Below are 138287 nucleotides of genomic sequence, written 5' to 3'. Positions count from 1 at the left end.
TTGAAATGTAACAGTGTCTCTTTAAACCAAGATGCAGCTCCAAGTGCTATGATAGCAGAGGACTTGAGACCAGAAAATTGCCAGGTGGTGGTTTGTAAGAATGCAAATGACCCGAATGACATAGAGGGAGGGTGTCTTCCCGGAGGCTGATGAGACACAGAAATCAGCTGTGGAAAAACTGCTGGGAAAAGTTACATCTGATCAAAGGGAAAATACACGTAGCCCAGAGAGCACCGATCACAGCCCTCTAGGAAAGGGGGCAGGGCAGGACTCAGTTCCGGGAGGTGGAAACAGAGGGTAACCCCAAAAAGGAAGCGGGATTTTTTGCATATGTACAGTTCTGGAGTTGGGAGACAACTCCCAAAAGGGCCAGCCAAGTTTTTGGAATGTAACTGTGTCTCTTGAAACCAAGATGCAGCTCCAATGTGACAGAAGAGGACTTGAGACCAGAAAATTGCCAGGTGGTGGTTTGTGAGAATGCAAATGACCCAACTGAGGGGGAGGGCTGGTGAGACACAGATATCAGCTGTGGAAAAACTTCTGGGAAAAGGTACATCTGATCAAAGGGTAAATGCACACAACGCAGAGATCACTGATCCCAGCCCTCTAGGACAGTGGTTCTCAAACTTCGGTACTAGTGACCCCTTTCACATAGCAAGCCAGTTTTTTATATATTTAACACTCTTATAAATCCTGGAGGCAAAGCGGGATTTGAGGTGGAGGCTGACAGGTCGCGACCCCCCATGAAATAAACTTGTGACCTTCTCAGGGGTCCCAACCCCCATTTGAGAATCCCTGCTCTAGGAAAAGGAGGTAGGGAAGGACTCAGTACTGGGAGGGGGAAACACAGGGTAATCCCAAAAAAGGAGCTGGATTTTTTGCATACGTACAGTCTTGGAGTTAGGAGACAGCCCCCCAAAGGGCCAGTCAATACACTGGACCCCCGGGACCCCTCTCTTGCCAGATCCTGATGTACCAAAATCCCAGAAACATGATTATATTAGGAGCCCACAGACGGGAACACTGGAAGGAAAAAGAACCAATAATATCATTAAGTGTTTCACAAATGCCATAAAACATCACGATGATGATGATGATGAAGGCTGCAGTTCTGTCACAGAGGTCGCGGAAGTCACAGATTCTCTGACTTTCCGTGACCTCCATGACTTTCTCAGCTCGGGACAGCGGCTCAGGCGGTCCCGAGGCAGCTGGCCCCGGGAAGCGCCCGAGCAGCGGTCCCAGGGCAGCTTCGCCCTAGGGAGTGCCCAAGCAGCCGTCCCCAGGGCCTCAGAGCAGGGGTGGCTGGGGGTGGGGAGGGGCAGTCCCTGCTGCCAGGGCAGGGGCTAACCGTCAGCCCCGGACCCCCACAGCAGTGATGTTCTGGGGCCCCCTAGTCGGGGTTATTTATATAGTAAAAGTCATGGACAGGTCACGGGCTGTAAATTTTTATGTATTGCCCCTGACCTGTCCATCACTTTTACTAAAAATACCCGTGACGAAATCTTAGCCTTAATGATGATATTAATAGCGGGAGGCGGGGTGGGGTGGGCGTGCTAAGAAAACAGTGCCCTGTCTCACGCTGCCCAGCCAGAGGAGGAGGAGTTTGGCAGGGAGCAGAGAGCAGCTCCCTTTAAATATGCCAGCAGAGGTGAGCACAGCTGGGATCTGCAGAAGGAGCCGGCGGCAGGCCCAGCTGATGCGCTCCTTGAGCTGCTGAGGGGAAGGACTCTGGACATTTGCAAGGTCGGAGACGTCTCCTCGGGGTTGTTCACATTTTTGCTTCTCCCTCTGGCTTGGGGAGCCGCCGGGAAGGGACCCGCAAGGGTGGGGGGGGGACGCAGAGCACTCCAGGGGCAGGTCTCAGCTGCCAGCCTTGGGACCCTGCTGGAGCCCGGGGCAGAGGTTGGGCCAGGGGTCCCCAGTCAGGGCTGGAGGCACACGGCCTGTCCCTGACACTAGTGACTCAAGACTAAGCAGACCCACATCCCAGAGACTCCCGACTCTGGGGCTTTGGACGGGTGATACCTGAAGCCCTTTGCCGGACAGCGGAACTAGCATTTGTTGGACTCATTACTGCACACAGCTGTGACCCAGCCGGAGGGCGAGACAGCACAGGGTGGGAGTGGCTACCAACAGGGGGCACCAAGACAAAGTGTGCCTGCCATGCCCTCGCCTGACTACTAGGTGGGAGCTGTGGGCTCAGATCCCTTCCCTGCCCCCGATCTCGGGCACCGTGTGTCTGTGCAGCGACCGGGGTAGCACAGAGAGCCTGGAGCACTGGGCCTGGGGCAAGATTTGAGGCCTGAACCAGAGGCTGCGAACCAAAGTCAGGCCGTGGGTTAAAGCAAATGCTGACAAGTTTGCTGTGCAGTTCAGGTACTTGGCAAAGTTGTCGCTAGTGTCCTAGGCACTAGAGATTTACGTAAATATAGCTTAGCTGATACAAATACAGTTCACTTTTGTGCAAAATAATGAAGAGGGAGGTTTTGTCCAACCAGGACAAAAGGACCCAGAGGAGGTAACAAACGAATCTTGTGACACACGTAAGCTGGGACACAAGTTGTTTGTCTCAGTCTATTACTCTCGGGTACCTCGCTGTCACCCTTTGTGTGGCCCAGGGGACAGCGGTGACTCCCGCTGCTGCCTGAGCCGCTCCTTGCCACGGGGCACTCGTGTTAGTGAACCTGTAACCATGGAGCCAGGGCAGTAGGACTGTGCCTTCAGGGCAGTGAACCTGGCTGAGGGCCTTTGTCACCAGACCAGGCTGTGGTCTTTCTTTCTAAGTACCATTGACGTCTGCTGGATTCACATGCTGCCTTGTCTGTTATTAGTGTTGATAACATCGGAGCTCCAAGAACAGAAGCACCGGGCAGCCTAAACAGCGTTAGTGGAAAACGACATTCCAACCTTCAGCACTTAACAACACCCGGTGAGATGGAGCCCTGATCTCAGTCACTGTGTGTCTGGGCAGCGCCCGGCACGACGGGGCCCTGATCTCGGTCACTGTGTGTCTGGGCAACGCCCGGCCCAATACAGCCCTGATCTAGGTTGGGACCTCCAGGTGCTCCCTTAATGCCCTGCAGTTGGAGTTCAGGGGAGCTGGGGCACACAATGTGTCTGGATCGGTCGGAGCAGGAAATGGTGGCACGGACGGTGGCTGACGTGCTGTCCCCCCGCTGCGGCGTTCCCCAGCTCTCCAGGCCGGGCTGTGCTCTGTGCCCAGCCTTGCCCAGGATGGGATGAAGGTTCTGCCCCTGGGATCGCGCTGCCAGGCCAGAATCGCTCCCTCCCACTCGGACGCAGTCTGTCGGCCCTGGTGCTGCTACAGACCCCGAGCCCTGCTGCAAGAGCCCGGCTTGGTCTTCAGCAACCGCAGCCCCTGGTGAAATCCCCCCAATCGTTCCTCTGCGGTGGCTGGGCTCTCAAACAGCATCGGCACGATTATTTATTGACCAACTACCTGGCCTCACCACACACACACACCCCCGTAGCCCTCTCAGGCACTTATAGAGAGGAGCAGGTGCTGGTGCCCAGAGTTCACTCTCCTCCCAGCTCTGCAGGAATCCAGGTGGGCACATGCCAGCCCCCCTCTGCACCCCACAGGGCGCCAGTCTCCATGGAACACCTCTGCCCCCAGCCCGGCTCTTCTCCCCACAGCCCCAGCTGGGCCGGCGTTAGTACAGCCGGGGCAACGCCGAGGCAGCTGCTGCTCAAGGGGCTGCCATGGGGACCCGGGGAGCTCGGGGGGGAGGGGGATCTAGGCAGGGCTGGGATTCTGCCCTCAGGCGACAGGCTGGGCTGGGAGCCCGGGGCAGCCTGAGCGCAGGAGGATCTGCTACCCAGGGGCTCTGGGGGTGTTTGGCTCCGGCCCAGCATTGCCCCTTTCTGCGGGTGTCAGGCCGGCTGTGACCGGTACATGTCCCCACAGGGCTGAGCGAGAGGACGAGGATGCTGCTGACGTGGGTTATGTGGTTCTCAGCGCTCTGCGCCGCAGCACTCGGTGAGTTCGGATCCCCCGGGCCGGGGAAGAGGGCAAGTCTGGGAATCCCTGACGCAGCTGAGAACGGAGGGAGCAGAAACCCACAAGTGGGAAATTAATGATGGAGACGCCCGACTAACCTGTCCCCTGGCCTGGCACCCAGGGCAGGACCTGCCCCTGCAGAGCCGAAGATGCCCATTCTCCGTCTAGCCCATCCCTCCATGAGGCAGGGCTGGGTCGTCCCCTGCTGCCTGTTCCCAGAGCCCTAGAGTTCATCAGTCCAAGGGACGAGGACCCTCACCCTACCCACGGGGAGCTGATCCTAGAGCGTCACACACCTTTGCTGGATCCTGCACTTGGCCTCAGTGTCATCCTGTGGCAGCGAGTTCCACTGGCTCATTTTCCACAACGAGCCTTTTCTCAGGGTCAGGTCCAGTTCCTGGGACATCGGGCTCGATCCTTCACACCCCGTCTCTGAAGGGACCTGGCAGGAGGGACAAAGGGCTCAGCAGTGGGAGACAACAAGCACCAGGGGCCCGGAGAGCCTCCCGGATGCAGAGAGAGGAGAAAGGCTGCACAGCGGAGGGGACAGGCTGGAGGGATACAAATGACCGGAGGGGGCAGAGGAGACCAACGGGCACTGAGCCGCACACCCTGGGCGGGAGCTTCCCCAGCCCGGGGTGAGTTCAGAGCACCAGCCCCACCTGCCATCTCCAGTCCAGCCCTTGTTTGGCCTCCCTCCAGCCTGGCCTGGCTCCCCATTCGCCCCTTTACTGCCAGCGGCGGATGCTGCTGCATGGCGAGCAGGCTCCTGGCCAGGCCTCTCTCCAGTCCCGTCACATTTAACGCAGGGCTGCGCGTCCTCCCTGCGCCGTGCACGGCCTTTGCTGGCCCCACCCCCACCCCATTGCAGCGGCCCCACTCAGAGCACCAGCCCTGGGCCCGATCCTGCTGCGTGGGCTAGGGCAGGTGGGGGGCACCCACATTAATCCAGCCCTTTCTCCCCTCCCCCACATGGCACAGGCTGCCCCACCATCATCACCCGCTCCCAGTGGGGGGGCCGGGCCCCAACAAGCAGGACCCAGCTGAGCACCCCAGTGCCCTACGTCATCATCCACCACACGGCAGGGACTTCCTGCACCTCACAGGCCTCCTGCAGCCAGGTGGTCAGGGGCATCCAGAACTATCACATGGACTCAAACGGCTGGTCCGACATCGGCTACAAGTGAGTGGGGGCAGGGCGGGGTGGGGTGGAGGCTTCCCCACAGCTATGGGGGAGACTCAGGGCCACTGCCCCCAGGCAGCCACAGGGGGGCAGCAGAGACTACACTCGGGGGAAAGCTGGGGGAGGGATGGAGTCTCCATAGAAGAGATTTGATTTTTATATTTAATATTTTTGGCTGAAAAGAGGGAATTGGGGAGGGTGTGCTCCGAGCCCCAGCTATGGTGGGTGGAAATGGGAGGGCACAGAGCGCGCCTGGCATGGGGTGAGAATGGGACCCTGGCATAAGGGGAGGGGGGTGGAGGCACAGAGGCCTGGCAGGGAGAGATGGGGGGGCTAAGGGAGTCCCTGAAGAGCGGGGGATGGATGGGAAGGGATCAGTCATGTAGCTGGTGCGGGGATGGAGGGCCACAGGGAGCCCCTGGGTTGTGCCAGGAGCTTGGCCGACAGACGCCGCGTGGCCTGCGCCCTGCTCGTCTGTGACACCGCCCCGTGCTGGCGTTACCAACGCCTTTCCCTGGGGCCGGCCTGACACCCCGCAACGAAAACCTGGCCGGTGATTTTTCTCCATGAAACGTTTTGAGATGGCGACATCGGGGGATGGAAACCCAGCTGGAATTTACACGCAAGACAGCGGGTCCCAGCGCTGTTCTCCTGCCCCACATCTGGGCCGGCTACAGCCCTTGCTCGCCCCCCAGCTGGGTCCAGGTGGGGCCCAGGGCTGCTTCCATAAGGGGTGTTACACACAGCGTCACCTAATGGCCAAATAGTGCCATTCAGGTTAGCCCCCCTCCCTCCCCGCCAATCCAGTCCCTTTTTCTTCAGTGAGTTTTTACCTCCATGGTAGAGGATTGAGCTTCTAGCTCCGAGGGTCCCAGGTTCAAACCCAGGCAGGGCCAGTGACGACCCTGGGGGAGCTCCCGGGAGCGATGGGGAGGGGAGGCTGCGGCTGACGTGCCTGTGCGGGTCTCACACTGCGCTCTGCCTGCAGCTTCCTGATCGGCGAGGACGGCAGAGTCTACGAGGGCAGAGGCTGGAGCAGCGTGGGGGCCCACGCCTACGGCTGGAACAGTAATTCGTTGGGCTTCAGCTTCCTGGGCACCTTCTCCAGTACGTGGGTCCCGTCTGTACGGATTTCCCCAGCTAGGCCCCGAGGGGAGCTGGGAATCCCTCCTGCAGGGCTCCCGCCCACAGCTGCTCACCCCTGCCAACCTGACACCCGGGGCATGGGGCCAACCCAGCTGGCCTCACCACCATCCCGCTGGGCTGCACCGTTGTCAAGCTCCTCCTCCGTGGGGCAGCGGGTTGGGGCACGGGGCCAGGAAAGGGTGGCGAAGGAGAGGGATCTTGGCAAATGCAGGAGGGGGATGCAATACTGAACGCAATGCGTGGGGGAGGGAGAGTGACACTGACGTGGCCAATGGAGAGCGTGGGCAGAGGGGGGTTATTTATCCAGGCCACAGTCACATCCCCTGGGCAGCAGAGAGGGGCCGAGGGCCAGGGTGAGATTAACAGGGGGCTGTTCTGTCCTGCAGGCAGAGCCCCCAACGCTGCTGCCCTGAACGCCGCCAAGAGCCTGATCCAATGCGCCGTCAACAGGGGCTCCCTAAGCAGCAGCTACACCCTGAAGGGGCATCGCAACGTGAGCCAGACCGACTGCCCCGGGAACGCCCTCTACAATATCATCACCCAGTGGCCCAGGTTCAAAGCCTGAGTCCCTGCAGCCTCGGGGCAGCCCCTGCGCCCATCACTGACCCCGCCTGCGGCTTCTGCCTGCCCGAGCAGCACCTCCGCCCCCCAGCAGGGGGCAGCCTCCCACTTCTCGCCCACCAGCCTGGGAAGGACCCGTCAGGTGGTTCGCAGAGTCCCACAAAGGGGTTTTTAATTCAAGTGCGATTTGCCTCTAACCCAGCGCCCCTGCGGCTTAGCGCTTGCTTTGCTTGGGAGCGTCTGAGCAGTGACAATAAACCAGCTTCTAACACATGAAAAGTTGAAGCGCCGTGAATCATTTCATCTCCTGTTAAACCATAACCACCCCCCGCCGCTGGGCTGGGCTCTCTTCCCAGGTCCCCCTGGCTGTCCCCAGCCGCTCGTCGCTCTCAGCTGCAGGGTACCGCGGGATATGGCCGGTGCCCGCTATCCCGGCTCTGGGCCCGTGGCTCCCCCTGCAGCTTGGCCCTGGCTCCCCATTGGTGCGGCTGGTCTGTGCTGCCACAGCTCCCGGCTGCTCCAGCCGAGCTCGGCCCCCTGGCTCTGGCTCTCCTCTGCCCCCAGTCCAGCCTAGCTCCCCTTAACTCTGCCCTGCTCTGCCTCAGGCAGCTCCAGCTCACACAGAGGATGGGCCCCTGGGCTCCTGCCTCTCTCATTGGTCTGCTGCCCTGTCATTTGGACTAACATAGAGTGTTGGCAGCTCCCCATTGGCCCTGGGCACTGTCAATCTGAGATCCTGATTTCACTTCGGCCCTTCCCCTTTCTCCTGGTGTTGGAACAGGGCAGAGATTGTTGGGGTGGGCAAAACCAGATTCCTCCACCCACTAGCTAAAATCCATGTGGTGTGGGAAGATTTGAAAAGTGTTTTGGAAAGTAATGGAACACCCCCTAGTTTACCTGCTTCTTGGGAATAATGTTTTCCGGGTAGCTTTGGGTTAAGGTATTTGCCCGCAGCAAGAAGGAGTTTTATGCTGTGACCCCCGAGGGAAAGGGTAAGGTCACAGGAACTGCTGAGGGAATGGAAGAGAGTCTCCTTGATTCTTCTACACCTGGGGAAAGCCACATGTTTCCAGGTGGGAGGTTGGTTGAGACCAGCTCCTGCAATGCAGCTGTAGGCAACACCACCTCAGGAAGGGATGGGGGTGTAATGCCTGCCAGGGAGAGAACTGTCCCGGCTGTTAGCTGCCAACAGGTGCACGTGAACCAGGGACAGATCCCACTCTAGGGACCATAGGGAGAGGTGTCCCAGAGGGGAGCCCAGAGAAGGGGGATGGGATGTTGGAAACTACTGAGGTGGGTGACGATTCCTGGAACTCTCTAACACAGGGAAGCAGGGTGCTTCCAAATATGGGAGGGGCTGAGACTAGCTCCTTTCCAGCAGAAGGCAACACGCCCTCAGGATCTGGGGCAGGAGAGGTGTTGTCAGTGATTAAGGAAACTGTCCCAGTTGTTAGCTAGCAGAGTTCTGCAGCTGAAGAAGGAACCCACCCCATTCTAGGGAGCACAGAGATGTGTCTGAGAGCGGGGCCCAGAGGAGGAAGCTGGGGAAGGAATAGTGGGAGGACAGGAATGTCTCCTCATTGGTCACTCGGGAGAGGATACCCAGGACCGAATGGCTGAGTCAGCATCTGTGCACCTAGGGAATTGTGTAACCGACCTCCTTGTGAGGAGCAGTCACTCAGCTGACTTCTCAGGGACAGAGAAAGGGGTGATGGAGGATCCTCCATTCCAGGTCCCAGTTTTTCAGGATGCTATTTCTGATCAGTTTTTGGAATGTAACTGTGAATCTTTAAACCAAGATGTAGCGCCTGGGACAGCAGAGGAGTTGGGACCAGAAAATTGCCAGGTGGTGGTTTGTGAGAATGCAAATGACCCAACAGATGGAGGTGGGGCTTTCCCCAGGCTGGTGAGACACAGAAAGCAGCTATGGAAAAACTGCTGGGAAAAGGTACATCTGATCAAAGAGTAAACACACGTAGCCCAGAGAGCACAGATCCCAGCCCGAAAAAGGGGGCAGGGAAAGACTCGGTGCTGGGAGGGGGAAACACAGGGTAACCCCAACAAGGAAGCTGGATTTTTTTGTATATGTACAGTCCTGGAGTTGGGAGACAACTCCGCAAAGCGCCAGCCAATGTGCAGGATCCCCCTGGACATCCCTTGCCAGACCCTTACGTACCAAAATCCCAGAAACAGGATTAAACTAAGATCCCACACAGAAGGGAACACTGGAGGGAAAGAGAAGCCAGTGACTGATTACATGGGAGGGAATCAAATGACCCCATGGGTGATGGGCAATCCTTCCTCAAACCAGACTGTCTGAACAGAGGCCGCGGTATCATAAAGACACTTGTAAACGCCCATCTGTGATACAAATTTTGGTATTAATGTTAAGTCTTGGGAGAAGAATGTTGATACTGATGTTACACCTTGTGATAAGATACATTATGCACAATTTTTGGGAAGAACCTTGGGACATGGTAATTGGGAAATGGTAATTGGGAACACCTATAATATTAAGAAACCTCATGACAAGACTGCTTCTCAGTTAATACCTGTAAACAGACTTAAAGCTTACCTCAGCAAAGAAACCATAACAAACCTGGTGTGGTGTGTGTAAGGGTAAACTGAGGCACGCCCCCTCATGGCCTTGATGGCTGGATGCCAATATAACTATAATGCAAAAGCCTTCGAGTTAGTCAGTGACTAACCCTCTTGCAGTAAACTAATGGGGGGGGGGAGATGTGACATTCTATACTTTGGGGGAGCATCCTGTAACCCCCATATTCCTCATTTACATATAATTGTGATCTTGCATGTAAAGCATACCATATAAGGTATCAAGGAAAGTCACTGTTCTATCTAAATATGTAGATCATTAGTGCATATGAAGTGATGAGATTGTGTTGTATGGTTGACAGTAAAACATGCTGTAAGTTGGGGAATCAGGCAGATATTAGCTCCCCAGAGACAACAGCAAGGAAAGTAACCAACTCCCGGGCAGGTGTCAAACAACCATCAACAGCCAGCCGAGGTTACGCAGTTAGGATGAACTGCAAAGAATGGGGCAGACAAAACCCCAAAGCTGGTGGTTATTTCAATACTTAGATTTACCAGGCCAGCACTAAACAGCTTCTGTTATACCTCACTGGTTACTCAGAAGTCTGAAAAACAGTTCCCTTCAAGTAACCCAGCCTCAATCCTCCACTTAGTTACCCAAGTCAGATATGATGAAGATTAATGAAAATCTTATTCACCATATAAAAGAAAAGGTTCTACCAATCCCAAAAAATCAGACACGTTACCTTCCATGTTAATGAATATTCCAGATCTTACCCAAATACACGCTTACAGCCAATTCTTATCTGAACTAAAATGTATTAAAAAAATAAAAGAGAAAGAGTACGGTTAAAAGATCAATATTCATACCGACATGAGTTCAATTATTGAGATTCAGATACATAGCAGAGCTGGTGAGCTTTGTAGTTGCAAAGAGTTCCTTTAGAATTTAGTCCATAGGTTATAGTCCAATGTCCAATATCATAGGGTGTTTCCAGCTGAACTGGGACCTCAATCTTGCAACTCAAACTTTCCCTGATGAAGCTTAAGCAGATCTGAGATTAAAAGGACTGGGACCCAAGGATTTTTTATACAATTTCAAGCCTTCTTCCACAGGTTGGAGTCCCTTGGGGAACAATAGGCCCTCACTTCCTAAGCATCATTGTTAATTATTCACACAGATTAACATAAGGCAATTGCCTGTTTTTCACCATTCAGGGATGATTGGCTATACATTGGAAAGGGAGGCGAATACAGTGGTATCCCGTGTTTACAGTTCATTGAAATGCTAGGATGTTCTTTTGATCTCAGAATTAACCGAATACAGCATAGACAGGGGACTGTTGATTACATTGTTGACCACTACTAATATATATGTAAATACATAAAAACACAAACATTATCTCCCCATATGTCTTAAGGGTTGCATTTGAGTCATTCATCCTGCAGGACTCTTAACCCTTTCTGGTCATGCATCACAAAACCTATATATTAAGGACTGCAATATCCAGTGGGGTGAGAAGAAACGTTTAATCTAGATGTTGCCCAGTGTAGCAGGGTACTTACCCGCTCCTGCCCTGCGGGGCTTGAACCAGCCCAGGAGAGGGCTGTGGCTGGGGCAAGAAGCCCGGGCTGATTGGGGAAAGTTGGCTCAGCTGTGGCCATGCCCCAGTCAGGCCCAGCTGGCCCCTATAAGAGGCTGTGAGCCAGAAGCCCAGTCAGTCTCCCTCTGCGTGTAGAGGGAGAAGGGCCTGGCTGCAGGGAGCTTAACCAGGTGCCTAGAGTGGAGCAGGGCTGGGGAAAGGACAAGGGAGCCGGGGAGCTCCGGCCTAGGAAAGCCCCAGGCTGCAGGCCTAGGGTAAGGCCAATGGGGCACTTGGGTTGCAGGAGGCAGCTCATGGGTAGGCAAGGCAGAGGCAGCAGGTCCAGATCCCCCTTGCCTGTGATGAGTGGCTGATACACTGCAGTTTGCCCCAGTGAATGGGGGTTAAGTGGTGACTGGCAGTAGCCAAGACTGAGGCAAGGTGGGGTAACAGGTGGGGGTTCCCCTGGGAGGGGAGACCCTGAGATTGGGGTTTACTGCCAGAGGGGGAGACCCCAGAGAAAGGGGCACCGGGGTCCTGGGAGGGACACAGGGCCAGCGGGAAGGTGGATCACTGGCCTACAGAGGGCGCTCTGACAGCTGGAGAGCTAATTCCCGTGACGACCAGCAGGAGGCGCCGCAGGGGTGAGTCCGCACAGTTACACCCAGTCTAATAGGGTTGAGCGTTTAGACTGCGTGCTTATATTTTATTTTCCTTTGGTAACTAACTCTGACTTTTTGCCTATCACTTAAAATCTATCTTTTGTAGTCAATAAATTTCTTTGCCCATTTATCTTACCAGTGAGTTTGCCTGAAGTTTCTGGTAAATGGCTCAGGTTACAAAGCCTGGTGTATCTCTGCTTTCCATTGATGACGTGGTGAACCAATTAATAAATCTATATTGCTCCTCTTGAGCAGTGCCAGACGGTCTATTCCTGAGGTACAAAGCTGGGAGCTGGGGAGGATTTGGCTGGTGCCTCTCTGATTCGTGAGTGGCTCTGGGAGAATTTCTGCAATCCAGCTGGGTGTGGGGCTCCACATGCGGTTGTGCTGAGTGATCACAGCGCCTGGAGGGGCTTGAGGGAAAACACCTGGACCTGCTAGAGAAGTAGAATCAGAACCCACTGACCCCAGCGATTCCCATCACTCCAAAAATCCACAATTGAGACCGTTTATGTCCTGCATACAATGAGGTGGACGATATTGCTGAATATCTGACTACATTTGAAAGGCTGTGTGCAGTGCATGAAATGCCTGATGCCAAGAGTTCCTACCCTGATTGCAAAATGAACTGGTAAAGTCTGAATGCTCAATGAAATGCCCCTAGAGGATGTAACCCAGGGAAGCAGGGTGCTTCCAAGTACGGGAGGGGCTGTGACTAGCTCCTTTCCCCCAAAAAAGCAACATGCCTTCAGGATCAGGGACAGAGGTGTTGTCAGTGTTGAAGGAAACAGTCCCAGTTCTTAGCTGGCAGGGTTTTACAGCTGAAGAAGGGATGGACCCCATCCCAGGGAGCACAGAGATGTGTCTGGGAGGGGGGCCTGAGGAGGAAACTGGGGAAGGAATAGTGGGAGGACAGAAATGTCTCCTCCTTAATCACTTGGGAGAGGAGGCCCAGGACCAAATGGGTGAGTCCACATCTGTGCACCCAGGCACTCAGCCTCTGTAAAGATGCTGCCCGGGGGAGCCAGCGGAGGTCACTCATTTAGGGTGAACTGCAAACAGAACGGGGCAGACAAACCCCCAAAGCTGCTGGATAGTCCAGGATTTAGATTTACCAACCAGCACAAAACAGCTTCTATAGAACCTCACTGGTTACGCAGACGTCCAAATAACGCAGTTCCCTTAAAGTGCCCAGCCTCAGGCCTCCGTCCAGACACACCTGTCAGATATGATGATGATTACTGAAAATCTTATCTCATCATATAAAAGAAAAGGTTCTTCCAACCCCAAAGGATCAGCCACACACCCAGGTCCAATGATAACTTAGATCTTACCCAAAATACACACTTATAGCCAATCCTTCTTAACTAAACTAAAGTTTATTAAAAAAGAAAAGAGAGAGTGTTGGTTAAAAGATCACTATACAGACAGACTTGAATTCAATTCTTGAGGTTCTGATACATAGCAGAGATGAGTTTGTAGTTGCCAAAAGTCTTTTTAGAAATCGTCCACAGGTTATAGTCCAATGTCCATATTCAGGATGACTCCAGTCAGTGGCTGGGGATCTCAATTCTTATGGCTTAAGGTTTCCCCCTCTTGAAACCCAAAACAGATCTGAGATAAAACAGGATGGCGTCCCAGGGTTTTTATACATTATCCAGCAGCCTCTTGGCCTGAGAGAATAAGCTTAATCTTCTGTCTCCCAACCATCCTGGCAACTAGCATAGTGTAATTTATCCATTAAACATGTAACCCTCCTGCCCATCAGAGTTGGGAGAAACAAGGGCCGGGTTCAGCATCTAGGGGTTCCGTTTTAATAACACAATGCAAAACCGGCTCGAGCCCCCACCCAGTGACCTGGGACAATTACATACCACCCCCTGGGCGCCTCTGAGAGGCAATACTTCCCCTCTCGCAAGCACGGAGTCTGAGTGTAGCAAAAGCCTTTTAATAAAGGAGGGAAACAATGTGGCATTATGTTGGGGAAACACCACAAACAGGATTCGTAACACAAACCATGAGCAAAAGACCCACCCCCAAGTAAGTTTGTCAGTGTCCTTTTCCCCTCAGGGTCTTAAGTCCAGCAACCCAACAGTCACCCCACCCACCGCTTCTGTCCTTGGTCTGTGCAGCCCTCAGAGTTCAGCAGTTCCTCTGAAAAGTTTACCTCCCAGCTTGGGTGGAAGTGGGGGAAGGTATGGGGGGGGGCCATCTCACATGCTCCACTGCTCAGGTTGACGGCCAATTGCCACATCTCTCCATGGGGTTCTGCCGCAGTCTTCACCACCAGCAGCTCCTCTCCACCAGCCATCCTGCTATCCGCTCGCCACGCCTCTCCGCTAGCCGTCCTGCTAGCCACTCACCAACTTGTCTTCAGCCCCATCCCCTACTTAAAAAGCAACAGAGGGTCCTTTAACTAACAGAAGTATTGGGAGCATAAGCTTTTGTGGGTAAGAACCTCACTTCTTCAGATGCAAGAAGAAGTGAGGTTCTTACTCTTCTTGCATCTGAAGAAGTGAGGTTCTTACCCATGGAAGCTTATGCTCCCAATACTTCTGTTAGTCTTAAAGGTGCCACAGGACCCTCTGTTGCTTTTTACAGATTCAGACTAACACGGCTACCCCTCTGAAACTCGATCCCCTACTTACACGCTCAGCAATTTCAGGTCCTTAGTGACTTCAGCTCTCAGTGATTTTAGCTAGTAGTAGGGGAGCCTCAGTGCCAGTGCACCCTTAGCCCAAAGTAGGTCTAATACTTAGACCCCCTATCACTGATTGCAGCGCTATAGCATGTAACAAGACTCCTAATATAGTCAGAATTAACTCTGTTATTGCACACCAGAAAGAGAGAGGATAAAAGTGGGGGTTCAGGTGCTCAGAAGGGGGCCCACATTACCAGCCATAAATACCTGTCCCCATCTTCTCTCAATTCACTGGTGTTTGGAACCCATGTCCCTTGCCTAGTGAGTGCTACTTAGGTGAGGGCAAGTCCCTCCATCATAAAATACCAAGTACAGTTCTACTGTCCTTGATTCACATAACCCAGAGCCTGGGGATCCCACAGCAGCCAACGTGACCCAATGGGCAGACAGTCCATCATGCTAGGCAGGGTGGGTGTGCCCATGCAAACTAGATCAGCCCCGAAGTCCTTTTCCACAGCTCACCACCAGATGTCAGGGGAGAGCTCATTCTGACTCCACTTACAAACAGTTCATATTCAGTTTATCACAACCTTCATAGAGACAATAATACTATTTCTCACAAGTGTCGTCATAAATATTAATATTCCTTTTTTGATGTTTCAATCACAGCTATAGCAATAGACAAGACTTGTTTGCTTACATCACAAGACCTGAGCAAACACCTACCCTTCTAACTCTAACAACGCAGGCGGCATTTCAGAGCTCTATTCACTTGCATATCGTCCTAACCAGTCTTTGAAGTTGGGCCATGGGTCAGGTCAGTCTGTGAGTTAATTAACCTTTTCTGGCCTTATGTCACCTTTCAATGAGATATTACTTAGAGAATTTTTCACTTGACCAGAGCTCAAAGAGCCTCATAATGTCACAGTTTGTGACCCAGGTTTTGAGAGGGAATTGTGTGACCGACCTCCTGGAGGGGAGCAGTCACACAGCTGACTTCTCAGGGACAGTGACAGGGGTGGCAGAGGGAACCCCAATCTAGGTCCCAGTTTTTCAGGATGCTGTTTCTGATAAATTTTTGGAATGTAACTGTGTATTTTTAAACCAGCTCCATGGTTTAAAGCAGAGGAGTTGAGACCAGAAAATTGCCAGGTGGTGGTTTGTGAGAATGCAAATGACCTGAATGAGAGAGGGAGGGTGTCTTCTCCGAGGCTGGTGAGACACAGAAATCAGCTGTGGAAAAACTGCTGGGAAAAGGAACATCTGATCGAAGGGTAAACACACACAGCCCAGAGAGCACCGATCACAGCCCTCTAGGACAGTAGTTCTCAAACTTTTGTACTGGTGACCCCTTTCACAGAGCAAACCACTGAGTGCGACACCCCCCCCCCTTTATAAATTAAAAACATTTTTTAATATTTAACACTATTATAAATCCTGGAGGCAAAGCAGGGTTTGAGGTGGAGACTGACAGCTCATGACCCGACATGAAATAACTTTGTGACCCCCTCAGGGGTCCCAACCCCCCATTTGAGAATCCCTGCTCTAGGAAAAGGGAAGAACTCAGTAAGGGGAGGGGGAAACACAAGGTAACCCTAAAAAAGGGAGCTGGATTTGTACAGTCCTGGAGTTGGGAGACAGCCCCCCCAAAGGGCCAGTCAATATGCCGGACCCCCGGGACCCCTCTCTTGCCAGACCCTGAGGTACCAAAATCCCAGAAACATGATTATATTAGGAGCCCACACAGACGGGAACACTGGAAGGAAAAAGAACCAATAATATCATTAAGTGTTTCACATATGCCATAAAACATCACGATGATGATGATGAAGCTGCAGTTCTGTCACAGAGGTCGCGGAAGTCACAGATTCTCTGACTTTCCGTGACCTCCATGACTTTCTCAGCTCGGGACAGCGGCTCAGGCGGTCCCGAGGCAGCTGGCCCCAGGAAGCGCCCGAGCAGCGGTCCCGAGGGCAGCCCTGTGGCCAGCAACACTGGTGGCTGCTCGGGCGGCTGGCCTGGGGGAAGCACCCGAGCAGTGGTCCCAGGGCAGCTTGCCCTGGGGAGTGCCCAAGCAGCCGTCCCCAGGGCCTCGGCGCAGGGGTGGCTGGGGGTGGGGAGGGGGGGCAGTCCCCGTAGCCAGGGCAGGGGCTAACCGTCAGACCCCAGACCCCCACAGCAGTGATGTTCTGGGGCCCCCTAGTCGGGGTTATTTATATAGTAAAAGTCATGGACAGGTCACAGGCTGTGAATTTTTGTTTATTGCCTGTGACCTGTCCATGATTTTACTAAAGATACCCATGATGAAATCTTAGCCTTAATGATGATATTAATATCATGAGGGTGGGTGTGCTAGGAAAACAGTGCCCTGCCTCACGTGCAGGGCGCTGCCCGGCCGGAGGAGGAGCTTGGCAGGGAGCAGAGAGCAGCTCCCTTGAAAGGCGCCAGCGGAGGGGAGCAGGGCTGGGATCGGCAGCTCTGCAGAAGGAGCCGGTGGCAGGCCCAGCTGATGCGCTACCTGAGCTGCTGAGGGGAAGGACTCTGGGCATTTGCAAGGTCGGAGACGTCTCCTTGGCTTTGTTCCCATTTGCGCTTTCCCCTCTGGCTTGCGGAGGCCGGCGGGAAGTGACCAGGGGGGAGGGTGATGCAGAGCTCTCTGGAGGCAGGACTCAGATGCAGGGCCAGATTAACTTTTTGTGGGCCCGTATTTGTGGGTCCCCATGGGGCAAGGTGCAGGGGGGTGGGATGGTCAGTCTCCAGAGTGGGAAGAGGCAGTGTGGGGGTGGAGCAAGGGCGGGGGCAGCCTTCCTAGCCGGCTCAGCCGGCTGGGAGATCAGGCTGGCCGGGGCCCATTCTGACTCTGGGCCCAGCGACATGGCACCCGGTACTGCTCAGAAAGCCGCCTTGGGGCCCTGCTGGAGCCCGGGGCAGAGGGTGGGCCAGGGCTCCCCAGTTAGGGCTGGAGGCACACGGCCTGTCCCTGACACTAGCAACTCTGGACTGGGCAGACCCACATCCCAGAGAGTCCCGACTCTGGGGCTTTGGCCGGGTGATTGCTGGGCAGTGGAACTAGCATTTGTTGGACTCATTACTGGACACGGCCCATGACCCAGCCGGAGGGCGAGACAGGAGGGGACAGACAGCACAGGGTGGGAGCGGCTACCAACAGGGGGCACCAAGACAGAGAGCGCCTGTCATGCCCTCGCCTGACCACTAGGTGGGAGCTGTGGGCTCAGATCCCTTCCCTGCCCCCGATCTCGGGCACCGTGTGTCTGTGCAGCGACCGGGGTAGCACAGAGAGCCTGGAGCACTGGGGCTGGGGCAAGATTTGAGGCCTGAACCAGAAGCTGTGAACCAAAGTCAGGCCATGAGTGAGAGCAAATGCTGACAGGTTTGCTGTGCAGTTCACGTACTCGGCAAAGTTGTCGCTAGTGTCCTAGGCACTAGAGATTTACGTAAATATAGCGTAGCTGGGACAAATACAGTTCACTTTATTGCAAAATAAGTTGGTTGGACAAAATAATAAACAGGGGGTGTTTTGTCCAAGATTTCAGGACCCAGGGGAGGTGACAGGTGAATGTGGTGACACACGGAAGGTGGGATGGAAGCTGCTTGTCTCAGTCTATTACTCTCGGGTACCTCACCGTCAGCCTGTGTGTGGCCCAGGGGACAGCGGCGACTCCCGTCGCTGACTGAGCCGTTCCTTGCCACGGGGCACTTGTGTGTTAGTGAACCCGTAACAACGGAGCCAGGGCACTAGGACCGTGGTCTGGTCTTTATAAGTTGCATTGACGTCTGCTGAATTCACAGGCTGACTTATCTGCTATTAGTGTTGATAACACTGAAGCTCCAAGAACAGAAGTACTGGCCATCGGTGGGGCCGATCTCGGTTGGGATCTCCAGGTGCTGCCTTAGTGCCCTGCAGTTGGAGTTCAGGGGAGCTGGGACACACAACGCGTCTGGATCGGTCGGAGCAGGAAATGGTGGCACGGACGGTGGCTGACGTGCTGTCCCCCCGGTGCGGCGTTCCCCAGCTCTCCAGGCCGGGCTGTGCTCTGTGCCCAGCCTTGCCCAGGATGGGATGAAGGTTCTGCCCCTGGGATCGCGCTGCCAGGCCAGAATCGCTCCCTCCCACTCGGACGCAGTCTGTCGGCCCTGGTGCTGCTACAGACCCGAGCCCTGCTGCACGAGCCTGGCTTCATCTTAACCAACCGCAGCCCCGGGTGAAATCCCCCCCCCCCCCACACACACACACTCCTTCCTCCGCAGTGGCTCAGGCTCCCACCAGCATCCCCACGACAGTTTATTGAGCAACTACCTGGCCTCACCCCCGTCGCCCTCCCAGGCACTTAGAGAGCAGCAGGTGCCGGTGCCCGGAGCTCACTCTCCTCCCAGCTCTGCAGGAATCCAGGTGGGCACATGCCAGCCCCCCTCTGCACCCCACGGGGCGCCGGTCTCCATGGCCCAGCTCTGCCCCCAGCCCGGCTCTTCTCCCCACAGCCCCAGCTGGGCAGTGTTAGTACAGCCGGGGCCAGCGCCGAGCCTGCAGCTCAAGGGGCTGCCATGGGGACCCGGGGGGGAGGGGGGTCTGGGCAGGGCAGGGATGGGATGCTGCCTTCAGGTGCAGGCTGGACACAGGGGGATCTGCTACCCAGGGGCTCTGGGGGTATTTGGCTATGGCCCAACATCGCCCCCTCCTGGGGGTGTCACACCGGCTGGGATGGGCGCGTTTCCCCACAGGGCTGAGCGAGAGGAAGAGGATGCTGCTGACGCGGGTTATGTGGTTCTCAGCGCTCTGCGCCGCGGCACTCGGTGAGTTCGGATCCCCCGGGCCGGGGAAGGGGGCAGGTCTGGGAATCCCTGACGCAGCTGAGAATGGAGGGAGCAGAAACCCACTTTGGGGCAGCACCGACTACTCCTCTGTGGGGACGGATGGGCAGTGGTGACCCTGTTGCTGCAGCTGAATAAATGGGGGCGCAGGGCGACCGGCTGCCCAGCTGCCCCCATCAGGGCAATACATTAAATGAGCAAATGGAGGAACAACCTGGCGAGCCCCAGCGTATGGCAGGATCCGGGCAGGGCGCCGGGTTGCTAGGATTTTGCAGCACGGAGAGGGCCCTGCCCAGCAGAAACTCACACAAGAAACACCTGACTTTGAGAGGGTCCGACCCTAACCACTAGAGCCCCCCGGCTCTGTCAGAGCCAGAAATAGAACCCCGGCGTCCAGGACGCCAGGCCTCCCCCAACAACTTCTAATCCCCCGCTCCCTTCCTAGAGCTGGGACTGCAACCCAGAAGTCCTGGTTCCCAGCCCCACACATGGTTCCCAGCCCCACGGCTTTGAGCCAGGGTCAGTCAGGGGCCATTCTAACACTGGCTGCCCTCACTTGGAGGCAAAGCTCGGCAGGTCCCAGCGGCATCAGTGTGGCAGATCCACGTTCCTGTGGCGCTGCCGCGCCAGCCTGGCCTGGGATCTGCCGGCTGCACTGGAGCAGTTGGGCCAGTCTCTGGTTAGGGGGTGGAACCTGGGGGCTTGGCTACGGAGCCCAGCCGCAGCTCTCAGGCTCCAGGCCCAGGTCTGGAGTTTAGATCTCAGCTGGGCCTCGAGCTCCTACAGATCTGTCATCCCGGTGTCATTTCCAGTCTGCTCCGCTGGCCCCTCTCCCAGCCACGGGGATACAGACTGTGATTCCCCAGCGTGCCCAGGGCACGCAGAGGGAAGGGTCTGGCTAGTTTCAAGGTCGCCCTTTGGCATGTTCTGTTTTTCGGCTGCCCCATAAAAGCGTTTTTAACTTCAGGTGCCATCCAGTGAAATGCCCCGGGGGCTTGTTCCCTGTTCTGGAGCCACTGAGCTAAACGCACTGAAAGAACTGCCCCGATTTTAAACAAATGAAAAAGGAAGATTCCCTGCGCTTTCCATCTGCATAATAATAAGAATAGGCTGTGGGTGTGAAACGGGAGGGGCCAGGGAATTAGCGATAAGACAACGTCTGTCAGGCCCCATCCTCATAAAGAACCATTATCCACCTCTTATACGTGGGGAAACTGAGGCACAGAACGGGGTCACCTGTCCATGGTCACCCTGCAGGCCAGTAACTATACAGAGGGCTCCTGAGTGCCACACCACTGCTCTACCCACTGGGCCACACTCCCTCCCACCGCGGCTACAGAGCCCTTCACCGGGGTGTGTCCGGCTCAGCTCAGCAACGACCCAGAAACCCGCCAAGAAGCGTCAGAGCCAGGCGACAGTTTCAAATCCCCAGAGTTTGTTTCACTTGTAATTTCAAAGAGGTTTGGGTAATTTCCTTCCAACTCTGCAGCAAAAGCCTCCTGCTCCACTTCCTTCCCAGGTTCTCTTGACCGCAAAACAGCCGCTCCCGGTATTGCTCCACACACGTGAGCCCTGGTGCAAGACCCTGCCTCTGTCTTAAGCAACTGCCCCTTGCCCCCTCCGGGGACATTCCTCACCCCGTCCTCCCCCTCTCGGAGATCCCGGCATCCTGCCGCCAGAACGGTTATGTGGGGGGCAGGGGAAGCCGCAGCCTTCAGTGAGCAAAGCACAAGATTTGGTCCGATTTTTTTTCTTTAAACCTAAAGATCACAAACCGACAAGCCGGGAAAAGGCAGACACCCCCTCTGTCCGCACGACAGCCGCTTCCTCCGGCTCCTTTCATTGGTCCCCAATTGCTCCGGCAGCATCCCCTGCACCGGCAGCGGGATCAAGATTTCAGTCCCAATCCTCACAGGCATTTAGGTGCCCAACTCCCCTGGGGACGGCAACGATCACCTTCTTCGCACCATTGCGCTTTGCTTTTCTTCTTCGAAGGCAATGTCCCCTCAGTGAATTTCCACCGTCGACTGTTGTCAGAGTTTAACGGATTTTAATGAACTGGAAAAAAAAAGTGACCTGATTGTAACAAATACAATAATTGACGTGCCGGGAATCTTCCACCCCGATTTTTAATACCAGGAATTTTTAGAGAGCTGGGGGGGTGAGATGGGAGAAGCTGGGGAAGGAACAAGACAGGGTTTGTCAGGCCCATCTCCTGAGCTGGTGGAAATCAGCGTCGCTCCCCAGAGGCGGGTCCGGAGCTTGAACTGTCACCTCTAGGTCACTGGGGGGATCCAGCCAAGGGCAGGAGGGGCAGCGTCAGCACCTGGTGACAGCTGCTCCAGGGCCGGTGGGAAATGAACTCAGTGGTGAGAGCAGGGAACAGGGACTCCTGGATTCTCTTCTCAGGTCTGGGAGGGGAGTGGGGTGCAGTGGTTAGAGCAGGAGGGGCTGGGAGCCAGGACTCCTGGGTTCTGTTCCCAGCTCTGGGTGGCAGATGGGAAGTCCCCACATGGCCAAGTATCCACATATCACACACTGGTACTGACTGAGCAGAACCCCTCCCGCCCTGGCACAGACAGAGACGAGGCGCTGCAGGGCCATGGCATTGGGATTAAACCCAACTCAGCCCAATGGGAGATCCAGAGTCAACTCCGAGAAGGAAGCTGTAATATTAACCCTCTCCTAACCAAAACCATTAGTGTGACACTTCTATAAACACTGCCCCCATGACCTGAAATCAGGGTTAATGGCAAAACTCCCCGAGATGTAACCACAGCTGGGAAACAGGCCAACCAATGTGCAGATAGTGATAGGGTTTGATAGAAAACCTAACAGGGCTGGAACGGGAGCGGAGGATGGGGATCGGGCCCAAGCCGAGACCCACACCTGGGCAGGGGGGGACACCACCCTGAGAAACTCTGTGGTGGGCGAGACAGAGCCATGTGCCATATGTGGCCCCCGGGCTTGCTTTGCCTGGGGTTGCCCTTAAGTCCCGGCGCAGTGCTGGGAAGGCCGGCTGCACCCCGCCCCCACAGCGTTCCCCGTGTGACTGAGCCTCCGGAGTGAGGGGTCACCCAGCAGTGCGACGCTGGCATAGGATACTGACGCTGAGTGTTCACACCCCAAACCACCCTCCACGTGTCACGATGCTCCCTCCGGGGGGCAGCTCCATCAGCTCCCAGGAGCAGCAGGTGGGAGTTGAGGGGAGACGCACTGGATGGAGAGAACCTGGCACTGCCGAGACTGTCATTAACCTCATGTCGTGATGCCTCTCAAACGCCCCCCCCGGGGGGGGAAATGTGGGTTGATGTTCCCAGCGCAGAACCCTTCGCTCTGCCACAGCCCAGCGCTCTGGGCAGCCCTGTTACCAAGCCGCTCTGTGTTCCTGGGGAACCAGGGCACAGTACCCAGCTGTCTGACTCATGAAAGACCGTCTCCCCACACCCTCCAGCCTTTGCTTGAACCAAAATCTGCATCAGAAGAAAGACTTACAAAAAGCAAGGGAAAGGCCGTGGGAGACACACCTAAGCCTCTGGGACAAGGGTGACAGGATTAAGGAAACTCCCCTGGCCTCATTTGCATCGAAGATGGGACAGGGAGGCATCCCCATTAGCATACAGAATGGAGAACAGAGATTTCAAGGCAAGAACCGCACAGAACTCTGGGACCAGAAAAGCAGGGACGCACTGCATGATGGGGGAAATCTCTGCTTCCGATGTTAATGAACCCAGGCCTGCCCATACCCAGCTCAGCAGTTACCAGACCAATTCTAGTAATAAATCCTTTATTGGGATCCAAAATACTGAAACTCCCTAATTGCATTGAGAGTTCCCTGGAAGGAACACCGCCCATAGCCAGGAATGTTCAGTTCCTATTGTCTAGCCTGAACAAAACAACTTTGGTATCCTCCCTTGTTTACACAAACAAATCTCGTGTTCTCCCTTGAACCATTGTTGTTTCTCTACAAAACATCCTAGCCCTGCTCCAGTTAGTGTTCTGATGCCCGGATCCAACATCTGCATCAGTTCCATTGGGAAGTCATCTTCTCCTGACTGACCGTGTTGGGGGCTCTGCCTGTCTCCAGCACTCCGGACCCTCAGCTACCACCACCACCTGGGACCCCCGATCGAGTCAAGCTTCATGGACTGGTGAGAACTCATCTCCTCTCTGGCTCTCTCTGGTTACGACCAGAACAATTGCAATGGGAAAGTGGAGATAGAGATGTGCTGACCCTAGGACATGATTAACCTGCTGCTCTCAGACGCACTCTGTTAATATGTGTGAGTCTGGGGCTGGAAGAACTGAGGCCCTGCAGGTCGGCTCCAGTGGGCGGGAACTCGCAGCAGGGAGAAGTTAAGCTCTGTATGAGAACACGAGTGACACAAGCAGTACATTGATAGAAGTACAGAACCCCCCCCCCCCTCCCCCAGAAGAGTAACCCTAATAAATGAACATACCCCAAAGTAACTGGCAAAGCTGGTAACAGCCCCAAGAAAAGTTGGGGGCTGGGTGTGGGTGTTGCCAGGTAACCCCTCTTCTGTGCTTTGGGGGTGCTATTAGGGCTCTGAAAGACGGGGGGGGGGGGAGAATCAGACCCCTCAGTTAGCTCCAGGCTGCATGGGACTGGGTGAGAGAAATGCCCATGAACAGCCGGCCAGGAGAAGGGGGATCCCGGAAAGCTCATTAGCAGGCGGGTGGGTTCACTGATTGGTTTAACGCGTGTTCTTGGCAGTGCTGGCACCGTAAGCACCGAGGTGTTGTTTGGAGGGAGCTGGGCAGGGCCGGAGCTGTGGGGCTCACAGGGCTTGTAGCCTCTGAAGGGGTAGGAAAGCGACCGGCTCGGCCAGTCTGACTTGCTGGGGATATCACAGTGCAAGCAGGAAACTGGGCAGCCTGGAGCACCCGGCAGGAGGAAGAGCGAGGCGGGTCCCCGCCCACGAGAGGTGCCAGCTGACGTGCCAGGAGTGCAGGGTGGGTGCCTGGCTGGCCCACAGAGGGGCAGGACCGGTGCAGTTGCCCTGAGCACTGACACCGTCATTATCCCTTCCTCAGCTACACGAAGCTCCGGCCATCACCTAGCCTGGGGCAGCTACAGCCCCACCCCACCCCCCCGCTGTGCCGTGAGGCTCACAGCGCCTGGCGCTCCTCTACCCTTTTCCTCACGCAAGGGTTGCCAGGTGTTCGGGTTTTGAGTGGAACGCTGGGTTGAAAAGGGACCCTGGGTGCTCTGGTCAGCACTGCTGACCGGGCCATTAAAAGTCCGCCTGGCTGCCCAGCTCCACTCAGCTCCCAGGAAGCTGCTGGCATCTCCCTTTGGCTTCTAGGTTTAGGGGTGCGCTGCTCTCCCCACCCTCAGCGCCGGCTCCGCATCTCCCATTGCCCAGGAACTGCAGGGGGACGGCACCTGCAGGCAGGGGCTGCACGCAGAGCCACCTGGCCACGCCGCCACCTAGGAGACAGAGCGTAATGCTGGCAGCTTCCCAGGTGCCGCCTGAGGTAAGCGCTACCCAGAGCCCACAGCCCGAACTCCCTCCCATGCCCCAAGCCCCTGCCCTGAGCTCCCTCCCGCACCCAAACTCCCTCCAGTCAGGCCCTGTCAACCGCAGAGGCTTGCCTGCAAGTCAGCGTCCGGCACACAAACTCGGCACCGGTATTGCTGAAACACACTGGCTATGTAACCACATTCCAGCAGCCAGCACAAGCACACCCCACCCCATCCCACGGAGCGCAGTCTGTTGGCCCTAGTATTGCTACAGACCCCTGACCCCTGCTGCAAGAGCGCGGCTTGGCCTTAAGCAACCGCAGCCCTGGTGAAATCCCCCCCCCCCCCTCGGTGGCTGGGGCTCCTGCCAGCATCGGCACGACGGTTTATTGACCAACTACCTGGCCCCACCCCACATCGTCCTCCCAGGCGCTTATAGAGAGCAGCAGGTGACGGTGCCCGGAGCTCACTCTGTCCAGCTCTGCAGGAATCCAGGTGGGCACATGCCAGCCCCACTCTGCACCCCACAGGGCACCGGTCTCCATGGAACACCTCTGCCCCCAGCCCGGCTCTTCTCCCCACAGCCCCAGCTGGGCAGTGTTAGTACAGCCGGGGCCAGCACCAAGCCTGCTGCTCAAGGGGCTGCCATGGGGACCCGGGGAGCTCGGGGGGGGAGGGGGATCTGGGCAGGGCTGGGACGCTGCCCTAGGGCGATAGGCTGGGCTTGGAGCCCGGGGAGCCTGAGCGCAGGGGGATCTGCTACCCAGGGGCTCTGGGGGTGTTTGGCGCTGGCCCAGCAGCGCCCCCTCCTGGGGGTGGCAGGCGGCTGTGACAGGCGCGTGTCCCCACAGGGCCGAGCGAGAGGAAGATGCTGCTGCTGACGCGGGTCGTGTTGCTCTCAGCGCTCTGCGCCGCGGCGCTCGGTGAGTTCGGATCCCCCCGGGCCGAGGATGGGGGGCAGGGCTGGGAATCCCTGATGCAGCGCAGAACACAGGGGGCGGAAACGCAGGCGTGGGAAATTAACGATGGAGGCACCCGACTAACCCACCCCCTGGCCTGGTGCCTGGGCTGGACCTGCCCCTGCAGACCAGGAACTGTCCCTCAGCTCCCGTCCAGCCCATCCCTCCTCAAGGCAGGGCTGGGTCGTCCCCTGCCGCCCATTCCCCAGACCCTAGTGTTCATCGGCCCACAGGACGAGACCCCTGGCCCTGCCCACGGGGAGCTGATCCCAGAGCATCACACACCTTTAATGGATCCTGCACTTGGCCTCAGCAACATACAGTGGCAATGAATTCCTTTTCTCAGGGTCAGATGTTCTGACCTTCCAGTTTCTGGGACATCGGGGTCTGTCCTGGCCGCCCCGTCTCTGAAGGGACCCGGCAGAAGGATCAGGGACGGAGAGAGAGCGGAAAGGCTGCAGAGCAGAGGGGACAGGCTGGAGGGCTGCAAGTGACCAGAGGGGGCAGAGGAGACAGACGGGTTCTGAGCCGCACACCCTGGGCGGGAGCTTCCCCCGCCCGGGGTGAGTTCAGAACACCAGCCTCACCCGCCATCTCCAGCCCAGTCCTTGCTTGGCCTCCCTCCAGCCCGGCCTGGCTCCCCGTTCACCCCTTTGCTGCCAGCGGCGGGTGCTGCTGCACGGCGAGCAGGCTCCCGGCCAGGCCTCTCCCCAGCCCCGTCACATTTAACGCAGGGCTGCGCGTCCTCCCTACGCCGTGCACGGCCTTTGCTGGCCCCACCCCCACCCCATTGCCGCAGCCCCACTCAGAGCACCAGCCCTGGGCCCGATCCTGCTGCGTGGGCTGGGGCAGGTGGGGGGCAGCCACATTAACCCAGCCCTTTCTCCCCTCCCCCGCATGGCACAGGCTGCCCCCGCATCGTCTCTCGCTCCCAATGGGGGGCCCGGGCCCCAAAAAATAGGGTCCGGCTGAGGACCCCAGTGCCCTTCGTCATCATCCACCACACGGAAGGGAATCCCTGCACCTCACAGGCCTCCTGCAGCCGGCAGGTCAGGGGCATCCAGAACTATCACATGAACTCAAACGGCTGGTCCGACATCGGCTACAAGTGAGCGGGGCAGGATGGGGGCCTCGCCACAGCTATGGGGGAGACTTGGGGCCACTGCCCACAAGCATCCACAGGGGGGCAGCAGAGACCACACTCTGGGTAGAGCTGGGGGTAGGGGGGGGGATTCTCCACAGAAGAGATTTGATTTTTATATTTAATATTTTTGGCTGAAAGGAAGGTATTGGGGAGGGTGCGCTCAGAGCCCCAGCTGGACAGAATGGGAGGCACAGACCGCCCCTGGCAGGGGGTGAGAATGGGACCCTGGCATAAGGGGAAGGGAGTGGGAGCACAGAGCCCCTGGCAGGGGGAGATTGGGAGGGGACTGAGGGAGTCCTGAAAAGCAGAGGATGGGAAGGGGCAGTCATGGAGCTGGTAGGGGATAGAGGGCTGCAGGGAGCCCCTGGGTTGTGCCAGGAGCTCGGCCGACAGACGTCGCGCGGCCTGCGCCCTGCTCGTCTGTGACACCGCCCCGTGCTGGCGTTACCAACGCCTTTCCCTGGGGTCGGCCTGACGCTCCACAACGAAAACCTGGCCGGAGATTTTGCTCCGTGAAATGTTTTGAGATGGCGACGTCAGGGGATGGAAACCCAGCTGGGAATTTCCCGCAGGGCGGCGGGTCCCAGCCCTGTTCTCCTGCCCCACATCTGGGCCGGCTACAGCCCTCGCTCGCCCCCCAGCTGGGGCCCAGGGCTGCTTCCATAAGGGGTGTTACACACAGCGCCACCTAATGGCCAAACAGTGCAATACAGGTTAGGACCCCACCAATCCAGTCCCTTTCCTCAGTTGGTCTTTACCTCCATGGCAGAGGATTGAGTTTCTAGCTCCGAGGGTCCCAGGTTCAAACCCGGGCAGGGCCAGCAACGACCCTGGGGGAGCTGCCGGGAGCGATGGGGAGGGGAGGCTGCGGCCGACCTGCCTGTGCGGGTCTCACACTGCGCTCTGCCTGCAGCTTCCTGATCGGCGAGGACGGCAATGTCTACGAGGGCAGAGGCTGGAGCACCATGGGGGCCCACGCCAAGAACTGGAACCATAAGTCGCTGGGATTCAGCTTCCTGGGCAGCTTCTCCAGTACGTGGGTCCCGTCTGTACGGATTTCCCCAGCTAGGCCCCGAGGGGGGCTGGGAATCCCTCCTGCAGGGCTCCCTCCCACACCTCCTCTCCCCTGCAGACCTGACACCCAGCTGGCCTCACCACCATCCCGCTGGGCTCCACCCCTGTGGAGTTCCCCTTCCCCCTCCATGGGGTACCAGGCGGGGGCACTGGGCCAGGATAGGGGTGGGGGAGGGACCTTGGTAAGCAAATGCAGCGGTGCAGAAGGGAGATGCAATACTGAATGCGAGGTGGGAGGAGGGAGTGACATCGAGGTGGCCAATGGAGAGCGTGGGCAGAGGGGGGTTATTTATTCAGGCCACAGTCACGTCCCCTGAGCAGCAGAGAGGGGCCGAGGGCCAGGGTGAGATTAACAGGGGGCTGCTCTGTCCTGCAGGCAGAGTGCCCAACAACGCCGCCCTGAACGCCGCCAAGAGACTGATCCAATGCGCCGTCTCCAAGGGCTTCCTGAGCCGCAGCTACTTCCTGAAGGGGCATCGCAACGTGAACCCGACCGACTGCCCCGGGAACGCCCTCTACAAGGTCATCAGACAGTGGCCCAGGTTCAAAGCCTGAGTCCCTGCAACCTCGGGGCAGCCCCTGACCCCGCCTGCGGCTTCTGCCTGCCCAAGCAGCACCTCCGCCCCCCAGCAGGGGGCAGCCTCCCACTTCTCGCCCACCTGGTGCCTCCTGGGGCCCGGAGAGCAGGGATCTGAGAGTTGGGGTTACGCTCCCGTCTCCCCTGGGCTCTGCTGCCGTCACCCCAGGGCTCAGATTTCTAATGGTGCCTTGGAGCCAACTGCCCCCCACCCCAGGTGGCTTCCTTCGGCAGAGGCCAGGCCTAGCCCCTCGCTCCCGCCCGGAACGGGCACGTCGGCTCAGCCCGGGTCCACACACAGCCAGGCCCAGGGTCTGACAGCATCCAGGGGGTGGGGCCAATCCTCAGCCGAGCTCCGTGGCGACGGCCCTGCCAATCCCTGGGCAGCTCAGGGAATGTCGCCTCCATTCCCCGTGTTAAACGTCCGAGCAATTCTCAATTCCAGAGTCCAACCCTCCTCTGCCCCCAGCCCCCTGACATCTGCAGCGAAATTCATCTGGACTCCCCCAGAAATTGGTCGCTATTTACCCCACCCTAGAAAGGGAACCTGTAGCGACGCGGGACTCACCCCTGTGGCGCCTCCTGCTGGTCATGTCTGGGAATTAGCATTTCCAGCCTCCATAGCGCCCTCTGCAGGCTGGTGTCCCGCTGCTGCTTGGTCCCCCGTGTCTCTCCCAGGACTCCGGTGCGCCATTCTCTGGGGTGCTGCCCCTGGCAGTACACCCCTCCGTCTCGAGGTCTCCCCTCCCTAGGGAACTCCTTCCCCCTCTCCCCACCTCGCCTCAGTCATAGGCTACTGCCAGTCACCAACTAGCCCCGCTCCCTGGGGCAGACGGCAGTATAAGCCACTCATCACAGACAAGGGGTTTTGGGACCTGCTGCCTTTCTCTGCAACCCGGTACCTCTGGGGCCTTGGACAAGGCCCTGCAGCCTGGGGAATTGCCAGCCTAGAGCGCCCCAGCCCTACTTCACTGCCAGTCCCCTTTCTGCAAGCAGCCAAGCCCTGCTCTCTCCCAGCCTGGAGAGAGACTTCTAGGCCACTGGCTCACAGCCTTTATATACAGGCCAGCTGTGGCCTGACTGGGGCGTGGCCCCCAGCTAAGGCGGCTTCCCCAATCGGCGTAGTAGCAGCTTTCTCCCAGCCACTGCCCTGTCCTAAGGATGTCTTGAGCCCTTCAGGGCAGGAGCGGCGTAACCACCCTGCTACAGAACCCCAGTGTCCCCGAGCCCTGACCCGCAGCTCGGCCTGGCCCCCGCAGGGGCTGGCTCTCAAAGCTTTCAGCCCCAGCCCCTTTCGCCCCGACAGTCCATTCCCACCAGCCTCTCACCGAGGGGGCGTGAAGTGTTTGGATCTTCACACGGCAGGTGCCTGGGAAGGACCCGTCGAGTGGTTCGCAGAGTCCCACAAAGGGGGTTTTAATTCAAGTGCAATTTGCCTCTAACCCAGCGCCCCTGCGGCTTAGCGCTTGCTTTGCTTGGGAGCTTCTGAGCAGTGACAATAAACCAGCTTCTAGCACGTGAAAAGTTGAAGCACCGTGAATCATTTCATCTCCTGTTAAACCATAACCACCCCCCGCCACTGGGCTGGGCTGGGAGAGCCCAGAGGGTGAGATTAGGGTCTGTCAGAGTGGCACTAAGAGGCCCCACTACGCTAGGTGCTGTACACACAGAGCATGAGACAGACAGTCCCTGCCCTAAAGAGCTCACCGTCTAACTAGACACAGGGTGGGAGGGGAAACTGAGGCACAGGGAGGGGAAAGGGTTTTACCCAAGCTCACAGAGCCAGTCAGTGGCAGAGCATGGAACAGACCCAAGGGCTGCAGTCAAGTGCTCTGCCCACTAGGCGGTGCTGCCTCTCAGTCCAGAGGGAGGAGATGGAGGGAAACCAAGGGGGCGCTGGTTCTGCACGGGTTACACACAGACAGGCCCGGCAGGGAGGGGAGGGGAGGTGGGGTTGGCTCCTGGTGATGGGAGCTGGGGCTGCGGCTGGAGACCGGCGGGAGGGGGCTGGAGCGGAGGAAACAGCCATGCCAGCAGCAGTGTCCCAGCCCCGCAGTGCCCAGGGCTGCCCAGCGTGAGGGGCGCTATGGGGAGGGGGCAGCAGCCCTGATGGGGCAGCTCTTTGTTACCAGAGTCGCTGTGGAGCAGCCCCCGAGCGAGGCTGGGAGCCCGGTGCCCCCAGGGCTGAACGGGCCCCAGAAACGGGAGCAGCAGCTGGAGGCCTCGCTGCAGAGAGCGCAGGCCTGGACCCCCCGCAGCCCCCGGTGTCCTGCCCCCGGCACAGTCCGAGTTCAGCCCGGTTATTCCTGCTTCTGAGCTGTGGGCCCCGGGGGACTTGACCAGCTGGGATCCAGGCTCCTCGCTGGGAGGAGGCTAGTCCAGGCCCCGGGGGCTGGAGCTCCAGAGAATGGGGGAAAGCCCACAAGGGAAGGCCCAGCCCAGGCCCCCAGGCTCTTCAGAGAGTGAGACCTCCAGGGGCTAAAGTAAGAGGGCCGGCCCCAGCCCCGCTGCAGCCCCCGACCCTGGCCCAGGTAGAGTCTCAGCACAATCTCCCTTCCCGTCCTCTCTGAGACGCCACCATCGTAACAGCTCCCCCGGCCCCTGCGGGGCTGCCACAGCCCGGGCCCCCCAAGCCGCCTTGCCTGGTCCCTGGGGTGTTTTGGCCACTGGCCCCATGGAGCTCGGCCCAGGAGGGGCGAAGGATCCCGCGAGGCCCAGGGAGAGGTTGGTCCCCTCGCCAGGGGAGGCTCTGGGCAGTCACAGCCACAGGTACTCGGCCAGGAAGGCAGCCAGGATCTTGCAGAGGTTCTCCACGGTCGGGGGGTGCAGGTTCTGCTCCGTGTCCTCCATCGTGTGCCAGACCTATGGGAAGGGGGTGGCGATGAGGTGCAGCACCGGCACTCCTGCAGCCAGACAGATACACGGACAGTCAGCGGGGATCCAACCCGGGACCTGCAGCGCTGGAAGTGCATCTCCAATAGCTGTCAGCAGTAGTAGGCTGTTATCCCCATGTGGCCCAGCCACTAGAGGGCGACTTGTAACACATTCTAAATCCACATACGGCCTCAGCAGATGGAACCAGGCCCTCAGGCACCACTCGGCATGCTGTGGCGGTGACTGGTAGCCAGGACAAGCCTATCTCCTTTCCTGGGGGAGCAATGGCTAGCAACTCACGGAGACACCAGCCATACAGTCTCTGTAACTGAACATACACATAGCAATGCCTTATCCATACCAGCCGCTCACCCAGGCACCGGATGGATGGTTTGCTTCCTTCCTAGCAAGCCTATGCAGCCACCGCCAATATCCCACAGCATGGTTTTAAGACAAAGAAAAATGCGGCGAGTGCGACCCAAGCAACTTACTTCAGCACTTAGCCGAGCGGTCGGCCATAGCGATTGTTCGCCATTTGGTCTGTTCCTGGGGGGGGCCACAAGGGCTTGACAGCCTGCATGGGGGGAGGGATAGCTCAGTGGTTTGAGCATTGGCCTGCTAAACCCAGGGTTGTGAGTTCAATCTTTGAGTTGGCATTTAGGGATCTGGGGTAAAAATCTGTCTGGGGATTGGTCCTGCTTTGAGCAGCGGGGGTTGGACTAGATGATCTCCTGAGGTCCCTTCTAATCCTGATATTCTATTAAAAAAAAACAGACTCGGGGAGGCTAGCCCCCGGCCTGCCACTTCTGCCCAAGGCCCTTTCCCTCCCGCTGAAGCCCAGAGGCCCCCTCTCAGCCCCAGGACACCTGGCTCCCACCACAGCGCACTGGGTGGGCGGCATAGCCCTCCTCCCCCAGCCCTGGAGCACCCGATGGGTGGTGCACCCCCCTGCGCGCCAGTCGGGTGGTTGCAGTCCTGCTCCTCCAGCCCCAGGGCGCCGGGCGGTTGGTGCCCGCTCTCCCCGGCAGGCAGAGCGGCCTCCAGCCCCGGAGTGCAGGCCAGCCCTCATTAGCCCCAGCCATGGGGGAAGAGCCCCCCCGCAGCGCAGCACTGGGAAGCAGAAAGGAGCCTGGGGGCAGGGCATGGGCGGGGTCATGCAAGGCGGTTTTGGGGAGGCTCCGCCTTCCCCTGCCTTCGATACCCGCCACCCGTGACGGCCTGAAAGTCCAACAGCGGAACAGAGTTGATGCTCCCATGTACTAGGGGGTCTGCCTCTGGGCCACCGCCACGCCTTGGTCGGTGGGATTTTATCCCGGATGGTACAAGCCACCCAGAGAACGGCATTCGCTGGAACATCTTGTGGCATTCTCACGACACGGCCGAAAAGCATAAGACACCGTCTGTCTGTAGACCGGAGCGACCATAAACACCTGCGTTATGAATGAAGTCGTTCGACTTTACGCCCAGTATACGACGTTGGTATTTTGTGCCCAGTCTGAGCGGCGGCGTGTCTGTGTTTCGCAGCCGTACAGCGGTACGGGGAGGACACAGCTCTAGTAAGATCCTCCGCTTGGCTGTCGTGCTGAGATGATGTTGCTCCATTGCAGACGACCCATGGCAGATGCTGCGCCGCCGAGCTGCTGGAGACCCTCCAGGGGAGAGATGGAGGAACTGGCGAGTATCGAGCCCCGAAGCCGGAGTTCCGGTATTCAAAGAGCTCGGAGTCGCAGCTGGACCCGATCCTGGATTTGGCAGCTTTGTTGTTGACACACACAGGGCTGGCTCCAGGCACCAGCCCACCAAGCTTGTGCTTGGGGCGGCACCTGGAGGGGGGCGGGGCGGCGCTCCAGCCCCGGGGAGAGCAGGGTCACGGCCGGGCTCGCCGCCCTCCCCCCTGGCGCCCTCCCCCCGGCCGCCGGGGGGAGAGCGGCGAGCCCTGGCTGGGGCTCGCCGCCCTCTCGCCGCCCTGCCCCCTGCGCTCTGGCCGCCGGAGGCAGAGCGGAGCTCCCGCCGGGGCTCACCGCCCTCCTCCCAGGGCTCCGGCCGCCCTCCCCCTCGGCGCCCTCCTCCCGGCCGCAGGGGGGAGAGCGGAGCCCCCGCCGGGGCTCACTGCCCTCCTCCCAGGGCTCCGGCCGCCCTCCCGCCACCCCTGGGGCGGCAAAAAAACCAGAGCCGGCCCTGGACACACACAGCCCAGCTCCGGCTCATTCGAAAAGCAGGAGAACCAGTGGCTTTTCCACACTCCTTAAAGCACACACACCGATCAGAGACATCGTCTTCGCCCATTTACCAACAATGTGTTATCTCTGCCTGGCTTCCCGGCCCTGCCCCAGGACCCCGCACCCCACCTTGGCAAACATAATGCAGGGCCGCCCGGGTGGGCAAGTGGGGCAATTTGCCCCAGGCCCCGAGCCCCGCAGGGGCCCCCATGAGAATATAGTATTCTATAGTATTGCAACTTTTTTTTATGGAAGGGGCCCCCGAAATTGCTTTGCCCCAGTCCCCCTGAATCCTCTGGGAGGCCCTGACATAATGTCCCATCAGGGTGAGTACCCAGCCCTTCACCTCCGGGCGTCATTGAAAAATCAGCGCTGCTCTCTGCCGCCCTCTGCTGGACAGTGCGGGGAGGCGGCAGCCAAGAATGTTTTTCTGGGGGGCTTGGTGGGCGAGCCCCTGGTCTCCTCTTCCCCTCTGACAGCTAATCCCAGCCGAGCTCCCCAGCACTGAGGGGCGCGCCCCTGGAAGGAGGCGCTGTGGGACCCCTTGAACCCTCCCTACCCTGTGTCCCAGAGACCCCTGGCTGTATGTGTGGGGGGGAAGAGGTGGATTCTGGGTGAGATTCCCCCGGGGGGGGGGGGACCGCCCCTCCGCTGGGGCGACTGGGGTGCAATTACCCCCCACTCCAGCCTGGCCCCACTTTGCTGCATGCTGGACCCCCACTCTTGTGAGGTAAGGGCTTAACCCCTGCCCAAGGCTCGAGTCCCCTCCCCGGGGGTCCCGATCCTTCTCCCCACACTCCAGGGGGCCTGATCCTGGCCTTTCCACTGCCCCCTAAAAAGCCAGATAAGTCCTGCCCCGCACTAGCCCTGGTACAGTGGCTAGGGGCATGGCTGCTGCTGGGCGGGTACCAGGGGGGCTGGGCCAGGGGACTACCCAGGGGGCTGGAGCAGCTGCCGGTGGAGCAGTCAGAGCCTGACCCCCATGTACTGTGCGGGGACCGGTTACCCAGCGTAGCTAGAGGCCCCGCCCCATCTGTATAACCCCCGCCCCAAATATGCATAGGCCCCGCCCACATACCGGAGAGCCATAGTCTGCTCCCACCTATGTCCCTCCCCCTCATTTTCAGGCTTTGCCCCTTCCCCAAGAAACCCCGCCCTATCTTCTCCAAGCACCTCCCCATCTCGCTCAAAGCCCCGCCCCTTTTCTTCCAACCGAGACTACGCCCCCAGTCCCGGCCCCGCCGTATCGCAAGCCGGCCCGGCCTCTGAGAGCGTTTCTGCTGCGTGCGGAGCCGCGACATCACCGGTCATGGAGAGGCCGAGCGGGGCCGCCCAGAGCGCGGGGTGAGGGGCGGGGCGCTGCCCTCCAGCCCATAGGGCCCCCAAACCTCCCTATGGGACCCCCTCCGCCCCATAAACCCCACAGTCACCCATGGGACCCCCTGCACCCAGTAAACCTCCAGTCCCTCATAGGACCCCCCTCCATCCCATAGACCCCCCAGTGCCCAACAGGACCCCCTCCTCCACCACATAGACCCCCAACCAGGGAGTCCCTGCCCTACATGGGACCCCCCTCCACCCCATAGACCCCTCCATGGGACCCCCTCCACCCCATAAACCCCACAGTCACCCGTGGGACCCCCCTGCACCCAATAAACCTCCAGTCCCTGATGGGAACTACCAGCCAGGGACCTCCAGTCCCTCATGGAACCCCCCCTCAACCCCATAGACTCCCCAGTCCCCAACGGGACCCCCTCCTCCACCACATAGACCCCCCCCAACCATAGACCACCCGACCCCCATGGGAACCTGCTTTCAGCCTTATAGACCTCCCAATGGGATCCCCTCTCCAGCCCCATAGACCCCCAGCCAGGGACTCCCTGTCCTGCATGGGACCCCCCCTCCACCCTGTAGACCTCCCCGTCACCCATAGGACCCCCGTCCTCCACCCCATAGACCCCCCCAATTGTGGACCACCTGCCCCCCATGGGAACCCACTTCCAGCCCCATAGACCCCCCCATGGGACCCTTCCCTCCCCTCCATCCCCAGAGATCTTCCTGCCCCCCATCGGAACCCCCATCCAGCCCCATATATCCCCACTCCCCTGCCCCACATGGGAACCCCCCCTTCCAGCTTCATAGACGTCCCTCCTCCAGACCCACCCAGCCAGGCCACCTCCTCCACAAACACCCCAACTCCCATCTCCCTTAGCCAGGAACCCCCCTCCAGTCCCCACAGGGAAAACCCATCCTATCCCCACAACCCACCCAAATCCACTTACTCGGACCCTCTGCTCACCCCACAGATAGAGTCCCCCAAAATTCATATGCCTCACGAACCCCCATACAGACCACTGCCCCTTTCTCTACAGACCCCCCCTCCAGAATTCCCATCTCCTGTTGGACAGGGTGGTCTCTCTCTCTGTCTCTGACTCTTTTCTGTTCCCCACACAGCTCCCTCAAGCCCAGAGAGCCCAGCCCCACAGGGCCACCCGCCTCGAACCAGGCCATGCTGGAGACGCTGCCCATTCTGCCCTCCTACCCCAGCCCCATCTCTGACACACCTTGGACCCTGGATCACCCATCCACCGGGGGCCTCTCCTCCATCACAGTCCCTGTCCGGCTGGATGCCCTCTCCTACCTGCTCAACAGCGCCCTCCTGGGGGCCTGCATGGCCAGGACCCAGACGCCCCTCTCTGGCGGCCAAGGGCCATTGGCCACAGGCCACGGTGGCCCTACGCCACTTGCACTAGGCAGCAGGTGCCACCCACACTACTGCTGCAGCCCCCAGCCGGCGTGTGCCAACCCCCAGCAGCCCAATGGCGCCCGGCAGGCTTGGGTGGGGTGCTGTGGGGGTGGCGCCATGGGGCAGAGCAGCACTAGCTGTTCCCAAGAGGCGTCTAGGGGCCATGCCGATGGGCAGAACTGCTCTCCAAGATGGGATCAGCGTGGGTCTGCGTCGCCAAGGGGCTGGGGTGAGAATCGGAGAGCTGGGGGGCAGAAAGATTTCAATCGACCCTGGGGGGGCGGGAAGCCGCGGGGCGAGGTGGACTCCGCCCCATGGAAGGCAGGTCTTGGGGGTTCACGCAATGGCCCAGGAAGAGCCCAGGACTCAGGTTATGCACCCCGGAAGCGGAACCAAGATGGCCGCCCGTGGGGCACCCCAGAGTCCAAGAGATGGTCTAGCGGATGGCCGCAGAGACGGGGCTCTGGAGCAGAGGAAACGGAGTCAGCCAAAGCCGCTAGGGAAGATTGGGAGGAGGATTACAAGGGGTCCGCCGCCCAAGGGAGTGTCTTGGAGGAAGCCACGTCTTCCCAACCCAACCTCCCAGCTTCCCAAGGAGGAGAAGACTGGGAAAAGGAGTATGAAAAGTCCAGAGAGCCTCCCAAATCAGCGCCAGCGGTTCCCCCTCTTCCAGAGGTGGCCTCGAAGGCTCAAACAGCCTCCCTCCAGGAGAAGACAACCCCCCTACCACCTAGCAAGGACAGCAGCTTCTCCAGCTATCTCGAGAACCTCTTCACTGACCTGCCAAGGGAGTCCAGCACCGTCTCAGATCCATGCCAGGAGAGAGAGCCCCACGGGGACGCTGCCGAAAGTGGGACACGTCCCCCGGAAGGAGGAGGCCAATGTGGCCAGGTGTCTGCCAAGCTTGGTGATTTCACAGCCAGGAGTGTAGACCCCGCCTGCTCCGCCGTGGAGAATGACAGATCTTGAGCCCTGGGCTGTGGAAAGGCTCGGGTCTGTTCCCAAGTTGGGATCTTGTGGTTCTCCTGTTAAACTGAACCTCCATTGACAGCTCCACCAGCCTGCTGGGCTCAGCCCAAAGGCCCCAGCACTGAGCTGGGGACAATTTCAGCCAAGGGTTGGTTTGTTCATAACCAAGTTCTTTCTCATCCTCCATCCATTCCTTGCCTTCTACCCATGATCCTCCATTCCCAACCCCCGTCTTTCTCTGTCCAAAGATTTTGATGTTGAATTAGGTTTAAAACCGGGACTTGCCTAAAAACAAAAACGAGATCCAGAATTTCTGTTTTGTTCGTCTCTCTTAATTGGTTACATTCCGAGATTTGGTTTAAAAAAAACTAAACACCAAACCCAAATCCCATATCTTCTCCCCCAGCGGAGTGCCAGATCATGGGGGGTTTGTATCATTTAGTTAGTAACTCGAAGGTTTGCTTTTATGTCCAGGTTAGACAATGAAGCTCAGATGAGTGCCCGTATTCTGCAAATTAACGATGTGGTTTATGGCTCCATAAATCCCCAAAATGGCAAATACTTACGCGTGTGCTTAGCGGATGTGTTACCCAGGGCACTCAAGTTAACTCTTGGCTAATTTTTCAAGATCAGGGTCTAAATTTTTAACCTTGGAGGTCTGGGGATTAGTCCTAGGTTTAAAACCACCCTAAATATCCCATGTATTTTTACCAACTCCCCTCCCCATCTCTGATTTTGTATCATCAATCACATTTGGAATTTTTCAAGATTTGTGGTTTTCTTTCTAGGTTAAGAAAACACCCAAAGAACCAGGCTGTTTTGAAGTCTTACTAGAGTGGCGCACCTGACAGTGTTAAGTTGTGTTTGCAAAGACCGTTGGATTTTGAGTTGTTTGAACAAGTTGAAACGTTTCTTTGTCTGGGGTGATTTACCAGTTTGAACTCACTCAGCTCTCTGTACTGATTACATGGGTGAGACTGAACCTGCTAACTACACCAGAAATCAGAGAGTGAAGTGGAGGGTTTGACTGATTGCTAAAATACAGATGTTAGACATGCAATACAATTTCTCTCGACTGGATGGAGATTTAAAAAGTGAATTTAACTTATCGCATATGCTGTATATGTTGTATCTGCACTGTAACTTCTGTGCACTACAAAGGAAAAAATGGAGAAGTCGACTTATTACATTTATGGTACATCGATCATTCAAATCGCCCATTCCAGGGAAATGTTATTGCACATAGAACTATATCTTTGTGCTATACAGAGGTTAAAATGTCAATACGATTAGTTGCATATGTAACATATAGATGTAATAATAGAAATTTGCCAGTTTAATCTATATAGCCCAGACATTATATTGCATATGATATATATATATATTATACACACACACATAACAGTAATATAATTTTTCTGTGCTGTATCTATATGCAAAATAATCCTACCCCAAATAATTTCTGTGCCATGTGTAGAGATTAAAATAGTGAATTTGAATGGTTGCATATTTTAATTATTGCATATTTATTTATTTTTTGCATTATTGCATATGTATCCCAGAGCAATTATATTGCACGTAGAACTATATCTAGTGCTATGTAGAAGTTAAAATTTCAATACAACTTATTGCATATATGACATGTAGCTACATTCATAGAAATTCACCACTTTATTCCATCTAACATATACGTGATATCACATATATGAGCCATATAGCACAGACATTATATTGCTGTGATCTCAACATGTATGCAATATAATTGTTGTGCTATGTGGAGATAAAAACTTGCCCTATTGCATATATTATTTGCATATTAGACCACGACATTGTCGCCCTGCAATCAAATTTGCCATTTTAATATCTAGCACAGAGAAATTATGTGGTGTGTGTGATATGTGCACCTTTAGCAATAAGTCAGACTCGCTGTTTAACTCTCTGTATAGTGGAGGGAAATTATATTGCATATGTGAACATATATTCCAGCAGTGGCACCTGACCACAATGAATGATGCATCAAAGATCCCTGTGTATGAACACGAGGGAGCGTTACTGTTGGGTTATGGCATTGGGGGGTTATTTTTAACAGAGGCAAAAGATGCCTTCTGGTTCATCAGGAAACCTGTTCCTTTGAAATCCACGGAGCGAAGCGTTACCCTTTGGTTACGGTGTCTGAAGCATTGGGATTGTGCATGTGGTTTGCCTCAAGAAACAGCCTCAACTCTTCGGCGTGAAAGCCCAAGAGTTGAATTGGGTGTTTTGTCTTGAAAGGGGACCAGTGTCGGATCCCTCAGGATGGGAGATGGGGACCAGAAAGGGACCCCCTGGATGTGAACATCAGCTGGGTCCCTATGTGCCGAGGAGGCTTCATAATAACTGTTATTTAATGTAACTGAGGACCGTTGACAACTGTTGAGTTCTTTCCGGTTGTGAATAAAGGTTTTGTTTGTACTTCGGCTGCATTGGGGTTTGAGGGATTATATTTTGGTGGAATTTTACTTAGTTAGAGGATTAGAGAATGGGACATGGGGCCTTTCCCCTCTAGGGGGCGCTGGCTCTGATCCAGCCCCACAATGGGGGTCTGGCTGGCTCAGGGGTGCTGGGACTGAGACGAAAATCTGCCCGTATTTTCAACGGGCTAATTCCTATAGAAGCAGCAATGGACTTCCTTGTAATGTTGGCTCCCTACGCAGCCCATCACTGAGCTGGTGTCTCTGTAGACCAGGGAGAAGAACAAGAACAAGTGTTTGGGATCAAATTAGCACTGTACAGAGAAAATTGAAGGGTATCAGGAGGGGCTCTATGCCCCACCCCAGAGGCAGCTGCATCTCAGCACCGGGTGAGGGGTCCCTGTATGAAACCAGGACACCGGCTCCTTTCTCCACCACACTGTCCAGGGATGGCTCTGTCTGGCCACACGAGGCTCTCAATGGAACTGACCCCATCCCCACCCTGGCCCCCGGTGGCATTATTAAGTCCGTAGTGGGCTTCATCGGTGGGAGCTACATTTTAGTGCAAACGCTTACGGGGTTAGGTTGACATATGCTGCCTTACATAGACCTGCCTGTAGTGTAGACCAGGCCTGCGTGTCTGGGCAGCGCCCAGCGCGACGGGGTCCCAATCTCGGTCGCTGTGTGTCTGGGCAGCGCCCGGCCCGACAGGGCCCTGATCTCGATCACTGTGTGTCTGGGCAGCACCTGGCGCAATGGGGCCCTGATCTCGGTCATTGCGTGTCTGGCAACCCCCAGCGTGTTGGGGCCCTGATCTCGGTCACTGTGTGTCTGGGCAGCACCTGGCGCAATGGGGCCCTGATCTCGGTCATTGTGTGTCTGGCAACGCCCAGTGCGTCGGGGCCCTGATCTCGGTCACTGTGTGTCTGGGCAGCGCCCGGCCCGACGGGGCCCTGATCTCGGTCACCGAGTGTCTGGGCAGCGCCCGGCGCGACAGGGCCCTCATGTCAGTTTAGGCCTCCAGGTGCTACTATAATTTAATTAATAAGGTTTATGCACCTGTTGGGTATCCTTGAGCCAGTCCCTTCCCCCTCTGTGCCTCACCCTCCCCATCTGTAAAATGGGGATAGTGACCCTGGCCGTCACTGAGAAGTGCTAGGAGATCCTCAGCAGGGCCAGTTGTTTTGACATCAGTGCTGTCTGGCCCTCTGGCCCAAGGCTCATTTCTGACCTTGCCAGATCTTCTTCCATCGCTGGACTGAATCCGCCTCTCCCAGAAGCACTACCTGGGTTAACAGAAGAATTCTTTCATCAACCTAGCGCTGTCTACACTGGGGCTTAGAGCAGTTTAACTACAGCACTCAAGGGTATGAGTTTTTCACACCCCTGACCGACGCAGCTGGGTCGACCCACCTTTCTAGTGTAGAGCAGCCCTCAGGCCCTCTGCAGACTCAGTCAGTGTCGGTCACGCCCAGGGCAGCTCCCCCTTCTCAGAGCGATGAGCTCAGGCTGGCTGCAGACTCAGGCAGCGTCGCTGTGTCACTCACAGCAGGCCAGGGTTGGAAGGTTTTCTTTGCAACTCTGAAGGTAGGAAACTTCCTCTTTGCAGTGCAAGCCGAGATTCTACGTCACACCAGCCCCGGGGCTGGATCCAGACTGCACGTCACAGGGACACCTCCGTGCCAGAGGGATGGTGGAAGATTATCCTAAAATTGTCAGTGCAGATGCTGCCTGGGACTTGAACGTCCCGTCGGTTTCTCTGCGTGTGTTCTCAGCAGCACCATGGAGAGGCGCAGTGTTTATTACTGCAGTGAAGCCTGGTGGCTCTAAATCTGTTAGAAACGGCTTGTCAAAATTCCCTTTTCTAAGTAACTTGAACGGATCAGACAGATTTAAGCATTTGTAAAGATTTGGATCAATTGAAATGTGCAGTTGCCGGACGTTATGGGGGGGACTGTCGGATTGAACGACGGTAGATGCTGAGATTCAAGAAGTTAAATCGACCTAAATGGCATCCCGCTAACACGGGCATGACAGCGTGTTTTAGCACGTTAAGGTGGGACTTGCGTTCTCAAGCAGAATTTTTCTTGAGTTGCCTTTAAACTTCAATTTTCATCCGTGCAAATGGTTTTTCATGGGTACGCGGAAATCGACGCTTCATGACATTACTGATAAAAATCTAACCCTTCCAAGCCCAGGGAGGGATAGCTCAGTGGTTTGAGCATTGGCCTGCTAAACCCAGGGTTGTGAGTTCAATCCTTGAGGGGGCCACTTAGGGATCTGGGGCAAAAATCAGTACTTGGTCCTGCTAGTGAAGGCAGGGGGCTGGACTCGATGACCTTTCAAGGTCCCTTCCAGTTCTAGGAGATGGGATATCTCCATTAATTTATAAGCCAGGTTTAGACTGTAAAACCCATCAGATCTCGCAGCTTGACATGCCGCTCCCACAGTCCCTTCACTTAGTACCTTTTATTAGAAAAGGCTTCGCAAAATCTCCTGCCTGTACGGCCTTCAATAATCAGGAGTCACTGCGACCCAGCACCAAAATGCAGCCAACTCTAAGGAGGGACAAGGCAGGTCTATAACAAGCACATGACACCGCAGTTTAGGACAGGAAGTGAAGAATACCAGATCTGAAGCTGCCAGGGGAGTTTAAAGAGGTAGGATGGCATCACCCTGGTTAGTAATTGGTCCGGTGACAGGGGCTGACGCCCTGCATCGTGCAAGGAGAGAGAGATCTTTACCTTTAAACGGCTCTGTACACCCCCAATCTCGGTGTCTCTGGTTAGGACCAATTTTGTCTCCAAACTTTTTGTGAAAAATACTTCACAATTCTCAGAGCATCCCACAGCAGCGTTCTCCTGGTGAAAAGTTCCTTTTTTGGGTTCGAACTGACTTTGCATTTAAGTGAATTTATCAGAAAAAAATCTAAACCAGGGGCATCCTTGCCTCCCCGTCTGTAAAGTGCCACCCCAACACAGCGGTCATGAGGCTTAGCGGTCTGGAAAGCGTTTTGTAAATGTAGAGTCCTGTAGCATGGATAAGCATAAATAATTTTCAAAGTAATTAAATGATCAACATGTTGCTTGACCTGAATGGAATCTCCCCCCCCCCCCCCCACTCGTCAGCCACACCCCGCTGCCTTCTCAGGCCCAGCCCCACTTGGCCATCTCTAGCCACTGCTGCTCTGCGGTATTTGAAATATAGGAGGAGACAGACCACGGCCAGAAAGAAACCCGGTGATCACCCAGTCTGAGCTCCTGCAGACCCCAGGCCGGAGAACCCCAACCCAGCCATTCCAGCAGCCAGCCCATAGCTGGTGGTCGAGCTAGGGCAGAACTTGAGACGTGCTCAGTCATGATGGAGAGAATCCCCCTTCCCCCCGGAGGAATTGCTCCAATGGTTAATCACCCTCATTATTAAAAATGTCCCCTCGGAATTTGTCTTGTGTCAACTCCCATCATTGGATCCCATTTTGCCTTGGTCCGCTGGGTTGGAGCCGTCTACTCTCAGAAATCTTCTCCCCATGGAGTGCAGACAAACTGGGAAACCAAGTCACCTCCAAGTCCAACCCTTCCCTTGGCTAAACTAAATAGATCGAGCTTCTTGGGTGTCTCGCTAGGCGGCAGGTTTCTCAGTAACATGGAGCCACGATAGAGGATGGTGGTTCCAAGCCTGCATCCCTGTCACAAAACCACAGCCCCGGGGGCTGACTCCCACTCCCACAGGACAGGCTGAAGGCTCACTGTGCTTTGGGCTCCAAGCCTTTAACTTTCACTAGCCCTCACTAACCCTTTGCAGACGGTTAAGCAGAACGAGAACTAGCCTGCTGTGTGTCACATCCCCTCTACTGTTCCCAGCCGATGGCGATTCTCCTTTGGCTCAAGGGACGGAGCTTTGGTGGCATGAGCCAAGTTCCATCCCCCCCCCCCTCGCTGGCGCAGGGCAGAGCGGAGGCATGGGAGGGGATCAGCAGCCGGCAGGAAGTTAGAAAGGTTTATTTACAACAGGGATCATCACACAACACAGCAGAGAACAGCACGTGGGGGGATGGGGCGCACACAGGATCACAGCACAATCACCTGCCGCCCACCGGGGCACTGAGAGGAACCAGATACCGCTCAGGAGCCAGCACTGTGGATGCAGCTACTGGCTTGACCTTGGAGCGAAGGGACCAGATCCCATAGCAGACAGGGCTGCTGAGGGAGACTCTGGCCATGGGCCTTTTAGCTCTAACAGCTGAATGCCCAGTTGCTGAGCTGGTCGGAGGCTCCTCCAGGCCAATGAATCAGGCAGGGGGCTTAGAGCAGCTGAGGGACCAATGGCCAGGTCTCCCGAAGCCCCGTGTGCTGCCACAAAAGCAGATGAGGGGGAGCGCAGGGGACGCTCCCTCAGCCGCCGAGACGCGGGAGATTTCGCGCACCAGCGTTAAAAGTCGTTCAAGCCACTGGAACGGCCAGAGACTGAACAGTTCGCTCGTTTCACTGCCGTGTCCCTCCCGGGTGCTCTGACCAGGGGATCGAGCGCAGGGCAGCTGCCCACCCAGGCAGGCAAACTGGCCGCAAGGCATCCCGCCCCGGTGGGACGTGGTTAACTGGGAGCGGCTGGTGCAGGGAGAGGGCTTGGCAAGATCGGACCGTGCCACAGCTTCTGGGGTAGCCCCTGTCTCGAGCTGGCTTGGCCTCCGTGTTAAGAGGCTGCCCCCTCCCCACGGATCGCAGGATTCCAGCCTCCCAGGGGCTCTGCTGTGAGGTTGGAACAGCTGGGAAGCTGCCCGTGGGGGATGGTCAGGCGCCGAGGCTGCAGCTGTGAAGGGCTGAGATCCGCCCGGGGGTTTCAGCAGCCCAAGGGCGGGTCGAGGGGGCCCGGAGGATCCTCTCAGCCCAGCTCGGTGCTGTCGGCGTTGAGAGGCCAAGGCCGGCCCAGGCTGCTAAAACTGAGCTAAACAGGAGAGAGAAGGGGGGGGCTGGAAGAGGGTCCCATCAGCCTGTTGAGCTCAGAGTTCTCCATAGGACCCTCCACTCCACAGGCCCCCCCCCCCCTTCCCTGAGGGGTCAGAAATCCACAAGCCAAAGTGGGGCAGGCGCCCCCTAGCTGCCACCAATGTGAAGGGAGTCACTCCCAGGAGGAAATGTCCCATGATCCTTTGCTCCTGGGCACTTGGGTATAACTACAAAGCCACCTGCCTTCTGTCCAGCCCGTGGGGGTGGGGATTTCTGATGGGAACAAGCTAGGGGGGGAACTAAGATCTTGAGCCCCCTCTCCCAAAGCTCCACCTTGCTAATCTTCTATTGTCCAGCCTGGAGTAGAGCCCAGAGACAGCAGGGCAAAGAGTCCCTGTGGGGGAAGAGAGGTCTTGGCTCGGCCCCATGGGAGCGGCAGGGAGGGCTCCAAGGCCTGGTCGCTTGGCCCACCTCTCCAGGTCCCCCTGCGAGCAGCGTGGAGGGCTCCGAGCCTGGGCCACGTGCCAGCCCTCCCGCTCCCACACTCCGCTGGCTACGTCCTGGTGTCCAGGTTGTTCATGTACTCCTGCAGGGCCTGCAGCCGGGCGTCGATCTCGGACAGGTCGGCCGATGGCTCATCGTACAGGTTCTCTGTCGGAGGAGACGAGCATTTGTCGGCTGGGCCCTGCGATCGCCAGGCCAGTCCCGCACTCTAGTCCCCGGTCCCCGGGCCAGCCGGGACCACGAGCGCCACAGCCACAGGAGTGGGGAACTGCTCAATAGGGGACCTCTCTCCAGCCCTGTGAGCAGGATCAGAGGGCTCAAGGCCGGGCGGAGGGGAGCCAAGAATGGAGAGGGAACTTCTGAGGGAGGAGAGATTGGGGGGGAAGACAGGGCACGTGAGCAGGGATCGAAGAAACCATAATCTGCAGAGAACCTTGGACTGCTCCAGGAGGATTTGCCTGGTGCTGAAATGCAGCCACCTCTGGGGCGGAGCGTGGCAGCTGTTTATATCGGGGGTGAGAGTGAAAGTAGCTTGTGCAGCGAAGCTCCGGGGCAAATGGAATTTGGCAGCACACGGGGGTTAGGAGCCCGGCTCATGGGAAAAGGGCCAGAGGCCTCAGTAACCGTGGTGGGGACAAACTGAGTGACATGAGCCACCCAGATGACATGCCATGACAGGACACTAGGGTCAGCACTGACTGCAAGGGGAGAGCGCCCCCTGCTGGGCCCACACTGCAGCACAGCCCTCTTCCTAACCAGCTCACCTTTATCCGCTCGCTTGCTCGCGGTGGGGGTGCTGGCCAGGCGTTTCCTGCGCCCGGCATCCGCTCGAGGAGCCTGCAGGGAGAGGAGAAAGCTGCAGGGTCGTCTCCTCTGGGCTGCCCAGCTGGGTCCCCCCCCGGCCTGTCCCCGTCCCAGCCAGTGCCACTCTTCAGCCAGCAATTACCAGGGCTATCGGAGACGCTGACTGGGAGAGTCCTGTTCCCTGCTGACACATGTATTCCCAGGGTGCTGGGGAAACGGGACACCTGGGCTCTGGACCACAGCAAGTCAGCGGCAGAGGTGGGAACAGCCTCCAGCTGTCCTGGCTCCCAGCCCCCCTGCTCTAACCACTAGACCCCACTCCCCTCCCAGAGCTAGGGATAGAACCCAGGAGTCCTGGCCCCCTGCTCCAACCACTAGACCCCACTCCCCTCCCAGAGCTAGGGATAGAACCCAGGAGTCCTGGCCCCCTGCTCTAACCATGAGATCCTACTCCCCTCCCAGAGCTAGGGATAGAACCCAGGAGTCCTGGCCCCCTGATCTAACCATGCGACCCCACTCCGCTCCTAGAGCTGAGGATAGACCCCAGGAGTCCTGGCCCCCTGCTCTAACCATGAGATCCTACTCTCCTCCCAGAGCTAGGGATAGAACCCAGGAGTCCAGGCACCCAACCCCTGCTTTAACCACTAGGCCCCTCCCTCATCACAGCCCCTCCCCCTCCCCTCGGTCTCCATTTCCCAGACTCGCCCCGTGCTCTCTGACGTACTCCAGGTCATTTAGCACTGAAGGCAGAGGTGCTGCCTTGAGGACACTGGGTGGGGTGGGAGACCCCGGCGCACCCCACGGCCCCAGCCTCTCCCGGCCAGCGGTGACTTGGAGCACTGAGCCGGCTTCCTGCAGGAGGGGAAGGGAACCCTTTGTCTCCGCGTGGCCCCCCTCTGGCTGAAGCACCCCATGGAGCAGTGAGGAATCATGTCCCCAGCCAGTGGCTCTCAGCAGGGAGAGACCCAGGGGCTCCAGCATGAACTTTGCCCCCACAGAGAACAGGCCACGCCGGCCCCGGGGGCAGCCATCTTCGCCTGACGCACATGGGGATCTGGGGCAAGATGCCTGCTGCCCGGAGGGCCCCCCCGGCTGCAGCACGGCCCGTCCCCGATCCCCGGCTGCAGCACGGCCCGTCCCCGATCCCCGGCTGCAGCACGGCCCGTCCCCGATCCCCGGCTGCAGCACGGCCCGTCCCCGATCCCCGGCTGCAGCACGGCCCGTCCCCGATCCCCGGCTGCAGCACGGCCCGTCCCCGATCCCCGGCTGCAGCAGTCAGGGCCAGGCCCCGGCTAAACTCCCACCCAGGCTAGTTGAGAGGTGCCCTGACAAAGAACCACTTACCCCGCTGGGGCCGTTCCAGGAGGAAGAACTCAAGGGCTTCCTGCCTCGGGGGGCCCGCCGCCTGCCCCTGCCGGAGAGAGGGAACAAGACAGCGGTGATGGGGCAGCACTCCGCCAGTTAGTGCCCTGGAGGCTCGGATCCCTGCTCCCGTGGCTAGCAGGGGTGCGCTATGCTGGAGAGGCCAGGCACTTGTCCTGGGAGCCGTGCCGCTCAGACACCTCCCTATGCGGCACCAGGGCCCCACCGTGGCAGCTCCGGGGTAAGCCAGCTCCCGTGCCCCCAGGCGTCAATCTCCAGTCGCTGGCATCTCCGGAGTCCCCACAGCCACCAGTTCCCACCCCCCAGGAAGGCCTGGCGCACAGAGGACAGGCCCAGCTTCCAAGAGAGGCCTCCAACTGCGGGTGCCCACCCTCGGCGCCCCGAGCGTGGCGTGCACACCTGCCGAGTGGCCTGCGCTCTAACCGGAGGCAATGGGAGCTGTGGTTGCTCAACCCTCCAATAATCAGGCCCCAAATCAGAGATCACGTCTCAAAAGTTGGGTCAAAATGACTTGCCGAAGCAAGATAGAACCCAGGAGTTCTGGCTCCCAGCCCCCTGCTCTAACCACTAGATCCCACTCTCCTCTCAGAACCAGGGAGAGAACCCAGGCGTCCTGGCTCCCAGCCCCCTACTCTAACCACTAGATCCCACTCCCCTCCCAGAGCCAGGGAGAGAACCCAGGCGTCCTGGCTCTCAGCCCCCTGCTCTAACCACTAGATCCCACTCCCCTCCCAGAGCCAGGGAGAGAACCCAGGCGTCCTGGCTCCCAGCCCCCCTGCTCTAACCACTAGATCCCACTCCCCTCTCAGAACCAGGGAGAGAACCCAGGCGTCCTGACTCCCAGCCCCCTGTTCTAACCACTAGATCCCACTCCCCTCCCAGAGCCCGGGAGAGAACCCAGGCGTCCTGGCTCCCAGCCCCCCTGCTCTCCCATCCCAGTAGAAGATTGTGATTTCGTTACCTTAGGGGTACTGGCTCGGAGTAATCATCCGCCTCACTGCCCGAGCTTGCTGAAGAGCGCCGGCTGCGGAAGCTCTCCGCTGTGGGAGTGGGAGACAGTAAAGGGGAGCTCAGTCCTTGGGGGGGTCCCCAAACCAGCATCCCTGGCCCCCAAACCCTTCCACACACAAACCACCACACTCCTACAACGGGGAAGCACGGACTCTCCCAACACCTGCTCCAGCCATCAGCTGGTCCCCGGAGAAGGGATGGCCCAGGGGCTGGGGGACGTGGCCATGGGGCTCCCAGGCAGTGGCAAGCCCAGTGCAGTAACCCACCCCGGAGACATTCCCGGTCCCAGGACGTACCCGACGAGCTGCGTCCGTGACTCCTGCCCAGGCTGTCTCCGCTGAAGGCTGCCAGGCCCCGGGAGTTGGAGCGGCCCCAGCTGCCGGGCGGCGCATCACCCGCGCCCCGCCGGACCCGTCGCTGGCTGCGCCCAAGGGAAGAGGGTTATGCACAGAAGCAGGCATCTCGCGACCTGAAGATTCCTTGCCAAAACAGGCTGCCCGCCCCTGAAATGCAGCCACCTCTTGGGTGCAGCGCAGCAGCAGGCATGCAGCTCGTGGCAGGAAGGGAAGGGACACCACAGGGGGACCGGAGGGAAGCAGGGGACTGGGACCCTGAGGCTGACGCCCCCGCCCTTGCTAAACAGGCCAGGATCCTTAAATGGGCCTTGGGGCTCCAAGATCTCGGTGAGTTTCAGATACCATCTGGCGTTCCTGCCACTGGAGCCGTGTCAACGCCTCCTGATTAACCCTTGTGGCACCAACACCCTGCCCTCCCCAAGGATGGTGGAAGGGCTCAGATTCGGAGAGGGCGGGGGGGGGGGCAGTGCCCACCAGAGCGCTGGCAAAAGTCCGCTTCCCAGGCAGCACGGGGGCCACTGAACGTGGCGGCTAGAGGTGGAAACACGTGACCCCGTACATCCCCCAGGGACACCCTGATCTTCGGCAGTTCGGGGGGTGGGGGGCGGGGGACTTACTTTTTCAGTTCAGCCTCCTTCTGCTTCCGCTCTTTGGCCTTCACAAAGGCCGTGGGGTCGAAGCGCGGCGGCCGGGTGCCTGGGAAAGGGGAGACCGGCAGCGGGGTCAAGGGCGCGGGTTGCTGCTGCCACACCTGGGATCTGATCACCCCGCAGTGCAGGGTGAGGAAACAAGAGCCCTGGGGACAGATGGTCTCCATTCCCAGAATGGGCACAGCACGGGCAACGGCGGGGCGAGCCCCCCCCAACCCTCCTCAACACCATCCCCTCCCCATCTTGACGGGGCAAGACGGGAGTTTGGTCCCCCTGGTCTATTCAGCTGTCGGCCGAGGCTGCTGACCGGGGGCTGCCTGAGGTGGACCCCACCCCGGCTGGCTAGGAGCTGGGCTGAGGCCCCAGCCCCCAAATCTCATCTCACACTGAACACCAAGGCCCGGCACGCTGGGCATCACAGCGAGAACTGGCTCGGAACCAGCCACCTGGAGGAGAAGGGCTGGGTAGACCCTTCCCCGCCCCTCCAAACTGTTCAGGATTCAGCTGCAGGGACTGGAGTGGGGGGGAGGGGATTGCTACCTCCCCCACATCACTGCATGTGACCAAGGTTCTCACCTTGCCTGGAGACATCTCTGTCGGAGACAGGGCATTCCCACAGTGTTCAAGGCCAACCTAGGGTCCCCAGGCCCTGTGATCTGGGCAGGGGACCTGCCCAATGGCTCCTCTCCTACCCCCTCACCTGTGGGTGATGGTGACTGGCGAGGGAGGCGGGTCTGGCTCCCGCCGCGCCCTTCTCTGGACGTGGAACGTGGCCGGTTTGTCGGCCAGGCCCCGCCACGCTCCCGGGAGTTGGAGCGCTCCCCGGAGGTAGAGCGCCGCTCCGCTCGGGCCATGGCCGCAGCGCTGCTCCGGCCCGGGGCAGCGTGACTGAAGCCGCGGGAGGACGCCGCTCGGTTCTGAGGGGATGGGCCGGTGGGGGTCAAGCGCCTGGAAAAACAGGAGGGAGCAGTCAGTCCTGAACGTGAAGGACGTTCGGGTCATCCAATCTGGCCTCCTGCATCACACTGGCCACAGAATCCCCCCAGGTATCCCTGCATCCAGCCCAGATCTGACAGTCGCGCTAGAGCAGAGATGTCCACTGTCTCCAAGCCCCGGAGCACTCCCTATCCCCAACACAGGGTCAGTCGTTCCAATGGTCAATTCCCCTCCCCGTTAAACACTGGCGCCTTATTTCAAGCCTGAATCTGTCGAGCTTCAGCTCCAGCCATGGATCTTGTTTCTGCCTTTGTCTGCTGGACTGAAGAGCCTCCACTCTCAGAAAGTCCCCCTGTGCCACTGGTTCGCTGCTCTGTGCCGGCAGCTCTCGCCAGCCCTGACAAACTCACTGCACAGACCAGGTGATCTGTATTGAAATGGTGCCATGGGAGGTATCACGCACAAACTGGTAACGCGCTGGTCCTGAAAACCAGGGTGTGGTGGGGGCACGAAGGGTTATCAAAGTGCATTAGAACAACGTCCCGAAAATGTGTTTGGCAAGCAATGCGTAAGCCCAATCTGCCCTAAGACAAAGGAACGTGTATTTGCTTGTCTGACCAGCCTGGTGGCCGGGCAGAGGCAACACACGTTCATATACATATGAGGTAAACAAAGCTAACGAGCAGGGAGAAGACAGCCTGGCATCTATGTCCCAGCAGAGAAACGATGTCTGGGCTTATTCTGCGAAGAGCAGGTTCCCAAGGGTTACTGAGAGAACTTGGGCAGCCAGGCTGAAGGAAGACGGGTGAGAAAACTTCTTGAACAAAGGACTTTAGTTGCTTAAGTTAGACTGAAGTCTTAGAAGCGTATTTTTACTTCTGTTTCTTTGGAACCATTTGTGTCTTTGCCTTATACTTGGTATCACTTAAACCTGTGTCCTTGTCTTAATCCACCTGTTTTACTTTTCCCATAACCCAGCTCAGAGCTTGGATTGAAACAGGGTTTGTTAACCCCAGTAAGGTAACAAGCGGCTGTGTAAGGTTTTGTGAACATACCAGTAAGGAGGAAAGGGGGCGCTGCAGAGAGACGTCTCTTAGGAACCTGGGAATGGGGGTTCACTGGCAGAGCCCGGGTGAGTTTGCTGGCAGGGCAGACATGCCAGCGTGCCAGGGAGCAAACACAGTTTAGCAGCAGCAAAACTCCCACTTGCTGAGGCCAAGAGGGATAACACAGTAACTCACCGCTCTGGGAACCCCAGCGGCTTGTCATACCTGCCCAGGGAGGTGATGACAAACCGGGATCGCGTCACCTCTGAACCGTCTCGGGGCTAAACTAAACAGATCCAGGACCTTCCGTCTCATGCTCACAGGCCGGTTTCCCAGCCCTTGGCTCGTTCTCATGGCGCTTTCCGAATCCTGTCTAATTTTTGGATGTGCGGACACCAGAATGGGACCCGTGCTCCAGTGATGGGCTCTCTAATGCTGGATACAGACGTAGCACTGCCGCCCCACTCCTCCTCAACATCCCCCCGCTTATACCACCAAGGGTCACGCTCCCCGCTTAGCCCCAGCATCGCCCTGGGAGTTCCTGGTTAGCTGGTTCCCACCATGGCCCCTTGATGCTTTTCAGAGTGACTGCTTTCCAGGACACAATCCCCCAGCTCACAAGCGGGACCTACATTCTGTGTCCCTAGGTGCCATCAAAAAGATGCAGCCACCGGGACTGGCTCTGCCCTGCAGAAGCCCCACTGACCCTTCAAGACGGCCGTGGGTAAGGACTGATGTCACCATCCTCCTTCCCCTGTCCCCTACCAGGAGATCTCATGTTTCAGGACATATTACGATCCCTGCAGAGTGCGGGAAGGAATCTATCAACGTCACCCAATTAGCCAAGTGCATTATGGGGGTTTGAGCCTTCCTCTGTAGTATCAGTGATCTGCTAACACCAGGGGACCAGTATTTAAAGACCAATGGGCAAAACCTGGGATCGAGTGTCGACAGAGGGGCCAGGCTCCTTAGACAGGTGAATGAAAAGCATCTGCTTCAACCCCCCCACAGTCCTGATCCAGCCTAGAGCAGCTGGCGTCCCTCACCCTTTCTTGTATAAGGCCAGCTCGTTGGTCAGACTCTTCACTCGGACACGGAGGCTCCTCTCCGACGCTTTCACCTCCGCCAGCTGCAAGGAAGGGGAAGAAATCTCACTGCTTCAGCTGCTGGACATGCTCTGGAACGGGCCCAGGAAATCGACCCAGCAGACAGGCTTGCAGCCCAGCCGGACAATGGAATCTGGGCACGGCTATGTAACTGCCAGCAACATTCCCCTTCGCTTCCTGACCTGAACTGGGGTGCCATGGTGTTGTGTTAAACAGCTGCCACGTTCCACCCCAGAGGTGGCTGCATTTCAGGGGTGGGCAAGTGAGCCCTGTATAGAGAGCCAAGGGCTTTGGGATCTTCGGGGGTACGGTGCTATGGAAGATCTCAGGGTAATAATTATTACTAGGGCTGTCAAACGATTACAAAAATTAATCGCAGTTTTAATCCCACTGTTAAACAATAATAGGATACCACTTATTTAAATACCTGTGGATGTTTTCTACACTTTCAAATATATAGATTTCAGTTCCAACCCAGAATACAAAGTGTTCACTTGATATTATTTTTGACTACAAATATTTGCACTGTAAAAAAAATAACCGAGGCACCGAGAGGGGTAGCGACTCGCCTAAGGTCACGCAATCAGTCAGTGGCAGAGTCAGGTTTAGAACCCAGGAGCCCTAGCGCCCAGCCCCCCTGCTCTAACCCCACTTCCCTCCTGGAGCTGGAGCTAGGACGCAGGAGTCCTAATTCCCAGCCCCCCTGCTCTGACCACTAGACCCCACTCCCCTCCCATGCGGCTTCCACCAAGGTTTGTCTCTCCTTCAGATCTTCGCCTTTAGGAAGCTCTAGGTGAGGAATCTGGAGTCCTGACTTCTGGTCTATGGGGGGCCGGGCCGGAGGAAGAGAAAAGGGGTTGTCACACCAGGAGGCGTGTGGGGAGGCTGGTACACCAGCGCCAGGCTGGGCGTGGCTGTTACACCATCACCTGATGGGGAGGGAGAGGGGTTACACTGGTGCCAGGACCCAGCCGGGGGGTTCACTACCCCACCTCGTCAGCCAGCTGCCGGTTCTCCTGCAGGCGCTTGTTGGCCGCTCGCTGGTGCTTGCTTCGCTCCTTCAGCAGCTCCTCCTCCAGGCTCTGCACGATCTTCTTCAGGATCTTCACCTCCTTCCCGGCGCTGCTCTTGCTACAGAGTTTCAGCTCCTCCTGCAGCCCGAGCAGGGCCGACTCCACCTCCTGCTTCTCCTCCAGCACCCGGCCCAGCCTGGGGAGGCAGAGACACGCACAGGCAGGGCTTAGGGGGCGCAGTGGCAGAGACGGATGCAAGGGATCGGCACTGCCAGTAGGAGGCGCTGTGACACGACACTTACTGTATAGAGCGAATCCCCTTATGGCAGCAGACCTCAGAGCACTGGACAAACATTAATTCACACTTAGACTCGCCGGGATGAGACGATAAGCCCCGTTTTACAGAGGGGAAACTGAGTCACAGAGAGACGTGGTTTACTCCAGGTCACCCAATGAGTCAATGGCAGAGCCCAGAACAGAACCCAGGAGTCCTGGCTCCCAGGCCCTCTGTAGTAATACCCAGACCCCTCTCCTCCCTTGGCGTCAGTCTGAAGCATTGAGCTGGTATTCTTATACGGGAGGAGCAACAGCTCAGTGGTTTGAGCATTGGCCTGCTAAACCCAGGGTTGTGAGTTCAATCCTTGAGGGGGCCATTTAGGGATCTGGGGCAAAAAAAAAATAAAGCCGTCAGGGACAGTACTTGGTCCTGCTGAAGGCAGGGGACTGGACTCGATGACCTTTCAAGGTCCCGTCCAGCGCTACGAGATAGGTATATCTCCCTATATTTTTTATTTTAACTAGTGGATCGGCTGGGACAGCTCACTGCGCCCCAGGGGTAGGTGCTTGAGACAGCCTGGGGGGAGGAATCAGCTCAACGCCGAGGCTCCCGTCACCCAGCCCCGCCGCTCACTCACTCGTCCCGCAGCCGGCGGATCTCCGCGTCCCGGAAGTCCCTGCCTGGTTTGGCCTTCAGCCCGGCCAGCTCCTCCTTCAGCTCCCTGATGACCTTCTGCAGCGCTACAGGGTCTGGCTTGCCCACGTAGGGCAGCGGGAGGGGGTAGTGGATCCTGTAGAGAAGGAAGAGGCGGGGCAGCTGGAATCGGCACATGCCCTGAGGTTGCTACAGTCACATGGCTACGCAGCCCCCATATCACCCCTCCTCTCCGGTTAGATTAAGAGCTGGAATTCATTAGAGTAATAGCAGAAGGGACCCTTGTGATCTTCTAGTCTGACCCCCTGGATCACCCAGCCAGAGACCTGCCCGGAATTCATTCTGCTTTCAGCTCCAGCAGATCCCTCTGACAAACATCCAATCGGGATTGAAAATTGCCAGGGATGGAGACTCCACCATGACCCTTGCCGAGTTGTTCCAACGGCTAATTACTGTTCACGGTTTGAGCCTTATTTCCAGCCTGAATGTGTCTAGCTTCAGCTTCCAGCCACTGGATCGTGTAAGGCCTCTGTCCGCTACCCTGAAGAGTCCTGAGCAGATACTTGTTCCCCAGGTAGGTACTTAGAAGACCGGGATCAAGTCACCATTAACCTTCTCTTTGTTAGGCTAAGCAGACGGAGCTCCTGGAGTCTCTCTGTGACGAACTGGGACTGTTCTTGCTGGGGTGTGTGAATGCTGACAGGGGAGTGTGACTAGGATGGTCTGCATCGGGGGATGGGAGCCGGCCCAAGGGAACATACCTGAGCTTGTAACATGAGAACCCAGGAGGGGGTTGGAGGTCAGATGACTCCGGGGCCCGGGAAACTGAACAAAGGCTGTGGGAGGGGTCGCTGAAGGGGAGTGCTGGAAGCAGGCTGGAAGCAGGCTGGAAGGAGGCTGGAGAGATGGCTGGGAGGCAGAGATGGCTCTGACCCCCCAAAGGGGGGGGGGGGCTGGGATGCCCTGGGACCCCAAGCTGGACCTAACTGAGGGGGGCCCTGTTGTCTGTGCCTGCAAGACCTGTCTTGGACTGTGTTCCTGTCATCCAAATAAACCTTCTGCTTTACTGGCTGGCTGAGAGTCATGGTGAATCGCAGGAAGCCGGGGGTGCAGGGCCCTGAGTCCCCCAATACTCCGTGACAACTGGTGGCAGCGGTGGGATCTACTGCACCCCGTGGACGGCGCTTCCTGCAGTAAGTGACTGGGGAGCAGTAAAACGAAGGGGGATTGACGGGGACCAGGCGTGCTGAAGAGTGAGAGAGAGACGGTTATTACCCCTGGGAATGTGTGACCAGCGAGAAGGACTTTTGCAGTAACAGGGTCCCCCGGGGGGATCGCAGCGAGTGGTCCCAGGGGCGGAGGAGTCTGCAGCTCGACCCTGGCAGAGAGGTGGTGACCTCGAGAAGGGCTGGCACACTAGGGGTCCCCCTGGGAACTGTGGGGAGCTGTGAGCACACAGGCCGGTGAGTGGCCAGCAGGAAGATGTATGCCAAGCGGCTTAAGAGCGACCTGGTGGAGCTGTGCAAGCAGAGGCAGCTGCGAATTGGGAGGCTCACCAAAGAACAGCTCATTGCCCGGCTGGAGGCGGAAGATCGCGCGAATGAACTGATCCCTGTGTCTCAGGGAAGCAGCCTGGCAAATGCAGCGCAGGCACCAGTGTCTGTCCCAGCTGGGAGTGGTCAGCCGGCTGCTGAGGGCTTCCCGAGACCCCTCCTTCCTATGCCTAGGGGAAGGGTGGGGAGGAGCCCAGCAAATACCGAAGGCGCCGTGACCCCCCCGGCCAGCAGGGGGTCCCCCCGGCGAAGCCCGCCGGCCAGCAGAGGAGCCTCCCGGCGACGTTCGGCATCCGGGGAGCGGAATTGGCTGGAATGGGAGAAAGAGCTAAAACTGAGGGAGCTGGAGGATCGTGAACAACAGAGACAGCATGAACGGGAGGAGAAAGAGAGACAGCGTCAGCATGAACGGGAGGAGAAAGAGAGACAGCATCAGCGTGAACGGGAGGAGAATGAGAGACAGCGTCAGCATGAAGAGAGACAGAGACAGGAGAATGAGAGACAGCGTCAGCATGAACTGGAACTGGCGAGACTGAGGGGCAGCGAACCCCCGGCTGCGGTGAGTGAGGGGGGACCCAGGACTGCACGGAGCTTTGATAAGTGCATCATGGCCCCATACAAGGAGGGGGAGGACATGGATGACTTCCTGGAGGCCTTTGAGACGGCCTGCGAGCTGCACCGGGTTGATCCCGCGGACAGACTCCGGGTCCTTACCCCCTTACTGGACCCCAAATCTGTGGCATTGTACCGCCAACTGGGAGAGGCAGAGAAAGGGGACTACGAACTATTCAAAAAGGCCCTGCTACGTGAGTTTGGGCTGACTCCTGAGATGTACCGGGGAAGGTTCCGGAGTCAAGATAAAACCCCTGAGATCTCATATCTGCAACTAGCCGTCCGCATGGAAAGATACGCCAGCAAGTGGGCTGGTGGGGCCCAGACGAAGGAGGACCTGATTAAACTGCTGGTACTGGAGCAACTGTATGAGCGGTGCCCATCCGACCTGAGGCTGTGGTTGGTGGACAGAAAGCCAGAGAACCCGCGACACGCCGGGCAGCTGGCTGATGAGTTTGTAAAGAGCCGGTCAGGGGGTGGCAGGGAGGAGCCCCAAAGGAACAGGCCCGCCGTGATGCAGAGAGAGAGTCACCCTGGGACCTCCCAAAGAGGGAATATGGGGAATCCCCTCCCACGGGGAATGCCCAGCGTCAGGGACAACCGACCGGCTCGAGGGGACCCACAGGACATGAGCTGCTATTACTGCGGCCGAAGAGGCCACGTTCGGGCCCAGTGCCCCAAGCTCAAGGACAGACTGAGCAGACCGAACCCGCATAGGGTTAACTTGGTAGAGGCCCAGACGGACGAGGGGCAGGCTTCTCACGCAAGAGGGGCTGGCAGCTTATCAACTGCTCAAGAGAGAGAAGGGCCCCAGGCCAGCTCCTCTAGGGGGCTGGATGCCCCAGACTCAGGGTTTTTGGTTTATACGGTGGGCGCGGGGCTGTCCCTCCGGAGAGAGTACCTTGTTCCCCTGGAGGTGGATGGGAGGAAGGTCAATGGATACTGGGATACGGGCGCAGAGGTGACGCTGGCCCGGCCCGAGGTGGTGGCCCCAGATCAGGTGGTGCCCAACTCCTACCTGACCCTGACGGGGGTGGGCGGAACACCAGTCAAAGTGCCCGTGGCAAGGGTACACCTGAAGTGGGGGGCCAAGGAGGGCCCCAAGGATGTGGGGGTACACCCGTATCTGCCCACTGAGGTATTGATGGGGGGGGACCTGGAGAACTGGCCAAGCAACCCCCAAAAGGCACTGGTTGTGACCCGCAGTCAGAGCCGGCGAGGGGCCCTGCGCCCTGGCCTTGGGGGGGGTGCCTTGCCTGAGGCGCAGGACCCTAACCTGGTGGGGAGGGAACGCCCAGGGACGCGGCTCAGGGAGGCTGCAGCTTCGGACCCAGCGGGCGAGAAAGAGCAGGTGGCCATCCCTGTCCCAGCTGCTGAGTTCCAGGCCGAGTTACAGAGAGACCCCTCCTTGCGGAAGATAAGGGACCTGGCCGACCTCAATGCGGTACAGACCATGGAACGAGGTGGCCGGAAAAGGTTCCTGTGGGAGAAGGGGTTCCTGTACCGAGAATGGGCTCCCCCAGGGAAAATGGAGTCAGGGGGGATCAGGAGGCAGCTGGTGGTACCCCAGAAGTATCGCCGCCAGCTGCTGTGCCGGGCCCATGACATTCCCCTCTCAGGGCACCAGGGAACCTGGCGTACCCAGCAGAGGCTGCTACGGAGCTTTTACTGGCCTGGGGTCTTTGTTACTGTCCGACAGTACTGCGGATCCTGTGACCCCTGTCAGAGGGGGAGGAAGGCCTGGGACAAGGGGAAAAGAGCTTTAGGACCCTTGCCCAGCATAAAGGATCCTTTCCAGAGGGTGGCCAAGGTTAAAAGGGCGGCTCTAAACCAAGAGAGCCCAAAGCACAGACCTCCAGACTGGAGCGCTGGGAGAAGACCACAGCCCAGTTGGAACCCCAGAGGTATGGGGGTGGGAAAAGGGCACAGGCCGCATAAACCTTCCCACATGCGAACTGCGAGTGCCATCAAGCACCCCCGACCTAAGGGGGGGCGTGGAACTGGAGGGGCCTGGTGTAATTCTCACCAAGGAACTGGAGGGATGCGGGGGCATCCACGGGAACGGGGGTAGGTTCGAACTTCCCCGGGTCACTGGCTAAAGTGACCCTGCTCAGTTCGGTCTCGAAGGGGGGAGAGATGTGACGAACTGGGACTGTTCTTGCTGGGGTGTGTGAATGCTGACAGGGGAGTGTGACTAGGATGGTCTGCATCGGGGGATGGGAGCCGGCCCAAGGGAACATACCTGAGCTTGTAACATGAGAACCCAGGAGGGGGTTGGAGGTCAGATGACTCCGGGGCCCGGGAAACTGAACAAAGGCTGTGGGAGGGGTCGCTGAAGGGGAGTGCTGGAAGCAGGCTGGAAGCAGGCTGGAAGGAGGCTGGAGAGATGGCTGGGAGGCAGAGATGGCTCTGACCCCCCAAAGGGGGGGGGGGGGCTGGGATGCCCTGGGACCCCAAGCTGGACCTAACTGAGGGGGGCCCTGTTGTCTGTGCCTGCAAGACCTGTCTTGGACTGTGTTCCTGTCATCCAAATAAACCTTCTGCTTTACTGGCTGGCTGAGAGTCATGGTGAATCGCAGGAAGCCGGGGGTGCAGGGCCCTGAGTCCCCCAATACTCCGTGACACTCTCACTATAAGGCAGGGTTTCTAAGCCTTCAGTCATTCTTGTGGCTCTTCTCTGACCTCTCTCAACATCCTTCCTGAGTTGTGGACACCAGAGAGGGACACAGGATCCCAGCAGCGGTCGCTGCTAAATCCAGAGGGAAAATAACCTCTCTGCTCCTACGTAAGATCCCCGAGCTGCTGTTGTCTTCCTAGTCCAGCCCCTGCTCCGAGCTGCCCTTACCTGTCAAACTCGACGGAGTAGATGAGGATGAGGTAGCGCTTGGAACTCAGCAGCGAGGACTTGGAGGCGGAGGGCGCGTGCCTTGGACCCACCCCAATCTTCCGGCTCCTCAGCGCCTCTAGGTCAGTGTAGGTGAGGAGGTCCAAGGTGACCGACTCGCTGCTCTGCGGGGAGACGCGCTGACTCAGAGGGACGCACCAGCCCACCCCCTCCACAGTGAGGGAGGAGGTGATAGTGTGTGGCTGGCCACGGGGCTGCCCCTAAAGACTACAGCTCCCAGCATGCCACTCTGCACTAAAGCGAGTGACAGCAGTCCAGTGGGATGGAGCATCACATGCAGGGAACTGCCTGGCTGTTACGGCCAGCTCCATTTTTCCACAGAACAGGGGGGACCCTTGGGCTCCTAGCGAGCTGTCCAATGAGACTCATGGCAGCCCAGATCCCCTTCTGCCATTGCCAGGGGCATTGTTAGCTGTGAGCGCTGCAGGCCTCACCTGGCTCAGGGCAGACTCCAGCATGCTGCAGAAGATCCCAAACTGCTTGAAGTTCCCTGTCTTGTGAGTTAAATCTTCAATGACTGGGAGCAAACGAAACAGGGAGAGACGCTTGTCAGGCATGGTCAGGCTCAGCTCCCCCCAGGAGTCTGGGACTCCCAGCCCTCTGAGCGTATCACTGGACTGCACTTCTTCTGGGAACTGGAAGGAAACCCAAGAATCCTCGACACTCCCCTGCTCTATCCACTAGACCCCACTCCCTCTCAGAGCTGGGGATAGAACCCAGGAGTCCTGGCTCCCAAGCCTCTGTGCTAACCACTAGCCGCCACTCCCTTCCTGCAGCTGGGGATAGAACCCAGGTGTCCTGCATTCCCAGCCCCCCTGCTCTAACCACTAGCCGCCACTCCCTTCCTGCAGCTGGGGATAGAACCCAGGTGTCCTGCATTCCCAGCCCCCCTGCTCTAACCACTAGCCGCCACTCCCTTCCTGCAGCTGGGGATAGAACCCAGGTGTCCTGCATTCCCAGCCCCCCTGCTCTAACCACTAGCCGCCACTCCCTTCCTGCAGCTGGGGATAGAACCCAGGTGTCCTGCATTCCCAGCCCCCCTGCTCTAACCACTAGCTGCCACTCCCTTCCTGCAGCTGGGGATAGAACCCAGGTGTCCTGCATTCCCAGCCCCCCCTGCTCTAACCACTAGCTACGACACTCCTCCCGCAGCTGGGGATAGAACCCAGGAGTCCTGAACTCCCAGTCCCCTGTTGCTCCCTCCCACAGCTGCAGGAGGTGACCCACGTAATGGGGTTGGCAGGACACTCACAGGCGGCGTCAAACTCTCCTCTCCACTGATCGGTGGTGAGCCGGTCCTCCACTTCCACCTCCAGGACGCTCCCGGTCACGGTCATCCTCACAACGTGCTCTGTGCCGCGGAAGACGTAGTCAGCCTGAAGCCCCTGCAGCTTGGCCATGGTGAGCCCTCCGCGCTCTGGCCCTGCGTTCCCAGGCAACCCTGCAGCAGGAGATGGAGTTCACAGGAATTGGGATTGACACTAGGATGGCAGGGGGCGGTGGGGCGGGAATGAGAAGATGAGCAGAGTGAGGGGCGAGGCCCAAGGCTGGGGGTCAGGATTGAGGGGCATTGGCAATGTAGGGAGCCCTGGGCTGGGAGAGTAGGGGGGAATGTGGGTCAGGATTGAAGGCCACGGGAGAACTGTGTGTGGAGGGAGCCCAGGGCTTGGGGCACAGGTGGCTGCAGGTTGGGTCTGAGGGACACTGGCAGAGCTGGGGGCCGGGGGATAGCAGCGATTGAGTCAGGGAACAGGGTCGGGACTGAGGGGCAGCCCCCGTACAGCACCACACTACAAGTTATACTCCCCGGTGGGAACTGATCAGATTTCAGACCTAGCTGGGCCTGTTGAACACGTGTGCCTGTCTCCCTCCTCTGTTAGTTCAGGACTTGCTCCAGCACCCATGGCAGTGGAGAATTCCATCCCTCACATCCGCAGAGCGCTTTCCGCATAGGCTCGGCCTGTTCAGATAGCACACACGAGCCCCGGATTGTCCTGTCACTGGGCGTATGCGGCCTACTCCGCTAACGAGGTGACCGTGATCCTTGGAGGTGTAAGCAGGGGAACAGCAAGGTGTAGAGTCTCTAGGTGATGTCTTTGGCTTTAGTGAGACCAAAAGGATGCTCACAAATTGGAGAGGGTTCAGAAGAGAGCTGCTGGACTGTTTCCAGATCTGGGGAACCTGCCTCATAGCGAGAGATTAAGTGTCTACGCAGGGACACTCACCGAAATAGCTATTCTGGTGTAGTTATTTGAATATAAGTCTCCCCATCCACACTTTTATTCCAAAATACAAGGCATTACTCCAATATAGCTTAATCCACTCTTATTCCAGAATGCAAGTGTCCACATGGGGATTTATACCAAAGTCACTACTCCAGAATCAGTATTTCAGTAAGTTTCCAAGTGCAGACAAGCCCGAAGGAAGCTCGATCTATTCAATCCAAGATTGAGCGGTGGCTGGATCCCAGCCGTCGGCACCTCCAAGGGGAGGAGATCTCTGAGAGTGGGCCGCTCTTTAATCCAGTTGACAAAGGCAGCATGAGATCCGATGGCTGACGCTGGACGTATTCAGGCTAGAAATAAGGCACAATTTTTTAACAAGGAAATTAACTAATTACTGGGACAACGGACCCAGAGACAGGGGAGAGTCTCCATCACTTGGGGTCTTTTAACCAAGCGTGGGTATCTTCTTGAAAGATCTGTTGTAACTCACACCGAAATGGTGGGCTTGATACTGAGATTACTGGGGGTGTGATGCTCCAGCCGGGGCTCGGCAGGAGGTCACGCTGGATGAACAGAATGGTCCTTTCTGGCCATAAAATCCACAATTCTGTTTACTAGCAGGATGCACAGGCCAAGCCTATGAGCAGGTGCAGAGACAGCGTATATTAGAACCACGGTGCACATGCACTGGGGAGCAGAATTCCCTGATGGCGAGCGCTGTAGCACAGACAGGGCTCAGGTGTTTTTCTAACTGTGTTGTCTGACTGATTGTATTACAGCTCCCACCACTGGTCCTGCCTGGGAAGTGGCACCAATGGTACTGCAGCTCCCGTTAAGGGCAGTAGGGAAGGGACCTCGAGAGGTCATCTAGTCCAGTCCCCTGCCCGCATGGCAGGACTAAGTATTATCTCAACCATCCCTGACAGGTGTTTGTCCAACCTGCTCTTAAAAATCCCCAATGATGGAGATTCCACAATCTCCCTCGGCAATTTATTCCAGTGCTTAACCACCCTGCAACACAGCCTGGTGCAATTACACTGACGCAATGCTCTAGGGCAAAGGTTCTCAAACTGTGGTCCGCAAACTCCATTCAGGTGGTCCGTGGAAGTTCCCTCTACGGTGCGTGCCTGGGCGGCCGCACACAAGACAATGAAGGGCAAGGGAGAGACCTCTCTCCTTCCCAGCCCCAGCTCAGGGGCTGCTGTGGTGGGGGAGAGGGTGAGACCCCACTCCTTCCCAACCCCAGCTTGGAGACTGCCGTGGCAGGGGAGAGAGGGCACATCCATCGCACTAGAAAGGTAAGACTACCGATATTAAAATATGAGTTGTCTGCTTTTATTTGTAGAACAAAAAAACATTCATTATTAAGTCCAAAAAAGCGACAAAGAGTCCTGTGGCACCTTATAGACTAACCGAAGTATTGGAGCATAAGCTTTCCTGGGTGAATACCCCTATGATACTTTTATCCAAAGCACTTTACAACAGTTAGCTAACGGTACAAACAACATTTGGGAAGATCATTAAGTGCTCCACCGAGACCCTCAGCAATTTTCAAGTGGTCCGCGAAAAAAAAGTTTGAGAACCACTGCTCTAGGGCACAGGGAGTGGTTGGGTGCTTGCTGGGGCCGCTGTCCACTTGTGGGAGCAGCAGTGCTGATAGGTCTAAGCCAGAGGTGCTCAACGTTTTCCATACCAGAATCCACCCTCCCAGTACAGCAAGGGCCAGGGCTCCCAACCCCAGGCCGTCTTTGCTCCCAGGAGGACAAACAAGGGAGGAAGCTGTTTGCAGCTTCTCACAGCTGAGAACAGGCTGGCTGCATCTGAGCCAGGGGAGCCGTGATGGCTGCACCCACTCTCAAGGCCAGGTGCTTGCGTAGAGGAGGCCACCGCCCAACCACTGGGTGTTGAGGGAGGCAAATGCCACCATGGAAAGGGCAGAGCTGCTGCTCCGGGGCTGCCTCTTGGCTCCCACCAGCCCACAGAGGGGATCCGCCACGCAGCACTGTCCCCCACCTGTCAGACACACACACAGCTCCATCCTGACCCACGTGGCTGGAGGCCTGGCTCATTTCTTCGTGGGCGGGACTGGGAAGGTGAATGGAAGGCCAGGGTATACACAGGGGCTGAACAAGCCGTATGCTGGAGTCAGGATGTCTGTGCTAGCTAAGCTACGCAGGAGGTCCCTGGTGCGAGGGCCCATGGAAGAGATGAACCGGGAACGTTATACCTGGACAGAGCAGGCTGTCCGGCGCCCCAAAAGTAACCACGCTCACCCCGAAGCGCACGATGCCATGTATCGCTCTGAATGCCGGTGTGATCAGAGGTAGTAAAAATGTCGTATCAGGTGTAACTTTGGAGCACCCGCCACCCGCCCCCTACACTGGAGACTGATACGCTCAGCAGAGCTTTGCAGCAGGACGAATAAAGGCACCTGAGTTGGACCCAGTTCTTGGGGAACCCCAACAATGGCACACGTGGGGGCAGGTGGTCAAACCCCCCCACACCATCCTAAAAAACCACCCCCCCCAGCTGCCCCAAACCCCAGTACCACAGTGGGCAGAGCGGTGCTGGGTAAGGAACAGGGACTCTGGGGTGGGATGGGGGGTACTGGGGAGGGGACCCCCATGGCGGGGGGGGACAGGGAGGGAGCAGGAATGGGGGACCCCATGGGGCGGGATTTAGGGAAAGGGCAGCTGGGGGTCAGGAAGTAGCAACGCCCCCCGGCCCGGCCAGGGCATGGAAGGAAACTCCTGGGGAGGGGGGGATCCGGGGGTCACAGACCAGGAGGGAGGTCACGTGCCAGGGGGATCCCCCTGGGGGGAGGGAGCTCCGGGGGGTCACGTGCCAGGGATCCCCCTGGGGGGAGGGGGCTCCAGGGGGGTCACGTGCCAGGGGATCCCCCTGGGGGGAGGGGGCTTCAGGGGGTCACGTGCCAGGGGGATCCCCCTGGGGGGAGGGAGCTCCGGAGGGTCACGTGCCAGGGGATCCCCCTGGGGGGAGGGGGCTTCAGGGGGTCACGTGACAGGGGGATCCCCCTGGGGGGAGGGGGCTCCGGGGGTCACGTGACAGGGGATCCCCCTGGGGGGAGGGGACTCCAGGGGGTCACGTGCCAGGGGATCCCCGGGGGGAGGGGGCTGCAGGGGGTCACGTGCCAGGGGATCCCCTGGGGGGAGGGGGCTGCAGGGGGGTCGCTATGGGGGAGGGGCTGATACAGGCCCGGGTCACTCACCGCCTCGGCCGCCGGCTCAGACCCAACCGCCGCCTCCCCAGACAGGGCCCTGCCCCCCAGCGCCGCGCTCCGCTCCCATTGGCTGCCGACCAACCGCCGCCGGCGAGCCATTGGCTCGAAGCCTTTGTCTGTCGCAAGCGTGGCCCGCCTCCTCCGCCCAAGCCAGCGCGGCCATTGGTGTTCTAGGCCGTCCATCAACCGCCGGGCCGTAGTCCCGCCCCTCGCCGTCCAGCACTCAGAGTTGCCATTGGGTCCCCATTGGCTGCCAATCCCCCCCACAGCCTCGGCCACTCAGAACCCGCCTCTTTCATCCAGCCCAGCTCGATCATTGGCTGTTCTTCGCCGTCAATCCCCATGTAGCCCCGCCTTTTCGAGGGGAAGGGATGGGCATCCCGGGAGCCTGGAGCTGTAGCGCGAGGCCCTCTAGTGGCTGTTCGGCGCATTGCACCCGGAGTGGCCCTTGGAGCTCCAGGCGAGCGCTGTGGTGCGCAGGGTTGTGAGTTCGAGCTACACGAAGGGCCGCTCCTCTAAATCCCTGTCCTGACTCCCTGGGCTGGGCAGCAAAGCGGGATCAAAGCATCAGCCTCGGCGGCGCGATAGGGTAAGAGATGGCACCCCCAGCTAGCAAACCCCAGGGAGAAGGAGTTTCCCACTGGGAATTCCCAGGGCAGCACAGAGCTGGCTAAGCCAGGCAGCCCTGTCACCCTATCACAGGCCCATTGCGTGCCCAGAGATCTGAGCTTTCTTTAGTGCAGACCCGTTTACACACGGCTGTCGGGAGTCAAGCCGTCACGACCGCGTGTTAACAGACCGCAGGTTAAGAGGGTCATGCTGGAAAAAGTGTCTACGATTCACTTAGAAAAAAATGCCTTTATTTTCTGCTCTTTCATGCTCGCATTTTTTTCCTTTCTTATGAAGTCTGTCATTCGCCGCAGATGAATGATTTCTATATTTTCCGCATTTTGCTCCTCCATAAAGCTTACAACGGTTTCTACAGCCCCAAGGGCTTCTGGGGGCGAAGTTTTGACCTTTTCAACGACATCCTCCTCCTCGTCATCATTGTCATTTAGGCCTGCGTTATTAGAATTCTCGCCATCGCTTTCGCGGTCCGACGTAGCCTCGCAGCCCGTTAATATTTCTTCCTTGGACAGAAATTCTGAAGTCAGGCAATCTTCATCCATCTCCAGCCACTCGGTAATGATTTCCGGCGACGTATCCAAACTCAAATGTTTTATCATTGGAAAGAGAAGTTTACCTTTATCCTCTTTTGTCTGCACGTGTGTTTGTAGGACGTCTTCTTCCCAAAATCCTTCATAGTCTGGCTCTGAATCCGTGCCAATGCTGGAGTTTTCCGAGTCTGAGCCGTCTTTGACAGAAAAGGCGTCACCGAGAGCCTTCATCCAGCAGTTTTCAATGGACTTTTGTTTTACTCCGTCCCAAGCTTTTTTAACTAAATAAATAATTTCCTTCATGTTTAACTGTTTCAGGAATTCGGAAATGCCTGAAGACGTGCATGACACAATCACCGAAATCGGCTCCTGTCGATAATTGTTTTTAAAATTCTGAATAATGCCCTGGTCTACAGGTTGAATTTTTGATGTTGTGTTGAATGGTAGGTATAGCACTCGAATTTTTCCGTCTCTCGATACCAGTGATTCGGCCGGAGGATGGGCTGGACAATTGTCAAGTAGCAAAAGTGCTTTGGCTTCGAGTTTCTTCAACTGCAGATGCTTACGAACAGCTGGAACAAAGCTGTTGTGGAACCCGTCGTCGAAAATGTGTCTCGTCATCCAAGCATTTTTGCAGTTAGCGTATATTACTGGCAGTTTGGCTCTATTGAGGTGATTAAAGCAGCGAGGGTTTTGAAAGCTGCCAATGAGAAGAGGGGTAAGCGTATGGGTAAGAGTCACACGATCTTTTATCTTTTGAAATCCAGCTGTTTTCTGTGTCTCGTAATTAAAGGCTAAAGTCTTATCAGGTAGCAGGTTTGCAAATAAAGCTGTTGCATCACAATTACAAAGTTGTTCTTCGTGGTAGTCTTCGTTTTGTAAAATAGATTTTAACACGGCGGGAAACGCGTTCGCAGCCGCGGCTTTCTCCCGAAATCGACACCTGCGTGATGCCATGACGCGTTTTAAACCGACTTGTAAACCCCTTGCTGGCTTGGAATGATTCATCCCTCATTCAATGTCCAAATTTTGTCGCTTGGGCTTGAAGAATTCGCCCACTTAGCGGCATTCCTTTCGGCCTTTCCTGAGCAAACCACGTGCGCATGGCTTTGTCTGTTGTGGGTTTTGCTGAATTGCACACGCGTTTTCGCTTAAGCCCCGCGGCAGAATCGATATTTGGTACAGAGCCATTCAGTTTCGATTCGTTTTTTAGCCGTTCTCGGAGAGTAGATTCGGCAATCCCAATGTCTTTTGAAACTTTGGCCTGGGTTTCTCTGCTATTTACTCAATATATTGCAGCTAGATTTTCTTCTACAGTGTAGGAACGCTGCCACTTGCCCTCTGCTATTATATTAGGCCTACAGTTAAAATTTTCTAATGTAGTATATGTACTGTATTACTATATAACTACAGTACTACTGTACATATTATATCTCTCTCTAGCGTGACAATGACTAAGCGTGCGTGATACGTCTTTACCAATATCGGTAAAGACGTACAACACATTTCCGCTCCGCACTTCCTGTCGATTTCTGTGTCCGTGAGTTAGTGAGCAAATCTGGAGCGCTACATAGCAAGTTCCTGTACCTCATGTTAACGAGTCTCGCGTGTTAAATAGGTAGCACTGGGAGGCATGGCGCAACCGCGCTTTAAGCGGATTCGCGTGTAAACGGGTCTGTACTGTAATAAGCCTCTCACCTTCCTGGCGACAAGAAGACAACTTCAAAATGTGTAATGGATCCAGTGGCCTCTGCCTGAGTCAGCAGCCAGCCTGAAACAGGAGCTCTGGCCCAGCAGTCACGTGTGGGTTGTTGACCCTGAAACCTAACGACTGAGACGTAAAAAGGTCACAGTTCTTAACGATTTTGCTGCCGATTAAACCTGCACACCTGCACATCAGCGCTGTGGGAGTGACTGGGCAGCACTTAAGCTTGTAGATGGAGCTTGGGAGCCACCACTTTCCTCCCCCACCATCGCATTTCCTGCATCTCGAACACATACAAGGATGTCTTGGCTTCACTGTGGCCGGCACAATATCTAGGCAGTTTGCTAGGGAAATACCTCAGGTTGGAGGGCGATCCCCTTGGCAGATGCTGCTTCGGATTTGTCCCCATTGTGATCTGATCTATCATCTTTGCAGGGATCCCTGTCACCCTCAACCCCCACCACCCTCTTAAGAACATTAGAACGGCTGCACTGGGTTAGACCAAAGGTCCAGCTAGCCCAGTATCCTGTCTTCCGACTGTGGCCAATGCCAGGTGCCCCAGAGGGAATGAACAGAACAGGTAATCATCAAGTGATCCATCCCCTGTCGCCCATTCCCAGCTGGCAAACAGAGGCTAGGGACACCATCCCTGCCCATCCTGTCTGATAGCCATTGATGGACCTGTCCTCCGTGAACTTCTCTAGTTCATTTTTGAACCTTATTATAGTCTTGGCCTTCACAACATCCTCTGGCAAGGAGTTCCACAGGTTGACTGTGTGATGAAATACTTCCTTGTGTTTGTTTTAAACCTGCTGCCTATTATTTTCATTGGGTGTCCCCTAGTTCTTGTGTTACAAGAAGGAATAAATAACACTTCCTTATTTACTTTCCCCACACCAGTCATGATTTTATAGACCTCTATTTTATCCCCACTTAGTTGTCTCTTTTCCCAGCTGAAAAGTCCCAATCTTATTAATTTCTCCTCATATGGAATCTGTTCCATCCCCCTAATCATTTTTGTTGCCCTTCTCTGACCCTTTTCCAATTCCTATATCTCTTTTTAGAAATGGGGCGACCATATCTGCATGCAGTATTCAAGATGTGGCCGTACCATGGATTTATATAGAGGCAATATGATATTTTCTGTCTTATTCTCTATCCCTTTTTTAATGATTCCCAACATTTTGTTTGCTTTTTTGACGGCCGCTGCACACTGAGTGGATGTTTTCAGAGAACTATCCACAATGACGCCAAGATCTTTCTTGAGAGGTAACAGACCCCATCGTTTTGTATGAATAGTTGGGATTATGTTTTCCCATGTGCATTACTTTGCATGTATCAACATTGAATTTCATCTGCCATTTTGTTGTCCAGTCACCCAGTTTAGTGAGGTCCCTTTGTAGCTCTTCGCAGTCTGCTTTGGACTTAACTATCTTGAGTAGTTTTGTATCGTCTGCGAATTTTGCCACTTCACGGTTTACCCCTTTTTCCAGGTCATTTATTAATATGTTGAATAGGACTGGTCCAAGTACAGACCCCTGGGGGACCCCACTATTTACCGCTCTTCATTCTGAAAACTGACCATTTATTCCTACCTTTTGTTTCCTGTCTTTTAACCAGACTTGCATCTGAAGAAGTGAGGTTCTTACCCACGAAAGCTTATGCTCCCAATACTTCTGTTAGTCTTAAAGGCACCACAGGACCCTCTGTTGCTTTTTACAGATTCAGACTAACACGGCTACCCCTCTGATACTGTCTTTTAACCAGTTACTGATCCATGAGAGGCCCTTCCCTCTTATCCCATGACAGCCTACTTTGCTTAAGAGCCTCTGGTGAGAGACTTCGCCTCAGAACTCACCCCTCCTTACACCTCTCTCTTGCTATTGGACCAGCTGACCCCCCAGCACCCCTTAATCTTTACCTCCCATGCATGCAGCCACCCCTAATCTGGCTCTCTGCTGCAGGACACATTCAGATCCTTTGCAGGGGCATGTTCTCTGCATCACACTAGGAGGTGCACGGGCTCCAGGGACCCTGTTCCCTAGCAGGTTCCCCACTCTGCCTTCCACGCTCCTCCGACCCCCTTGGAAAACAGGAGCCAGTTTGGAGCAACGGGGTCACACCAGGGCAGAGGGGGCAGGGCCGGGACATGTAGGGATCGGAGAGGCGGAGCCAGGGCTGCTGTTGGGGTCTTCTGGGCCTCACAGTTGGTGGACTGTAAAGGGGACTGAAGAAGGTCCCGACGAGGAAGAGGATAGTGGGCCCACAGCAGGCCAGAGCGTTGGGTGTGCGGACGCCGGGACGCTGCTTCTGGCCCAAGTCCCTTCAGTTGCTTGCGGGGGCGGGAAGGTTAGTGAGTCAGGCCGGTTTCTAACAGGATGGGTGTAGAGATCCCCCCAAATCTGCCAGTAGTCCCCAGTAGTGCAGGGCTGAGAAAGCTTCGCCGGAGGCCGGGCATGTCTGTCTGGGTATGTCCCTCCCAGCCGCCGCCCAGAATAAAAGCGGGCAGCCAGGGGGCTCTTCGACCTCTATTGCCAGCCCGAAAGGAGATCATTGCCCGGGGCACTGTCCCAGAGCCACGCAGAGGAAAACCCGATCAAACACACAACCGGCTGCTAGAACAATAATGCTGTTTATTAAACAGAAGGGAAAGGGGATAAGGGAGTGTTTCATTTCTTAATGAAAAATAACTCTCATAAACAAACCCTCAAAACTCATAACACAGAGAGAACAATCCCTCCCCCCCCCACACACATGTTGCAATAACAAAATCAGTTCAAACGCGACGTTTATGCGTATTTTAGAATTCAGGCCTTTTTCTGACATGATTTTAAAACAAAACTCACATTTAAAAGTCTTCGTGATTCCTGTGATGTGTAAAATAAAATGAACAACACTTGGTTGGGAAAAGAAGTTTCAAACAAAACAAATCTACTTAAGACAAAAGTCTTGCGCCCATCCAGCCCGACGGATGCTGCCTCGTTGACAAATGCTCAAAATTAAATCTCTGCAGGAGTTAAGCAGGACAAGGGCAAAACGATGAAACTTCCGGTTCTTTGGCACTGGTTCTCTTCCGACGGAAGTCATCGCAAGGCAGGGATACCAAAACCAGGCTGCTGTGGGGATTTAAAGAAACCAGGGCGACTTTCGACGTGGCTGCGTCAAATCCACCCTGGAATTTAAATGCGAACTAGGAAACAAACGGTGGAAAACTAAACTTCAATTCCAAGCCCCTTCTGGCTCCCTGGTGAAAGGTCCCAGGTTTTGTCCCAGGATGGAGGAGGTTTCTTCCCCTGCCGTTCACCGTCTCACTACGAAGCCAGCCGAGTTGCGCCCGCCTTTGCAGTAGAGGGACTGCTTCTCTTGATTGCGCGGGCAGTATTTCAGCGTATGGGCACCGTCGCCCGTGGCACCGCACACCGGGCAGACGTAGTTGCGCAGGATGGGACACAGCACGGTACCATCCGCTTGCTTCAGCAAGTGGGAGGAGTAGACCCTCTTGGATTCCCCATTGTGCCTGCAGAAGTTGCATATGAATCTGCCGGGCGTCTGAGGGGTGGCTGCCCCGTTCTGCCCACTTTGAGGACAGCTGCTGCCGTTGCTCCTGTTCCACCCCGATGACTTCGGGCTCGAGGCGTCCCCCGGAGACATTTGAAGGGAGGTCCCTGGCAGGCAGGGATCTGCCGTCTCACAGGTTAGGAGGCTCCTGGACCCCCTTCTGTGCTCCTCAATGATTTCGCCAAGAACCTTTGACAGGTTCAAGTAGTCCCGCCACATGTTGAAGTCATGCGCGATCGTGACGGGCGGAGAAGGTGGCCCGGAAAGCCAGACGGGAAGCATGGTGCTCATCAGAGAAGCCCCCTCCTCTGCAAAAAAACTCCTCGACCCCTGCTCCTTTAATAGGCTTGGCCTGCAGTAGGCAGCATTGCGAGCAGGCTGTACTGTGCCCATCCAGTGCAAGGAGGTGGAGTCTGAGATTTAAAGGGCCGGAAATCAAAACAGAAAAGCATCCCCCGCCAGAGATTAATGAGCTAAATACACCTCTATCCCGATATAACGCGACCCGATATAACACGAGTTCGGCTATAACGCGGTAAAGCAGCGCTCCGGGGGGGCAGGGCTGCGCACTCCGGCGGATCAAAGCAAGTTCGATATAACGCGGTTTCACCTATAACACGGTAAGATTTTTTTGGCTCCCGAGGACAGCGTTATATCGGGGTAGAGGTGTATCAAGGGTCAGTTATAGCAAATCTACAGAGCATCATACGCACCCCTCTTCTAGAAATCTGAGTTCCATTTTCCCCTCCCTTCTGCTCCAGAAACTCATGTCCTAGTTGGGAGTAGCATATCCTCTATGAATGTATCTAGTTCTTTATTGAACCCTGTTATAGTCTTGGCCTTCACAACATCCTTTAGCAAAGAGTTCCACAGGTTAACTGTGTGTTGTGTGAAGAAATACTTCCTTTTGTTTGTTTTAAACCTGCTGCCTATTAATTTCATTGTGTGACCCCTAGTTCTTGTGTTATGAGAAGGAGTAAATAACACTTCCTTATTTACTTTCTCCACACCAGTCATGATTTTGTAGACCTCTGTCATATCCCCCCTTAATCGTCTCTTTTCCAAACTGAAAAGTTCCAATCTTATTAATCTCTTTTCATACGGAATCTGTTCCATACCTCTCATCGTTTTTGTTGCCCTTTTCTGAATCTTTTCCAATGCCAATATATCTTTTTTTGAGATGGGGCGACCAGATCTGCATGCAGTATTCAAGATGTGGGTGAACCATGGATTTATATAGAGGCAATATGATATTTTCCTCTCTTATTATTAGGGCCCTACCAAATTCATGGTCCATTTTGGTCAATTTCATGGGTCATAGGATTTTAAAAATTGTAAATTTCATGATTTCAGCTACTTAAAAAAAAAAAATTAATGGCGATATCCTATCGCCTAGAACTGGAAAGGACCTTGAAAGGTCATCGAGTCCAGCACTCTGCCTTCACTAGCAAGACCAAGTACCAATTTTGCCCTAGATCCCTAAGTGGCCCCCTCAAGGATTGAACTCACAACCCTGGGTTTAGCAGGCCAATGCTCAAACCACTGAGCGATCCCTCCCCTGAAATCTGAAATGTCATGGTGTTGTAATTGTAGGGGTCTAGACACAAAACGGAGTCGTGTGGGGGTCACAAGGTTATTGTAGGGGGGGGTTGCGATACTGCTACCCTTACTTCTGCACTGCGGCTGGCAGGGTACTGCCTTCAGAGCTGGGCACCTGGCCAACAGCCGCTGCTCTCCAGCCGCCCAGCTCAGAAGGCAGCAGCGCAGAAGTAAGGGTGGCAATATTACGACCCCTCCTAAAATAACCTTGCAACCCCCCTGCAACTCCCTTTTGGGTCAAGACCCCGAATTTGAGAAACTCTGGTCTCCCTCGTGACATCTGTTTAGTATAGGGTAAAAGCACACAACGGTCCAGGTTTCACGGGGGGAGACCAGATTTCATGGACCGTGACACGTTTTTCATGGCTGTGAATTTGGTAGGGTCTTACTTATTATCTATCCCTTTCTTAATAATTCCCAACATTCTGTTCGCTTTTTTGACTGCCGCTGCACATTGAGTGGATGTTTTCAGAGAACTCTCCACAATGACGCCAAGATCTCTTTCTTGAGTGGTAACAGCTAAATTAGACTCCATCATTTTGTATATAGAGTTGGGATTATGTTTTCCAGTGTGCATTACTTTGCATTTATCAACATTGAATTTCTTCTGCCATTTTGTTGCCCAGTCACCCAGTTTGGTGAGATCCCTTTGTAGCTCTTTGCAGTCTGCCTGGAACTTAACTATTGTGAAAAGTTTTGTATCATCTGCAAATTTTTGCCACCTCCCTGTTTCTCAATTGATTTTGGAATAGAGTGTGCAGACAGCGAGTTATTCTGGAACGCCTGCGTTATCCTGGAATTGCTATCGAGTGAAATAGTTATTCCAGAATAACTCCAAATCAGGGAAATATGCTGGAGTAAAGTGAGTTTGTTTTGGAATAGACCGTGGGGAGGAGAGGTATTATGGAATACCTGAGTTATCCCAGAATTCCCCATGTAGACAATGCCTAAGAAAAGACAGGGAAATTAAATGCAAAAAAGCGCCAGCATGAATGCAGGTTGAAACATCAAGCAATCAATATTAGGAAATTTGAGCAGTGAAATGTAGCCAGCTCTCATGATGTGTTGTCTTGTTTTCCTTAGTCAAGCGAAACAGTCCTGACCAGCTCATTGAAGTGCTAACGTTGCCAAGGAAAACCGGAATAGAAAAAAACACTTTTGCAGACTCACAGCGAGGGCCAGTTAGCTCTGTGGAGCCACCTCACATTTTGGAAAAGTCCAGTTTGGGGTTCAAGCCTGCAAACCCACATGTCTGCCAGCAGCCCCGTTGATTTCAAAGCAAAGTGCGGCACTGGGGCCTTTGATTGTTTGGCATTTCAACCCTCCCCTTCAAGTAAGGGGAGGTGTCTTGCATTTCATTTCCCTGGTTGCTGCCCTCCCAGTGCTTCTTCTGCGCTACCCCGGCCTCATTCTGGTCTGGTCTATTTCCAGGGTCAGTTCTTTGGGTCAGAGACCTTTTGTGACCCTGTGCAGATCAAGTGCAATGGGGCCCCCATCTGGGTGGGGCCTTAGGCACGACCCTAACCAACGTGATTAATCATAACCTGCTTTTGGGGCATTGTTTTGGGGCCTCTGACGTTTGTCTGTTTATGTGTCTATCGCACCTGCCCCGGTGCCACTCTGTCTGGAACAAGTTGGAAGTTTGTATCTTTCCCTGGCACCTCCCCTCCCTGGATGCTCTAGGGAGGTAAGTTACAGTCCCCTGAGGGCTGAGTGAAACTGACCAGAGCAGTTGTTCTCGACCTTTCCAGACTCCGGTACCCCTTTCAGGCATCTGATTTGTCTGGCGTACCCAGGGGCTGCTCTATGTTTTTTGCTGCCCCAAGCACGGCAGTCAAGCGGCCTTCGGCGGCGTTTCTGCGGATGATCTGCCAGTCCCGTGCCTTCAGCGTACCCAAATTGCCGTGGAAGCCACGGGACCGGCAGACCTCCCGCAGGCATGCCACCGAAGGATGCCTGACTGCTGCCCTCACAGTGACCGGCATGCCGCCCTCCGCGGCTCGCTGCCCCAGGCATGCGCTTGCTGCGCTGGTGCCTGGAGCCGCCCCCGGGCGTACCCCCAAGTTTCACCTCACATAAAAACGACTTGCTTACAGAAGCAGACCTCAAAATACCAAAGCATCCCAGCGTGCTATAACTGACCTGGTGCTTCCTTTCTCATTGCGCTCTTCATGTGTCAGTATCTAATGCCTGCATCTGCACTTTTCACTCCATGCAGCCGAAGAAGTGGGTTTTTTACGCACGAAAGCTTATGCCCAAATAAATCTGTTAGTCTTTAAGGTGCCAACGGACTCCTTGTTGTTTTTGTGGCTACAGACTAACACGGCTACCCCCTGATACTTGTGGCCGTAGGACAGTTTAGTTTGCACTGACTTCGCTCGTGCTGTTTATGTAGCCTGCCTGTTGTAAAACCAGGCAAATCTCTAGAGGAGTCGATGTACCCCCTGGAAGGCCCTGGTGGAGAAGCACTGGACCAGACTCAGGACATAGCAAAGGAGACGCAGACGGTTCGGGGCTGGAGGTGAATGGAGACAGCAGCTGTGCTGAGTGAGCAAGGACTGCCATACCTGCTCCGTCTGGGCGGGTGGGGTGAAGCTCAACGTGTAAACAAGCCGGATAAAATGCCCCCTGTGACAAAGTGGGAATTTTCTGTAATATGTTTATGAGGCTGATGCGTGCCTCAGTTTCCCATGGTTACCCAGTGGAGGGCAAAGGGCTAAGTCTGCTCTTGGAGGGCAGTGCAGGACACGAGGCGAGGAGGGGGGCACACTGACAGGGTTCCTCCACGAGACGGCTTAAAAGCCGAGGCCTAGCACAGATCCCGTGGAGCCGTGACACACACAAACCCCCCAGTAACTTAATCTGTGACCGTGAGGATGGGTCAGGGCCAGTGAAAACGCAGGGGTGTGTGTGTCTCGCAGTTGGATTCTCCCCTGCAGATCCACCGGGAATTGCCCTGGTGCAGGGGGATAGAGCTGCCCACAGGGGTCTGCTGCAGAAATGCATTCGCTGCTCTTCCTCCCCCGGTCCAGTGTGGGGATCCCCGGAGAGTAGCTCCGGACACCTGGGTTCTTGCGATTTGCAAGTGACCAGCCACCTGAAGCCACCTGCATCCCCTTGAGAGCCAGGAAGAGCAGCTAAACAGGGTCATCTCACCCCCGCCCCCATCGGGCTTTCACGAGGGGCCTGATCCTCCCACTCAGGGCACCCCTGTCCTTGGCCTCCCTGCCACGGGCAGCTGGAGGGTCCCTCATTTCAGGGAGGAGCCCAGTGGGGAGTTCTAACCCCAGGAGATTGCTTGAGGAGCCGTGGAGGAACTACCCCCTCCCCAGACCCGGCTGGTCTGGAGGCACATGGGATCCAAGGGTTGTGCCCGATTACAGGGGACTGGCACCTGTGCACTGGGGGGCCTGAGCCAGGGCTGGGCCGTGCTGGGGGCAGCGTTGCAGCGGGCGAAGCTGTTTAAAGGTGCTTGTGAGGGACTGAGGCTTGGAGAGAGCAAGCAGAGGGCGGATCCTCTATTTGAATCGGGCCTCGCAGTTCATAAATCCGGCCCTGGATTTATGAACTGCGAGGCCCGATTCAAATACCCGGTGGCGGTCCGGGGCTTCGGCAGCACTTCGGCGGAGGGGGGTCCACTCCGGGGCTTCCGCCGCACCAAAGACCCCCCCACTGCCGAAATGCTGCCGAAGACCCGGAGCAGACCCCCCCACACACACACACCCTAAATGCAGACCCCGTCATCAGCATGGGCGCATGTCCTCCGGAATGGTGGATGAAGCGTGAAGGGACATATGAATCTTTAGCGCATCTGGCACATAAATATCTTGCAACGCCAGCTACAACAGTGCCATGAGAACAGCTGTAAACATTGTAAACAAGAAGTGGGTAGGATTATCTCCCATAAATGTAAACAATCTTGTTTGTCTGAGCGATTGGCTGAACAAGAAGTAGGACTAAGTGGACTTGTAGGGTCTAAAGTTTGACACTGTTTTATTTTTGAATGCAGTTATTTTATGTACATAATTCCACATTTGTAAGGTCATCTGTCATGATAAAGAGATTGCACTAGAGTACTTGTGTGAGGTGAATTGAAAAATACGATTTCTTTTGGTTTTTTACAGTGCAAATATTTAATCAAAAATAATCTCAAGTGAGCACTGTACACTTTGTATTCTGCGTTGTAATTGAAATCAATACATTTGAAAACGTAGAAAACATCCACAAATATTTGAATAAATGGTATTCTATTGTTTAACAGCTGCCGTGGTGGGAGGGGGGATGGAACCCTGCAGCTCCCAGCTTCAGGTCGGGGGGTGGCCCTGGAGCTCCCAGCCACCCGGCATCTGCCCAGGGTCTTCCCATATGATTGTATCATGGATTTTTTTAGTAAAACTCACAGACAGGTCAAAGTTTCCCAGAATTTTGTTTATTGCCCGTGACCTGTCCATGACTTTTACTAAAAATATACGTGACAAAATACGTGACACACACACACACACCAAAACTATAAGTGGCTGTTGAAAGGGGTTGGGTTGCGGAGTTGCCTTGTGGTTGGGGTTTAGGGTAGTGGCAGGCTGGCCTTGGGGGTGGGGGTTGCATTTCAAAGGTGGTAACGCTAGTGTCAATCCGGAGCGACTCCACTATGGGGATGGGACCACATTCTGATCTGAGCCCATCGGTGTCAATCCAGAGTGATTCCAGATTTATGCCAACATTGCTGAGAGGATTTGGCCCTGGTGGGGGACGGTTGGGGGACAGGAAAAGGGGTGGCTGAGACCCAGCAGGAGGGTAGGAAATCCCTGGGGAACCCATAAGGCTATCTCCCTGCTCACCCCCACACTGCTATGTGCCTCACCCCCGTGCCGGGGGGCGGGGCCTGTGCTGAGGGTGCCAGTGAGGGGGGCAGCTAATGTCCAGTCAGGAGCTGGACCGAGAACTCACAAACTCGTTTTGCCCACAGGCTACCCCCTGGCCACCCCGATGGGCGCGGAAGCCTCCAAGCTGGACACAGGCACTCGATGGTGAGCCAGCCGGGGATCCGATTTAACCCCCCAGCGCCGGTGGGCTCGGGGGGTGGGGGCACAAGGAGGGGGCCATGTGCTCCAGTCCCTCTCGGTGAGGGGCATATGCAGTGGCGGATTTCGAGTTAGTGGGGCCCTGTGCGCAGCTTCATTTTTGGGGGTCCCCCCCTCAGGACCCAGCCAAGAAAAAGACCATTCTCTCTTATCTCCCTCCCTCCCTGTTTTTCATTCTTTTTTACCTCCTCCTATATTATAAGTAATGGGAAGTAAATGAAAATAAAGTGAGGTACCTTGATGGGGCAGGGGGGTTGGGGACGGGAAGGGGGAGGGGGCAGGCTCTAGGAGGAAGTTTGGGTGCAGGGTGCGGCCTCTGGACTGGGGCAGGGGGTTGGGGGGCGGGAGGGATGAGAGGGCAGGCTCTGGGAGGAAGTTTGGGTGCGGGGTGCGGCCTCTGGACTGGGGCAGGGGGTTGGGGGGCGGGAGGGATGAGAGGGCAGGCTCTGGGAGGAAGTTTGGGTGCAGGGTGCAGCCTCTGGACTGGGGCAGGGGGTTGGGGGGCAGGAGGGATGAGAGGGCAGGCTCGGGGAGGAAGTTTGGGTGCGGGCTCTGGACTGGGACAGGGGGTTGGGGGGGCAGGAGGGGGGCAGCGCTTACCTCGGGCAGCGCGGCTCCCAAAACGACCAGCACACATACCCCTCTGGCAGCGGCTCTGAGGCGGGGGGGGAGGGGGTCTCCGTGCGCTGCTGCCCGCAGGCGTCGCCCCTGCAGCTCCCATTGGCCGCAGTTCCCGGCCAATGGGAGCTGCGGAGTCGGGGTGGAGACACACCCCCTCCCCCCCCAGAGGCCGCAGGGACATGCCGGACACTTCCGGAAGCGGCGCAGCACGGAGGGAGGGAGGCAGCACGCGCAGGGAGTCGCCTTGGCCCTGCTGCTGGCACATCTCTGCACGCCCCTTGTGGGGAGGGGGGCAGCAGGTCTCCGTGCGCTGCCCGGGGCGGGGGCAGTGCACAGAGCCCCCTCCCCCCCGCCAGGGGCGCGCAGAGACAGGCCAGCAGCTGGCCGCTTTCGGGAGCAGGGGGGGGCCACCGGCCACGACATGCAGGCAGCCTGCCTGAGCCCTGCCATGCTGCTGGCTGGGACGCAGGGGCAGGTTGTCAGGTGAGATTTGTCCTGCATTTTGGGGGGGCCCTTGTCGCTGGCGTCCTATTGGCCAGAGGAGTCCAGAGGAGGGACACGGGTGTTGGCTCAGCCGCCCTGGCCCTCCTCAGCTCCAGTCATCAAAAGTGCCCTGGCACTTGCTGAACGGCTTGAACGTGTGCACTGCTTGGCCGCCCCCGCCTCACCCCAGAGGTGGCTGCATTTCCAGTGGGTACAGCCAGACTGCTGCTCCCATTTCTGCTGGGGTGACCTGGGCTGACGCTGTTGGAAAAGCCCAGGATGGGGAGGGCCGTTAATGCATAAGGCCCGGAAAGCCCCAGCAGCCTGAATGGGTGAACCCAGCCACTGGTGCCAACTTTCCTTGGCACCAGTGGGTGCTCGCGCCCCCCCCCCCGCCCCTGGCCTCGCCCTCTCCCTGTCCCTATTGGACCCCTCCCCAAATCCCCGCCCCGGCCCCGCCTCTTCCCCGAGCACGCCGCATTCCTCCTCCTCCCCCTCCCTCCCACCGCTTGCTGCGCGAAACAGCTGTTTTGCGGCGCAAGAGCTGGGAAGGAGGGGGGAGAAGCAGGACTCGGTGATGCACTCATGGGAGGAGGTGGAGGCAGAGGTGAGCTGGGGCGGGGGGTGGAGCGGGGAGCTGCCAGTGGGTGCAGAGCGCCCACCAATTTTTCCCTGTGGGCGCCCCAGCCCCGGAGCACCCACAGGGTCGGCGCCTATGAGCAGGGCTGGAGACCACTGACCAACAGAGCTACGCCTGGGTACGTTTTAAGCGTAAACCAGCCCCAAAGAGACCAGGGCACAGAGCAGCCCCTGTAAATCCATGACTGGACAATTCTCCAGGAGCCCTTTCTGCCCCGTTGATGCTGCCAGAGGGGTCTGAGAAGCAGCCCGAGGGCGCCCCGTAACCAGCCGCCCCACAATGCACGTCACAACCCTTGGCAGATGGGAGGGGAGTTTATTCCGGGTCCGGGCGGTGGAACAGGCCGGAGCTCCCGCTGGGTTTGTCCATCGCGGAGGGGGGTGGCTCCCGGCTCCCTCAGCAGGCAGCTCGCCCTTCACGTGTGGAAAGGCTCTATATTCTCTTCTCTGCAGAGAGACATGCGGGGGCATAGAGAGAAAGGGACAAGGGTCAGGAGTTGGCCGGAGACGTCCCCTGCAGCTCCCCCCTCCCCCCAATAGGCTAGTAAAGTACGTCCCATTCACAGGCTGTGATTCAGGATCCAAAAGGGACAGTAGGGGGCGCTCTCCCCTCACGGTCAGTGCCGGCCCCAATGGCCCAGGGTGGCACCAGGGGGCGCTGTGCTGCAGGGAGCAGGATGGGGGCTCAGTAGGGGGCGCTCTCCCCTCGCGGTCAGTGCCGGCCCCGATGCCCCAGCGTGGCACCAGGGGGCGCTGTGCTGCAGGCTGCAGGATGGGGGCTCAGTAGGGGGCGCTCTCCCCTCCCAGTCACTGTACCCCAGTGTGGCATAAAGCTCGAGCCCCAGATGATAATGCCGTGACCCCAATTTACACCAGCAGCGAATCTGCCTTATCAAACATAGCTTCTCCCTCCTGCGGCCAGCTCTCACGTTGTGTGAGTCCACATCTGCCCTCTTGCCGTTCCAGGTGGACACAGGCTTCTGCACTTCCTGTCCTAAAGCGCCGTGTGGCTGTTAAACAGCTGCTGGGCCTCACCCCAGAGGTGGCTGCATCTCCCTCCTGAGCCAGGGCTCCCGGGATAAACAGCTGCTGGGCCCCACCCCAGAGGTGGCTGCATTCCTGTGGTGGGCAAGCCATCCCTCACAGGGGAGGTTCATTAGGGGGGCCCAGATGGTTGACACTCTAAAGCCAAGAGTGGCCTTTGGGGGAGACTCTCCCGCCAACCTGCAGAGCGCGTTGCGAGGGCTCCTGAGGGCCGAGGATTCAGGGGGGAGTTTGATGCGAATTGGATCCGGCGGGTTTGAGCCAGGGGAGACGCGTTCTGGCTTGTAGCCCTCGGCACTGGTCTGGGAACCCCAGCTCCAAGTCTCCCATCTGTCGCTAGTGCACGCAGCACTGCTCCTTTGGGGCCTCCGGACTGCGCTCCCGGCCTCCCACCCCTAGGAGGCGGCGCATGGGGATGCCGGGGCAGTGTGGAGCTGGACTGGGAGGAGGCGGGCTGGGGGGACAGAAATGGAGGGGAGCGGGGCTGCTGCCAGCTCAGTGCTGGGTAGGGAGAGTTTAATGGAGAGTTCAAACCTTTTTCCTTCGCGGCAAGTGCAGGCACCTGGAAGAGGACACACAGGACAGCAGGGGTCAGCTGGCTTCAGGGATCTTGGCGCTGTGTCGTCTCCTTCACCAGCTCTCCGCCCCTTCCCCCTATCCTAGAACCCCCAATCCTGTCTAGGTCCCAGCTTGTCCCCCTGCCTGTCCCACTCCTCCAATCTCCCCGGGTGCCCTGCAACTTCACCATGGCCAGACCCCCAGCTGGTGTGCGCTGGCGCCGCCCTACGGGAGCCAATAGCACCGTGCAGCTTTACCCCAGTTGCAGATCTGCCCCCGCAGCTCAGGAAATCAGCACCATGCTCTGGCCTTTTCTGTTCTGCCTCCGGGTTCTGCGGCCGCGGCTCGCTGGAGGGAACCCTTCCCACGCAAGCCGCAGTGAATCGTATGCCACGGTTCCCCTTTCCTTGAAGGTCCCCGTGATATTTACAGAGATGCTGGCAGGGCAAGTTAGCCCTGGATTGAAAAAAAAAAAACGAACCAACCCCCAAGGTTTTAGGGAACCGAAAACGGACCGGAAACGTTGCTGCAGAACGGATGGAGCTTTCAAATTCCAACGGCAACGTTTCGGCCTGAGATCACGTCCGCGGCTGTCTGGTGCCAGCAGCCCCAGCGTCACAGCCTCAGGGGTTCAGGCCGCCGAGCTCGGCACTGGAGTCCGTGGGCCCCCTCGCATGGGGGAGCACCCAACGCCTGAGTGAGGGGCTCATCGCCTGCCCTTGCAGGGGCCAGGCCAGCGAAACTGGCCAGTATCAATGTAAAATAGACTGTGGTGGGCAGTGTCCAAGTCTCGGATCAGTCACTGCACTACGACTCGGGAGAGCTGGCTTCGCCTCCCAGCTCTGCCCCAGACCTTGGGGAAACCACATCCATGCTCCGTGCCTCAGTTTCCCCACCCCGCCCTCTGTCCATTCAGACTGCGAGCTCTATGGGGCAGGGCTCCCACTGTGACCTTGTCCACACACTGAAGTCACACAGCTGTAACTCACCTGATGTAGGTAAAGGAGTACAAACTCCCTAGTTATACTGGTAGAGACGTGCTTCTGCCGGGACAGCTATCTCCATACGGGAAGGGGGGATCAGGGATCTGGGGATAAGGAACCTTTCTACCAGCGTAAGGGCTTGTCTACGCTGCAGGCGGTAGTGGCACAGCTCCGATGCCGTAGCTATCCTGCTGTGGTAGCCCTGCACCGTAGCTGCTGCCTGCACCGACAGACGGGAGTTTCCCGGTGCTGTAGGAAATCCACCTCCCCTGGGGGTTCGGTCAGCAGAGCTGCGGCGTTCAGGGGGGTGTATTTTTCACACCCCCTGAGCTCGGTAGCTCCGTTGCTCTAAATGTTAAGTGTAGGCCAGGCCTCACTGTGTCTCTAATAGGGGTTGTATCAGTGTAGCAAGATGGGTAAAAAAAAATCACATCCCTAACCCATGCGCAAAATCTGTGTACAAAACAGGCCCATGTATCTGGGCAGTGCCCGACACAGCGAGATCCTGATCTCGTTACTATGTGTCTGTTCGGTGCCCGGAACAGGGAGCCCCTGATTTTGGTTACTTTGTGTCCGCAGCACCTGGCATGACGGGGCCCTGATCTCGGTCGCTGTGTGTCTGGGCAGCACCCGGCACGACGGGGCCCTGATCTCGGTCACTGTGTGTCTGGGCAGCGCCTGGTGCGACGGGGCCCCGATCTCGGTCACGGTGTGTCTGGGCAGCGCCCAGCACGATGGGGCCCTGATCTCGGTCACTGTGTGTCTGGGCAGCACCCGGCGCGACGGGGCCCTGATCTCGGTCACTGTGTGTCTGGGCAGCGCCCGGCGCGACGGGGCCCTGATCTCGGTCACTGTGTGTCTGGGCAGCGCCCAGCACGATGGGGCCCTGATCTCGGTCACTGTGTGTGTCTGGGCAGCGCCCGGCACAATGGGGACCTGGATCTCGGTCACTGTGTGTGTGGGCAGCGCCTGCACAATGAGGCAAGTCATCTTACTCCTGGGAATAAGTTAATTTCAGACTCTGACTCCTGCTGGACTTGTGAAAATTGGACTTTGACCCTCACCAAATACCCAGCCTGCCCCACAAAACATGGTCGGGTTGGACTAAGCAAACTGAAAGGCCTCTGACTTCTAGGAAGGGTGCGTAAAATCCAACCCTCTGCTCCCACCTCCCCAGTTCACTCTGGTAGGAGCTAGTGTGCCAGGTCCTCAGCTGGCGTGCCTGGGCCTAGTCCCCTTGGCTTCAGTGCTCAGCTGAGTTCCAGTAGCTGGGGCTCTGGCCCCCACGTCGGGTACTTACACAGCTGCTCTTCCAGGATGTAAATTTCGTCTTGCTGGAAGAGGAGAAAGAGAGCCGCTGTCCATCACCAAACCTGCAAACGGGCTTTATGGATCTTTATCCACCCGAGTTCTCTGCCCCTCCAGCACGTCAGGACAATGGGGTGTGGAGAGCAGAGCGCCCTCTGTGGCAACACGCTCCATTGCACTGCGCTGTGGCTATTCTCTGCCTCTCAGGGCCCATAGGGGGCAGAGCATAATTTAGGGCAGCCTCAGGGCTGCTCTAAGTGACACTGGGGGCAGGGCCCAGAATACAGGTAGGTCAAAGTGACTTTACCCCTAAGTCAGGAGCAGTATGGGGGAGCTGGGAACCAGCCCCAGTATCTCAGTAAATGCCCCCAGGCCGTCTGGTGCGAGCTCTCATCCAGGTTCTTGACGGGTTGGTGTCTCTGCAGGGTGCAGGAGGGCTACATAGAAGGTCCTAGAGCAGGAATCACAGGGTGCAAGGAACACCCCTACTCAGGGCAGGGGCATTTAAAGGGGCAGGCACGCAGCAGATGAGCCAAGGGCTGCGAATTGGGAGCAGACCTGAGGGAGAGGGGATGGTGCGTTAGGGCCAGCATGGGGCTGCCCCCAGCCCCTGGCAGGATCAGGCTTGGGGGGATGGGGTAAGAGGGTGGGGTGGTCGGTGTGTGGAGCTGGTAGGATGCCAAGGCTGTGTAGCCTCCCCCCCCGCGCTGGGCCCAGGGGCAGACCCTATGCCCGCCCACAGAGCCCCGCTCACCAGGCTCTCCTGCAGCTCCGTCAGCTGAATGATTCTCTGCTTGATCTTGTCGTTGTCCCTGGAATTCAGTGCAAGCGTCCACAATCACGTCCCTCCTGCACCGCACTGGGCACGCTCACACGGGCCCACCCCACACGGCCAGTGCTGACCGCGGCATTGCTGTAGGGGGCGCTGTGCTGCAGGGAGGGGGGCTCAGCAGGGGGCGCTCTCCCTTGACAATCAGTGCTGACCCCCAGTGTGTATGGGATTGTGTAGCTGGAAAGCTCTATGCCTGAGGGCAAGGGCGCTCTCTGCTACCCCCCATTCTTCCCTTCAGATGATACCTAGGGAGTTTTCACACTCCTGATTTGGCTTCCATCAAGGTTAGAGGCCTGTTGCCTGCTCTAATAGCTAGATAGTCCTGACTCTCAGGCCCCACTGCTTTAACCATTAGACCCCACTCCCCTCCCAGAGCTGGGGATAGAACCCAGGAGTCCTGGCTCCCAGCCACCCTGCTCTAACCATTAGACCCCACTCCCCTCCCAGAGCTGGGGCTAGAACCCAGGAGTCCTGGCTCCCACCCACCACTGCTCTAACCCCTAGACTAGTGGTCTCCAAACTTTTTCGATCGCGCACCCCTATCAGTAAAAAATTTTTGAGCACGCACCCCCTGCCGCGCCGGCTCTACCATTTTTGCCAAAGCAAAAAAAAAAAAAAAAAAAAAAATGCCGCTTGGACTCCCGCCTGAACTGACGAAGAAGAAGAAAAAAAAAAGCGCTCCTCCTTGGAGACCACTGCCCTAGACCACTCACATCTCTGGGACACACTGAACTGGGCCCTGGGTATCATATTTATTCCACTGCCATCTGGACCTTAAATAATGACAAGCCCTAGCTCCCATATAGGGCTTTCCAAAGGAGGGCAGTGTCATTGTCCCCATTACACAGAGGGAGAAACTGAGGCACGGAATGGGGACATGACTTGCCCAAGGCTGGAGGCCAGAGGCAGAGCCAAGTCCCTTGAGTCTCAGTCCAGAGCTTGGGCCACTAGGCAGACTGGCCATAATTCTACACCCCCCTGCGCCCCCCCCAATCATCTCTGTAATGTGCAGCCCCTTTTAGAGACAGGGACCAGGTCTGGGGGTAAAGGGGTGAACCTGGGGGGATCCGGCCCAGGGATCGGGTTGACGGGGCGTCACGTACCTGAGAAGGATTTCCTCTGTTGACTTGAAGACTGGGGCAAGGGGATGAAAGAGTGAAGCTGTTACCAACATGTGTGGCATCGTACAGAGCCAGCTGCATTCAGCCTCCCCAGCGCTGGTCACGTGGCCAAGGAGCGGGTTTGTCTCCGGCCAGGAGCAGGGTCTAGTGGCCAACATAGGTTTTGTTCATAGATTCCAAGGCCAAAGGGGAGCACTGATCATTTAGCCTGCCCCCAATAATTCCTGGAGCAGATCTGTTAGAAAGACATCCCCGCTTGATTTAAACAGGGCCAGCGCTGGAGAATCCACCCCAAACAATTTACCGAGGAGCAGGCTGGGTTCCCCAGCACTGACCATTTTAAAATCAGGATTGGATGTTTTTCTAAAAAACCTGCTGTTGGAATTATTGCGGGGCACGTCTCTGGTCTATGTTGTCCAGGAGCTCAGATTAAATCAGTGGTTCTCAATCAGGGGCACACGTCCCCCTGGGGGTACACAGGGGTCTCACACGTCCCCCTGGGGGTACACAGAGGTCTTCCAGGGGGTACATCAACTCATCTAGATATTTGCCTCGTTTTACAACAGGTTACATAAACAGTGCTAGCGAAGTCAGTACAAACGACAATGGTTTATACCGTTCTATTTACTACACACTGAAATGTAAGTACAATATTTATATTCCAATCGATTTCTTTTAGAATGCAACGAGAAACTCGGCGATTGGTCAGTAACAGTGTGGATGTGATGCTTTTGTAATTGTAGGTCTGATTTTGTAAGCAAGTCATTTTTAAGTGAGGTAAAACTTGGGGTACGCAAGAGAAATCAGACTCCTGAAAGGGGTACAGGCGTCTGGAAAGGTTGAAAGCCACTGGGCTTGATAATCACAACTGTCCCTTCTGGCCTTAGCATCTAGGAATCTACGAAAAATTTCCAACTGGGCATTTGTCCGTTGGAAAACGCCCTCTGACCTCAGATCTTTCCTCCGGATTGTGACAGACTTTCATTTCTGACGTTCTGACAAACAGCAGGACTGATTTTATAGTAGTTGTGAATTACCAGCATACTGCAATATGAAACAATATTTGCGGAGAGGAAGAGACGAACCTCGTCCCGTTGCCACAAGGGCCTTTCAGGAACATTCCCGTTCCGTTTTTTAGAGATATTTGACATGATGGATTTTTTTAAAGGTCAAAATCGGAACAAAGCCTTTTGATGTTACCCAAAAGGAGCACGTCGGCTGGCCTGGCATGATTATGTTTTTTTAAATTTCACACAATGGGACATTTCAAAAAAGTTTGTTTTCAAATTTTGAAACGTCGGCATCCCCTGTGGAAGGGAAATCCCAAACTTTCATCTGTTCCAGCTGTGAATTCCAGGGTGCTCTGTACAGGTCTCTAATGGTACAAAATCATCCCCCATCCAATCGCAGTTGGATGCCCAGCTTGGCTCTCTTCAGAGACAAAGGAAAAGCTACCATTGACCACTGTGGGATGGGCCGGTAATCTAGGGGCAGAGTTAAGGTTATGGAGGCCCCAAAAACAGTAATGCAAACCCAAGGGCAGAGTTCATAGATTCATTGGTTCCAAGGCCAGAAGGGACCACTGTGATCATCTAGTCTGACCCCCTGGATAACCCAGCCGGAGAACTTCCCCTCAAATAATTCCTAGAGCAGATCTTTTAGAAAAACAGCTTGATGTATGTAGTGTTGTTATAGCCATATTGATCCCACAGTATTAGAGAGACCGTATTGGTCCAATAACAGATATTACCTCTCCCACCTTGTCTCTCCAATCTTGATTTAAACAGTGATGGAGAATCCACAACGACCCTTGGTAAATTGTTCCAAGGATTAATCACACTTACTGCTCAACGCTGATGCCTTATGTCCAGGCTGAGTTTGTCTAGCTACAACTTCCAGCCATTGGATTGTGTTAGACCTTCCTCTGCTAGACTGAAGAGCGCATTAGTAAATATTTGTTCCCCATGTAGATACTTATAAACTGTAAATGTATAGACTTAACTTCAGTTAAGGTTGTGTAGGCCTCAGAAATAGTAACCCAAACCCAGGGCAGAGTTAAGGTTATTCAGGCCCTTCAGTAGTAATATGATCGCAACCATCATACCAGGGCTTGGACCAGGGACTTCCAGAGCTAAACGCACTAGCAGCTGCAAGTTGAGCTAAGCCTCTCAAGCTGGGAGGTGTAACCGACTCCTCGCCTTTGTGGATCAGCACAGCGCGTGCCCTGCAACACCCACTCACCAGTGGGTGACAGTCACCCAAACTCAGGGCAGCAGCTGTGGTTGTGTGGGCCCCCAGAGTAGTCCCACAAACCCAGGCTGGCCACTGATGTCTCTGCCCCAGGTGGGTGCTGGCAGACAGCAGGGCTGGAGAGCCCAGGACACAGGCAGAAGGAGGTCTGGTGCCCCGGTTAGAGTCCAACGCCGTCTCTAACCCCAGACAGGGCCATTGCCTACTGATCATGCCAACCTGGAGGCCTCAGCTAGGCCCAGGACACCCCGACGGGCTGCATCCTCTCACCTTCGTTCTCCTCCTTCAACCGCAAATTCTGTAGGGACAAGGGCAGACAGGCCAGCTTAGCGACAGGGGGAACGGCCACTGCGTTTGCTATCGTCCTTGAAGAGCACCCCGCTGTGGCGGGGCGGATCCCCAGTCTGGGCGTTAGCTGGGGGCTCTGTCAGGTCTGACCCCCAGCCTGGGCATTGGCCACGGAACCGTCTGGGCATCGGCACGCTGGGGCTACAACTCAGGCATATGAATTAAAGCTGCCAGCCCACCAAACCCACCCCACCCCCAGCAGGGTGAGGGGAGCCTGGGCTGCTCCCGGGGCAGAGGTTGGAGGACTCACCATGTACCGCAGGTTGGCGTTGGCTACTTGCAGGGATTTAATCTTCTCCATCTGGGGGAGGGTTGTCCAGGAGGGAGAGAACAGAGGTCAGTAGGGCTGGATGGGGAGCCGGGTCCAAAGTTCCCCTATAACTCCCTCCTCCGCCATGGCTGAGCCATTATCGCCAGAAGGGGAAACTGAGGTTCTTTGAGGACACCAGTGGATCCGGAGCAGGACGGGGGAATACTCACCAGGGCTTGATTGCGCCGCTCCAAGGAGGCCATCCTGCTGCCGCCCCTCCCAGCCATGCCGGAGCACTGTGCAGAGAACAGTGGGGTGGGGTGGGGGGTGTCAGATCAGCCCTGAGCCCCCACAATTATTCTGCTGTGAGCTAGTCACCCCAATCCTTCAGCAAACAGGCAGGGCCCAGGACACAGCAGGGAGCTGCTGGAAGCTTAAGATAAAAAACCATCTCTGAGTTCTCCTTGGAAGCAGCGAACCTGCGGGATGGGGAAGCGGCTGGATTTGGGGACGGGGACAGAGCTCTTCTCCCTTAGGCCACCGACCCAAGCCACTGAAATCTGGTGGCCAGTTGGCCACTCCTATGACAGGACATAGGTGGGTCTTGGGCCAGCTCCCTGCGGTTCAGATGTCCGTGTCACCGAGACCAGCAGCCGTCAGTGACTCCCTGTCTGAGACCAACCGACCCAGGGACGTTCGAGAGTGGGGCGGCCTATTGGGCCATCTCGCCCACACGGCCTATTGGGTCCCTCCCCGTTAGCCTCGTCCCAGTGAATGAGAGGGAGATGCCCCCTCAGGGCCCACCCCACACCTGGAGCAGGATCCCAGCAGAGATGGAGACACCCTCCTCAGGGCCCGCCTAGCCCGTCCCCACCTGGGGCAGGATGGTCCCCGATAGCCTATTCCCCAGGGCTGGGCCCAGCCTGGTTCTGAACAGCCCAGGTGATGGGGCTCCCATGAAACCTCTCCCCGGGGCCTGCAAGGCGGTTTATTACCTGGCCACCAAGATGCCACCTCCCTGACCCAGCCCCTCTGCGTGGTCGCCCTCCGTGTCCAGGGCCCCCCTCTGAAGGTTCCTTTCCTTGTGATGTCACCCATGATGTCATAGGGCAACCAGAGGGAGCTTGTGGCTGGTGGTTCTCCCTGGAGGGGGAGCAGGGGAGGAGACATGGGCAGTGGGAGAGCTGGGGAGGGAGAGCAGGAGTGGGGGGTAAAGATCAGGGGGCAGTGTGAGGTTCTGGGGGGCAGCCGCTTGGTGCCTCTTGTACAAAGTGATGTTGGGGGGTTCTCAGCCCAGGGAGAGGGGTCCCTACCACAGGCACCAACTTTACAATGTGCCAGTGGTGGCCCCCATCTCTGACAGCCCCAGCACAGCTCCCCACCACCACGCTGGAAGGGAGGCCCTAGGGCAGGGGAGGGTGTCTGGAGGACACACAGAAAAATCAGTCTCCAGGACTCTCAATCCAGCCCCAAGGCCTGGGAGACCCCCCTGCAATCACTGGAGAGTGCTCCCCATGGCGGGGGGCAGCCACCCAAGGCGTTTTGGGATGAGCCCCAGTGAACTCATTTCGTGGAGACAGCCAGCCAGGTGAGAGCCAAGCCACCAGGGGCATTCCCAGGTCCATTCCCAGCCCCCTTGGGCCCCTGGCTCTCCAAGTGGGCTAGCTCGGCCTTGGGGTCTGGCTGCCTTCCTGCCCTCTCCCCCACCCCCTCCCACCAGCAGGATGCGAGTGACCCCCTCTGCAGCCCCGTCCCATGCAGCCAGGGAGGAAGCAGCCCCCAAACACTTGGGCCTCATCCATGTGCAGTGACACCACTAGGGGGCAGCAAGCGCCACCTTCCCACCCAAATGGGCCCATCCTACCATGGCCAATGCCCCATTAGCCCCGTTGATTTCAGGGGCAGGGGGGGTCTCTCCCGATACCTGTGAGGAGGCTCCGACCCGATACCGCTGAGCCTAACTGTTGGAGTCAATGGGCCAGATCCCAGCTGGGGTCAATGGGCCTCGCTCCACTGGAGTCAATGGACCAGATCCCAGCTGGGGTCAATGGGCGTCGCTCCATTGGAGTCAATGGGCCAGATCCCAGCTGGGGTCAATGGGGCTCGCTCCGTTGTAGTCAATGGGCCAGATCCCAGCTGGTGTCAATCAGCCGTAGCTCCATTGGAGTCAATGGGCCAGATCCCAGCTGGGGTCAATGGGGCTCGCTCCATTGGAGTCAATGGGCCAGATCCCAGCTGGTGTCAATGGGCCGTCGCTCCATTGGAGTCAATGGGCCAGATCCCAGCTGGTGTCAATGGGCCGTCGCTCCATTGGAGTCAATGGGCCAGATCCCAGCTGGTGTCAATGGGCCGTAGCTCCATTGGAGTCAATGGGCCAGATCCCAGCTGGTGTCAATGGGCTGTGGCTCCATTGGAGTCAATGGGCCAGATCCCAGCTGGGGTCAATGGGCCGTGGTGCCATTGAAGTCAATGGGCCAGATCCCAGCTGGTGTCAATGGGCCGTGGCGCCATTGAAGTCAATGGGCCAGATCCCAGCTGGGGTCAATGGGCCGTGGCGCCATTGAAGTCAATGGGCCAGATCCCAGCTGGGGTCAATGGGCCGTGGTGCCATTGGAGTCAATGGGCCAGATCCCAGCTGGTGTCAATGGGCCGTGGTGCCATTGGAGTCAATGGACCAGATCCCAGCTGGTGTCAATGGGCCGTAGCTCCATTGGAGTCAATGGGCCAGATCCCAGCTGGGGTCAATGGGCCGTGGCGCCATTGAAGTCAATGGGCCAGATCCCAGCTGGGGTCAATGGGCTGTGGCACCATTGGAGTCAATGGGCCAGATCCCAGCTGGTGTCAATGGGCCGTGGCGCCATTGGAGTCAATGGGCCAGATCCCATCTGGGGTCAATGGGCCGTGGTGCCATTGGAGTCAATGGGCCAGATCCCAGCTGGTGTCAATGGGCCGTGGCGCCATTGAAGTCAATGGGCCAGATCCCAGCTGGGGTCAATGGGCCGTGGTGCCATTGAAGTCAATGGGCCAGATCCCAGCTGGTGTCAATGGGCCGTGGTGCCATTGGAGTCAATGGGCCAGATCCCATCTGGGGTCAATGTGCTGTGGTGCCATTGGAGTCAGTGGAGTCAGTTTAGCCCAGGTGAAGGCCTGGGTTGCTCTGTTTAGCAGGGTCTGTGTCTCTTGCTCCCTTCCCTGTTGCTGCGCAGCCTGGCACCGGAGTGCCAGGCTCGTAGCGGAAGGGGGGGGCCAAGAACCCCCCAGTGCCCTCTGGCCCAGCGCTGCCTTTTGGGGCAGAGCCGGACACTTCCAATGTCACCATCCGTAAAACCCAGGGGCTCCTTATGGTGTCTTAGGGCAAATTCCGGCCTCGTTGCTCGTCCCGGGCTACCCCCCGGTGGCAGCTGCACTCCCGTGGTGCTGAAGCTGGGCGTGTGCTTTGGCGCTACAGGGCCCTGGACGCGTCTTTTCACTCACCTGCCAGCACAGTTGGCTCGTGGCCCTCCCCTGCTCGGTGATCCAGCCCTGGGCCCGTTGGCCTGATGGTGCCTGAGTCTCAATCCTACCCCAAATACCCACCCGCACCCCACCTCCATCTCCAAACCGACCCCCTGCCCCATGGGTCCCTCCAGTCACAGGTTGGCCTAGTGACTTTATAACCCATGTCCCCCACGGCCACTTTACTGACCCCATTGTGGGTGTCTTCCCCTTCTGCCCTGCAGGGGGCGGCACAGCCCCGGCTGGGCTCAATTCTGCACTGCAATGGAATCCACCAGTGGCAGCGAGAACCCAGCTGGGGTGCCAGCCCCCAGGGGACTGCGGAACAGGTCAGAGATTCCCCCCCTCGCCCCGCTTTGCAGGTCTGACATAAGCACCCAGACGAGGTGGGGGTGAGTATTGGCGGGGCCCGCGGGTGCCGCGGCGGGGGGGAATGGCTCACAGACAGCAGAGATGGGGAGGGGAGGTGCTGATGGAGCCGCCCTGCATGCTGGATGGAAAAACAATGGTGGGGGGGGGGGTGTCAGAAGGGGGCTCAATCGGGATTGTAGTCATGAGGATGAGCAAAGGCGGGAGGGAATGGGCCTGCCATCCAAGAGGGTGTCTCTCCCCACCCCCCTCCTGCCAATCAGAAGCCCCCGTCCCCTGGGAATGGAGGGTGGGGGAGCAGGACCCCGCTTTTCCCACCCACTGAGGCTGCTGCCTTCTCTGGATTCCCTCTGCCAGCATCCCCAAACCAAGACCCCAGCTGCCCTGGCTGGGAAGGATCCCCCAGCACCACCGGGCACTAAAGGGCGTATTTGCCCCCCGCCCATCCCAGGGGGCTGGCACGGCTGCACGTGGACAGAGACACGTGATCCCCTGGCAGTCGTGCTCCAGGGGGGTTGGGCATGGTGCCGTTCCAGCCCCCTGGGGTGCTGGGTTAGACCAGGCAGTGCCCCCAGGGAGAGAGCACGGCTGCAGACTGAGCTACCCAGCTGGGCTCTGGGATGTGGCACATGGTGACAGCAGCAATGGGCAAGGCCCCTGTACCCTTCGCTCGAGTCCTTGCCCCCCATGTTCCCCGTGACACCCCCTCGGGAGCCCATGCTCTCCTTGTTCCAGCCTGGGGGGCGGCCGTGCCAGACACGCCCCCACTTCCCAGGTGAGACTGGAACCAGCTATCCCAGCCCACCACTGCCCATTGCTTCTAATTGCCACCCTGAGCCTCCCCAACGCACGCAAGCATCAGCGATGACTTCCGCCCGCCCCTGCCCAGAGAAGGGAAGTGACTTGGTACCGTCACATGGGGAGTCGGTGGCAGAACTGGGAAAGAACCCAGGAGTCCTGGCTCCCAGCCCCCTGCTCTTACCACTAGACCCCCCTCTTCTCTCTCAGAGCTGGGGAGAGAAGCCAAGGAGTTCTGCCTCCCTGGTCTGTGCTTTAACCACCAGGCTGCCCCTCCCTCTGGGCACCTGTAGGGGGGGCTGCTGAGTGAGCTTGGAGCATGGCTCCTCTCTGCTCTGTCCCAAGGGGCACTGGTGCCCTGGGTTTCCAGCAGTGTGTGTGCAGGCGGAGGGATGTGGGGGACACAAAAGGCCAGGGCGGGGGTGGGGACTGAAGCCCTGATCAGGGCACCCCACGCAGGGACGTGCCTGGCTGTGTTGTGGCCAGAGCCATGGGGATGGCACCGAAGCACAGAGCCACCCGCCTTGCGCTCTCAGAGCCCAGCCCTGCAGCTGAAAACCCACCTCTCTGTCTGGGCAAAACCAGCTGGGGGGCGGAGTCCTCAGCCCAGGCCGAGACAGCAGGCGACAAACCCCAGCCCCAGAGCAGGCAGCCGTGACAGGGGTTCCATGGGCACACGGCTGGGAGCAAGGGCAGGGGCGGGTTGCCCTGCTGCTGTCTGGAATCTGTTGTTGCTGAGCTGAGGAGGGAGCCAGCCGGTGTCAATTGGCCATAGCTCCATTGGAGTCAATGGGCCAGATCCCAGCTGGTGTCAATGGGCCATAGTTCCATTGGAGTCAATGGGCCAGATCCCAGCTAGTGTCAATCGGCCGTAGCTCCATTGGAGTCAATGGGCCAGATCCCAGCTGGTGTCAATGGGCCATAGTTCCATTGGAGTCAATGGGCCAGATCCCAGCTGGTGTCAATCGTCGGTAGCTCCGTTGGAGTCAATGACCAGATTCCAGCTGGTGTCAATTGGCCGTAGCTCCATTGGAGTCGTGGGGGGGGGGGCACATCCCAGCTGGTGTCAATGGGCCATAGCGCCGTTGGAGTCAATGGGCCAGATCCCAGCTGGGGTCAATGGGCCATAGCGCCGTTGGAGTCAATGGGCCAGATCCCAGCTGGTGTCAATGGGCCATAGCGCCGTTGGAGTCAATGGGCCAGATCCCAGCTGGGGTCAATGGGCCATAGCACCGTTGGAGTCAATGGGCCAGATCCCAGCTGGTGTCAATGGGCCATAGCGCCGTTGGAGTCAATGGGCCAGATCCCAGCTGGGGTCAATGGGCCATAGCGCCGTTGGAGTCAATGGGCCAGATCCCAGCTGGTGTCAATGGGCCATAGCACCGTTGGAGTCAATGGACCAGATCCCAGCTGGGGTCAATGGGCCATAGCACCGTTGGAGTCAATGGGCCAGATCCCAGCTGGTGTCAATCGGCACCAATTCATCTACTTCACTGGCACTCTGCTGATTCCCGCCCATGGAGGATCTGGCCTAGAGTCCTCAATACGTCACCAATCAGCAGCACGAAACACTTTGATCAATCTGTCCCAGAGTGTTACCAATACCACTGTGGGGCTTTGCCCCTCCCCACTGTCTACCTCTGCTCCCTCTGCCCCCTCCCACCCAGTGGCATCCTGGCCTGGGATGGGGCTCCAATTCCCCCCCACCCTCCAACCCTGCCAGCCTCGCTCCATTAGTAATGGGTTAAAAGTGTCGTGAAATGCAAAGAAAAAACGACAACAGAAGACGGAAGTGATGCCGTGAATGAACATTTATCATGACAGAAATGAGTTAATAGTATTAAGCACTAAAAATGCTGACTCCACTAAGCACAAGTTAATACACAACTTTACACACACAAACCTACCGGAACACTCAGATTTCGCTACTTAGCCATGGTAATGGAGGTCTTGGCTCTTTAAAACAATGACATATAGTCTCGACCCTTCCCTTTAGCAGATCACCCCCCCTCCCACCCCCCACCCATGCCCAGAAAAAAAAATAATAAAGAATGATTTAAATAAATAGGTCGTTAAAGAGAGAGTCAATGGAGAGGGAGAAAAAATGACCAGAGGCTGTTTCATAAAACGTGCTGGGCTTGGAGAGTTCCAGAATTCTTCTGCTGTGGGGCCGGGGAAGCGATCAACTGTCTCCCTGGGACGGGCGTTGCCATCCAAGAAAAATTCAGGGAGTTGAAGGCCAGAAGAGATCATAGATCTCAGGCCCTTCACTTTCACATAACTTGCATTTGACTTTGACTTAAGCATCTAGATCTGGCCGTTGTTTGGGTGCTGAAATGGCTATTGGGGTCGTGACCCGGTCGCCGAAACCTCTCTGCTTCCCCCTGTTCTATCCACTAAACCCCGCTGCCCTCCTAGGGGCAGCAGATCCCCGGACACCTGGCTTCCTGTGCCCACTCTTCTAGTGCCTACGCTATCCTAACTCCCGGAGCTGGGAACAGACCCCAAAAGTCCTGACTCCCAGCCCACTCAAACCACCCACTTTCGGTGCAGGAAATGCGTCAGCAAGGCCTGCCCGGTTTCGTCCCTGCCTCATCTCGCTTCCCCATCCCCTTGAGAAGAAACGAGAGCAGCTATTCTTCCTGGGTCTCCGGCCTTCCCCAGAATAAATACACCAGCCTCAGCTGGGACCTGTCAACACAGCCACCTGGGCATCAGTAGAACCGTTGGATTCACCCTAGCTGCGAAGCTGGTTTAGTGATGCACCAGGGAGCTAAAGAATTTCATCTGTTCAGAGACACCCCTCTAGCTGACCTCAGGGCTGCGTGTCAGTCCATTTGCAATGGCTGGATGCAGGAACGGCCGTGGGGCTGACAGTTAGGGTCACAGGCCAAACTTCCTTTCCCTCGGCAGCCTCTCTCTCTCTGAGACAGCTTCGCCCCACACTCGCCGTCCAAGCACCAACATTTTTATGCACCAGCTCCTCTTGGACGTCGAACACAAAATGTTTCCCCCTCTGACAATTGAACAAAACGGAGTATTTACAATGAAGCAATGAGATTAAAGGGAAGGGGGGAAAAAAAACATTCCCCACCCCACATCCCTGGGAAAAATGAGATGATCTCTGATCGTCCAGGTTAATAGCCAACGTGCGGCCATTCAACAGTCTTTGCTTCGCTTCCTTTCTATATCTATAGCTCTAGAAAGAGAATTATCAGATATAGAATTGCTTTGTTGGTCTTTTTAACATGGAAGATGGGGGGGATCCAGAAAACAGATTTGATGGACACAGAAAAGGGGGGTGGGGAGGAGTGGGGCATTAAAAAGTTCAAGATGAGGGTGGGGTGGAGGTCAGAAGTTCAGGAGACGGTGGTTGGAAACAGGATGGCTCTCCGCAGCAGCGACAAAAATTCGAGATGAATCCCGTTCAGATGAGGCAGAGTTTGGTGACAGGTTGTCTCTGAAAAGCAACCAGCTTAGAAATGTTCTCGATGCACAGAAGATGAGTGTGGATTTAGAAAAGCAGTCCCGAGGTAGCCGGCTACTGTGTCTTTAGTCCCTCGCTGATTAGCTTTTTGATATATAGATATATATAGTTGGCCTATATATATTTATAGAGATTTGTGTGTTGCGAGTGTGTCTGAACTCATCGATGTGTATGGAGGGGTGCTCCGAATGGATGTCCGGACAGAAATTAAAAGGGAGTTAGGATGATCGGGAACTGCTTGGCACTGGAGAGAGGAGGCAGGAGAGACAAACACAGAGATCGGGGACAGAGGTGTTGGTGCCTCCTTCTGCTCTGGTCAATATCACGTTCTGGGAGATCAAACAGTGACATGGTAAATGCGAGGGAACAGGTACTGGTGAGCAAATGGAAACAAGACAGGGGTGTCTGTCCCCCCCCTCCCAGCTGAGATCCTGCACTCCCCCCACCCCCGGGGCACGTGGTACACTCCCAGAGAGATGCCGTGTCCTAAAGAGTTCACGCACAGCACAAGGGGACCCGGATCGGGCTCAGAGCAAATCCCACCCGCTTCCCCACCAACTCCCGCCCCTCCTGTTTGAGTCTCAGACTTTATTGCCTTTAAATACAAGAGGGGTGGGGAAGGGAGGGCGCCGGGGCTCAGCAAATCAGATTCGCCCTCCTGCCCCGAGAGCGCCCCCCACGTTCCGCTGAGGGTGGAGGCCGGGGAGAGCGGGGACAGCCTGGCTCTGCCTCCACCGCTGCTGCCCTTCCAAGCAGGATGGGGAAGAGGAAAGACGACTTCCATTTGGCACTGCGAAGGCTCCCGGAGCCGGAATGGGGTGGGGGAGAAGCGGGTCCAGGAGGGAACCATCACATTCAAGAACCGCTGCTGTTTAGATGGGGGGAAGGGTGGGAAAAGGGAGAGGGGGCCCACAACCAGGCCGGGCCCAGCCCCAGTCCCTGGCTGGCACTCCGGCCTGGGAGGGACCTGGGGAGGAAGAGATGGCTTCTGCACCAGTTGGGCAGGGAGCTGATCTCCCCAAAGCCCCCCACATGCCAATGGGGAATTGGGATCTTCCCCTCCCCCTCCGCCCCCCACAGTCCTGGCTTTGATGCACGCGGAGGCATCGGGACTAGATAAAGCCTAAACTAGAGGGGCTGGAGGGGCCTGCTGGCTGGGTGAGCACCCCATGCGTGGCAGGCAGGCCAGCTCTCCCGCTTCCAAGCAGCCCCCGGCCAGCACCGACGGCAGCCCCAGGTTGATTTCCAAGGGCCCCTCACTCATCTCCCCGACCCATAAATTCCAGCCTCTGCCGCCCTCCTCCGGTCCCCGCGCCCTTGAGCCACCCAAGTTAAGAGTGGCCCCGACTCCCCTCCGGTAGCTCAACACCCCGGGTGAAGGTGCAGCCCGCCGAATGCAGCCCTTGCCCCCACCTCCTGTGCCACAAGACAGCAGCAGGGCCGGGGGGACGGGATACAAGACACTGCATTGGCGTCCCCTGGAGCCGCAAGGCGGGACGCCACGGGGCCAGCAAACCGTTGTCGATGGAGATGTCTCACTTCCTAGTCGCTGAGGCGATAGCCCAGAGACCTGGGCCCAGGTTGCCGAAGGGCTTTAGGCACCTAACGATGCAGATAGGTGTCTAAAGCCCTTGGGCAACCTGGCCCTAGGACTCTCTCTTTTAGTTTATTATGCTATTTTTTTTATTATTTTATTTAATTTTCTTTAAAAGCCGCTAAGAAAGGACCCAGGGTTCAGATCCACTAACATGATCTATCGTTTACGTCTCTTTTTCTATTTTATTTTTTTCCCTTTTTTAATTTTTTTTTAAATCTTGTAGAACATCTAAAAACTTCATTCCCCCCCCCCCTTTAATAGCTGCATGTTCTCTATAAATAAAAAGTTTGGCACTTCAAAAAAACGGTCGGGTCTTTTTCAGATAGATGCCGCATAGGGAACGGATCCCCTCAGGAATGGCCTGGAATACTCCATATTAGCCCCAAGATGCTACACCTTGCTGCAGTATTTTGGGGCGTCCTGGTGAACACTAGTATTTTCTAAGGGTTTGCTTTGCGCAATAAATACCACCTAGTTTTTGTATAGCCCATTACTTCTGTAGAGCTCAAAGTGCTCTGCAGAAGAGGTCGCTACCTTTATGCCCATTATACTAATGGGGAAACTGAGGCACAGGGCTGGGACGCCCAATGTCCCCCAGCAGGCCAAGCTGGGAACAGAACCCAGTTCTACTCCAATTCTCTACCCGTTCGGCCTCACTGCCTTTACTGATGAGCCACAAACACTCCAGTATTTGAGTAACAACCCTGTCAAATGCTGCACCTTGAAACAATGTTACTACAACATTTTGAGAGCTTCCTGGTGAGTGCTGGAGTAATGATTTGCAAGAGGAGTTTTTAGGAGGGCATCTTACAACATTCTACAGGAATGACCCCAAAATACACCAGTATCATTGATGAATAGCGGAGTATAACAGTAGGCTTATAGCATTCTGTTGGTGATCCCAAACACTACAGCACTGTCGGGTACAATTCATAGTAATGTTACTGCAGCATTTTGCTGGGTTAATGAACAATGCTACAGTATTTTTAGAAGCGTCTCCTAGCACTGTACAGGGAGGATCCAAAATACTCCAGCGTTGTAGAGTAATAGTCTGAATATGACGCCTTTCATAGTAACATTGCTGCAGTATTTGGGGTGAGCTTGGTGAATGCTGTAGTATTTTTGATTCAGGTAGCCTAGCATTCATCCAAAACACCATGGCACTGTAAAGTGTTAGCCCCAAATGCCACATCTCACTCTAGGTTAGCTCCAACAGCGGGGGCGGGGAGGAAATGTTGTGTAAATTTCACTGGGATTTGGAAAATTTGGAAGGTATTTTTGTCCCGTCACATTTGAAAACTGACAGATTTTTCATCTTCCTAATTGCCCGGGTAGTTTTTTTAATAGTAGCAGCCGCCGTCTTTCTGTTCTGTGTCCATGGCAGATCTGGTCCACGACTGGGACTCCCAGATGCTACCATCATACACCTAATAGTAATAAAAACGTACAGCGCCTGGCACAAGGGGGTCCTGGGCCCCAACTGGGCTCTACATCTAATAACAATAATAATAATTTTTGGTATTTTTTTTAAATATGGGCAAGTTCAGGAAAATACCTTTTTGATGTTGCCTAATCTATTCCACCTTGCGAGGAAGCTGGTCAATCCAAAGGGGCTGGATGAAAACATGGCAAGTCAAAATTCGGGGGGGGGGGGGTTCGTGAAAAGTATCTTTAGAAAAATTTCCCCCAAAATTAGACATGTCAAGCAAACCCAAATGGTTTTGTGTTAAGAACTTAAAAATAACTCCCATTTTTCGTTCTAACCAACTGCGACTAATTCTATTTATTCCAGTATTTGGGACAGTACTGTATTGAAGAATGCTGGAACGTTTCACTTTACAAAGGTATCCTTCTAGCCTGCTACAACAGTGACTGAAAGCTCAGGTTAATGCTATTGAAGTACTTAAGCCTATTACCGGAGCATTTTTGGACGGGTGCCTGTAGGAAAACACTCTGGATTATCGTAGTGTTACTGAAGTATTTCGGGGTGTTGTAGTATTATAGGGTATTGGTGTCGTTCTTTTATTCGGGTATCTTTCTGAAAACATTACCGGTTATCGTAGCGTTACTGGGGTGGTGTTACTGTGGTGTTTTCGGATATGGCGGTAGTCTTTTTAACGAGGATGCCATGTTAAAAACACCCCAGAATTGTATTACCCAGCAATGGGGTAGGTTTTCCAGAATAGCCTTGGGCCACCGGAGTAGTTTTGGGGTTAAATCGGGTAATCCCTCTGTGAGCTGGTGTTGCCCCTTTGCAGCCCTGCTCTGACCTTGGCATTTCCAGTGAGGGCTGTCCCAGGCACTCTATGCAGGCATGTATCGAAAAAGACAGACAAATATTTTGGCACAAAAACCACCTCCCGAGCCCTCCTCCCGCCTCCCTTTGCAAAGTTTGATATGCAACACCCCCGTCATAGGCTACAGCAGCACGTTTTGTTCGACACAAAAGATCCCAGAACCATTCGGGACGCTCCCACAGCTGGCAGGAATGGGCGGAGCTCCCCACGGGGGCGGAGCAAGGCCTGTTGACCCCAGCGCAGGATCTGGCCCGACCCATGTAAAAGGGCCGGCTCTCCTGGCCCTGCCTCTCTGCCTCTCATCTCACCTCCGAGATTCAGTGCAAGATGCTACTTAAATATTGCTTCCTTTTTAGTAGTAAATATTTTCACATTTGTTTTGTTCCCTAGTTTAAAAGGTTACAAACCCCCCCTCCCTCAGCCCCCCCGGCTAACGAATGGAAAATGATTGATCTCTGCTAGCTAACATGCAGGCCCCACCCCCCCACCGCCCACATCCTAGACCCACCGCTAGCCCCTTCCCCTGAGTCTGTCCCCAATTCCTGTCCAACCATCTACCTGCTGGAGCAACGTGGACACGGCTGCCCTCTCGGTGCCTCTTATGCACCTTCCCGGTGAGCTCTGGAGCCTGCAAAGGGCCATGCAAAGCAAACCCGCCTGTGCCCAGGCTGACGGCCAGCTGGGGGTCAGGAAGAGATTCTCCTTCCCAGGGTAAAATATTGCACAAATCCACAGCTCGCCCCTGGGGTGGGGGGTGAATGGACGGTGTCACATTGGGAGGGGGCTCCTTTGGGCTCTGGGGTGGGGGCGTTATGGGGTAAGTGCCAGTGTCAGGTAGGGAGGATAATGGGATAAGTGCCGATGCTAACTGGGGTTGGGGGGGGGTGACAGGGTCAGATGGGGAGGGGTCCCTAGGGCGGGGGAGGCAATGGGGTTCCTGCAGGGGTCAGACGGGGGGAGGGGTCTTCTAGGGGCTGTGATTGCATTGGGACCTATGAAGCGCTTAAGCCGACGGCCCGTCCCCCCAGGCACAGGGGCCCGGCTCTGGTGGGGTCTCTCCGAGCACGGCACTGGCGCAGAGCCGCTCACCCCCACCACCCGCCGCCGGTGATATGCTCATTTCACTCCCGCCTCTTCCAATGCTCGTGAGTAACCCTCCAATAACAAACCCGCCCCGGGATCACAAACAACCCTACAATAACAAGCCAGGGTATACAACTCAGGGCTCCTGAACAACCCTACAATAACAAGCCAGGGTATATAACCCAGGGCTCCTGAGCAACCCTACAATAACACACCAATGGAAGAAGCCTGACACACAGGAGCAACATTACACTAACAAGCCAGCCTGTTCAGCCAAAAAGCTTCCGAAGGATCCTGCAATAACAAGCCAGTGCAGACAGGGGTGGAGGCGGGTGGAAAGGAAAACATCCCTGTTTCCAGAAGCCCTGGAGGGCCCTGGCAAAAGCGGGGCATTAACAAGGGGTCAGCTGTAAACACAGTGTGGAGAATGGCCCCACGGATTTGATCACAGAACGGCTACCGGATACCCTGGCACTAGCCCAGGGGCTACTGGGCCTGACCCCAGTGCTAGCCCAGGGGCTAATGGATACCCTGGCACTAGCCCAGGGGCTACTGGGCCTGACCCCAGTGCTAGCCCAGGGGCTAATGGATACCCCGGCACTAGCCCAGGGCCACTGGGCATCCGGCTCTCACGGACTGCCCTGAGTCGCTGATATGTTGAACCAGGGCCTTTCCACGCTGCCCACAGGCTGCGCTGCCAGCAGGGGGAGCCCTTGGCTGGCTCAAGGTGATAATACTGCTTGAGGCATCAAAGAGATCCTGGGGGAGGCAGGGGTGGGGTGGGGTGGGGGTTTCTAAGGAAGAGGGAGAGGAGCCATGTCCCTTCCCTGGAGCAACGGGGCCAGTCGTGAGGTCCACGGCTTGAGAAGATACCGATATCCACCCCCGAGGCTGAGAAAATAGCCATCGTCCCAGCCGGGCTTTAATACTGAGTGGTAGCTGCCTAGTGCTTCACTTTCTTGGCCATGCCAACCGCCCGGGGCCTGTGCGAGCGGCGGCGATGGCTGGGTTCCCTGCCCCGTCGCTGCTCCGGCGGGACGGGCTCCACCGCTCGCGTTCCCTGGGGGTGTGGGGGGAGAGATTCCTCCCTAGATGGATGTGACACCAGCATTTACAGAACAGCCCCGAAGGAAAATAAAACCACACCCGGACGGTTTGGCCCCGTCTGTCACAGGAAGCAGGCTATGACATCACAGGAAGCAGTCTATGACATCACAGGAAGCAGCCTGACGTGCCTCAGGCAGGCGTTTACACCACAGCAAGTAGCCTCCTACACCACAGGAAGTATCATACTACATCACTGATAGACACTTGTGATGTCACAGGAAGTAGCCTATCACATCACAAGAAATAGCCTCCTCCACCACAAGAAGTAGCATACCACATCACTGATAGATGCTTGTGATGTCACAGGAAGTAGCCTATGACATCACAAGAAGTAGCCTCCTACACCATAAGAAGTAGCATACTACATCACTGGTAGACACTTGTAGTGCCACAGGAAGTAGCCTATGACATCACAGGAAGTAGCCCCCTACGCCACATTACATCACAGACCACCATGCATGCTGTCACAGCTTCATGTTCTGCTCCTTATCTCCCCACCCTCCAATCATCCGGTCTGGCAGACATTGCCGAGCGAGATGACAAAACCCAGCCCTGTGGCTACGCCATGGACAGACTCCCACCCCCACTCCCCACGGGGACAGCGCAGCCACCTTTCCAGTTACGCACCTAGAGATATTTTTAAAACATGTTGCTTTCTTTCTGGAGGAAGAGGGGGAGTGTGTCCCCCCACTTTTGCTGAAGATATGAATAACTACCCCCCCAGCCCACAAAAACCACCCCCAATCCTAACTTAACACCCCCCTCCCACCCCGAGTTCAACACAATTTGACTATCTACACGCCGAAAATAAAACGCATCAGTGAAATGCCGCGTCACAGCTTAAGTTCAATAAGACCCAGCTACAGAGGGGGCATGTGGGGGATTTACGGCAACTGTGGCTCACGCCAAGACCCCGTTCCCCACCCCCCGTCGTCTCAACATGGGTCCAGATCAGCGCCAATCACCCCTCCCCCAATTATGGATCAAAATCCAATTCCCCCCCCCCCAGTCTTACGTGGATGCACTCCCCAAAGTGCGATCTGCTCCCTGAATAGAGAGAGCAGGGGGTGGGGGAGGTCTGGCTGGGGGGGGGGCCAGAAAGAAAGGAAATAAAGAGAAAATTTGACCCATTTTCTTTTTCTATTAAAAAAAAAGAAGTGCAATATATACATATCAGACAGAACGCACGGCAAGGTCCGCGGGCCGATCCGGAGATCGCGTCTGGATCGGAGCTGGTCATTAGATTGGGGGGGAACCCCTCCCTACTGGAGGGGATGCATGTTTGGGGGCGTGCGGGGGATGGGCAGGGTGGGGGAGAGGGGCCTGTTTGTTTGTTTGTTTGACGTTTAAAATGGATTTCTCCCTTTGGTGACTCCCTCCGGCCCTACCCTACTTTCTGCGGGTTGGTGGCTCGCACCCCCTGCTCGTACGTCACTCGCTGGCTGATGAGGTACTGGGCGGCCTGCGTGGCTGCCGGCGTGCCGGTGATGGTGACTTTACGGTTCCTGGTGCCAGGGATAAACTCTCCCTTTTTGGAGATCTGGATCCGGGCGCCCGTCAGCTCCTGATACTCCACCAGCGTCTTGCCCCCTTTGCCCAAGATGGCCCCCACCAGATTCTCTGGCACCGCGATCTCCACCATATCCTTGGCACTCTCCACTAACTTCTCCGTGGCCAGGAAGGAGCTGGCCACCAGCGGCGAGGCTGTGCCCAGGTAGCCGTTGGCCGCCCCGGTGGCGGCCGCCAGGGAGCCCAAGGTGAAGGCCCCCACAGCGCCGGCTGGCGTGCTGGTGCTAGCGGAGGCATCGCTGGCATAGGAGGCCAGGAGGTTGGCGGCAGCGGCCGCGGCAGGATTGGCGCCAGCCGCCACGGCGGCCAGCACGCCAGAGGCGGCGGCAGAATTGAGCCCCAGCCCCAGGGAGTTGGTGTTGTATCCGTAACTGGCCAAGGTGTTGAGGGCCGTGCTGATGGCCAGCAGGTCGCTGCCGGAGAAGCCCGGCAGGGCCGCCGGGAAGGCCCCGACGCCGGCCAGGCTGGTGTGTCCCAGCAGGCCCGAGGCGGTGGCGGCGGCGGCGGCGGCCGGCAGCACGTCCGTGGAGTTGGCGTAGGGCGAGCCGGTGGGGTTGGAGTTGGCCACGGGGCCGGTGATGTTGGCGTAGCTGATGTTCAGGCAGCTGCTGCTCTGTGGGTCCTCCTGGATTTTCTGCACGATGATGTCCACTGCCTTGCGGATCTGCTCGGGCTCCCCGCTGACCGTCACCACCCGCTCCTGCAGGTTGATGCCCTCCGGCTTCTGGCTCAGCTGCACCCAGGCCCCCGACTGCTCCATGATGGCCTTCACCGTGGCACCCCCTTTGCCGATGATCAGCCCAGCTGTGCTGTTGGGGACGATCAGCTTGGCCTGCCGAGGGGAAGAGACGGGGGGGGAGGGTTAGTGGGGGGGGGGGATGAGCTCCAGCAGCTTCCATTGCCTTTCGCCAATGCCGAGCTGCAGCCCCCTCTGGGGTGGGGTGTAGGGCTATTTATACAGGGACCCCCCAGTGCTGAGCTCAGCCCCCTCTGGGGTTCCATATGACATACAAGGATCACCCGTCCCCCGCTCCCTGCAGCACATCCCCTAGCGCCGCGTGGAGACAAGCGTGCTCCAGTCTCCACAGAGGGGCCACTCAGAGAGCTGGGCGACTCCCAGCGACACGTGGGCTGAGCTGGGAAGGGGTGCTGCCCAGACACTGCTGGCCGGAGCTGGGTTCCCCTTCAGCACCATGGAGAGCAGTGACAGCATCCAGCACACCCAGAGTTCGCTACACCCAGCCCTAGGCACACCCAGAGCTCAGTACACCCAGCACCCTGCACACCCAGAGCGTGGTACACCCAGAGCTCGGTGCACCCAACCCTAGGCACACCCAGCCCTAGGCACACTCAGAGCTCGGTACACCCAGCATCCAGCACACCCAGAGAGTGGTACACCCAGAGCTCAGTGCACCCAGCCCTAGGTACAACCCAGGCCTAAGAGGGGGTCAGGGAAGGGCTGGGGCATGATCTTGGCCTGGAGGGCCTCAATCAGGCTGTCCTTGGGCCCTTCCCAGACTGGCCACCTGCAGTGACACAGCCTGGGGCTAGGGGCAGACCAGGGGGCTCTGCCTGGGAAGGGAGGAGGATGCAGCCTCCCCACCCTATTACATAACCGCAGCCCAGGAGCAAAGGAAAACACCACAGCGACTTAGCCGAGAAAATCTCTTGCGTAACAAGCTCTGATGCAGGCCCCGACCCCGCTGTCGGGCCAGACTAACCCACAGGAGAGAGCTGCAGCTTGGCTCTGCCGGTGCCCCTCAGCCCTGACCCGCAGCCATAAGCGCTGACTCCGTGGGTGCTCCGATCAGCGTTTCCCCCTCCCTCTCCGCGCCTCCCACCTGCAGCAATCAGCTGTTTCAAGGCATGCAGGAGGCTGGGGGGGAGGAATGATGACGTGGCACAGGGTGAGCCATGTCCCCAGGGGCCCAAAGGGGCAAGAGACCCGCACCTCATCCTGTTCAACAGGAGATTTCTTGGGAGATTTTAGCAACCCTGGCTTCTCCCAGCAGGGGGCACTGTGGGGAGCGGGGCAGGAGCCGGCTGTGGGGGGAGCTCCCGGCTCCTCCAGCCCCAGCCTCTCCCAGCAGGGGGCGCTGTGGGGAGCGGCACAGAAGTGTGCCGGGCAGAGGGAGGTGTCAGACTCATTCCCGCCCTGTTTCTTTGACACAGTCAGGAAAGTCAAGTGAGCCCTTGTTGCCTTTGAAGCAGCCAGGCCTGGGCGGGGGTGAGGGTGCCGACCCGGTGCCCCCACAGCTCCATCCCTGGCAAGGGACTTCCCAGGATGACCTGTGCTGTGGGGAGAGATCGGGGGGGTGGGGGAGAGGCTGCAGGCTGTGATCAGACCTAGTCCCCAGCGGACAGGAGGGACAACAGGATGCAGGTGACTAGGGCAAAGGGGCCTCGGGGAGCGAGGACATGGGCAGTGTCAATCCCCTTTCCCTGGGGGGAGGGGAAGGGGAGTTAAAGCCAAGAGTCAGGATTAGAACCCAGGCGTCCTGACTCCCAGGCCCCCTGCTCTAACCCAAGAGAGCCCGTCCCCTCCCAGAGCTGGGAAAGAACCCAGGAGTCCTGACTCCCAGGCCCCCTGCTCTAACCCAAGAGAGCCCGTCCCCTCCCAGAGCTGGGATAGAACCCAGGAGTCCTGACTCCCAGGCCCCCTGCTCTAACGCAAGAGAGCCCGTCCCCTCCCAGAGCTGGGGAGCGAACCCAGGCATCCTGGTCCCCAGTCCCTGGTCCTAACCCATAGAATTCCCACCTTGCTACAATCCTGTTGACCCCGGGGGCTGGGCTTGTGTATCTGGGGAAACAGACCAGAATAGCTATTGCCCTTGCGGGAGGAATGGCCTGGAGGGGACGACCCCGCCCCCCCCCCCCCCCCCGCCCGGGGGGAACGGACTGAGAGGATGTTCCCCTCTCGGCCCCATGGGGATGGACAGGGTGGGCCAAAGGAGACATGAAGTCATCTCTTTCTTCTTGGGAATGACAAATGCTGTCCCGAGGGGACCCCGGCGTCCGGGCAAAGGCCACCACGTGGGCCCCAGTCTGGACATGGCTCATCCTCGCACGGGATGGTGTCACATGAGGACCTTAAGGGAGGGGGTGAGGATTGGGGAGAGTCTATTGGGGCCTTTGTGACCAACGGGGATGCTGGACCAGACCCCTGGACCCGATCCTGAATCACAACCCGGGCCCGGGGCTCCTCCCCTCCTGTAGCTCTGCCAGTGCCTCTCTATCCAGACCCGCAGACCCCTGCTAGCCCAGCCCTGGGCTCCCCCCCACCTCTGCTGGTGCCCCTCAATCCCAACCCACTGCCCCAGCCCAGCACTGCCCCCACCTCTCCCAGTTCTGCCGGTGTCCCTCAATCCTGACCCGCAGCCTGCCACTATCCCAGCCCTGGGCGTTCCTTTCTCCCAACCCGCAGTCCCTGGCTATCCCAGAATGCAGCAAATTCCCTATTCAAAAAGAGACCCAACCAACTCACTTCATGTGTGGCCAGAGGCAGGCTCTGAACCCAGAACCCCAGCGAGGGAGGTTGGGGGGGATGGACTGTGAAACTCCACTTGCCCCCCAGCAATCTCTGCACTAACCCCTGGGCAGTGTTGCCCTAGCCCCACGCTACAGCGTCCCAGAGACCTCAAGGCCTTTGTGGCTGCTGATGGCTAATAGGTGTGTTACAGCCCCTGCACATTACAATGGGTGTGCAGGAGGGTGTGTACCGCCCCTGCTGAGGGCAGTGTGTGCTGCTGACAGCCCCAGTGTGGTGACACTGGGAAGCGCTATCTGGGATCTGGGGAGCTCAGGACAATCACAGGGACTGCCCGAGTCCAGCCTCCCTCGCAGAGTCCTGGCTGCTCCCTGGGGGCATAGGCGGATTAAGGTTTCCCGGGGCCCTCGGCCAGAGCAAGTGGGGGACCCCTGCCAACCCCTTCTGCCTGCGGTCCCACCCCCGTTCCGCCCCTTCCACCTGCAGCCCCGCCCATGGCCCCACCCCTTTCTGTCTCTCCCCTGGGCCCCGCCCCTGGTCCACCCAGGGTCCCCCCATTCTGCCCCCGCACTGTGGCCCCACAACCTGTTTGCTCCTTTCTGCCCTCCCCCCAAGACTGGAGAAGCTCTGTCTCCCTGCTATGGCTCAGGGCCGCAACAGGGAGTGAGAGCTCCCCCAGCCCTGAGGCCGTGGCAGGGAGCGAGTGCTCCTCCAGTCCCGGGGCCGCAGCCGGGTCTGGGCACTGGGGCTTCCCCCACCACCCCCGGTGCTTCTGTGGGGGACCAGGGTCGGGGCGCTGGGGCTTCTCCTGCCCTGCCTGCCCAGTGTTTCTTCCAGGGATGGGGTTAGGGTGCTGGGGGCTTCCCCTGCCACCCCGCAGCTTCTGCCAGGGAGTGGGTTCGGGGAACTGGGGCTTCCCCCACCCCGCCCGGCAGCCTGGGCTCGGGGCTTCCGCTGCCTGGCAACGGATTTTTTCCAGGGGCCCCCCAGTTGGCCGGGGCCCCTGGGCACGGGCTCCGTTGGCCCAGTGGCTAATCCACCACTGCCTGGGAGTGTCCAGTCCCCCGGATCTCACCTGCTTGGCGCGGTCCGGGTTCATGGTGGTCTGCGGCTGCAGGATGTTGACGGACTCCGGCTTCACCACGGACTGGGGGATCTCACGCACCTTCTCGGCGATGAAGTTGTGGACGGCGTTGAGGGCCTCGGCTGTGCCCTGCACGAGGCACACCCGCTCTGTGGTGCCTGGGGAGGGGAGAGCATGGGCAGGTTAGCACCCAGAGTTCTGGGCACAGAGGGCACCAAGCTGGAGAGGGATGCGCTGATGTGAGCTTACAGGGAGGGAGCGTGCAAAAGGGGAGAACAACTGACACCAAAGGGGTGAGTGTGCAAAAGGGAAGTGAGTGTGTAAGGGAACTGAGACCAAAGGAATGGGGGTGATGGAGGAAGGTGAGTGTGCAAGACGAGAGGAAGTGTGTAAGCGAGCAACAATTGATGCCAGAGGAATGAGTGTGCGAGTGGGTGTGCAGGGGACAACGGATTGCAGAGGGAAAAGTGTGCACGCAGGCATGAGGAGGATGCGGGTGTAAGAGGAGGAGTGAGTGTGCCAGCAGGTGTATTTACACCTAGGTCTTGACCAGCCACCACTGCCTTGGCCTCCCTTTGCCCACCTGTTGCCTGCGTCCCATCCCTCTCCAACCCCCCCCCCCCCCCCGCTCCAGAGTGGCCCAGCATGGCACATAGAGGGTTAACGCGCACCAGACATGCCCCGCCAGCTGCTGCCTGTTTAAAGCCAACAGCTGGCAGGGCTGCCAACGAGGGCCCCGTTGCTCCCCTCCGGGACCCTGACCATGGGACAGGGCTGGTGTCAGCCCCCACAGGGAAGGGAGTTCTTAGCACCCCCCATCTCCCTTGAATGCCAGCCTTTCACCTCCACCCTGTGACCTCTCCTGTCGGCTGATGGGGAAACTGAGGGCGGTTGGGACTTGCCCTCCCCAAGGTCACACACTGAGCCTGTGGCAGGGCTGGGGATCGAACCCAGGAGTCCTGATGCCCAGCCCCCCGCCCCTTTTAACCACTAGATTCCACTCCCCACCCAGAGCCGGGGGAGACCCCTGGCGCTCCCCCTTTAGCTTAGGGTCTAGGGCTTTGGGGCTGGGGATTCTGGGTGCAATCGCTGCAAAGCATTTGATCCCCATGGCAGGGAGGTTCATCCCCAGGGTGTGGGGTACAGCCCTGGGGAGCAAATGCCTCAGCTGGTGCCAGTGCTGTTGCATGGGGGAGCTGGGGGTGGGGAGAGGAGAGAGAGGGAGGGAAACCAAGGATTTTTGGTCTCTCTCCTTCCCCACAACATCCCCTTCCCCATGTCCCTGCTCCCCACCTCCCCCTTCCCCTTCCCCTCCCCTCCCCACGTCCCTCTCCTTGGCCAACATCCCCCTCTCCATATCCCTCCCCGCATCCCCTTCCCCTCTCTCTCCCTTCCCCACATCCCCCTTCCCAGCTCTCTCCTCCCCAGACCCCTCCTCTCCTTGCATCCCCTTCCCCCTCCCTATATCCCCCCTTCTCTTCCTCCTTCCTTCCCGCTACGTCCCCCCGCTCCTCCCAGTTTGCCCCTCCGCATGGCCCCACTCTCCCTCCTTCCCCACATCTCCCATCCCCCTCATTACCCCCGCCCCTCGCCATGCCCCCTCCCCCCGCCCGTTTTCCCCCCAACCTCCCCCCTCAGCTGCTGCCTCAACAAAACAGGCACAGCCGGGTTACCATGGCAACCTGCAGCGTTTTGGAACCCCCTCCCCCCCCCCAGCAGCCGTGATGGAGGCTTAAGGGCCTGTCGCCATGGCAACCGGCACCCCCTCATCTGCCATCCGCCGGTTACCTGGGCGATGAGGGACCCTTTGTCCCCAGCAATGAACTCCCCCATCCGGGGTGGGGTGAGAGGCCCCAGGCGGGAAGGGGAGGAGGAGAGTTGGCAGGGGGGCCCCAGTTGCCCCACAGCGAGGATTGAGGCCCAGCGCAGGGCCTGGCATCAGGGGCTCAAGGATCCCGGTGGGGGGGGGGCAGCGGGAGGCCCGGTCCCATCCCCCCATCCCCACACAGCATCAGAGGTTCGGAGAAGACAGGAGGGAAATGGGGGGAGGGCCCTGGATGAGTCACGGATCCTCAGGCTGGCTCAAAATGTAACCCCCTCCCCATCCTATGACCAACCCCGGCCTCTCCGAGCCAGCCAAACCCGTGACGCCATGGCCCACCCTTGACAACCACCGATGCTATGGCCCACCCTCGGAAACCACGGCCCATGGCAGACGCCCGCCTTCACCAACCACAACCCATGGCACCACAGCCCACCCTCACCAACCACGGCCCATGGCACCTCAGCCCACCCTGGCCAGACACTGACACTACGGCCTAGCCTGGCCAAACACAGCCCATGGCACGTGCCCACCCTCACCAACCATGGCCTATGGCACCATGGCGCACCCTTAACAGCCACTAACACCACGGACCACCCTCACGAACCATAGCCCCTGGCACCACTGCCTACCCTTGCCAACCACGACGCCATGGTCCATGCCCATTCTCACCAACCACAGCCCATGGCACCACGAACCACTCTCACCCTCACCAACCACGGCCCATGGCACCACGGCCCATCCTCACCAACCACCAACACCATGGCACCATAGCCCACCTTCACCAACCATGGCCCTCAGCCTACCCTCACCAACTACGATGCCATGGCCCACGCCCACTCTCGCCAACCACCAATGCATGCTCGCCAACCACAGCCCATAGCACCACGGCAGCACAGCCCATGCTCACCAAACCACAGGCCACGCTCAATAGACCATCAACACCACAGCCTGTGGCACCACAACCCACATGCACCAAACCACGGCCCACAGTACCGCAAACCTCCTTCACCACACCACACACCTCCCTCCCTGCAATCCACCGGCAGCACCAGAGCACAGACCACCAACCGCCACCAGCACTGCCCACCGCTCTCCCCAAAGCACCAACCCTACAAACCGCAACAGCCATCCACACACTACCGCAGGCCACTCCCACCAATGCACAAACCACCAGAGTCATCCCACATCTCTCAGTGGTTACAGCGGGGGGGTCGGGAGCAGGACTCCTGGGTTCTATCCCAGCTCTGGAAGGGGAGTGGGGTCTAGTGGTTAGAACAGGGGGCTAGGAGTCAGAACTCTTGGTTCTATCCTGGCTCTGGGAAGGGATTGGGGATCTAGTTGTTAGAGCACGGGGGGATGGGAGCCAGGACTCCTGGGTTCTATTCCCAGCTCTGGGAGTGGAGTGGGGTCTAGTGGTTAGTGCAGGGGGCTGGGAGTCAGGTCTCCTGGGTTCTATCCTGGCTCTGGGAGGGCAGTGGGATCTACTGGTTAGAGGCTGGGGGGGGGGGACGATGACAAGAGCCAGGACTCCTTGTTCTATCCCCAGCTCTGGGAGAGGAGTAGGTTTGGTGCAAGCAAGTCATGGCCCTCAGAGACTGAGCACAGGCTATGGAGACCAGAGTGGCTGAACTGAAGGAGCTGAGGGAGACAGAGAGGTACAGAGAGGAGATTTTCTGGGGCACAGCAGAGTGGGTCCCACCCCCAGTCTGTGCTGCTGAGGAGGAGGGAAGGCTCGGGGAAGGAGAGCATTAAGCTGGAGTGGAGGGATATGATCCCATCGTTGGGACCCTCCTTCCAGACACACTGAGGAGAGCCCTCCAGGGGAGGGGACCCCAGTTATTAGGAAGAGCCAGGTAATAGCAATGGGGGAGTCGATTGTTAAAAATATGGATAGTTGGGTTTGTGGTGACTGGGAGAACCGCATGGTGACTTGCCTGCTGGGCGTGAAGGCTGCAGAGCTCATGAGACATCTAGACAGACTTATGTGCCGTGCTGGGGAGGAGCCGGTGGTCGCGGTACATGTAGGTACCAGTGACACAGGGAAAGGTAGGAGAGAGATCCTGGAGGCCAAATTTAGGCTGCTAGGTAAGAGGTCCAGGAACTCTATGGTAGCTTTCTCTGAAATGCTTCCAGTTCCACGCACAGGGCCAGTTAGACAGGCAGAGATGCAGGGTCTCTGCCAATGCGCGGATGAGACAATGGTGTTGGGAGGAGGGGTTTAGGTTTATTAGGAACTGGGGAACCTTTTGGGAAAGGAAGAGCCTATACAAGGAAGGATGGGTTTCACCTAAAGCAAAACAGAACCAGATTGCTGGCGTGTAAAATCAGAAAGGTCATAGAGGCGTTTGTAAATTTGTCGGGAAGGCCGAAAGGTGCAGAGGAGCCCACGGCTCAGACAGAGACATCCCTTAGGGGAAGAGTAAAGAAGAGAGCGTAGAAGTTGGTAAAGTACAGGCAGGAACTGTAGAGAAACAGTCGAAGGAAAAAGAGACCCGTTCAATTACATCACAGGAAGGCAGACAACTAAATACTCACAAATTTTGTAAGTGCTTATATACAAATGTAAGAGGTTTAAATATTAAGATGCGTGAACTAGAGTGCTTGGTATTAAATGAGGAAATTGCTATAATAGGCATCACAGAAACGTGGTGGAACAATGATCAGTGGGATACGGTAATACCAAGGTACAAAATACATAGGAATGACAGAGTAGGTCGTGCTGGTCGGGGTGTGGCACCACTACATGTGAAAGAAAGCATAGAATCAAACACAGTAAAAATCTTCAATGAATTAAACTGAACCCTCAAATTTCTATGGCTAGAAATTCCATGCTTGGATAATAAGTGTGCAGCAGTAGGAATATCCTGCCGATCACCTGACCAGGATGGTGATGGTGACTGTGAAATGGTCAGGGAGATTAGAGAGGCTACAAAAATAGAAATCCCAATAATAATGGGGGATTTCAACTATCCCCATAGGGACTGGGTACATGTCAACTCCAGATGGGATGCAGAGATAAAATTTCTAGACACCATTGATGGCTGCTCCTTGGAGCAGCTAGTCCTGCCGGAACCAACAAGGGGAGAGACAATTCTTGATTTAGTCCTAAGTACCACACGGGGGCTGGTCCAAAAGGTGATTATAGCTGAACCCAGGGTTGGCCTTAGACCAAACGGCACCCCAGGCGAGGAGCATCTTTGGCACTCCCCTCCCCATTTGTTAAACTTTTGAATACCTTATTTTTATTGCGTTTGTAGCCCATTTCATGACTTTGATACACGATTTGCATGCCTGATTTATCCCTGTCCTAGAAGATGATAAATTTGGATGCTAGGATCTGTAAATCCATATTTATTCTACACAGGTCCAGAACATTCTGGGAGGCTAGTGAAAAATGAATCCACATACAGAATACCTGAGACGTGTCACTTCAAACATTCTAGTTTCCCTTTTGTCGCTAACAACAAAAACAGCACCCCGAGCCTGGCGCACCCCAAGTCCTGCACCCCAGGTAGACGCTTGGGTCTCCTGGCCCTAAATCTGGCCCTGGCTGAACTTGGTAACAGTGACCATAATGTAATTAAATTTAACAGCCTTGTAGGGGAGAAAATACCAAAGAAACCCGTCACAGTAGCATTTAACTTCAAAAAGGGGAACTGCGGAAAAATAAGGAAGCTTGTGAAACGGAACCTAAAACAGTCACAAGAGAGAAATGCCTGCAAACTGCAAGGAAACTATTTAAAAATACCATAATAGAGGCTCAACTTAAATGTATAACCCAAATTTAAAAAAAAGCAGTAGGATAACCACAAAAAACACACACCCTGGCTAAACAGCAGAGTGAAAGAAGCAGTTAGAGGCAAAGGGGCATCCTTTAAAAACTGGAAGTCAAATCCCTACAGAGGAAAATAGAAAGGCGCATAAACTCTGGCAAGTCAAGTATAAAAATGATGGTGAAGAGCAACGAGCCAAAAACCGTTTTTTCAAGTACATCAGAAGCAGGAAGCCTGCTGAACAATCAGTGGGTCCACTGGACGATGGAGGTGCTAAAGGAGCACTCAAGGAAGACAAGGTGTTCGTGGGACAACTAAGTGAATTCTTTGCATCGGTCTTTCACCGCAGAGGACATGAGGGAAATTCCCACACCTGAGCCATTCTTTTTACGTGACAAGCCTGAGGAACAGTCTCACTTTGAGGTGTCAGTAGAAGAGGTTTTAGAACAAATTGATAAATTAAAAAGTAACAAGTCACCAAAAACTAAAGTAATGCCCCCCTCCTTTTTTTTTTTAAGTTCCAGGGGAGATTCTGGCAATTACAGGCTGGTAAGCCTAACTTCGGTACCAGGCAAACTGGTTGAAACTATAGTAAAGAACAGAATTATCAGACACATAGATGAATCATAGAATCATAGGACTTAAGGACCTTGAGAGGTCATCCAGTCCTGTCTCTTGCACTCATAGCAGGACTAAGTATTATCTAGACTATCCCTGACAGGTGTTTGTCCAACCTGCTCTTAAAAATCTTCAATGATGGAGATTCCGCAACCTCCCTAGGCAATTTATTCCAGTGCTTAACTATCCTGACAGGAAGTTTTTCCTAATGTCCAACCTAAACCTCTCTTGCTGCAATTTAAGCCCGTCGCTTTTTATCCTATCCTCAGAGGTTAACAAGAACAATTGTTCTCCCTCCTCCTTGTAACAACTTTTTGTGCACTTGAAAACTGTTACCATGTCCCCACTCAGTCTTCTCTTCTCCAGACTAAACAAACCCAGTTCTTTCAATCTTCCCTCATAGGTCATGTTTTCTAGACCTTTAATCAGTTTTGTTGCTCTTCTCTGGACTTTCTCCAATTTTGTCCACTTCTTTCCTGAAATGTGGTGCCCAGAACTGGACACAATAGAGCAGTTGAGGCCTACATAATATCTCGGGGAAGAGTCAACACAGATTTTGTAAAGGGAAATCATGCCTCACCAATCTATTAGAATTCTCTGAGAGGGTCAACAAGCATGTGGACAAAGGTGATCCAGTGGATATAGTGTATTTAGGATGTCATGGGATAAGACGGAAGGTCCTCTCCAGGATTAGTAACTGGTTAAAAGACAGGAAACAAAGGGTAGGAATAAATGGTCAGTTTTCAGAATGGAGAGAGGTAACTAGTGGTGTCCCTCAGGGGTCTGTACTGGGACCTGTGCTGTTCAACATATTCATTAATGTTCTGGAAAAGGGGGTAAACAAGTGACAAAGTTTGCAGATGATGCAAAACTATTCAAGATAGGGTCCAAAGGTGATTATGAGGAGTTAGAAAGAGACCTCACTAAGCTGGGTGACTGGGCAACAAAATGGCAGATGAAATTCATTGTTGATCAATACAAAGTAATGCACATGGGAAAACATAATCCCAACTATACGTATAAAATGATGGGGTCTAAATTAGCTAGAGTTACCACTCAAGAAAGAGATCTTGGCGTCATTGTGGATATTTCTCTGAAAACATCCTCTCAATGTGCAGCGGCAGTCAAAAAAGCGAACAGAATGTTAGAAACCATTAGGAAAGGGATAGATAAGATAAAGATTATAATGCCTCTATATAAATCCATGGCATGCCCACACCTTGAATACTGCGTGCAGATCTGGTCGCTCCATCTCAATAAAGCTATATTAGAATTGGGAAAGGTAGAAAGAAGGGCAACAAAAATGATTAAGGATCTGGAACAACTTCCATGTGAGGAGAGATTAGAAAGATGGGGACTATTCAGCCTGGAAAAGAGACGAGTAAGGGGGGATACGATGGAGGTCTATAAAATCATGACTGGGGTGGAGAAAGTGAGTAAGGAAGTGTTATTTATTCCTTCCCATAACACAAGAAACAGGGATCATCCAATGAAATTAACAGGCAGCACATTTAAAACAAACATAAGGAAGTTCTTCTTCACATAGTGCACAGTTAACCTGTGGAACTCACTGCCAGGGGATGTTGTGAAGGCCAAAACTATAACTGGGTTAAAAAAGGAATGAGATAAGTTCCTGGAGGACAGGTCCAGCAATGACTGTTAGCCAAGATGTACAGGGACACAACCCCATGCTCTGGGTGTCCCTAAGCCTCTGACTGACAGAAGCTGGGACTGGACGACACGGGATGGATCACTCGATAATTGCCCTGTTCTGGTCATTCCCTCTGAAGTGTCTGGCACTGGCCACCTGGGCTATCTGGCCCATTGGTCTGACCCAGTCTGGCTTTTCTTACATTCTTATTGATGGGAGCAGGTGGGGCTGGGAGTCAGGACTCCTGGGTTCTAGTCCCACTTTCATCTAGAGATTGTATCCTTCCTCACTTCCTATCCGAAAGCACAGGGTTGCTGTTGGTTGTTAAACATCTGCTGTGTCCCACCCCAGAAGTGGCTGCAGTTGTGACCTCTTCCCCTGCCTCATGGTGGTGGGGGGGGGGGGGAGAGTTGTGGACTCCTCAAGGGGCACGAGGAAAGTTTTATGAACTGTTGGGGGCATCCATTCAACTGTCTGCCCATTGGGCAAGGTTCAGGAAGGCCCCCCTCAGCGCTCTTCCCCTTGCACCCCAGGATCAGGCTTCCCTGGATTGTGACAAAGCCCCACTGGCTTCCCTGAAAACAATAGGGCCTGTCCCAGCCAAGGCCTAATCAAGGCTGGATAAACAGGAAAGGGTGTGGTGAGTGCTGGCCCCAGGCCATGGGTTGGGGCAGAGGTCACAGGCAGTCGAATGGGGCGGGGGGGGGACTGTTCCTGGGAATCATTTTTGTCACCTCCTCTTGGTACCAGGTGCTTCTCCCTCCTGCTAACCTGGGGTTCCCCTGGAGGAGGAGGGTGGGATGGGGGGGGCACAATGGAGAGTTCCCAGGCAGGGGTGAATGATGGTCACTGGTTGCACAAGGGAGCGGAGGTGCGAGGGGGCACAAGGAGGGCAGGGTAGGAGGCAGGGCAGGTGTGGGAGGCAGGCGTGCAAGGGGACATGGCAGTTCCACAGGCTGGCACAAGATTCTGCAAGTGTGAGCAGGGCACGAGCATGTGTATGTGGAGGCTGTGCCAGTGCAACAGGTGGGAGGGGAGAGGTTTGGGGGCTTGTGCCAGGACAGAGCCGGGGGGATGGGGGCAGGTGAGTCCTAGGACAGAGCTGGGGTCCCAGGGCAGAGACGGGGAGTAGGGGCAGGGGGGTCCCAGGGCAGAGCCAGGGGGTCCCAGGGCAGAGCCAGGGGGTCCCAGGGCAGAGCCAGGGGGTAGGGGCAGGGGGGTCTCAGGACAGAGCTGGGGGAGGGGCAGGGGGTCCCAGGATAGAGCCAGGAGGCCGGGGGATCCCAGGACAGAGCCGAAGGGCAAGGACAAGGGGTCCCAGGACAGAGGTGGGGGATGGGGGATCCCAGGACAGAGCCAGGGGGCAGGGACAGTGGGTTACAGGACAGAGCTGGGGGGCAGGGACGGGGGTCCCAGGACAGAGCTGAGGTAGGAGCAGGGGAGGTCCCAGGACAGAACCAGGGGCAGGGACAGGGGGTGCCAGGACAGAACCAGGGGAGGGACAGGGGGGTCCCCGGACAGAGCCAGGCCGGGGGAGGGACACGGCGTCCCAGGACAGAGCCGGGGGCAGGGACAGGGGGTTCCAGGACAGAGCCGGGGGCAGGGACAGGGGGTGCCAGGACAGAGCCAGGGGAGGGACGGGGGGTCCCCGGACAGAGCCAGGCCGGGGGAGGGACACGGCGTCCCAGGACAGAGTCGGGGGCAGGGACAGGGGGTTCCAGGACAGAGCCGGGGGGGGGGGCAGGGGGTCCCAGGACAGAGCCGGGGGGGGCAGGGACAGGGGATCCCAGGACAGAGCCGGGGGGGGAAGGGGGTCCCAGGACAGAGCCGAGGGGGGGGCAGGGACAGGGGGTTCCAGGACAGAGCTGGGGGGCAGGGACAGGGGGTCCCAGGACAGAGCCGGGGGGGGGCAGGGACAGGGGGTCCCAGGACAGAGCCAGGGGAGGGGCAGGGGGTCCCAGGACAGAGCCGGGGGGGCAGGGACACGGGGTTCCAGGACAGAGCCGCAGGGCAGGGACAGGGGGTCCCAGGACAGTGCCGGAGGGCAGGGACAGGGGGTTCCAGGACAGAACAGGGGGGCAAGGATAGTGGGTTCCAGGACAGAGCTGGGGGGCAGGGGGTCCCTGGACAGAGCCAGGGGAGGGGAACGGGGTCCCAGGACAGAGCCGGGGGAGGGGCAGGGGGTCCCCGGACAGACCCAGGCCGGGGGAGGGACCAGCCCGCACAGCTCTGGCCTGACTTATCAAGGGGAGCATTTCCTGCCATTGAAGCCGTTTCCCTCCCAGCCTGGCCCAGCCCTGCCCAGTTTCCTGCTTCCTCCCCTCGCACTGCAGCTGGGGAGGCACCCAGGGCCCTGCTGCCTGCAGAGAGCCGCTGTGGTGGCCATGTGGCTCCCTCCTCCATCCCCAGGCCCCTGGGATCAGCCACACCAGCCCCTGCCCGCAGGTTAGGGGATCTCTCCCTCCCCTCCCTGGGAGCAGCCAGGGGGACCCTGCCATCCCTCTCCATGAGCCTTCCTGTGGCCTGGAACTGCCCCCTCCTCCCCCCCAGCCCCCGCAGGTATCCTGGGCAGGCCCGGCCGGGCGTTCAGCCAACAACTGAAGAAACGGGCACGGATAAGCAGCACTGCTAACCCCAACGGCACCAGTCAGACCCCGAAAATCGCCAGACTGGCTTACAAATCAGGAGATCCTTCCAAAAGATTTGCTTTTCCCCCTGCCTCCGCCCAGTGTGTGCGGGACTAGCCCAGGGCTGCCTCCTCTTGCATCTGTATGGGAAGGAAGATGCAAGGGCCCACGGGTACTTGCCCGCCCATGCCACAGGGCAGTCACTTGTTCCCATGCAGGACACTTTGCACCAGCGTGAAAAAGTCACTCGTCTCCCCTAAATGGTCCCCTGCCCCTGTTTGGAGGGGAGGGGGAACAACCGCATGGACCGTTAAAGACTCGCTCACTGATGAGGAACATTACGCATGGAGCTGCACAAAATCAATGAATGCCCCCAACCTTTGGTGGCCCTACTATTGCCTCCCATCCTGCTGCGCTCCTGCCGGAAGCCCTCTCTCACGACGGGGGGGATGCAGAGGAAGATTTTGGGACCCGCAAGGGCCAGCAGAGCCCCTGGCCTGGGGCTGACAGCGATGTTTAACTAAAGTTAAACCTCACTCATGTCAATTCGTGAGAGCTGGAATGTCTAGAGGTGACTCCCGTGAAGCCATTGCTAACTGGGGGAGAATAGACCCAGCCCCCCTGCCCTAACCACTAGACTACTTCTCCCCTCCCAGAGCCAGGGATAGAACCCAGGAGTCCTGGCACCCACTCAGGGTTGTCGCCCATCCAGCTTTTCCCAGGCTCATTGCTTTGTTGAGCTAGCTGTCCTGGGAAATCTGTCAGGGTCCTCAGTGCGTATGGACAGCTGTCCTGGCTCAGGACCATCCTACATGTACCTGAGATGTGGCAACCCTACTCCCAGTCCCTGCTGCATTAACTGCTAGACCCCACTCCCCTCTCAGAGCTGGGGATAGAACCCAGGAGTCCTGGCTCCCGGCCCCCCGGTTCTAACCACTAGACCTTACTCCCCTCCCAGAGCCAGGGATAGAACCCAGGAGTCCTGGCTTCCAACCCCCCTGCTCTAACCACTAGACCACACTCCCCTCCCAGAGCTGGGGAGAGAACCCAGGAGTCCTGGCTCCCGGCCCCCCCGTTCTAACCACTAGACCCCACTCCCCTCACAAAGCCAGGGATAGAACCCAGGAGTCCTGACTCCCAGCCCCCCTGCTCTAACCACTAGGCTGCCTTCTCGCAGTCCCAGGAGCCCCAGCCTCCTATACGCAGTCCTGATCAAGCCCTTCATGCCCTCAGGGTTAGGAACCTCCCCAGGACCAGACCCCAGACTTCCCCTCCCTGTGCATCATGGTGGTGGGGGATGGTGCCTCCCCCTTTCCCGAGGGATTGGAACAACCCCTTTTCTCCTGGGGCAATTACCAAGCGAAAAGCTGCCCCCTCCCCTCTCCAGCCCCTTGGCAACATCTCCCCATCCCTGGAGATTTGCTGCCCAATAATCCCCCAATCGAGAGCAGGAGATGCAGAGAAAATCAGCTTAGCTGGGATGGCCCGGCTTTGTGTGCCCCGCAATCAGGGCACAGATTATGGCTGGGCCGGGGCTGCCGGCTTCCTCCCCACCACCCAGCACCACCTGCTAATCTTCCATGTTTGACCTGAAAATGAAACCTAGCGGGGCTGGCACAGTGCATTTCCCGGGGGCCGTGGCTAAGTGCTGCAGAACAGAACCCAGGAGTCCTGGCTCCTAGACCCCCCCACAGAAATCAGTACACTCCACCTGTCTCCCAGAGCCAGAAACAGAACCCAGGAGTCCTGACTTCCCACACCGCCGCTGAAACTACTACACCCCATAAGAACGGCCATACTGGGTCAGACCAAAGGTCCATCTAGCCCAGTGTCCTGTCTTACGACAGTGGCCAATGCCAGATGCCCCAGCGGGAATGAACAGAACAGGTGATCATCAACTGATCCATCCTCTGTCGCCCATTCCCAACTTCTGGCAAACAGAAGCTAGGGACACCATCCCTGCCCATTCTGGCTAATAGCTATTGATGGACCTATCCTTCATGAACGTATCTAGTTCTTTTTTGAACCTTGTTATAGTCTTGGCCTTCACAACATCCTCTGGCAATGAGTTCCACAGGTTGACTGTGCACTGTGTGAAGAAATACTTCCTTTTGTTTGTTTTAAACCTGTTTTTTTGTTTGTTTGGATTTTGTCATTTTTTAAAATCTCAGTCTGCTTTGGACTTAACTATCTTGAGTAGTTTTGTATCGTCTGCAAATTTTGCCACCTCACTGTTCATCCCTTTTTCCAGATCATTTATGAATATGTTGAATAGGACTGGTCCAAGTACAGACCCCTGGGGGACACCACTATTTACTTCTCTCCATTTTGAAAACTGACCATTTATTCCTACCCTTTGTTTTCTGTCTTTTAACCAGTTACTGATCTATGAGAGCACCTTCCCTCTTATCCCATGACAGCTTACTTTGCTTAAGAGCCTTTGGTGAGGGACCTTGTGTGTGGGTATATCTGTAAGTCCGTTACACCTTGTCAAAGGCTTTCTGAAAATCTAAGTACACTATATCCACTGGATCCCCCTTGTTGACCCCCTCAAAGAATTCTAATAGACTGGTGAGGCATGATTTCCCTTTACAAAAACCATGGTGACTCTTCCCCAACAAAGTGTGTTAATCTACCCGACTCCCAACCCAGAGCTGGGACCAGAACCCAGGAGTCTACCCACTCTAACCACTACACACCACTCCCCTCACAGATTCATAGATTCCAAGGCCAGAAGGAACCGCTGTGATCATCTAGTCTGACGTCTTGGATAACACAGGCCAGAACCCTGCCCAGAAACAACACCTGTTTGAACTAGAGCCGATCTTTACCGCAGATCCAATCCTGATTTAAACATTTCCAGGGATGGAGAAGCCACCAGGACCCTCGGTCAATTGTCCCAAGGGTTAATCGCACTCCCTACGCCTTATTTCCGGTCTAAATTTGTCCGGCTTCAACTCCCAGCCATTGGCTCGTGTTCAACCTTCGCGAGATTGAAGAGCCATTATTAGATCCTTGTTCCCCATGTCGGCACTGATAGACGGGGACCAATTCCCCCGTGACACTTCTCTGTCAAGCTAAAAACACTGAGTTCCTGGAATCTCTCACTCTAAGGCAGGTTTTCTAACCCTTCAGTTGTTCTCGGGGCTCTTCTCGGCAACTTATCAACATCCTTCTGGACCAGGATCCCAGCCACGGTCGCACCTGGGTCAAATCCAGAGGGAAAATCACCTCCCTGCTCCTCCCCAGATTCCCCTGTTCCTGCAGCCCAGGATGGTGTTAGCCCTTTTGCCCACAACTAGAGACCACTCCCCTCCCAAGCCTGGAGTCCTAGTTCTGGAGGAGTATGCCTGCCCCAGCTCAGTTATGGGGGATGTGGCCTAGTACCCCCAAGGGGGTTGACCCGAATATGGCCTGGCTGTGGGGCTGTGGTCCTGCGCTGGCCTGGGGGGATGGGAGGTCCAGTTCGCTCCCGTCCCCTTGTCCGACAGCCTCCGTGTACCTCACGGCGGGGGTGAGGCAGGGCTAACCTCCCCGCCCCCACCGGTGGGTCTCAGTCCTGCCATGGAGGAAAGAGGGGGTGGAGCCACTCCCCACAGTAACTATCCTGGGGGGTCGGAGACGGAGGAAGTTTTCACAGGGATCTGGGTTGAAGAGGCATCTCCCTTCAGCCTTGTGAGTGGGCGGGGCCTGGGTTCCCACCTGCTGCAGTACTCTCCACCCTCCACTTCTGAGGCCCCCTCCCCATAGTATGGGAGGGCCCTCCACACACACACACACACACACACACACAGAGGGATCCCACATGCACTGCAACACGCAAGCCAGGATCCCACTGCCCAGAGCATGAGGGAGCTCGGCTCATGGCAATGGGATGCACTGGGGAAGGCCAGGCGGGGGGGCCCTTTCCCCCGGGGCAGCGACGCCGGCCTGGCTGCCAGCCTGGTGCTGAATGGTCAGAGAGTCGGAGATAGTAAGGCCAGAAGGGACCAATCCTGCCATCTGCATCGCGCAGGCCAGAGAATCCCCCCGGTCGTTCCCACATCCAGCCCAGATCTGATGGTCGAGCTAGAGCGGAGCCGTCCAATCTCAGTGTAAAGACTTCAAGTGATGGAAAATCCACTCCCACCTCTGGATCAGTCATTCCAATGGCTACTTTCCCTTCCCCCCGCTCAGTAACCGGCCTCCGCAGGGCCAGCGCCCTGCTCCCCTTCGCCATCCCCTGCTCACATACCCAACGGCCACGCTGTCTGAGAGGGGGAAGCCGCCCCGGTGTAGTTGACATAAATCTACCCCAGCTAGCGCCCTTTGCCCACCTCCCCAGGACAGATCACAGGGGTCCGGAGCCCAGCCATCAAGGCAAACCTGGTCCTCTCCTGTCCAGCCGCCACAGCAGGAGAATATCACTGGGGGAGAAGGTCCCAGCCTCCCGCCCCCCGCCTCAGTTATCAAACCCGTGATCTGCAGGATTCACGGAAGCCCCTGGCCCTCCTCACCTGGGTAGAAGTCCTTCGACTTGGAGAGCTTGATGGTGGCGCCCGTCTCTTTCTGCAGCTGGACAATGGTCTGTCCTCCTTTCCCGATGATGGAGCCGGCCGCATAGCTGGGGATCAGGACCTTGAGGAAATATTCGCCCTCTTCTGGAGGAGAGAGAGGAGAGAAGAGACCCATTAGCAATGCCATGCTAGGATGGGGCGGCAGGGTGGGGGGGGAGATCAGCCCCCAACCAGAGCTCTGTGGGGCTAGACACCTCCTCTGGAGGCCCCCCACTTTTCCAAACCTGCCCACAGACTATTCCCTGGAAGGGTACTGCAGCATCTGACCTCACCCTGTAGCGTATCAGGCCATTACTGGGGAGTGCTGGAGTAATAACGCCAGCAGTGCTTAGCTCTTAACCAGGCTTTTCATCTGTCAGTTTCAAAATACTCTCCAGTTCCATTGCCCCCATTTCACAGCAGTGGAAACTGAGGCCCAGGAAGGGACTGGCCATAAGCTGTTGCAGTTGCGGTACCTGGCCACTAGTGGGAGACAAGCCCACCCATGCACTTAACCAGCATGTTGCATTTGGGCCCGGTGCTGTACAAACACATCACAAAGAGAGATGCTGCTGTCGACTCATTGGGAAGGTGAGGCGGGGGCATGCTCCCAGCTATAGACTAATGATAACTAGCTCTTTCTTCAGTAGAGCTCAAAACGCTTTACAAAGGAGGGCAGCATCATTGTCCCCATAGTACAGATGGGGAAACTGAGGCATGGGGGAGGGAAGTGACTTCCCTAAGGTCTCCCAGCAGGGAGGAGAAGCCAGGTTTCTTGCATACCAGTCCTGTGCTCTACCCACTAGCTCACACTGCCTCAATAAGCGCTATGCACCCATGCTGATATTGTCTTCTCTGGGATGGGGGAAAACAGCGAGATCCGCTGATGCCACACAGGATAGTTACTTTGGGGGCAGGGCATGAGCCGTGATGCCCCACTCAAGCCCGAGGTCAGGGTCTGTATTGCTACCCGCATCCCGGAAACCTTAGCGGCAACTCAGTTCCTTCCTTTATGCCCATCACCCCAGCCTCTGGGCACACGCCAGCCCAGTCTCCCCACCAGCAACACGGCTCATTAACGAAGGATGCAGAGTGAAGAATTCTCGCCTGATGTGGGGGGCTGGGCGTGGGGGAATCAAATAAAGTCAGCATCTAGTAAAAAGCTAAACTACCTCGGAACTTAGGACACAGGACTGGATGAGCCGCTCCCACTCCAATATGTTTCTAGAGCAGGGGTAGGCAACCTATGGCACGGGTGCCGAAGGCGGCACGCGAGCTGATTTTCAATGGCACTCACACTGCCCGGGTCCTGGCCACCGGTCCGGGGGGCTCTGCATTTTAATTTAATTTTAAATGAAGCTTCTTACACATTTTAAAAACCTTATTTACTTTACACACAACAATAGTTTAGTTCTATATTATAGACTTATAGAAAGAAACCTTCTAAAAACGTTCAAATGTATGACCGGCCCGTGAAACCTTAAATTAAAGTGAATAAATGAAGACTCGGCACACCACTTCTGAAAGGTTGCCGACCCCTGTTCTAGAGAGCAATCGGCTCCAGGGTTTTGGCTGCCCCAAGCAGCCAAACAAACAAAAAAGCCGCGATCGCGATCTGCGGTGGCAATTCGGCGGGAGGTCCTTCGCTCGGAGCAGGAGTGAGGGATCGACCACTGAATTGCCGCCGAACAGCTGGACGTGCCGCCCCTCTCCAAAGTGGCCACCCCAAGCACCTGCTTGGTACGCTGGTTCCCGGAGCCGGCCCTGGCAATCGGATCCCCTCTCGGCCTGCGTTGTAGGCTAAACAAGCCCAGCTCTTTCAGTCTTCTCTCGCGAGATCAGCTCGCCAGTCCCCCGATCGGCCTAGTAGCCCTGCTCTGCACCTGCTCCAGTGGGAACTCCTCTGTCTGGAACAGCGCTGGACACAGTCCCTGCCTCTCCATTGTGCTCGTGAACATTTCAGCTGGAGCGGCTCCATGGTGGCTTTTCTCCCCCACCCAGAATGTTGCTCTCTGAAATAGCTGCAGATCTGAGGCAGCTGGTGCTGGGGCGAACGATCGAGGGGCCACGTGCAAATGACTCTCTGCTTTGCACCACCCTCTGGTAGGTTGCGTGTGCAACGCACGTGCGCGTGACGAGATGTGTAATACTCGCGCAGATGTACTCTCACCACAGCAGCAAGTGGGTATAAATGACGCACATGGATATTGGGGGTGTCACTATAGGTTCGGAGGTCAGAAGGGACTATTCGATCAGTGGCTCTCAGCCTTTCCAGACTACTGTACCCCTCTCAGGAGTCGGATTTGTCCGGTGTACCCCCGAGTTACTTAAAAACGACTTGCTTACAAAATCAGAACATAAAAATCCCAAAGTGTCACAGCCACACTAGAACTGACCAATTGCTTCCTTTCTCATTTTCCCCATCTAATTATAAAATAAATGGATTGGAATAGAAATATTGTCCTTACATTTCAGTGTACAGTACATAGAGCGGTATAAACCAGCCATTGTCTGTCTGACATTTTAGTTGGTACTGACTTCGCTCGTGCTGTTTATGTAGCCTGTTGTAAAACGAGGCAAATATGAGTTGATGTACCCCCTGGAAGACCTCTGCGTACCCCCAGGGGGACGTGTACCCCTGGTTGAGAACCACTAATTTGGATAATCTCATCCGATCTCTTGTATTATGCAGGCCATAGAATCACCCAGTGATTCCTACACTGAGCCCAGATCTGGTGGTCGAGCTAGAGCAGAGATTTTAGAAAGAGACCCCCGGCCTCCAAGCGACAGAGAAATCCCCTTGTCCCTGGGTCTGCAGTTACACAAGTGAATTCCCCTGCCTGGGTAAAGTGTGCCCTGTATTTCTGGTGTGAACTTCCCTCACGTCTGCTACAGCCATTAGCGCCCGTTCTGCCTCTGTCACTGATAACACAGAGTGCAATCCATCCACCTGCAGGGGGCCACAGGCATCATGGCAGCCAGCGATCAAGGCCTGCAAAGCGGCTTAGGGATTTGAGTTTTCGATTCCTGCTCGCTGTCGTGAGGTTACCCTCCTCGCTCAAGGTTAACGGTGCCAAGAACTGGCCACTGAAATCCCATAGGGAAATTACAGCCCGTGTGGATACTGTATGTGTGTCTTCAGTGCATGGGTGCGCATATGTATTGAGTGTGTGTGTGTGTATTGAGTGTGTTTGTATGTACTGCATGTGATCGTATATGTGTGTATTGAGTGTGTGCGTATTGTGTGTGTATTGCGAGTATATTGCATGTGATTGTATTGTGTATTGAGTGTATATTGCATGCAATTATACTTGTGTAGTGAATGTATATTGCATGTGGTTGTATACGTGTGTATTGCATGTGTGTATGTGTATTGAGTATACATTGCGTGAGAGTATTGTGTGTATTGAGTGTATATTGCATGGGAGTGGATATGTGTGTATTGTGCATATTGTGTGTATGTGTATTGAGTGTGTGCGTGTATTGAGTGTGCATTGCATGTGAGTGTATTGTGTGTATTGAGTGTCTATTGCATGGGGGTGGATATGTGTGTATTGCACGTGTGTGTGTGTATTGAGTGTATATTGCATGTGACAGCATACATGTGTATTGAGTGCATGTGTGTTGAGTGTGATATATTGTGCATACATTGTATGTGTGTATTTTTATAGGAGACATCTGATGAGCCAATCAGGATGCAGAGATCTGTATATTTGGCTACTCGACTTCACATAACTCTAGTATTGGCTGCTGGGGACCCAATCAGGACGCAGCCTCTGGCCGCGCAAGCCAATTGGCTAGCACTGTCCCAGGGCTTGGCCCTGCTGAGCTTTGAGGCCTAGGACAAGAGGAAGTCCCAGAGTGGCTGGCCTGGTGCTCTCCTCGTTAACAAGGCCCATCAGTCCCACAGCACAGCTAAAGCCATTGTCCCCCAATCTGCCTGGGGCCTCCTCCCCTCTAGCCTGGACCAGCAGCTCCCAGATCTGATGGTCCATGCAGAATGGGCTGCTCCCATGGTGCCAACTAATCACCCATCATCCCAGCTACTCATTAAACAATTTCCTCATTACTATTCCAGGTTAGCATAATGACCCCCTCTCCCCCTCCGAGTCATCAGCAGGCTTCGGATTCGGGGACCACAACACGGCCCTCTGCCACTTCAGCTAAGGAAGTCGCTCCACAACTGGCAGCAGAAGCAGGTTGTTATATAGATCGTCCAGTAGAAGAGGGGGGCGTGGCACATGCCTGGTCGCTGGGTTACAACTCTGGGGTGTGAAGCGGATTATCAATCGGAGGGAAGGCGTGCCATGAGGCCACCAATGGGAGGGGAGGCGTGACCATGAGGCCACCAATGGGAAGGGAGGAGCGGCACAGCCCACCAAGACATCTCTTTGGAGCTGAGGTCCACACTGGGGATCGGCCATGCCAGTGCAGCCACTGAAACCTGCAATGGACTGGCCGGGAGCACAGGAATTAATGTCCCACCACAAGCCCATCTAGCTTGGCGTCCCATCTCCCACAGTGGCCACCACCTGCAGCTGAGGGAGAAACCCCCTGGCAGGCAATTGTGAGATAACCTGAACCCAGGGCTCATGGCCCGGGAAGAGGGAGGGGTTGCTCCCATTATCCAGGCCAGTGTCTGGAATCCTGCTGCACTCCTGGCCCCAACTGCATCCAGAGGCAGGGAGTTCCACAGACAGAGGGAGGGAAGGACTGATGGACACAGAGATGGACAGAAACACGTGCTACAAGCCGGCAGGTCAAAGCTCCGTTGTTCTGTTACCTCCCTGAGCCTCCAGTTAGAACATAAGAACAGCCATACAGGGCCAGACCAATGGGCCATCTGTCTCTGACAGTGACCAGTGCCAGGTGCTGCAGAGGGAATGAACAGAACATGGCAATTAATGAGTGATCCATCCCCTGATGCCCATTCCCAGCTTCTGGAAGTCAGAGGCTTAGGGACACCCAGAGCATGGGGTTGCATCCTGTGACCATCTTGGCTAATAGCCATTGATGGACCCATCCTCCATGAACTTATCTCATTCCTTTCTGAACCCTGTTATAGTTTTGCCTGTCACAACATCCCCTGGCAAGGAGTTCCACAGGTTGACTCTGCGTTGTGTGAAGAAATACTTCCTTTTGTTTGTTTTAAACCTGCTGCCTATTAATATCATTGGGTGACCCCTGGTTCTTGTGTTATGAGAAGGAGTAAATAACCCTTCCCTAGTCACTTTCTCCACACCAGTCATGATTTCATAGACTTCCTTAGTCGTTTCTCTTCCGAGCTGAACAGTCCCCGTCTTTCTAATCTCTCCTCATATGGAATTGGTTCCATCCCCTAATCACTTCTGTTGCCCTTCTCTGAACCTTTCCAATTCGAATATATCCTTTTTGAGATGGGGCGACCAGAAGTGCCCGCAGGATTCAAGATGTGGGCGTACCATGGATTTACATAGTGGCGTTACGATACTTTCTCTCTTGTTATCTACCCCTTTCCAAATGGTTCCCAATATTCTGTTCACTTTTTTGACTGCCCCTGCACACTGAGTGGATGTTTTCGGAGAACTACCCACGATGACGCCAAGATCTCTTTCTCGAGTGGTAACAGCTAATTTAGACCCCAACATTTTGTATGCATAGTTGGGATTAAGTTTTCCCATGTGCATCACTTTGCATTTATCGACACTGAATTTCATCTGCCATTGAGTTGCCCGCTCGCCCAGAGAGTTCTCCTGGCCCTGCCTCTCCTCTGGACTCTCCCCAGTTTATCCACATTTTCCCTAAAGTGCGGCATCCAGAATTGGACACGGGACTCCAGCGCAGGCCTCCCCAGTGCCGAGCAGAGCGGGACACTCCTGTTAATGCCCCCAGAATGATATTAGCCCTTTCCGCAGCTGTGTCACTTCATTGGCTCAGATTCAATTCGTGATCCGCCATCACCCCAGCTCCTTTCCAGTAGCGCTTTCGCCTAGCCAGTTAGTCCCCCTTTGTATCTGGGCATTTGATTTTTCCTTCCCCACTGCAGTACTTTGCACTTGTCTGGATTGAATTTCATCTTGTTCATTTCAGACCAATTCTCCTATTTGTCAAGGTCGTTTTGAATTCTAATCCTGTCCCCCCCCCCCCCCGAAGTGCTTGCAAACCCCCTCCCCCACAGCTTGGTGTCATAGGCAAACTTTATAAGCATCCACTCCACTTCATTATCCAAGTCAGTCATGAAAATATTGACTCGTACCACACTGGACCGAGGACCGACCCCCCCTAGATGCCTTCCCAGTTTGACAGCGAATCACTGATAGCTGCTTTTTGAGTACGATCCTTCAACCCGCTGTGCACCCACCTCACAATCATTTCATCTAGAGCCACCTTTCCCTACTTTGCTAAAGAGAATGCCGTGAAGGGAGTGCGTCAAAACCCATCCTAAAACCAAGATATATCCAGTGGTGGATTAGCCACTGGGCTGACAGGGCCCGTGCCCAGGGGCCCTGGCCAATTCGGGAGCCCTGGAAAAAAATCCACTGCTGGCCGGTGGAAGCCCGGAGACCCAGAAGAAGCAACAGGCAGATGGGGGAAGCCCCTTGCCCTGACCCCTCTCCTACTGGCAGAAGCGCTGGGTGGACAAGCCGGGGCAGGGGAAGCCACAACCCTGGTAGCAGTGCCAGGCGGGCAGGGAGGGGCAGGGGAAGTCCCTGCACCCTGCCCCCACTCCTCAGCAAAAGGGCAGGGTGGGGGAAGCCCCCACACCTCGACCCTGCTCCCCAGTAGAAGTGCCGGGCGGTTGGGGCAGGGGAAGCCCCAGCGCCCTGACCCCCCTCCCTGGCAGAAGCACCGGGCAAAGCCCCAGCGGTCGGATCCAGCGGCACCCCCGGGACTGGAGGAGCTCTCGCTCCCTGCTGCGGCCAGGGGCCATGGTGGCGGGGACAGAGCTTCTCCGGTCTTGGGGGGGCAAAAAGGAGCAAACGGGTGTGTGGTGGGGGGGCGGAATGGGGCAGGATCATGCGTGGAACAGGGGTGGGACCGTGGGGGGAAGGGGCAGAATGGGGTGGGGCCATGGGCGGGGCTGCAGGCAGAAGGGGCGGGATCATAGGCAGAAGGAGAGAGGAGGGCCTCCCACACTTGCTCTGACCCAGGGTCCCGCTGCGTCCCCCATCCACTAGGCCCGTAACCCCGTCAAAGAAGGGAATTATGTTTGTTTGGCATGATTAGTTCATAGTGGCTATTCCTTCTAACCCTATTGTCCTCCAGGTGTGAACAAATGGATTGTTCAATCCTTGGTTCCAGTAACTTTCCCAGTTTCAAAGCTAGTCTGGTCTATAATTCCCCGGGCCCCCTTTGTTCCCCCTTTTAAAGCTAGGTTCTATGTTCGCTATTCTCCAGCCCTTTGGGACTTCACCCGCGCTCCGTGAGTTCTCCAAGATAATTGCTAACGGTTCTGAGATTCAGCTTCAGCTTTGACGTGCCCTCGGGTGAATGTCATCAGACCCTGCCAGCTTGAATTCATCTACCTTATTTCAATATTCGTAACCTGTTCTTTCCCTGTTGTGGCTGGAATTCCTTCCCCCTGCTTGTGACTATGAATTGTGCTGAGTATCGGGTGGTCGCCGTTAACCTTTTTAGTGAAGATGGAAGCAAAATAGGCATTAAACACCTCTCCCTTCTTGATGTCATCCATTATTAGCTCTCCTTCCTCTCTAAGCAGAGGATTTGCACTTTCCTACGGCTCTCTCTTGCCCCTAATGCATTTAAAGAACCTCTTCTTATTGCCTCTGATGTCCCTTGCTAGGAGATACCCATTTTGTCCCTTAGCCTTCCTGATTTTGTCCCTGCGTGATTGTGCTTTCTTTTGTACTCCTCCTTAGCAATCTGTCCATGTTTCCACTTCTTGGCAGATTCCTTTTTGATTTCCAGGGCATTAAAGTGCTCCTGATGGAGCCCTACTGGCCTTCCTCGCTTTCCTTTGCAGTGGCACAGTTGGCAGTTGTGCGTTTAATATTGTCTCATTGAGCAGGCACCAGCTCTCTTGACCTCTTTTACCCCTTAGTTTTCCTTCCCAAGAGACCTCACCGACCAGCTCTCTGAGGTTGTTAAGAAATGTTTTTTGGAAGTCTACCATCCTTATTCTCACTCACTCCTTGCCTTCTTTGGAATCATTCAATCTATCATTTCACGGACACTTTCACCCAAGTTGTCTTCCACCTTCAGATTTGCTACCAGTTCCTCCAAGAGCTGCCCTCCAGTTACGTCCTCCACTCTCTGAAACAAGTCGCTGTCCCCGGTGCAGTCCGAGAACTTATTGGAGAGTTTGCCGTGTGACTTTCCCAGTAGAGGTCTGGGTAGTTAAAGTCCCCCGTTACTACCAGGTCTTGTGTTTTGGATACTCCACCATCCACCTCTATAGTAGACCTCGACCGTGACGTCACCCCAATTTTTTCCCCGTATAAGCTAGAAGCCTCCTAGTTCTGCTACTTGGAAGTAGCTGGAGAATGCCCTGGTCCTTCCACCCAGCCCCAGATACCTGCAGGGCTGTGATCACCTGTCTCCCAGCCACCAGCAGGGCCCATGCCAGCCCCTGTCCAGAACACCACTCAGAGCTGGGACTCTGGGGCTCATACGGGGGGTGCAGATGCAAGACCCCATGTCGCCCATCCCCCAGCAGGTGTCTGCCCCGCTCTGAGATGCTGGCACATCTCCAGCTCAAGCCTCCCTGAGCTGCCACAGAGCCGGCTTGACGGGGCGGCTTCTCAGCCCAAATCCACTTAAAGAGGCACCTCTGGGGTAGATTAAGCCAGTTAAGTCGTTACAGGAGGCAATGGATTCCAAGCCGATCCTCACAGAGCATCTGCCTCCACCAGAGCCCTGGCCACGGACCGGGACCCCCCGCTCTGCGTCAAGGGGAACCCTGATCCTTGGGAGATTTGAACCTGAATCCGCCCCTCCCCCAGGATTTAGGGGCCTCCTGATTGGGGTTCTGCCATGTCAGGTCAAGGATCCTAGGTCAATATCGTTGGGCGCCAGCCCTGGCCTGTGGAGAGCACTGACACCAGCCCCAGTTGGAGGGAGCGGGCCTCAGAACCACCACTCAGCACAGAAGCTTTAAGAAACCCAACGCTTAGCCCCAGAGGCAGGATGGAGGCAGGGGAGACAGATGAGGGCCACTGTCCCTTTAAGGCCTGGGCCCGCACCCCTCTGGGTGTGCAAGGTACATCCCAAGAAGGAACTTTCAGGTCAGGATTCCTGGGCCCTACTCCCAGCTCTGAGAGGGGAGTCGGGGCCAGTGGTTAGAGCCAGGGGGCCTGGGAGTGAGGACTCCTGGGTCCTAGTCCCTGCCACTGTGCAGGTGGTCAGGCACCCCTGATATTTTTCAGCCCCCCTCAATTTGGTTTAAGCAAAGGCACCATATTCCGATTACACGGGGGGAAGTGCAGGCGTGTCTGGGGAGGCGGGTTGGGGTTTCTGCTCATTATTAATAGGGCTATTACGGGAGCTCCTAGAGTTCAAGGCCCCCTAGTGTCAGGCACTGCCCAGACACACAGTAACCCACAGGAGCTGGAACTGGGGTGCTGGGGGTGCCGAGGCTTGAAGTGCTTTCCATTATATACAGGGTTTACAGTTTGGTTCAATGGCTCTCAGCATCCCTACTATACAAATTGTTCCAGCGTCCCTGCAGGAACCGAGATCAGGGCCCCGTTGGGCCAGGTGCTGCCCAGACACACAGCAACCGAGATCGGGATCCCGTTGCGCCAGGCGCTGCCCAGACACACAGCGACCGAGATCGGGGTCTCGTCGCGCCAGGCGCTGCCCAGACACACAGCGACCGAGATCGGGGTCTCGTCGCGCCAGGCGCTGCCCAGACACACAGCGACCGAGATCGGGGTCTCGTCGCGCCAGGCGCTGCCCAGACACACAGCGACCGAGATCGGGGTCTCGTCACGCCAGGCGCTGCCCAGACACACAGCAACCAAGATCGGGGTCCCGTCGCGCCAGGCGCTGCCCAGACACACAGTGACCGAGATTGGAGTCCCGTCGCGCCAGGCGCTGCCCAGACACACAGTGACCGAGATCAGGGCCCCATTGTGCCAGGTGCTGCCCAGACACACAGCGACCGAGATCAGGGACCTGTCGCACCAGGCGCTGTCCAGACACACAGTGACCGAGATCAGGGCCCCGTCAGGCCGGGCGCTGCCCAGACACACAGTGACCGAGATCAGGGCCCCATCGCGCCAGGCGCTGCCCAGACACACAGCAACCAAGATCAGGGCCCCATCGCGCCGGGCGCTGCCCAGACACACAATGACTGAGATCGGGGCCCCGTCGCACCGGGCGCTGCCCAGACACACAGTGACTGAGATCAGAGCCCCACAAATCCCGACCAGAGGGTCCCCCTGACTCACTGCTACCTGCTGGGACAGACAGGCAGACCCAGACCTGGGCTCTGTCCATGCTACACGTCAACCCCCTTCTGAAGGGCCTGTGCCACCACGGCTGAGCCAGTGCGCACCGGGAATCCTGCCACCCCTCCAGTGCCCAGCACCACTGCCCGCACTGCATGGGATGAGGGAAATGGCCCAGCCCATCCTGGGGGGAGTAGTCGGACCAGCCCCGCTACTGGGCAGGGCCCCGGAGCAAAGACTTTTGGGAAATTCCCCCAGTGCATCGTTGGCGAGGATGGCCCAGCTGGGCCCCATGGACCCCCCAGCCAGTCTGGATGGACCCAGGCTCAAGGCTGCCCTTGATGATAGTTCTGTGGGCCGAGCTGGTCTCAGCCCCGGGGGATGGGAACCGGGAGCTCTGGCTGATCCCAGCTGGGCTGGGGGATCCTTGCTCCAGTGCCCCGTGCCCGCCTCGCTCACCTTCCAGCCCTTGGCTTTGATCCTCCTTGCCCAGGGTCACCAGCCGACCCCACCACCTCACTGCAAACCAGGCCAAGATCCCTTCCCCAGCATGCAACGGGGCTGCCAGCGAGAGACAGCCACACTGGCCCTCCCTGCAGAGGGGAAGAACCCTCGGGCCAGAGGGCATCCTGCTGCCCCATACCTTGGCAACTGCTTGGACCGGGGCCAAGGGCCACCCAGGACCTTTGAGGGGTTCAGCTAAGATGGAGCTTGGGTTTGCAGGGGACCCCTCTCCTCAAACAGACCGGGGCTCTACAACACCAAACCCCACCCCATTTCCACTCTCCCCTCCCCCCGATCTTTTCCCACTCAGACCTAGGACTCCCCAGCGCCCCTTGCATCCCCCACCCCAGCTGGCTTGGAGCTTTGACCGGGATCCCTCCCCCTGCTCTGCTCTTGTGCATTGCCCTGGCAACCGGCCTCCTTTCGCCAACGCAGGCCGGATTCCAACAACGCGACCCGTCTCTCCATCACGGCCCCCCATCAGAGACACCCCCCCCGCACACCTCAGCACCGTCGTGATCAATCCGACCGCCCCACGTCCATCCTCGGTGAAAGAACAGAGACGCCACAAAATGCAACCGGGACCGAAAAACCAACGACCAAATATCCGGGTAACAGCCCAGATCCTTGCCTCAGTGTCATTTCCCTCAGCCCCACGGCCAGTCATTCCAGCCCTTCCCACGGAGCTAAGATGCCCCAGTTCTTTTATCCCAGTGTCTGGTCTTTTATCGCTCTAATTTATGCCTCGCTTTTGGAAATCTCCTCCCTGCCGGTACATTAGCCCCATCAGTACAGCGATGATAATCCGCCAGGCCGATTCCCCGGAGGAATCTGCGTTCAGCGGCACTATTTATCGCTCCTCGCCAAAAGGCCAAATGCAAACAGCTCTAAATGTTAATTACATCATGAGGGTGATGGTGGGCGAGCGTGGCGGGCCAGTTCACACACGCACACCTGCACCATCCCGGGCAACAAAGACACGCCAAGGCCGGGACCCGGCGCGGTGGCCCTCGGCTCCGACCCAGTGCCTGAAATTTCAGCGCCGTCCTCCACCTGGTGCGGAGGATGTCAACCCCCGCCAGTTTCCTCCTTCGCTTCGGAAAACATGGATCCGGGCGGCTTTGGAGAAAGGGCCCGGTCGCACGGGGCTAGTGGCACGCCGAAAGCGGCCAGGCCGCTTACTGTTTGCGTTCTGGCCCCGGTGGGGGAAGACAGACAGCTCCGGCATCTTGGCCCTTGGCAAGGTTCTCGATGTAGACGTATTGTTTGCCGAGCCTTCTCCCCCCCCCCCCCCCCCCCCGCCCCACGCACGCAGTGTCTTTCAAATACCCCAGCTGCCACCCTCCCTCGCCCTCTGCCGGCATCCACGCCGCTTCCTTCCTGCCCTCTGCCCCCTTCACATCCTCCAGCAAAGGCTGGGAAGAGCTGACAGCTTTGCCATCCTGTGTGTGTGTTTGTGTGTGTGTTTGTGTGTGCGTGTGTCACCCCCCTCCCGTCCTCCCCCACCAAGCCGCTATCAAATGGACAGTTATTCTCGCCTCCATTTTGACACTGCAGCTGGCTATAGAGATGTCTGTTGCGATTATTTTTGGCGTGGGGGGGGGGCACACAGGGAAAAGGGAGGAGAGGGCTGGAATTTTACATCTCCCCCGCCCCCCGCTCGAAGGCTGCAGATGCTTGCCGATGTCCAGCGTTTCACGGCAATCGGATTATTATTTTTTAACGCTAGGATTGCGGGGCGGGGGGGAGAGGGGGGGTTCAGTCCCAGGTGGGGAATCTGAGCAATAGGGTTTACATGCTAGATGGGGGGGGGGTGTTTGGGTGGGAGGGGCAGGATGGAGGGGAAATTTCCATCCATGGGGGGGGGGCAGGATGGAGAGGTGGGTTCCCCTTCTGCAGGGTGGGGGGCAGGATGGGGGGAATTGCCTATCCTTGTGGGGGGGATGGGCAAGATGGAGAGGAAATCTCCCTCTGTGGGGTGGGGGGCAGGATCAGGGGGTGAGATCCCCATCTGTGTGGAGCAGGATGGGGCACATCCCCATCTGTGGGGGGCAGGATGAGGGGATCACCATCCTTGGAGGGGGCGGGATGGGGGTGGGGATCCCCTCTCCAGGTGGGTGGGTTGGAAGCAGGGAAGGGGATAGTCGGGGGGGTAGATCGGGTTGGCGTGGGGAACGGGGGGTGGAGCAGGAGACCCCTGTCCTTGGCCCGGGGGGTGGAGCAGGAGACCCCTGTCCTTGGCCCGGGGGGTGGGAGTGGAGCGGGGGGGGGATGGAGACTCTGCCTTGGCTGCACAGGTCCCCGCAGTGGGAAGTGGGGTGCTGCAGCCTTCCCCCCCCCCCCCGCTCACCTCCTGTGTTGCTGCGCTTGGTGCTGATGGCCTCGGTGGGGGTCTCCAGGGGCCTCTTCCTGGAGTCGGGGGGGTCCGATTCCATGTGGGGGGGCGGCGGCTGCTGGGGCTGCTGGTGGGAGGCCGAGAAGATGCCGTTCTGGTGCACCGAGCCGCCTGCCATCATCTTCATCCTCAGGGCGAATCTCCCAGCCCCCGCTCGGGATCCGGCCGCCTCGCCAGGAGGAGGAGGAGGAAGGAGGAGGATGCACAGGCGCGGGGGGGGGGGGAGTAGAGATGGGAGGGGGAGGAGGGCTGCACGGGATGGGGGGCAAGGGGGTGCACTGAGGTAGGGTCAGAGGGGTGCACGGGGTGGGGGTAAAGGGGGGTGCACGGAGAGGAGGACAGAGGGGTGCACGGGCGTGGGGCAGAGCCTAGGGGTGCACGGAGTGGGGGGCAGAGGGGGGAAGAGGGGGGCACGGGTGGGGGGGCTGAGAGGGTGCACGGGGGGAGGGGAGCCTCCAGATGCAATTGACAAAGGAGGGCAGCTCGAGCAGCCGGGCTCAGGGGGGGTGATATCAGCCCCCCCCCCGCTTCCCTCTCGCCCCCTCCCCCCACGGGAAGGAAGGGGGGTGCAAGGCGGGCGGCGGGGGCTTGGGGAGGGACAAGCACAAAGGAGGCAGGAAGAGAGGGATGGAGGCGCAAAGGACCCTCCGCTCCCCCCCGGCAGAAGGGCTCCGCGGGCTGCCCCCCGGGGGGAGGTGGGGGGAAAGGCGGCGGAAGGGTTGAGCGGCTCTGGGGGGAGCTGGGGCGGAGGGGCCGGCCGCGGGCACAGGCGAAGGGCTAAAACCTCCCGCGATCGCTGCAGCCCGAGGCGGAGAGCGCGGCCGCCGGTCCCCAGTGCAGCATCCTCGCCCCAGCTGCCCGGCTCGGCCGAGCCCAGCCCTGACGTCGGAGCGACGCCCCCGCCCCTCCCCCCGCCCCCAGCACATTGGCTGCCAGCCCGGCCTAGCTGCCTCGGGCTGCGCGGAGCTGGGGGGCAAGTGGGTGGGGGCGGGGCTGGCAGAGGAGGGCAAGAAAGGGGGGGATTTGGGCGTGGGCTACTGTCATCTGGCTATCCCGCTACACCCCCTCCCCAATTGACCTGGCTGTCCCTCCCCACACACCTGTCTGCCCCCACTCACCCCGATCCATCCCCATATACCCCCATCTATCCATCCATCCGCCC

General features: G+C 56.9%; 7 protein-coding genes across 9 annotated transcripts; 3 read left to right on the top strand and 4 right to left on the bottom strand.

Moving 5' to 3' along the window:
- The first annotated feature begins 1607 nt into the window (after positions 1–1607).
- LOC101940242 (peptidoglycan-recognition protein SC2-like) lies at positions 1608–7182 on the top strand. The gene is made up of 6 exons (XM_005283738.4): positions 1608–1743; positions 2832–2929; positions 3929–4000; positions 5003–5204; positions 6193–6311; positions 6737–7182. The coding sequence occupies exons 3-6, from the start codon at positions 3949–3951 to the stop codon at positions 6913–6915; spliced, it is 552 nt and encodes a 183-aa protein (XP_005283795.1). The 5' UTR covers positions 1608–1743; positions 2832–2929; positions 3929–3948; the 3' UTR covers positions 6916–7182.
- Positions 7183–25027: 17845 nt separating this feature from the next.
- Positions 25028–29946, top strand: LOC101948253 (peptidoglycan-recognition protein SC2). Its single transcript, XM_024110560.3, has 5 exons — positions 25028–25163; positions 25520–25591; positions 26534–26735; positions 27685–27803; positions 28222–29946. The coding sequence occupies exons 2-5, from the start codon at positions 25537–25539 to the stop codon at positions 28398–28400; spliced, it is 555 nt and encodes a 184-aa protein (XP_023966328.2). The 5' UTR covers positions 25028–25163; positions 25520–25536; the 3' UTR covers positions 28401–29946.
- A 4696-nt stretch (positions 29947–34642) lies between these two features.
- Positions 34643–39686, top strand: LOC122174587 (uncharacterized). Its single transcript, XM_042859271.2, has 2 exons — positions 34643–34859; positions 35970–39686. Exons 1-2 carry the CDS (start codon positions 34825–34827, stop codon positions 37228–37230), a joined length of 1296 nt encoding a protein of 431 aa, XP_042715205.2. The 5' UTR covers positions 34643–34824; the 3' UTR covers positions 37231–39686.
- A 3976-nt stretch (positions 39687–43662) lies between these two features.
- On the bottom strand, positions 43663–65002 carry CCDC61 (coiled-coil domain containing 61). The gene is made up of 14 exons (XM_024110575.3): positions 64888–65002; positions 60686–60874; positions 59868–59950; positions 59374–59537; positions 54347–54499; positions 53412–53628; positions 52360–52442; positions 50032–50279; positions 49299–49377; positions 48622–48746; positions 48276–48354; positions 47276–47342; positions 45892–45964; positions 43663–45274 (listed from the first exon to the last, which is right to left on the bottom strand). The coding sequence occupies exons 2-14, from the start codon at positions 60831–60833 to the stop codon at positions 45177–45179; spliced, it is 1617 nt and encodes a 538-aa protein (XP_023966343.2). The 5' UTR covers positions 60834–60874; positions 64888–65002; the 3' UTR covers positions 43663–45176.
- A 736-nt stretch (positions 65003–65738) lies between these two features.
- Positions 65739–67013, bottom strand: LOC135976403 (jerky protein homolog-like). Its single transcript, XM_065571819.1, has one exon. The coding sequence runs from the start codon at positions 67011–67013 to the stop codon at positions 65739–65741; it is 1275 nt and encodes a 424-aa protein (XP_065427891.1).
- Positions 67014–70608: 3595 nt separating this feature from the next.
- Positions 70609–71704, bottom strand: NANOS2 (nanos C2HC-type zinc finger 2). Its single transcript, XM_005283769.2, has one exon. The coding sequence runs from the start codon at positions 71608–71610 to the stop codon at positions 71062–71064; it is 549 nt and encodes a 182-aa protein (XP_005283826.2). The 5' UTR covers positions 71611–71704; the 3' UTR covers positions 70609–71061.
- Positions 71705–94888: 23184 nt separating this feature from the next.
- On the bottom strand, positions 94889–138001 carry NOVA2 (NOVA alternative splicing regulator 2). 3 transcript variants are annotated; one of them, XR_010593531.1, is made up of 5 exons: positions 137081–138001; positions 123797–123940; positions 108798–108964; positions 102118–105067; positions 94889–102054 (listed from the first exon to the last, which is right to left on the bottom strand). XR_010593531.1 is itself a non-coding variant. In XM_005283741.4 (4 exons), the coding sequence occupies exons 1-4, from the start codon at positions 137250–137252 to the stop codon at positions 104051–104053; spliced, it is 1500 nt and encodes a 499-aa protein (XP_005283798.1). In that variant the 5' UTR covers positions 137253–138001; the 3' UTR covers positions 94889–104050. The 3 variants fall into 3 exon arrangements, 2 of the variants coding, with proteins under 2 accessions (XP_005283798.1, XP_008172214.2); XM_005283741.4 differs by having other exon boundaries at positions 94889–105067; XM_008173992.4 differs by lacking the exon at positions 137081–138001 and adding an exon at positions 135913–136008 and having other exon boundaries at positions 94889–105067.
- Positions 138002–138287: the final 286 nt, after the last annotated feature.

The sequence above is a fragment of the Chrysemys picta genome, chromosome 17, assembly GCF_011386835.1.
Source record: "Chrysemys picta bellii isolate R12L10 chromosome 17, ASM1138683v2, whole genome shotgun sequence".
Taxonomy (NCBI): Eukaryota; Metazoa; Chordata; order Testudines; family Emydidae; genus Chrysemys; species Chrysemys picta.
This window is presented reverse-complemented; position numbering and strand designations above follow the sequence as displayed.

Excerpts from the sequence above, each read along its gene's own strand:
- LOC101940242 (XM_005283738.4), top strand. The coding sequence starts at position 3,949 with ATGCTGCTGACGTGGGTTATGTGGTTCTCAGCGCTCTGCGCCGCAGCA. Across the intron at positions 4,001-5,002 it reads GCTCTGCGCCGCAGCACTCG|GCTGCCCCACCATCATCACC; the intron begins GTGAGTTCGGAT and ends CACATGGCACAG. Across the intron at positions 5,205-6,192 it reads TGGTCCGACATCGGCTACAA|CTTCCTGATCGGCGAGGACG; the intron begins GTGAGTGGGGGC and ends CTCTGCCTGCAG.
- LOC101948253 (XM_024110560.3), top strand. The coding sequence starts at position 25,537 with ATGCTGCTGCTGACGCGGGTCGTGTTGCTCTCAGCGCTCTGCGCCGCG. Across the intron at positions 25,592-26,533 it reads GCTCTGCGCCGCGGCGCTCG|GCTGCCCCCGCATCGTCTCT; the intron begins GTGAGTTCGGAT and ends CGCATGGCACAG. Across the intron at positions 27,804-28,221 it reads CTTCCTGGGCAGCTTCTCCA|GCAGAGTGCCCAACAACGCC; the intron begins GTACGTGGGTCC and ends TCTGTCCTGCAG.
- LOC122174587 (XM_042859271.2), top strand. The coding sequence starts at position 34,825 with ATGGAGAGGCCGAGCGGGGCCGCCCAGAGCGCGGG. Across the intron at positions 34,860-35,969 it reads GGGGCCGCCCAGAGCGCGGG|CTCCCTCAAGCCCAGAGAGC; the intron begins GTGAGGGGCGGG and ends TTCCCCACACAG.
- CCDC61 (XM_024110575.3), bottom strand. The coding sequence starts at position 60,833 with ATGGCCAAGCTGCAGGGGCTTCAGGCTGACTACGTCTTCCGCGGCACA. Across the intron at positions 54,500-59,373 it reads TACTCCGTCGAGTTTGACAG|GATCCACTACCCCCTCCCGC; the intron begins GTAAGGGCAGCT and ends CCTTCTCTACAG. Across the intron at positions 50,280-52,359 it reads CTGGCCTTATACAAGAAAGG|GCGCTTGACCCCCACCGGCC; the intron begins GTGAGGGACGCC and ends CTGTTTTTCCAG.
- LOC135976403 (XM_065571819.1), bottom strand. The coding sequence starts at position 67,013 with ATGGCATCACGCAGGTGTCGATTTCGGGAGAAAGCCGCGGCTGCGAAC.
- NANOS2 (XM_005283769.2), bottom strand. The coding sequence starts at position 71,610 with ATGAGCACCATGCTTCCCGTCTGGCTTTCCGGGCCACCTTCTCCGCCC.
- NOVA2 (XM_005283741.4), bottom strand. The coding sequence starts at position 137,252 with ATGAAGATGATGGCAGGCGGCTCGGTGCACCAGAACGGCATCTTCTCG. Across the intron at positions 123,941-137,080 it reads CAAGCGCAGCAACACAGGAG|AAGAGGGCGAATATTTCCTC; the intron begins GTGAGCGGGGGG and ends TCTCTCCTCCAG. Across the intron at positions 105,068-108,797 it reads ACCCGGACCGCGCCAAGCAG|GCCAAGCTGATCGTCCCCAA; the intron begins GTGAGATCCGGG and ends TCCCCTCGGCAG.